The sequence below is a fragment of the Elaeis guineensis genome, chromosome 3 (assembly GCF_000442705.2).
Source record: "Elaeis guineensis isolate ETL-2024a chromosome 3, EG11, whole genome shotgun sequence".
Lineage (NCBI taxonomy): Eukaryota > Viridiplantae > Streptophyta > Magnoliopsida > Arecales > Arecaceae > Elaeis > Elaeis guineensis.
In genome coordinates, this window is record NC_025995.2 from 110,773,502 (window position 1) to 110,917,680 (window position 144,179).

Consider the following 144,179-nt stretch of genomic DNA (forward strand, 5'->3'; position numbering starts at 1 on the left):
TGGGCCAATGCCAAGGGCCGGGGGGATAGAGGTGGGGTTGGCAGTAGCAAGGAATCGACAACGATGCTTGGTGTAGCTATTGAGGATGGTCTTATAATCATCACTATCCTTGTCGTCCTCATCAGTAGCCTCCTCTTTCTCATCGTTATTGTTGGGGTCATGTAACATAATGGAGGACAAGAGGGTTGGTCAGAACGAGGGTTAGGGTTAGAGATGGAGGATTGGGATGGATCATTGTTAGGTTGGACTTAGGATCATCCTCCTTATCCGTATATGAGAAGAGATCGAGGATAGGATTGGAGGTGAAGAAGAAGATCATCATCATCATCCTTATTATTAGCACCTTGGGGAGGGTGGTTGGAGGTTAGGGTTGGAGGAAGGGATGAGATTTGGGGGTGATTTTTGTTCATGAGGGTGATAGTAAGTGATGGCGATGACAGATCCATGTAACATAGCTATTTCGATATCGATATTTAAATAGACATTTTCGATGAACTATCTTCACATCTATTAACAAGTAATCATCTCTAATCTGCTTGATTTGAACTACAAGAAGATGAAACTTATTGCAGCAATATATAAGATGCAGAGTAGGCATAATAATAATTCAAAAAATGCATGAAAATAATTGTAATTATACGTAAAATTTAGAAAGTATTTTTTTAATTTAAAATATTATAAAGATGGATGTAAGGATCAAATTGAATTCAAATGTATAACTTCAAGGACATGATTGAAATATTTTCAAGTAGGGACTCTACGGCCCCGGTTCTGTACCATGGAAAAATACGTGTAATATGCGTCAGAAATTTCTGATGGAGAACTTAAACTCCGTCCATCCAAGTCAAATTTACTCGCAGTTGGCGAGAAGATGTTTTGACCAGCGGAAGTAGCTCCGTGCCCAAACAAATAATAAGTATCCAAGATCTGACAACATGTGGAGTCACGCGTCACCAATTTATACGTGGGGTCCGCACTGAGCGGGACCTGTCGTCCGGGGGGAGTTCTATTCATGGGTTTAACAAAAATGTGATAAATCGTTTTTGATTTTAGCGTGGACTGGGGCCCACTAAATGGGATTTGGTGCCCTGCCGCGATTCGCTAAAAATGTGTCCATTGCCGAGGGGACCGACATGTCACACGGGCTCGTTTCGTTGAACGGAAGCGTCGGTGGGGTGGTCGCGTAGGGCTCGTGTGAATCGAATATTCTTGGTTTTGGGGCAGTTAACCTGCTGTTCCTAAATGAGCAGAGTTGCTTGTCCTCTACAAAGACGTGTCACCCTAGCTCACCCACTCGATATCCTTATCTTCGTTAGTCACACTGCTCCATCGCAGATTGGGTTAGAAAACTAGTATGGTAACTTTTTTGGGTACAAGATTTTTTTTTTGTTTTTTGTTTTTTTGAGATAGAGATGTCCACGGGAAGTATAACTGTTCAAGTTCGAATATCTGATTGTACCCAAAAAATGAACTTGGGAGAAACCCGAGTTCACAACATCAATATTTTGATAATGAAGTAGAAGGGGGGAAGTAAGAGGAAATTATCCTATAATCCAAACAAACCACGTGGAGAAAATTCTTGTGGTAATAACTTATGGCCTCTGTGAATCTACTTAGAAGTGTGCCTTCTTCAAGTTGGATGCACAAAATATATTCAAATCCATCACTTAATCATTCCTGCCGTCGCTTTTTATACCTTCCTGAAAGATATGTACATTTCCGGTAGCGGAAGTGGAGGTACTTGTGTGTGTGAGTGAGAGAGAGATGGATTGGCTGGAGACCTATGAGAGCAGGAAAAGTGTTATATTTAAGAGAGCGCAAGAGAGATATCGTGCAACAGACTTTTTTGAGTAAAAAATGATCATATTTTTTAGGAATATATGTTATTCTGTAAGAGGTTTTCTGAGAGAGAAAGATATTCTATTTATGACATCATTCGTATTTGACAATATGAGTTCCACGGAACTTCCCGTGGCCAACTTCGGAATTTTAACTACTATATAATAATAGATAATAGATGCTATCATGCACCAGGCATGATAATTTTTTTTTTTTTTGGGTTAATAAGTACATTTAACTCCGTAAGGAGAAATTTTTGTTCACGTGTCATCATTTCTGCACCAAAACTTCCATGACCATGGCCAAATCGAGTGATTCAACTTGAAGTGCATCTGCTTTTGTGCTTTCTTTTTATGTCCACTAGTTTGAATGCCTTTACTATATTAATACAATATACAGTGGATGAAATTTGAAACCATGTACTAGAATCGCATAGCTTACCCGTCTACGAACCCAGTACAGAAAAATTCCTACCAACTAAAAAATTGTCTTGTTTAATAGACCGGATGCATATCCGCTAAATTACTGTTAGATGAAACTTGAAACAATTTGCTAGAATTACATAGAGCGTCCACGATTCGAGCATAAAAATTGCTACAAACTGTTTAATTGACCGGATCCATAAGTGCTAAAAATTTCTTTTTAGTTTGGTTCTGGCTATTTCATTCTTTAAGTTTGGGATTGTTACTGAAAATGGAATCCCAAGATAGAATCATGATTTTAAGTTGCGTCAGAAAAGGAAAGCCATATAGGATATAAATTGCTAGTGACTATTATAATAATTATGATAAATTTATTTATTTAATATATACAGTTTTATTATTACAATCTAAGATAATATAATAGAAATAATAAAGATAGTAATCAAAAAATAATAATATTATTCTTTTTAATTAGAAAAATAATATTATTTTTTTGACTTTGTGAACGGTTTCTAAGACAACCTTGAGACGGAGATATTGAAATTTTTGTCAGACAACCTCAATTAAAGCCACCTCAACCCTCACCCCTTGTGTATCAAAAGGCTAAGACAGTCATCAACCAATTTGATCTCGATAGATTTATACCGTTAATCATGCTCTAGCAAAAAAAAAATATTCAATTTTTTTTCAAAATTAAAAAGCAATACTTGAATTTTAAAATTATGATTTTAATCAAAGAAGGCACATATGGAACTAATGATTGTTATGCATGTTATTTATCCAAATAAGATACCAGGCGGTGGCTCAAACCATTTTAATAGATAACATAATGTTATAACATCATGATAACAATGATTATAAAAATTACTACATAACTATTTAAATCATGAATTGAGAGCGCGAATCCTTATATTTCTTTTTTTGCATGATTTGGTTAGCTTTAGGTCATCAAAGCTTTCTTTTTTTGTTAAAATTAATAAAAGTGAGAGCTAGGACCGAAGGATCTTCCCTCCCCAGCTTTTATTAGAAAAGAAGAGACATGACGCTCAGCATCTTTAATGTTACAGCCATTACTTCAGAAAGAAAAAAAATTCAAAGCAGCCACAAGGAACGAAGAGCTGGAGGTTTTTTGATCGAGGAATTCACCCTTAGGTGCCAGCGAACAGCTAAGACCAAATGATCCCAGAGGGAGAATAGTAACCCTAGTCATTCAATGATTTGTAGACTGGATTTCAGGGCATGCCACACAGATTTGAAGAAGAGGAAGGGGTAGTGCAGAAAAGGAATGGAAAAAACAAAGAAAAAAAAAAGAAAAAAGAGAAGTGGAAGAGAGAGAGAATAGTAGAGATAAAATAGAGGAAAAATATGAAAAAGTTTGGATCAATATCTTAGAATGCATTCTTCCCCGATTTATAATTATTATATGTGAATACATGGTTAAATATCAATTAATCAATCATGGACATATTGCACGTAATAAAATTATGTTGTTATACTTATAAGTTTCTTTGACGCCTTCTAATTTTGTCAGATCATGTCTGGTATGGTATCAAATTATGTGACACATGGACGTTTGCAATCAATCTTCAATCAATATTATAATTTTTGACAAATCTTGAAAGATTATAATTATGTGGTCAATCATGTAAATATAATAGTATAGCCGATCAGATAGTGTCTTATATGGCCAAGCACATTGAAATTATATTGTGAAATTCTTTGACAAATCTTTCTGTTGCGAAAAATTTCCGACCGCGTACAAAAATAGTTGGAGTGAATTGAAGACTACTGGAATGATGTTCCTGCAAAATAAATTCCGACTGAAATTGACTTCGATGGAGATCTTTCGACGGTTAAGTCAGAAATTTGATATAATATTTTCTATTTAATTATTAAATATTTTATTTTCTGATTTCTATAAATATATCTATGTTTTTATACTCAAATAGTTTAATTTATTTATTTTTTTTTCAAAAATATAATTATAATCTTCGATCAAAAATTTTAATACTATCCCAATCATTGGTGTTTTGATGCTCTTCAGGTCCAACTTGGTCTGTATGCCATGCAATCTACTCCTTCCAACGGATTTGGTAAATATATCTGCCATTTGGTGTTCGATGGCAGTATATACCAGGTAGAAATTATCTGATTTACACCTCACACATAAAATGATAATCCACCTCTATATTGTTTGTTCTTTCATAAAATACAACATATAGTAAAACGTGTATAGCAGGTTGGTTGTCACATCTAATTATTGTAGGACCATCATGATTAAAGAGCATTTTTGTAAGCAAAGCTTCTAACCATACAAATTCAAATGCTGCCGATGCTATTAACCTATACTCTACTTCAGTACTGGAATGAGATACTACACTCTACTTTTCAAACATTGGATTTTTAAAATATTAGGGTTTTGTGACCTAATTTATGCGATGTTTCATATGTTTGTAGGAACTCTTAGCAAGGGACAATTGTACCTAAGATCAATGCTGATTGTTGGGGGCATCAGCCATGCATATGATACTTTGACGAACGTTCCTTCTTTTATCATGCTAATGGACCGTAGTTCTACCCGTGATATGTAGGTTACAAAATATTAAACTAATTATTACAAATGAAATGGGACTGTGAAGGTGTTGGGATATGCCGATCGATCTCTCTCACGCCGACTCACCATCGGGTCCGCCTGACCAACGCCCGACTCTGCCGACCGACGACTGTCGACACCGACCGATCGAGTATACGTCGGTCGGACAGGCCCTCTCCACTCTCGACTGGCCGAACTGTAGAGTCCGATATCCGACTCTCACAACGCGCTCGACTGACCATTGGAGGGTCCCTAGATGTTCGCCCGATATTTCTTGGCCAGGCACCGACGTACAGTCGGTCGACTTCTTCGAACGCCGTACGACTGCTGGAGACTGTCCGTCCTGACAGCGGCGTGCGGCGTAGCCATCCTGGGACATTATCCCAACTAGGACGTGGGTTGACCCTAATGATTTGATAGACCCCACGGCGACTCTGACAGCCTTCGGCGTTTTGACAATTCTCCCATTATCTGCACCATTAATGACGACGCCATGCCGCGCCCTACTATAAAATGGGAAATGCAATAGTGCTGAAGGAGGTTCCTTTCGAAACCCCTGAACCCTTCCTCCCTAACTCTCTCTCTCTCGCTGAGCTCTTTGCTTCTTTTCTACGGTTGCCTAGTCTCCTCTCTGACTTGACCGTCGGAGGGTCCCCACCGGAGTCACCTCCGATTAGTGCGGACTTCTTTTGTAGACGCTCGTTTCCGACGACCAGGCGACGAGGGGATTGGCCGCAACAGGTTTGGCGCGCCAGGAAGGGGGGTAGGAACAGGGATTGCGACCCCCACAAAACTCGAGACATCCTTTCGAGATGACAAGAATCAGAGCTCAGCGGTCGAGGGTCACCGGATCGGTGAGGCACTCTTCCCGTCGGGAAGAGGCCTCTCCCCCACCCTCCACGGCGGAACCTAGCTCTCCGCATCCCGTAGTGACCACGGAGGTGCAGATCGCGACGATCGTGCGGCAGATGACCGTGCTGACGGACGTGGTCAAGAGCCTCCAACAGCAACCAACCCAGTTGCCGCACTCACCGGTGGAGCAACCGGCGGCACACCCGATGCCCTCCAGGAGCAGCCGTCGGTGCCCGCGTCGATCTCCGTCTCCTCCTCGAGAGCAGCTGTTATAGCACTCCCACCAAGAGGAGGAGAGGCGGCCACGGCTTGATACCCATCGGTCTCGACGACCGACTCCTTTCCAGTTAGAACGAGCAAGGAAAGAGAAGCGACCGCGAACGCCATCCACCTCCCTCTCAGAGTCATCGGGAGACTCCACCCCCGGGGTCTCTCAGCACCGACGGGCCGACGACTACGAACGCAGGTTCGAAGAAATCGACCGTCGGTTCGCCCAGCTGCAGGTGGACGGACAGAAGTCCTCGAACGACGTCGACTTTCAGACCGCCCAATCTCTCTCCCGACTCATCCACGACGAGCCGATTCCTAGTCGGTTCAAGATGCCCCACGTGGAGCCCTACGACGGCTCCACCAACCCAATTGACCACCTGGAGAGCTACAAGGCTCTCATGATGATCCAAGGGGCGACCGATGCCCTTCTTTGCATCGGCTTCCCCGCCACACTTCGCAAAGCTGCCAGGGCTTGGTACTCCGACTTTCGTCCAGAAAGTATCCACTCCTTTGGACAGCTTGAGCACTCTTTTGTGGCCCACTTCAGCACCAGCCGAAAGCCACCACGAACCTCGGATAGCCTTTTTTTCCTCAAGCAGGGAGAAAATGAGATGCTCCGACACTTCGTGACGCGATTCAACGCGGCCACACTCGAGGTCCGGGACCTCAATGAAGACATGGCTATCTCAGCCATGAAGAGGGGGCTAAGGGGGTCCCGATTTACCTACTCCTTGGACAAGATCCTCCCCCAGACATATGCTGAATTGCTGGAGCACGCGTATAAGTACATGTGCACGGACGAAGGAGCTTCCGATCGGCGCCTGACTGAGGCCAAGGGCCCGAAGGAGAAGCGAAGGAAGGGTCGGAACCCTGCCGAGCCCAGCAGACCCCCGACCGGCAAACAGGTCTCACCCCAGCAACGAAGCCAAAGGTCGCCTCGACGGCGGAGTCCGAGGCCGACGCGTCCCAAGTATGACTCCTATACTCTTCTCTCTGCTCCTCGTGCACAGATTTTGATGGAGATCGAAGGAGAGGAATATCTGCGACGGCCTCCACCTTTGAAGGCAAAGGGCCTCGACCGGCAGAAGTACTGTCGATTCCATCGGGGCCATGGCCACAACACCGAGCAGTGCATCCAACTCAAGGATGAAATTGAGGCCCTAATACGTCGAGGATATCTCGGCAAATTTTGGAGGAACCCGCCGACTCTACCCGTCACCAACCGACGACCCCAGCCGACCGAGGAAGCTACGAATAACCAGCCTACGGTCGGGGTCATCAACATGATCTCCAAACGACTGGTCCCGGGGATGACTGCTGGAGGAGAGCCGACGAAGAAGCTGCGCGAAGACAATGTAATTACTTTTACGGAGAAGATGTTCGGGGTGTCCAAACTCCCCATAACAATACTGTTGTTGTCTCGGCCACAATAGCAAATTATGATGTAAGAAAGATCTTTGTAGATAATGAAAGTTCGACGAATGTTTTGTTTTACTCGACCTTCTCCCGGATGCGACTGTCGGCTGACCGGTTCAGGAGAGTCTCTACACCCCGGATAGGCTTCGCTGGGGATGCTGTCACGATGGGGGATCGACATACTCGGCCCTTTCCCTCCGGCATTTGGCCAAAAGAAGTTCATAGTTGTCGCCATCGACTACTTCACTAAGTGGATGGAAGCCGAACCTCTGGCACAAATCACTGAGCGGAAGATGGAAGACTTCGTCCAGAAGTCCATTATCTTCAGGTTTAGATTGTCGCACACCATTATCACCGACAATGGACGACAATTCGACAATCAAGACTTCAGAGACTTCTGTGCGAGATTCCATATTACACACCGACTGACCTCGGTCGGGCACCCACAGTCCAACGGTGAAGTCGAGATGACCAACCGGACCATTCTGCATGGACTTAAAACCCGACTGAATGAAGCTAAGGGCCTCTGGGTCGAGGAGTTGAACTCCGTCCTATGGGCGTACCGAACGACACCCCGTGTCCCAACCGGAGAATCATCTTTTAGCTTGGCCTATGGGATGGAGGCAATGATACCGCTCGAGATCAGGCTACCATCGACTAGAGTCGAGCAGTATCAAGAGCCAGACAACTCCGAGTGTCAGAGGGCCGACCTGGACCTCCTGCCCGAACTCCGGTGCGAGGCTCAACTTCGCATGGCTTCTTACCGACAGAGAGTAGCCCGATACTACAACGCCAAGGTCAAAACGAAGCTTTTCAGGCCTGGAGACCTAGTCCAAAGGAAAGTGAAAATCTCGAAGCCTCTGGACCGAGGAAAGTTAGCTCCGAACTGGGAAGGACCCTACAAGGTAGCAGACACCTACGGGCTGAGAGCTTACCGACTGGAGACTCTAGAAGGGGACGCCATTCCCCAGACCTAGAATGCCGACAACCTAAAGTTGTTGGTGCGGACACCAGAGCCATCAAAAATCGACAACATGATTTAAGTTCGATTTGGATCGAAGAAGCATCATTAAATTGATTCTACTTCAGTTATTTATTTTCAGTCAATAAATTTTAATGCATTTGGCTTTGGGTCCATAGGGCCATACTTGGATTTGTCCATGTCACCTTTGGAGCCACCACTCTCCACATGCCAAGAGAAGAAATATGCATGCCAGCATGTGCCGTGCTCATGCCAAGTTGTGTCAAGCATCAAGCACCCACATGGAGTTCCATTTCTTCCTTAGAATTCCTTAAGAGTTCTTGGCTACTTACTTATTTTGTTGAAGGTTGATTTCTTTCCTATGGTAGATTATAATGCTTTACTTTTTTGTGGAGGGTTGATTTCTTTCTTGTAAAGATAAGAGATTCCTAAACAAACAGGACCCTTAGAGTCCTATATAAATCCTTGTATCTTTCATGAAAAAAGACAATGAATGATTTTACAAACTCCACAAATACTTGTGTCAATCGCTCCGAGAGAGAGAGGGTGTGAGACCCAAAATCGCTCCACAAGGGGAGGGTGTGAGGCTCACTTTCTATCATATTCCTTCTACTTAAGATTCAGTGTTCCTACGACTTTGATCGACTCCATCATCTACCCACGCAAGCCTATTCCATCAAGAGAAGATCTGTCTCCTTCAAAATTTTTATCTGTCGTGCTGAGAGAAGGAGTGATTTCTTATTCTACAGATCATATGCTGTCAAGGACCTTCATTCCTTAACAGTTGATCTTTGATTTTTTTTTAATCCGATGTTGGTAAAGACCTAGTTCTTTATCGATGGATCTGTTTGATTAAAAGATTAAGAGCCCTAATCAGAGTAGTTTCTTAACTACCACGATCCAGATTCTTATCATCTTCTTGGATTTTCTCACGGGTTTAATGTTTTATTTTCTCTCGTTCCATTCTTATTTCTTTTTTTGCATTTACTCGTGAGCATGTTTAATTTCTGCTATCTGTTTATGAAATTTTCTATTGCTAATTGTTTACTGATCTCTCGAATGGTATTCGTCTGTATCATTTAGATTGATCTCGCTTTAGTCTCGTATCAATCAATCACGCCTCCTGAGCAGAGTATAGGCAACTATACTGTCTGTCTTGGGAATAATGAGCCCCTGACCGGACGTGATTTGTTGAAGATGAACAGAAGAGAGCTTGATTATTAGGATTGATTTTCTTTTTAGGATTGTCCCGCATCAATTTGGTATCAGAGCAGGTTGATTAGGGCTTTAGTTTAAATTCAGCAATTTAAATTTTCGCAAGTTAAATTTTCGCACTCTAAATTTCGTACTTTACTTTCAAGTATTTTAATTTTTTATTGTACCTTATTTCTGCATCTTAGAGTTGCATGACCACTAGATCAGGTACCTGGTACCAACGTCCTACTTTCCCACCCAATACCAATATGGATCCCAATATAGCAGCCATCATTAATGCTCTGACTGAAAAGTTTGATGACATGAAAAATTTTATGAAAGCCATGGATGAGAGAATAGTAGTATTAGAAGAAGCTAGACAGAAACAACCTGAACCTGAGTCTCTCCGACTACCTATAGGACAAAGAGGTAGGAATCTAGAACTTGATCGACCTATAGGGGCACGCCCGCACCATAACCAGTTCGATCAAGATGAGCATATTCTTAGGAATGTGAAAGTCGAAGCCCCAAGTTTTGATGGTTGTCTAGATCTGAGAGAGTACCTAGATTGGGAATCAGGTATGGACCACTATTTTGGATGGTACGAAATGTCTGAAGCAAGGAGAGTTAGGTTTGCTAGAATGAAATTGGTGAGGCAAGCCCGACTTTATTGAGAAAGTGTTGAGCGTCTTCTCAATCAGAGAAGACAAGATCCGATAGAAACCTGGGATGAGATGAAAGAAAAACTCAGAGAGAAGTACCTCCCCACCTCTTACCAACAAAGACTTTTAGATCAATGGCAGAGGCTTACTCAAGGGAATAGATCAGTCACCGAGTATATCACGAGATTTGATGAATACCTCATGAGATGTGGAGTAGCTGAAGATAGAGTTGTTACCTTATCTAGATTTAGAGCTGGATTACGAGAGGATATTCAGCGTGAGCTCTTTCTGCGAGAGGTAACCACGTTGGAACAAGCTTATCAACTTGCCTTAGATTTTGAAAGATTTTCTAGATATTCGACTCCCCATCGTCCTGAACCCAACCGAGTAACCCCTTCTGGATCGAGACCTAATATTAATCAAACTTCTAGTAACAGACCTCCACTTATAAATCCTATTGGGAGAAAAGAAGATAAAGAAAAAGGATCTATAGGAGAGTTATCAAAAGGAAGTAGTTCTCGATCTCATTGCTTCAAGTGCCATGGTTACGGTCACTTTGCTGCACAATGCCCTAACCGATCATTATTCGTAGAAGAATTAGAAGGAGAAACTCTAGAAAATATGGAGGAGAAAGTTTATGAAGCTGATCCAGATTTAGCCGAGCAATTTGAGAGTACTGAGGACATCCTAGGTTATGCCACACCTGAGTCAGACCTTAGGCTTGGAGTCATTAGGTATGTCTTAGCCCAAACTAAGAAAAGTGAAGACTGGCGTAGGACCTCTATTTTTCATACCTTCATAAAATTTGGCGATAAAATTTGTAAGGTGATCATTGATAGCGGTAGCTGTATCAACGCCATCTCCACCGACACGGTTAAGCGATTAGGATTAACTCCTGTAGATCATCCTAGTCCATACCGTGTGTCTTGGATTGATTCCTCCTCTATTCCCATCAAATTTAGATGCCGTGTGCCCATCCAGCTTCATTCCTATCAGGATCATGTGTGGTGCGATGTCTTACCCATGAAAGTCGGAAGTATCATATTAGGTCGGCCTTGGCTATTCGACAATGATGTTACGATTTATGGCCGTACCAACTCCTGCAGCTTTACTCATCAGGGTAAGAAGATCATAATTAATCCTTCCCCACCTAAGGCTACTAATAGAAAGATAGGCGATGGACCAAAAGAAAATCTTAAGAAGAAAAGCCTCAATCTGATAGGTGCTAAAGAATTAGAGACGATCATGAGTGAAGGATCATCAGTTTGGATGCTTGTTGCTAGAGAAGTTCGTGAGGATTCTAAGGTGGATTATTCTAAGGAAGTAGCTAGCCTTCTTACTGAGTTTCATGATGTCTTTCCTGAGGATCTTCCAGATTACTTACCGCCTATGAGAAACATTCAACATGCCATTGATTTAGTTCCTGGATCTACCCTACCCAACTTGCCCCACTATAGGTTGAACCCTAATGAGCATGCCGAGCTACAAAGACAAGTTGGAGAGCTGATAAAAAAAAGATTTGTGAGGGAGAGTTTGAGTCCTTGCGCAGTTCCTGCACTACTGACTCTAAAGAAGGATGGTACATGGAGGATGTGCATAGATAGCCGTGCCATTAATAAGATCACCATTAAGTACCGCTTTCCTATTCCTAGGTTAGATGACATGTTAGATATGATGGTCGGATCCACTATCTTTTCTAAGATCGATCTTAAGAGTGGTTACCATCAAGTAAGGATTAGACCGGGAGATGAGTGGAAAACTGCTTTCAAGACAAAAAATGGTTTATATGAGTGGATGGTGATGCCATTTGGATTATCTAATGTCCCTAGTACCTTCATGAGGTTGATGACCCAAGTACTACGACCATTTATAGGAGTATTTGTAGTCGTATATTTTGATGACATTTTGATCTATAGTCGAACTAGGGAAGACCATTTAGATCACCTCCAAAGAGTGTGTCAAGTTCTTAAAACAGAAAGCTTGTATGCTAATCCTAAGAAGTGCGCTTTTATGATAGACCATATCATCTTTTTAGGTTTTGTTGTTACCCCCAATGGTGTATCTGCTGATCCTGAAAAGATTAGAGTAATAGTTGAGTGGCCGGTGCCCAAGAGTGTGCATGACGTGCGGAGTTTTCATGGATATCAACCTAGAAAACCAATAGACCTCATCCCACTACCCATGCATGCTAGGATTTCCGAATCTGCACAGTCATTTGCACAGCATGTCAAGAGTCTGCATAAAGAGATCAGTAAAAAAATTAGTATGAGTAATAAAGTTTATAAACAGAATGCAGATTCTCATCGACGTGTTCAAGAGTTTGCAGAAGGAGACTATGTGATGGTTCGATTGAGGCCTGAACGGTTTCCCTCCGGAACCGTGAAGAAATTACATGCCCGAGGAGTAGGTCCGTTTAAGATCATAAAAAAAATTGGATCAAATGCGTATGTTGTGGACCTACCTTCTGATTTTGAAATTAGCTCTACTTTTAACATTACAGATCTTGTCGCCTATAAAAAATCAACTCGGATACCTAGTGAGCCATTTGAGCCTGAACCAACCTTTGAGAGCGAACCTATCCCTGAGTGTCCATCAGCCAAAATGTCAGCAAAACACGATCAGATTGAGAGAATTTTGGATGAGCAGATCCTTTCCACCCGGAGTCGAGGCTATCAGCGGTATCTGGTCAGATGGCGAGGTCGATCGGAGTCTGAAGATATCTGGATCACTCGAGAAGAGCTGCAACGCATTGATCCCGATCTACTTGAGCGTCACCAGAGCGGAATCGACCCACACTCGACAGGGTCGAGTTTTTCCCACCCCGAGAGAATTGGTGCGGACACCAGAGCCATCAAAAATTGGCAACATGATTTAAGTTCGATTTGGATCGAAGAAGCATTATTAAATTGATTCTACTTCAGTTATTTATTTTCAGTCAATAAATTTTAATGCATTAGGCTTTGGGTCCATAGGGCCATACTTGGATTTGTCCACGTCACCTTTGGAGCCACCACTCTCCACATGCCAAGAGAAGAAATATGCATGCCAGCATGTGCCGTGCTCATGCCAAGTTGTGTCAAGCATCAAGCACCCACATGGAGTTTCATTTCTTCCTTAGAATTCCTTAAGAGTTTTTGGCTACTTACTTATTTTGTTGAAGGTTGATTTCTTTCCTATGGAAGATTATAATGCTTTACTTTTTTGTGGAGGGTTGATTTCTTCCTTGTAAAGATAAGAGATTCTTAAACAAACATGACCCTTAGAGTCATATATAAATCCTTGTATCTTTCATGAAAAAAGACAATGAATGATTTTACAAACTCCACAAATACTTGTGTCAATCGCTCCGAGAGGGAGAGGGTGTGAGACCCAAAATCGTCCCACAAGGGGAGGGTGTGAGGCCCACTTTCTATCCTATTCCTTCTACTTAAGATTCAGTGTTCCTACGACTTTGATCGACTCCACCATCTACCCACGCAAGCCTATTCCATCAAGAGAAGATCTGTCTCCTCCAGAATTTTATCTGTCGTGCTGAGAGAAGGAGTGATTTCTTATTCTACAGATCATATGCTGTCAAGGACCTTCGTTCCTTAACAGTTGATCTTTGATTTTTTTTTAATCCGATGTTGGTAAAGACCTAGTTCTTTATCGATGGATCTGTTTGGTTAAAAGATTAAGAGCCCTAATCAGAGTAGTTTCTTAACTACCACGATCCGGATTCTTATCATCTTCTTGGATTTTCTCACGGGTTTAATGTTTTATTTTCTCTCGTTCCATTCTTATTTCTTTTTTTGCATTTACTCGTGAGCATGTTTAATTTCTGCTATCTATTTATGAAATTTTCTATTACTAATTGTTTACTGATCTCTCGAATGGCATTCGTCTGTATCATTTAGATTGATCTCGCTTTAGTCTCGTATCAATCAATCACGCCTCCTGAGCAGAGTATAGGCAACTATACTGTCTGTCCTGGAAATAATGAGCTCCTGGCCGGACGTGATTTGTTGTTGATGAACAGAAGAGAGCTTGATTATTAGGATTGATTTTCTTTTTAGGATTATCCCGCATCAGTTGTACTACCAGTGAATCTTGTATCCCCTCACCCAGAATATAAATTCAGTTTCAAAACTTCGGAGTCTTGAATCTCGACTCTTCGACTGTGGGTCGGTGCTCGCCAGAAGTACAAACTCCGACGTCTCGACTTGAGCCTAACATTCTGCTAGGGACCAACGGCTTGATCGCCAATGATGCATCGGATGCTTGTGATGGCCGGTACATCCACAACGACGGGAGTTACACTCCTTCAGCAGACAAACCTTCAGGCAAAATGATCGGCTGACTCGTCGATTCGGCCCCGGCCAAGAAAGCCCAAGTGCCAACGCGATCGATGTCACGTTTGCAACTTACCGACCAGATTACGATCGATCGAAGGATATTCGGCTTACCACCATTTATCACATGATGCGACGTGAGTACCCGACCTAGGTCTGGGTAATGGGAACTCGACTTGTCGTCGTTTTCCTGACTAAATGCGTCGGATGCCATTCGACTAAACGCATTGAACAACATTCGACTATCGAATCCTACGGAATGGTCCGGCCCTCAAGTTATGTCCGAAGGTCGGTCGACCTTCGACTCAATGAACGCACCCGACTCACATCCAAGCGACAGTCGTTCGACCTAAGCTCTCGACCGTCGCATCGCACGGCAGTCGGGAGGCCGATCCAAAGTTGGAATTCGCTCTGCCTTTGCCGCGGCGCGCGTTACCGACTACCTCGGATCGTTATCTGGGATCCTACCGAACGTCCTAACTAATGTGTTGGGCTTACGACTTATGCGATCAAAAAGTATTTTGGTGAATCACACAAGACACATCCCAAGATACATGGAGACAAGAGTCAAAGTTGAAAAGACTTTAATTTCATTAATGTTCGAGCTAAGTTTACAAAATTAGACCGAAGCATAATTACAAATATGCCGAACAAAAGTAAAAACAAAAGATCGACTAATCCTCTGAATCGATTTTCTCCATCGGGCGAAGATTGGGGGCGGTCGGCGAATCCACTCGGGCTTCAAGGGTCGGGTCCGCTTCGGGAGTCGGAGCCGCCTGACCTTCGGTGGCCTGATCCGCATCTGCTTCGGCTTCCATTACGGTGGTGCGACCTCCCGATGATGGGTCAGCCATCTCCTCCGCAGCTGGGGCCTCCGACTCTGGCGGAACGATGCTACTGAGGTCGAGCTCCGAATATAAGCTCCGGACGGCTTCCTGAGCATCCTCGTACCCTACTCGGTATGAGAGGAAGCCGCTCTTCAGAAGTTCCTCCCGGTACTCCTCGGAGTCGTGGAAGTCCTCCACAGCCTGACCCATAGCTTCCTTTGCCGACTCCGCTTCCGCCCTTGCGATGTCTGCGTCGGCCTGAGCAATGGACAGGCTCTCTTCAGCCTTAGCGAGATTCCCGAGGCTTACTCGGAGTTGCTCGCGTTCGGCATTGAGCTCCTTGGCGAAGCCATCCCACTCATGATGCTGTCGATGAACGGTTCGGGACTTCCGCTTGGCGTCGTCCCGGGCCGACTGAAGCTCGGTCCCCGAAGTGGCCAGGGCGCTTGTGAGTCGGGAGACCTCCTCGGTGAGATGGGAGATCTCCCCCTCAAGTCGGGCCTCTCGATCGCCGACTGTTGCAGTTGGTCGACCAGTATGACCTTATCGGCTTCGACAGCCATGGCCTTGTCCTTTCAGGCCGCGCGCAAATCTCCGAATCTTCGGTATCCAGCCTCCAGCTCGGATATGTTATAAATCAGCTGCAAAAATGAAGCCGACCGTCAGAAGACCGAACTTATGACAAACGATAATGAAAACGAAAAAGAGGAAGACTTACCCGAATCATAGTCGGGTAGAACGAAAACAGCATGTCGGAGACACGCTGATTCTTCATAGCCTCAACGTCGGCCGGAAGGATGAGCGCCTGGTATAGCCTCCTGGCCAAGTCATGGTTGGCCAGGGCCGACGCTCCTTCGGGAAGTGGGGAGTCAGTCGACGCCCCACCGCCGGCATACCTCCTGTCGTCGTCGGACGCCATCGGGGCCTTCTCCCGTGCGGAAATCCAGACCCTAACATCGGAGAGGGAGGGCATGCTTGAGCCCGACTGGGTCCCTCCCGAAGGCACGGCAGCCACCGACGCAGGTTGTTCGGGCTCACGAACCTCTTCCCGAACCTCTCCTGCCAGCTGAGCAGCCGGCGCACCCTTGACCGATTCTTTGGCCGCCCGTCCCTTGGGCGAGACTGCTCCCTCGGCCGATGGTCCCTCGGACGGGACTTCAACAGGCACCGTCGGCGCCGACAGTGCAATGACGGGCTCCGCCTCCACCCCGATCGGCTCACTCGGCGGAGCTACCTGAGGCCTCTTGGGAGGCCGCGATGGTTCGGCCCCCTGCGCCGGCCTCTTCCGCGCAGCGTACTGCCGGATGTCGACCGCCGTCAATCTCGCCCTCGGCGGCATATCTGCAAACGACGACAGGTGATCAGCACCAAAAAAGAAAGGAAAGAAGAAAGAGGAAAGGAGAAGAAAAATGAACCAAGCGAGGGACTGGGCTGAGACCGGCGTCGTACAGGGCCTGCTCAGTGACGAGCTCCCTCTGTTTCGGCATCGAGATATCTTTCAGACGGTGGAAGTCTTCCCGGTCCCCGATCTCCATCCGACTGTTCTCGTTCGGTTGGGTTCGGGGGTCTCCCCAACGGGTAGGGAACCCTCAAGGAATGGAAGAAGAGACGAAGAAGAGCTGGTTCTTCCATCCATGAATCGATGATGGAAGACCGATGATAAAGGAGAGACCCTTCCGAGGATTGAAGTACCACCACCCTCGGGTTTTAGGGTGGGGTCGGAGAACGAAAAAAGCTCGGAAGAGTGAAATCTGAGGGATGGTCGGCAAAAGCCGACACAACAGGGCAAAGCTGACTATTAGTCGAACCGAGTTCGGCGCAAGTTGCACCGGACATAGCCCGTAATAGTCCAACACGTTTCGGACGAACTCTGGGATCGGGAAGCGAAGACCGACCCGGAGGTCCTCGACGTAGAAGGCCACCTGGCCCTCAGGCGGGCTGTTAACCCGACCATTGGCTCCAGGGGCGAACAGCTGAAATTGCTCTGGGATGCATTATTGCTCCCGGAGCCGATCAACGTTAGGCCCCGAAAGTGAAGAGACCTTCACCTCCGGGGTCGACCGAGGGTCATCAGTCGGGTTCTCCGACCGATCTCCTCTTGGAGTTGTTCTAGCCATAAATCGGAACAGAAGTCGGAAAATAAGAAGAAGGGAGAAGAGAACCGTGAGGAAGCAAGAAAAAAGAAGGACAATGGTGAAGGCTCCTAGAGGGAAAAAGACTTCTAAAGGGGGAAAACGAAGACGGTTACCTGGGGCAAGGGACCGCTCAATCAGAGTTTCAGCAGCAAGTGTGGAAAGTAGAAATCCGGATGCAGGCGACCCTGAATATATAGCGCCCCCCCGACGGTCGAGATGAAAGCACGACCAGCGAGGATCTCTCAGATCGCAACATGTGGCGACATCTGGGCCCTCCTTCGGCCCGATGGTTTGACGCACCTGCCCTCAGATCGGGCCACGTCATCTCCATCCGCTTGAGCGGACCCGGCCCAATGGCCACCTGCCACACGGCGGAAAGGCCGTGGCATTTCGCGTTCTCGAAGAGACGGCGGGAACGACGTTTTCCATTCCCGACGGGACGCCTGACACCGATGGGACGGGACGTCCGAGACCGATGGGATGGGACGTCCGAGACCGACGAGTCGCTTGGCACTCGTAAGACGCCTGACACCGCACCGGCCAGCGGTACGATCGTCAAAGTCAAGATTCGATGCGATGGATATCCACTCCTTTCGCCTGACGCTGCCACCCGCACAAGGACGCTGGCCAGCACACCATCCGACTCAGGAGTGGAGGAGGGCAACTGTTGGGATATGCCGATCGGTCCCTCTCATGCCGACTCACCGTCGGGTCTACCTGACCAGCACCCGACTCTGCCGACCGACGACTGCCGATACCAACCGACCGAGTATACGTTGGTCGGACAGGCCCTCTCCGCTCTCGACTGGCCGAACTGTAGAGCCCGATATCCGACTCTCGCAACGCGCCCGACTGACCATCAGAGGGTCCCTGGGTGTTCGCCCGACATTCCTCGACCAGGCACCGACGTACAGTCGGTCGACTCCTTTCGAACGTTGTACGACTGTTGGAGACTGTCCGTCCTGACAGCGGCGTGCGGCGTAGCCATCCTGGGGCATTATCCTATCTAGGACGTGGGTTGACCCTAATGATTTGACAGACTCTACGACGACTCTGACAGCCTTCGACGATTTGACAATTCTCCCATTGTCTGCCATTAATGACGACGCCATGCCACGCCCTACTATAAAACGGGAAAGGCAACAGTGCTGAAGGAGGTTCCTTTCGAAACCCCTGAACCCTTCCTCCCTAGCTCTCTCTCTCTCTCGCTGAGCTCTTTGATTCTTTTCTACTGTTGCCTAATCTCCTCTCTGACTTGACCGTCGGAAGGTCCCCGTCGGAGTCACCTCCGGTCAGTGCGGACTTCTTTTGCAGGCGCTCGTTCCTGACGATCAGACGACGAGGAGATTGACGGCAACATAAGGTATTTTTTTTTATTTTTTATTGTACAAGTCGGTCATAACTTCATGCAGTCCGGACTTAATTAATAAACTGCGCAGCTTACAATTCATTAAATCAAGCCAACTGTGATTGTTTTGTTGGATCTCTATTCTAGCAAATGATGCAGAATACAGAAATCACATCTTGTAAACAATGATTTCTAATAAATTAAGATAATTTTTTTTAATATACTGCACCAATAATGTCTCCTATTTGTCTCCTGCGTTTTTTTGGCAACATGTTTCCTTTATCTCCATGCCAGCAAATGATGTTGGCATGAAACATAAAAATCACATCTCATACCACCTACGTCTTATTATTTTCCTCCGGCAGCAAAGAGATTAGTATCATTGTTTTCCTTGTGTTCCTTCTATTTGTTTTCCTTGCATCATTGTACTATTATTAGCTAATTTCTATTGTTTTCCTTATGTAGGATATCATTGTTCCTCAATATGGCAAATATGCTTATTTATGTCAAGCCTCATACATTTACGTCTTCTATTTTAAATCAATTGGTGCCTTGTCTCTATTTGGTGGCTGCCCTTTATTCATCATGTATACATGGCCCCTTTTGTGTCAGTGCCTTCTATTGCTCCTTCTTACACATACTGCATCTCAGAAGGGCATGCAGATAATGAGATCTGTAATATTTTTATGGAAAAAATTGAGAGAAATGAGAAAAATTGAGATAGTACAACAAAAGAAAGAACAGGGATTAAAAGTACAAAAAAGAAAAGCAAAACAAAACAAAAAGGAAAAAAAGAGCAAAAAGAAAAAAATAAAGAAAATCTGACCGGTTCTACTAACATTGTCTTCCTTTTGTTGTGCAGGATCTTTAAGTTTTTCTTTTTTAGAGTAATCATTATGCCTTTTTTATACCCATAGTCATACTCATACTCTTGTTTCCCTTGCACTAATCTGTTTGCTGATTGTCCATTATCCTACGATGCTGTTTTGGGTTCACCTGTGTACATGCCAGTACATGTGTCTTCCCATACAAAGATCAATGACATCATTAAAGGTTTTCCAATACACTGTACAGTATGCTTGGATATTAATCTTCAAGTTTCTGCTTTCATCAATATACAGGATATCTATGTACATGAAGGATTGTTCCCTGATACTACATAGTTCCTTCATACATGATGGCCGACCTGATGGGATATGCTGTTTAATATACTTTCTTCAGATGCTGAGGTATCTAAATTGGATTTCATGTTATTTCCCAAATGATGTAATCCAAATCTTCATTACTGATGGGAGTTGGTACATTACACATTTTTCTTACTGTTATTTCTATGTCCCAATTGATGTTTCAGTGAGTATTCATACTGATGGAATGGGGCATGTCTTAAACTTCCCAAATGATGTAATTACTGATGGGAGTTGGCTCCTTACAGACATTTGTTCCTGTTACATTTATGTCCCAAATGATGATTCAATGTCAATTGATACTGATGGGAAGGGGCATAATCCAGCTTTTAAACTGTTCAGATCACACATCTTTCACCAGCAACTGTTTCTTCTAGTATGTTTCACTACAGAATTTGGGAGACTCTCAGTTGTTCAAGGATTTGCTCTCCCTTTGGTCTTCAACTTTCACAGGAATGTACACTGCTCTTCACCTATACTGACATGCTTTGCCGACCATCCAAGGAGTATTTTAAATCTTGACATCACAATTCACAGCCTACAGGTTTCTTTTTGGATTGAAGCTGCTATGATTAAGTACTTTATGTGCCAGGATTGCTGTTATCAGACATGTCTCTGAAAGTCTGCAATATATTGTTACAGCTTATAGTTTTTTTGGTTGCAACTTATGCTTACTGGGTCTCATGCTTACTGTTACTGGGTCTCTTTTGTCATAAGCTGTTTCTTTTGTTTTCTTTGTATAAAAGTGTATACATAATGTGTTCGGTCTTGCCAGAAAGTCAGTTGGTAATTTTTTGATTTGTCCCATTATGTATGGATAAGCCTTCTTGTCCTCGTTATCAGGTTGCTGTTATTATGGTTCTTAATCTTATGTTTCTGATACTGTTCACAGATCTATTGTACTATCCTCTTTGTCTTTGCAATGAAGTATTTTTTTTATCAAAAAAAAAAAAAAAGAGACTAGTATCATCTATAATTTTTAAGTCGAAATAATAAAATGATTTCTTTTGTTTTTCATACATTTTGGTTCTGATACCCAACGTTTCATGCTTTGCTTGTATTTCTACTGCCATATCTATTTATATAAGTACTTTCCATCTCAGAGTAAAGTACTACAAGCAATATCAGCACCCAACCGCCCTCCCCACAAAAAAACCCCCTCTCCCTCCCTCCTCCCCCACACACCCCCCCCACCCCCCCAACCTTATTTTTGAGCAAAGATTAATTAGGTCATAACATAATTGCTTTCAAGGGGATTAGTATATAATTAGCTATATATTTAAGGTTTCATTGGTGAAAATCTCTCTCATCACATCATCATAGCATGTGATTACACAGAATTTTGGATCATCCATGGAAGAGGGACTAATATCTTAGCTTGCCTATTTTCTTCTTTACTCACATGAACACATCATTATTTCTTTTAGGCCTTCTTGTAAGGACATAAATATTTACAAACTCACAACTTCTTTTCTATAAAGAAATAGAAAAAAAGAAACAGCGATGAAAGATCGTATGCAAATTATGATACTACTCTTTAGGACCCACTAACCTTAATTATGCAATCTACTAGCATCAGCGAGTCCAATGGCCTAAGTTTGAAGTGTGAATGTCGCAAAGTAAAGTCAACAAAATCAACCTCAAAAAATTAACCAAAAAGGAGGTAGTATTATAATAATGAAAAAGGAAAAGCACATTCTAGAAAACCTAGAATTTGAAATTTTTAAAGATACTATAATGGACTTTAATCTATTTTAATCTACTAGAAGGCATGGTTGTGGGTTCTCCCTACATTTATTTTATGCAATGCATAAATGGTTGATATCATGAGGGAGATGCCACAAGTTTATGGAAAGTGGCGATTACTATCTTCTTAGTTGTACAACGTAAAACTAAAAGATAAAATAGAGGAAATAAACAGATGAATAAAGTATCCTTGTCAGAACATTAAAGATTGTATGGTAGTCTTTTTCTTTTTCTCGATTGTCAAATAATCAAAGGGTGTAGCACCAGCAAGTGCTAGTATCTTTTATCATAAATAATTGCGACTGCTGGTAGCATTGCCACCAAAGGATTTAGGTAGATCTATAAGTAGGAACCATAACCAGCAAATCTTGTTCAACTGTTCCATATCTGCTTTAAGAATCCATCTTTGCTTTAATGCCTGTAAAGTGTTCCTTCTTTTGACTTTTGTAGACTTTTACCATGTTTGCATGTGGCGAACATTGTTATCAGATCAGCATAAATTTCAACAGTCAGTTTGATACAAAAAATTTGGCTGTCATTCTGCACTAATTATCAAATGATCCAAAATTATTGGGAAATATGTTTTCAGCCTGACTCGACATTTCTCTGTATTTGAGTTCAGTCAATTTTCTAATGTTATGGAGGTTATCGGTCGTCCGATCCGATAATCCTTTTTCGAACTACAATCAAGCACTTGTTGATGAGGCAGTCTCGAATATTGAAAGAAAATCCAAAGAACCAAAGCGAAACAATTTTACGTTATCGATTTCTGTCCAGCCTTCTAATCAGATATTTATCAATCCCAAGGTCGGGATCCTATCGATGACAATAAACAAGGTCCAATAACCTGCTCGAGTGCTATTCCAAAGCAGAACCTCGATTCATCTCTACTGTTTTCAAGTTCTGATTGATTTATGCATTAGAGGATCTCCAATCAGAAAAATTCTAATAAGAGTGGACTTCTCTTACAAATTTTTTTTGATGTGCCAATCTTCGGATCAACGTGGAGTTTTCGGGACGGAAGGATCCCGATCTCTGCCGCATCCGCTTCGATTTGGATTTAAAAATTAGATTTGGATTCAATTTTTTTGATTCAATTTAGAAATGAAATAATTTTAGCTCATGTCAGGCCCTTGATTAAGTTCCCAGTTTCACGTACGGTGCACAAAACCTGGTTTCACATTCATCTAGTTGTGGGGGTGCACCTAGTGTTACCGCTTTTTGAATTCTTCGGTCTACTTGTGAGACATCATATTAGTGAACAAAAGTGGGCTACAATACCGTGGTTTCTCCAGAACCCCTCCTTGAGAGTTGAGGTTTTGCTGTCAGTTGTTTTTTCAAAAAAAAATATGTTTTTAATATTTGATGCATATACTCTGATCATTTGTATATATATATATATATATATATGTTGAAGTGGGGGTTTTCTGGATGCCACTTGAAATCTGAAAAAAAATTATTTTTTTTCAGTTTAAATGGGCGAAAATAGCTTGGCGTTATGACTAATTGAGGACGATTCAAATATGATTTAGCAATCAAGCCCGGGAGAAAAGTCTTATCTCCAGTCCGGCAATTGCTGGTGCGATGCTGTGGAAAAATGGCATTGAGGCCTTTTGCGAGCCGTGTCCACTTACGGCCGCCGCGTGCGAAGAAAGTGGAGCCCGCCGCTTGGTTCAACGGAAACCCAACCTTTCACTCATTTTGAGGACAACACCTTTTTGTGCTGCCATCATCAATCAAACAGTCTAATTTTTTTCTCTTAAAAAAAAAAAAACTAACTAAGAAGTATGATGGTGATCGGGACGGCTGTTATTTTATCATGGATGGAACCCACGGGCTATGACATATGCTCCATGATCGTCTAGTATAAGGTTTTCGACTAATTTCCGTTTTCGTGTCGTTGATTTGGTCTTTGCATGATCTTTTCTTTTCGTTTTTTTAATAAGGGTGCCATAAGCTTTTCAGCTTGACATGAAGATTCTAACCATTTTTTATTTTTTAAAATATTTCAAGCCAGAATTATTTAGAACTATTTCATCGTGAGGAAGATAGGAAAGGAAATTCATGAAAGTTTTAAAGAAATATCATAATTTCCTAGGATTTTTCTTGTACAATGAAAATGATGTTCCTTTCTTCGTTGGAAATCCGACTGTGGAATCATTGAGTAAAGTGTCTCCTTTTTAGATCATTTAGGACATTGTAGATGGATGGATCAGATGTATAATTTCGAGAGCTATGCAATGATCATGTCGAGTATTCTATATCCTTATTCAGAATTTGCTTGCTCTAAATGTCAATACATCTCGTAGCTTGGTTCAATGGGTCAAAATCATCTCATCAGAAAGTACATATGAATAATTTTTATATAGATATTAAATTTTTTTTTGTTACCGTTACTATTTATCAAGACTCAATCCATTCATACATATGTTAGATCTAGATCTAACTTTGATGGAGTTGTTTCAACATGCATAATCCGGTGGTAGAATCAAGAGAATCATATCTAAATCTAGTGCTTGACCATGGACAATAAGATAATTTTTACTCTTTAAATCATTCATGTTGCCTTTGTTCGTCAAGCATACAGAGGATGACATTTTTCATAAAAAATAAATGAAAAAGAAAGGCGAACGATACTTTTTATTCAAGTGCAGCAAGGCTAGTGCTGCACTTGTGCATCTGTATACCTAATTAGCCCTTTTCATGGCATGCTCCATGACCTTGGACTCCGTATTTACCGCATTTAAGCGCAACTCATGCCGCCCTTGCACACGTCCAGTGGTGGTGCCACTAAAGGATAAGATTTCAGTCAAAAATAAAAACATCGGTCAAACAAATTATAAGAGTGCACACTCACAATAGGTCCACGAGAAGATACCCTTGTCACTGGGTGGAGCAATCGCAACTGGATGCCAACACTTGTCGTTCTTTGTGGCTATTGACTTGGTTTTTACTCTAAATCTCATGCAACCTCCATTTGTGAGACGTTTATTAAATTCCTTTAGTGGGAAAGCATCGGTCGTCACGTAACAATGATCACAGTATTACACAAAAACAACGGAGCAGTTCACGTCGTTTTCCTCATATGATTCAATTGTTCAAATGGGTTCCATTCAATCATTTAAATCTTCAAATGGCTGTGACAAGGACCCCTCGGTGCTGGAAAGAAAGGAGAAGATCCCCACTCATGACTCGGAATTCAGCACGCCCAATTTCTAGAAGAAAAGCTCCCGCGGAATCTGGTCTACCGGCAGGCTGGAAGAAACCAAATCAGCAATCTTTATGTCCCCCACATCTCGAGTCTTGCAGAATGGAAAGCATCTTTGGGCAGTGGAAAATTTGTGCAGCAGAGCGAAGGGACTGAAAACAAGTTAGTAGAAAAGAATGGGTGAATTTGTCCATGATTAGCGCATCGCGCGATAATCCAGGATCCAACCAAAATTGTTCCCGTTTCCCCGGCCATTTTGGGCCAAAGCCCATGAAGTTCCTCGAAGACCACAACTGCGGACAAGTTTCGCGACTCTCATTCAAGGAGGTGGGCCTTTGCTCCCTAACCTGATGCAGTGATGCATCAACCTGCTTGTTTCATGCTTCGATATGGATATCGAATAGTGGGAGATTTTGTCCGAGTGTCTCGTATTTGTAACTCTCTACATTTCTACAAAATGATTGATGGCACTTCCTTTATCATTGTCATTAGGAAGGGAAAAAAAAAAACAAAAAAAGCACTTTCCATCTGTTCTTGATTAGAGGCCAAGAAAAGTATAGGGCACAATATGAATAGAACTTTGATTAAGAAGAATTTAGGCAAGTAGCACATATCCTTTTGTTTTTTTTGTCTCTATTAAATGGCTTATCATGTGATCTCAGCCCACTAAGATCCATGAAACAAGAGTCAAATCTAGCATATGTAGCAAACAAAATATTAGACTCGAAACAACCAAACTATATTTTAACTTCATTGGACTTTGCATGCGACAATAGCCTATTCCTAGACTTCCACTTGTAGCGCACTTATAGCAACAATGCTCTTCGTCATGCTCAATTTTTAGGGCCTCTGACGTTTGACCCCTGGGTTGGGTTGCATGTTTCGCAGGAAAGAAACATTGGTCATCTTTCACGATGCTGCTTGGATTGCATCATGCACAAATTTCAAAGCATTTCGAACTCCTCCATTCATGCACCTGCATAAATCTCAAAGCGACCATTGCAAGATTTATAGTGGATTCACGCGAACGAAGGGGAATCCATTTTTTGATGCAAAAGATGCGATCCCCATCTTTGGCACATTTTCCTGATTTATTCGCAGACATGTAGTCCCTTGCATTTGGTGACTATTATGTCACGCTCAAAAACTCTCACGATCAAAACCTTCCAATGACTTGATGCGTCGTGTTTTCAGACCATCAGCAGGTTGCTATACACAGACACAGTAATATGTTTGGGCATTCGTTATCATGGTTAGCTTAGTGGAAGAACTTATTATCAACCAGCTCAGTTTCTCATCAAACATCATCAGCAGCCATAGCCTCTTCCACTTGGCCAATTTGAGTCTGAAGTTTGATAAAAGGTTTGATCTATGAGCCTACGCGGCTACACCAGTGCCAAGATTGCTCATAAGTCATAAGGTTGTTCACCTCTCCATTAAATTAAACAACAAGTTCTCATCTGACAGTAACGGTGTACCTGTTTTGTATGTAGCTATTAGCTTAATAGTTGTAATGAGGGCATGTGCCAGTGTTGGTCTGTAGCTCCTGTTTTGGCTGCTGGTTGTAATACCTTGTGCAGCACAGCATGGTACATACATTTTGTAATGCAGATTTTATGTATGTAAAGCCTTGGGGCACTATTCTACCACCACCACCCCCCCAACAACAAAAAAGAAAAAAAGAAAACTAGAAGTTCGTGCTTCCCCTCAATTCATCTGGATCTGAACTAGCTAGAATAACCAAGCCTTGGTGGTGGTCATCCTGTTTGACCATGGATCATCTCACCCAGGAGTCAGGACTAACATTTTCTTGTTAGTGTCCGCTAAGAAGACTAGGCCGCAGCCTGTTCGACGGACCCTGCCTGCGGTAAATCTGCGATGGATTATGAAGAAAGACAATTGGTGGGGATGATGCGGGGCCTCGAGGTTTTCTCCGCCGAAGGCACTGATTACGTGCGCACAACAGTTCTCTTGCCATGTCATAAGACCATTGGTGCAATTCATAGGATTTGTTGGCATGGACATGGAATTAGTTGATTATAAAATTTCCAAATCAGCACTTATGGGTGCAATCAACTTTTGGGTGTGCATGACGGACGTCCCCTACTCTCTGACTTCAATTCCCATATTAATCTTAATTACAATTCATGTTCCACTTTTATGGACGAAAGATTCTAACGTCGCTGGGCTCGAGGAAATAGACTAATAGGAAATTTACATGATTTTAGACACAATAAGTGTCCCGCGTCCTTTAGAATCTAAAATCATAATGATGCTTTGGTGCTAAGATACAAGTGGATTCATCCAGATGTACACTTGGCTGAAGCTTCATTGTTTCCATCTTCATACAGGAGGGATACATCTACCTTTTATCGGCCACAGTCTGAGAGGAGTCTTGGAAACTTCCGTCACAAGTGCAACATTGCTGCAACCTCATTTCAATTTACTTCTATGGCCCAGTTATCTGCAAGCAGAAGGGAGTACTCTCCCCTCCCCTTGTTAGGTTGCTCTCAGTTGGGTGCTACGGTGGTGTTTAACCAGTGAGGACTTTTAATTTTCTATCCCTCGCCCCCCCCCCCCCCCCCAACACACACCACCCCAACCAAAATAAAATAGAATAAAGATCTGGGGCTAGGATGTAGACTATGGGAGAGTCGGTCTTCTGTATTGAACAAAGTTTTTTTTGGAAAAGGCAAAGTAAGATGCTTCCCCTTGGTAACTTCAGCTTCTCTACAATAGTTAATCCATTCAACAAGTCTTGAACTAAGGGAGAGTACAGAGACTATAGCCATCCCTTGTACTCATAATTTAATCCTTTGAAGTTCAGAACACAGTCCAAGCAAATCCTCCTGATTAGAGCTCGAAGTCCAATCTGTAAATAGGAAGATCATTTACTTTGATACGTCTCGACTTACTCACCCTTCAAATCTGAATATTCGATTATTTCTCTCTTTCCAGATGCACAGAGACTAGTTCTAATAAGAATATTCACTGCTAAGTTCAATTTGCTTTGATGGATGCTTGTTCTCCATTGATGCCACAGTTCGTGAATGCTTCTTGGTAGTAAGTGGATTGTTATGTTTTGAAAGATTGTCATCCATATAGATCTGTATTGAACAAAATTATTTAGGTGTTTGATGAGGACCAAAGTTTTATTACATCTCAATAGGAAAGTTGTCTAGCCATTGCTGATTGCTCCATGCTTGGATTGCAACGAGTCACCATAACCATTTCATCTCTCTCATTTTTCCTCTTTCCCTTTGTGCATCCTTCTTTGAATACTTCATGTTTCAAGCGTAACTTTATTATTATTAATATTGTTATTTTTGTGATGAAGAGATGCAATCTCAGTGTTGTTTGTTTAATTATGTTATTAAGAAGTCTTTGGAGATCCAGTCTTGAATTTGCTGTGTGCGTACAATTTGGGTTAGGTTCAGCCAACCCACAAACTTGACCGGATCAAACTTCTTTATTGGTAGGATTGGGCGGAGGGTTTATGGGCTTGGGTTGATCTTGGACTCGAAAAATCTTATCCTGACCGGACTTTGGTAGATAACTGCAGTGCTATAACTCAACCTGAACTCGAGTGCAATTTGGCTTAGGTTCAGCTAACCCAAACCCGATGAGACCAGCATGATTGTTGGTAGGATTGGCCCAAGATTTTGTGAGTTTGGATTCAAAAATCTTTTCCTGGGCCAAACTGGGTGGGGTTAGACCTGTGCTGAAACTTAACCTGAACCCAATTCTAATGCAGCCCCCCTAAACTCCACCCAACTCCGTAGATAGATAAATTGTGTCATCTAACATGCTTATTTGTTTCAGTGAACTATGTTTTTAGCTTTGTTGCATTATATAGTTGTGCAGCCGCAACCAAACAAAATACCAACCAGTATAATACCAAACAAAAATGCTCAAAATTTTTCTTGCTATTAAATTATATAGTTTCAACCAATCTAACTCAGATTGATCCAACCTAAACCAGTGCACCTAGCACTAACTTGATCGATCCAAGCTTAGAATAATTAGAAGTTGGGTTCACTTTGATTGGGGAAATCCCAAATATATGGTCGGGTTGGGTTGAGTTTGGGATTGAGGATATAAAGATTAGGTTTGGATAGGACTAATTACCCTCAACCTGATCTGACCACCTGCGGAGGCTGTCCAATGATGAATATTCTGCCTGCCTGATATCCTTGCTAAGAAACAAATAGTCCTTATAAGAAGTATAAGATAAGAAATCATTTGTATATTTTCGGTCATGCAGTACCTTCATGGAAGTTTTTGTTCTTGTTGTGAACTCTCTCATTAACATCTTGTTCTTTATTGGGCCTGGTTTATTGTTAGCAACAGGAACATTGGTTCTTAGTTAAATTTTCTCTTCCGATGAACTTACTGCATTATGCATGTATTTTGGAATTCTAGAGAAATGAAGAATATGATAGCATGTTCAACATTGGTTCATTATTTCATATAGGATTTGAATTTTCGAGAAGACATGCAGGATTTGAAATGATAGCATGTTATGCTCATTTGATCTCACCAAAACTAAATTTCATATTCTACAATTTCTTTTTCTTTGAGAATCGTATTGGACAATTTCAATCTGTCTTAGTAATACGATGATTAAGTTTAATGAATTAATAACGCAAAGGCCATGAGGAAAGGTATTCAAACTCTTAATGAGCTATAGCTTTTCTTTCCGGTCTAAGATGCAGGACTAATGATTTTTGTTTTATGATTTCTTTTGTACAACAGATCATAACAAATGCGAAAAAGCAGGTCATAGGATGTAATTTCTGTGTAACAAAATTTTAAGGGTTTGTAGCCTGGCTTAATATCATAATAGCGTTTGTTATAGAATTAAAGTGTTCAATTTCTTTTAGCTAGTGAGGCAATAGGTACAAGTCGCTTCTGGTGGCTTATTATTGTTAATCCTCCATTCAACAACAACACACCGCCACACCCCACGCCACACCACAGCACACCCGCCCCACCCCCCCCAAACCACAACCAACCCCAACAACTCTCCTATTCTTCTCCACTCATCCTCCCATCCATGGCACAATAGGCTTGACTTATCACAGGTCACTCCTATTTATGGACAAGTCCCATCTCTAAAGCATATGTTATGGAAAAGCTTGGCTAAGTATATTGTTACCCTGAAATTCTTTGTGCACTGTAGATTGTGCAGAATGTGTGCACCATTTGCGATAATTGGTTCATGTATGGAGTCGGAATACGATGCATGAAAAAAAAAAAATTCTTTCCAACCCCGTGCATGAGCGAATCACCACAGATAGTATGCGTGGTTCTGCACCGCCTGTGGTGCACAAATTTTTTTTTTATAGTGATCAGTCATCGTATAGCACAGGTTTGGATTACAATTGTTCATAGGTCAGATCGAACCGTGGTCGGGTTGGATCTTACCCAAAAGTCAATATAATTTTTAAGACCCAACCCGGCTTGGCCTGGCCCAGCTTTCAGCTTACCTTCTACGCCCACTTTTATTTGGATTTTAGGTTTCAAGCATCATGATCATTTCTATGCTAAAAAATAAATGAATAAATAAAAATACCAAACATACTTAAAAATATGATTGAAAAATACTAAATATAATAATTAAATATTATCAACAATCTACAACATATCTATTAACATATTAAGTTCACCTAGCAACAACAAGTGTCAAGTAAAACTACAAATAGATCAAACATAAGCAGATAAACCAAGCAAAATAAAAAATTGGACCAGGCTTTAATCTCAAGCCCGAGGTCGGTATGTTTATTTGACGGATCTATTTTCAAGTCATGGTCTGGTGGGCCTACATCTCTGGCCCGAGCATGCTCAGAAATCTTCGTGCCCGAGCAGGCCGGCTGGGCAGTCTGATCTCCGATCAACTAAGTAGGTTGGATATGGCCCAACTTAACATCCTGTTCTTTATGTGTTTGCATTTAATACTTAGTCATGGAACGTTTCATCTTTGTACGGTAAACATTCAAGATTAAGCCATGTACATTTTTACACCTTCATTTTGCATATACTTAGGTTTATTTAGTGTGCACCCTTGTTTCTACATGGACTTGTGCACATTTCTGAGGATCAAACACTAGTTGTTAAGCAATTTAAGAATTAAATGGCAATGATTGCAAACAAAGAACTAGTTGTTGATCATTTTCTCTAAACCGTTGGATAGAGAAGGCATGCCATGTTTGTGTTTCTTGGTTAAGTTAAACGTTTGCAGTTCTTGAAAAATCGTGCAGGAAAAAAAATGTAGAGGGATTGGTTTCTAAGAAATTGTTGTTTCATATTTTTAAAACATAAAAGCTAAACAATTGAATATTTAGTAATAGTATATTTAAGGCTTGGGGTTTCTACTATTAAACCTCTCTCCAATCTAAAGGGTTTGGGAAAATCTGGATTCGTTAGTTCTTGCCTTTATTAACGATAGTTTGTGCAACAAGTTTCATGTTGTTCGACGTCAAAAATGACCTTCCAGCATTCACAACAACTTGATACTCTGCAGCTTCTCTCAGTATCAGTGAATGCCGCCTATGATGGGTTGGTACGGTTTTTAGGATCATCGGGCCCATATTTTCTACATGCTTATTCTTGGAAGGGAATGGATCCTCCATCATATTCAAAATATCATAGAATGTTGTGTATGATTAGATATTGCTCATAATGAAATAGATGGCCGCACATTAGCATGTGTCAGAGTATTAAAAAAAAAATTATAAATTTTAAAAATATTTAGACAGTTTGAACGGAATGTGCGACGGTATCCAATCATGTATAGCATCCTATGATATTTTTTAAATACTGCAAAAAATCCCAATCCTTCTTGAGACCCCAACACCAGTATGTGCCCAATTTGGTAGCCTCCTTTGCAATTGGGAGAGCAAAAACCGGTGAGCAACAGATCGGCCAAGATCACCGGCCTTAAATGATTTATGACCTTGCCAAGGGAACTAACTCTCTATCGTCCTGGTCCAGTCTGTATCGAAGTTACATGAATCGAGTTAGTGGTGACATAGCAAATAGTAGATGGTGAAGTTGAGCTGGACATTGTTTGATGGATTATTTGGGTGTCTAGATCTTTTCACTTTTTTATAGACATAAAGCATTGAAACAATTTTATGTTTTCATGAAATTTTTACTAGTTACTGAGTTCTGTATTTAGACTTACCATAAATCATGTTCAAATTTTGCATTAATAGATACATATATTCTAAGTGTTGGTGGAGAAAATAAGGAAAATATAAATTTATTGATTTTAAATTTTTGCTTACCAAAACATGCTTATCTACTTTTTGTTGCAAAAAATAAAAAGCTATGGTTAGCAAACATGACTCTATTGTTAGCAATTGAGACAAAAAAAACACAACCAAATTTTTTACTTTTAGATTTTTCAGAAAAGAAAAGTGGCAGCAACGCTAAATGATGCTTTATCTTCTGGCTTCTCCTCCTCCTATAATGTATAAGCAACACCAAATATATCTATGGCTAAAGAAACAAACCTCCTATGTCATCCAAGACCCAAGGCATTATATCTACTTAAGCTCACAAGGCGGTTGCTTGTTCACTGGCTTATTTTAAACGCAAGTAGCACCACTATGTCTTTTTGGACAAAATACAGTGTTTCTTATTATATATAATTTTTTAGAAAAATAGGTCTTGTTGGGACATCAAAATCACTTATCCAGTGATAAGTCCTTGACGGTGTTGAATCTTTAAGAAAGAAAAGGCAACACTATGTTGGGGAAAATTTTGTAGGTGTTGCAGGGCAGATGATCTCAGAATTTGATAATAACCCTTCCAAAGGTGATTCACCATCCTATAGATCAAGTTTTCTTAAAATAGAAAATATTTTCATATGCACTCTCTTCCTGATCAATTCTTTTTAGATTTTTTTTATTATGAAATATATATTCGATGAAGACTCCATTTTCATTCTCTAGTATCCTGTGTAGGACTAGCAAAATATGATCCAATCTTTCAATCTGACTCGCATTTGATCCACCTTAAATAAGTTCGAATTTAATTTAAATGGATTCAGATCATAAACGAATTCATTTATTTAATCTATTTAATTATTTAGATCGAATTTAAATTTTATTTTTTAATTTATTAAATTTATTTATTAAATAGATGATCAAAATTTTTATTAGATACCTATTTAAAATCCATCCAATTGAAAATCATCAAAACTGTTTAAAATTTGAAATCACACGTTTAGCTCGGAAGTCGTGACCAATGTGATGACTAATCCCCGTGAGATAGTGCACAGTAGACTATGGATAACAGGATCCTTCCCTTTTTTTTTTTTCCTCCGCATGGAAGTGGATAATAGACCCATCTCTTTTTTTTCCTGCCTCACGGAAGTGATCATAGTAAATTTTTTTATTTTTTTCCATCTTGCTCGTTCCATGACCACAGTGAACTTTTTTTTTTTTCTCTTAGTTCCATGACCAAAATGGCACTACCGTCTCTCTCTCTGTCTCTTATTCCGTCTATCTCCTTCAATCCTTACGTTTCTTCCTTCGGTCCTTCCTACCCCAACGGCAGCCAACTAAGCTCCCTTCTCCTCTTCCGTGTTCCCGATTTGTCGCTATCGTTCTTTTTTTTTTTTTGTTAGGATACCGAAGGGATAGTGGAGAGTCCTCAGAGGAGCAGTAGCCCATCGAGGAATTAAGGTTGGGATGGATGCAGTCGGGAACGAGGCGGAGCAGTGGTGATCAAGAGTGACGTGGGCGGAGAGGCGGCAAGAGTGGAGTCGAGCCGTCGAGGCAACTAGAGAGGTCGGTGAGGGCGGAGAGACAGCCAAGGCGGACGAAAAAATTGGGGGGCTTGGTGAGGGGTTGCCAAGGGCAGCAACATGATCCCGGTAGGATTATTTATTCAATTTTAATTAATCTGATTCGGTCTGGATAGATCTGATTCAAAAAATAAAAAATAAAAAATAAAAAATCGATCTAAATAAAAAATAATTGAATCAGAATCAAATCGAGAATTTCGATCCGATTCGATTAACTATCGATTCAGTTCGAATCAATTATTCAATTTTTTTATAATTTTTTTATTTTTATTTATTTATTTTTGATACATTATATTGAAATAATTATTATCGATTCATTGTTATTTTGTTACATTGTATTTAATTAAATTCAGAATCGATTGAATTTATTATTTGATAATTTTTTATATTAAAAATTAAAAATTAATAAATAATAATATATTAGTAATTGATAAATAATAAATTAATAATAAATGAAATGTAACATATCAAAAATCATATTATGTATAATACAAACAAGCAATCAAGCATCACAGTCAATCATCCATTCACGTAACCAACAAATTCTTAAAATAGTAAACAACATAAATTTAAATTATGATTTTAATTTTCGGTTCGATTTTTAGGTTTTCAGTTTTTAACTGAATCGAACCAAAAATCAAAATTTTTGAAAATAAAAATCAAAAATCAAATCGAGCTATATTCGGTTTGGTTTCGATTTGATTTTTTGATTCAATTCGAATTGATTTTCGGTCTGAAATCGAATCATGAACAGCCTTAGTCCTCGATGTGGTCATTAGCATGGGTGGAGCACAGGAGCAAAAAAATAAAGGGGAGAGCTCCTCTTCCTCCTCGTGATTCATCTTTTGATTTTTATCTGAGCAGCGGCGTTACTCGCTAGACTCCCTTATTAGCTGGAGTTTGGCCTTATGTCTGTTGTTCCTTTCGATATATATATATTTTTTTGATAGGGTCGGATGGGACTCGATTAAAATGATTGTATTGGATAACCTATTTATTTAATAGAATAGGTTTAAGTTTCAGAATCTGATCCATTTTTTAAATAGATCAATTTTTTATTAAAATTTTTTTGACTTAACCTATATCGGATTCAATCCATTTATTCCCAATCCGATTCAATTGTCACTACTAATCCTGTGATTATATGCTATAAGCAGGGGCACATCATCTCAACATCTATTTGAGGTTGCTTATCTGGCATGGCTCAAGGATTTCCCGATGATCCAAATTGGCCTAAGATATATGAAATGATAAAGCTATAAAGAACACATTTTGCTTAAATTGAGCTTGATTCTGTAAGCGTTTTAGTGATGATATAATATTCTTCAAAAAATATATTATAATTAATGTATAATGGGCTGACCCTTGAACGCTCCGCCCATCCATCCACTGATCCATGGGAAACTTGGCTATCCAAAAATGCGAAAGCCGACACAGGGAACAAAGAGTCGTCATGATCTGACGTCATTGGCAAGATGCTAGAAATGTTGTCGAACAGAAAAGACCAACCACTCGGGTCCCATCGGAAACCGATTCTTTTGAGAAGTTCCATTTTGCAGCCACATTCGACAACCACTCTCTAAAGCATGTACGTGTGGCAATTATATCGGAACGAATTATAAATAAATTAGATTATAAATAAATTAAATTAAATAAATATTAATATAAATTTAATTTATTTATTAAATAAATTAAAATTTTAAATTTAAATTTAATATATTTATTAAATAGATAATTCGAATCAATTCATTTAATTTATTTATTAAATATATTAAATTAGATAAACGGATTAAACAGATTAAACGGATTAAACAGGTTAAATAGATCAGATTAAATAAATTAAAAATAAGTTAAACAAATTTTAAATAGATTAAATAGATCTTAAATAGATTAAATAAATTAAATAGATCAGATTAAATGGATCGGAAATAGATTAAACAAATTAAATGGATTATCTGACTCAATCTGATTTGGATATTAAACGAATTAAATGGATCAAATATCTAAAACTCAAATTCAATCTACTTATTAAATAAATTAAATTGATCGATTCATTTATGATCCACATCAGTTGAGTCTACATTCAAATCTGTTTATGATGGATCGAATATGGATCAGATTGGTGAATTAAATTATATTTAATGGGTTCTAATTATATCTGCATGGGAATAATTTCAATATCATGATTAAAGAATCTTCTAGCGTGGAAAGTATAGGAATCATTCCTTGGCCACCAGAGTAATCTTCCCTTTTTAATCAATGCTTCCCATGGCAGGAGCGTTCCAATCAAGGCCGGGAGAACTGAAACCCAGCAACAATGGTACAAAAGACCATGCAGCGGACCTTCAAGAGCACCGCCAATCTCGCCAACCTCCTTCCCACGGGCACGGTCCTCACCTTCCAAGTCCTGTCCCCCACCTGCACCAACCTCGGCCGCTGCACCGGTGTCAACCGGACCGCGACCGCATGCCTCGTGGCCCTCTGCGGTCTGTCATGCTTCATCCTAAACTTCACCGACAGCTTCCATGATCCGGAGGCCGCCGAGGGGAAGGTGCACTATGGGCTGGCCACCTTCAGGGGCCTGTGGGTCTTCGATGACGCCGTGCCTCGTGAACCGGACAAGTTTCGAATAGGGTTCAGGGACTTTGTCCATGCTTTTATGTCGGTGTTGGTCTTCATGGCGGTGGTCCTGTGTGAAAAGAGCGTGGTCTCGTGTTTCTACCCGTTCCGCTCGGAGAATATGGAGCAGCTGCTCGCCATGCTGCCGGTTGCGATCGGAGTGCTGGGGAGTGCGCTGTTTGTTGTTTTGCCAACCACCCGCCATGGAATCGGCTTCCCACAATCTCCTCCTCCTTGATGCTTTTGTCTTGATTTATGGACGAACCCATGCATCTTTCCGATTGTTCAAACTATGTAAGCAGTTGATGCATAGGTAATTAGCTAGTGTTTTTTTTTTTTTTTTGGCAGTAAAGTACTACGGATCTGTACACAATGTAAAGGGTATTGGAGTTGGACTCGTAAGTTGGCGGTTCTGCTGAGGTTGTAACCAGATAGGGCATGTGCTGAGCCTGTTAGACGTGGTGTTTGGATCATCATGCACTCTAATTCTATTCATGCGTTAGTGCCAGGGGTTCGGGTTTTATCTTTTGCAAGAAAAGAATGGTTCACCTTCTGTCACATCGTTAACCACTGGATTGTGCAATAGCTGCTTTGAGATCTGTGTAGATGGAGTAAAGAAAAAGGCCGTGCTTTGAGAGCTATGCTAGATGTGGTGCAATGGTTGATGTTGTAAAAAAACATCAATCATTCTTTCATGCCAAAGATACAACCCGAACTCTAGTATTAGGAGTGGAACATGTACCCATAATTTTACTTGTACAAATCCACTCCCGAATTGGAGGTTTGACAACTAACTAAGCAATTAATCCAGCTTAAACCAATCTACTTGACCAAAACCTGGTCAAATCCAGCTAAGCAAATCTGGCCTAACCCAAGTTTGTTGACCAAAACCTGAGCATGTTTATGGCCGGATAGAATCTAAAGTTCAAACAAATCAAAATAGGAGGTGATCATCAAGGTCGAGCAAATTCTGAACCCAACTTTGACCAATTTGTTGCATTTGCTTTTGGTTTCTTACTATGGGACTAAATGGACCCATTCAAATCTAATTTACCCCGTCTGGTCATTCTTGTATTTCAATTGACATCCAGCTCGTGGTCCAATTCTTGAAGGTAAGATTTCGTTTCTGCAAAGGAATAATTATTCTCATACAAGAACATCTTATTTGTGCTTCCAATCAGGCCCTTAATGAATAAACAGTGAGTTTGGACATAGACAAAGTCATAATTCGCCATTGGCAACCATGTAACCAGTCCATATGTGATTGTTTAATGTAATTTCAACTCACATGAATGCGGCTTGGGCATGGCTCTAATTGTCGTTTGTTGTGGTTTTAACTTTTAGGACCTAAATTAATTGGACATGATAAAAAGGCATTTCAGAAAAATCCCTTCAACTGAAGAGGGTATCATGACCATGATCTTGATCAGAAAAGAACAAACATCATGTCTATTTTTTCTAATAAAAAAAAATCGCTAACCGCTCCCAAAAGTCACTCATGTAAGGAGTGGAATCTCATTTACAAGCTAAAAGATTTTTCCTTTTTTTTTCCTTTTTTTTTTTTTTTTGTTTTTGGGGTTTTTTTCGTGGGAGGGGTTTGTAAGAGAAGCTACGAGAATTTTGAGTGGAAGTATAGATTATTCTACAACCACTACTCTTTGTTTGATGCTGCTTATGGTAGACGATTTTCCAAGGAATACTCTAAATTTGGAGCACAAATCTGAGAAAATTTTTAGTACAGAGAGAGTGTCTACACCGAGGAATTTTTCTGTGGAATGTGATTGATGAATCCCTCTCCAATAAGATAAAGCCCTCGTCTTTATGATGGACTCACGGAGCGCCCGCCGTCTCCAGAGGATAAGGAGTTAGCTAAACGGGGTCAGGAGAAAAATATCCATTGGACAACACTGGCGCGCATCCAAACGCCTCTCGTTTTCTTGCGGATAAGAGCAAAAGGATAGACGTTGCCTACACCCATAAATCTAAATTCAATTTTTCAATAAATATAAAAGACTATTGATAACTTCTCTTTACGTTTTATTTCATTTTCTTGGTAAATTGATCCTGCATCTTTATGTGTTCTATGAAAAAAAGAAGCCTCCTCTTCTCTTCTGAGAGAATCCAAGTCCCCCAATCACAATTCAGAATCCCATTTGCCAATATATATCATAGAAGATTATTCTAAATAAAAGGATATTAACAAAGTTGTCTAATTTATTGTTTCAGCCAATTTGACAGGATTAGTGAGAAGTTGATCGTTTGAGATTACCTTTATCTCAGGGAGGAAAAAAGTTGGGAAGTCAATTCATCACCTAATGGCTAAGATTGCAACAAAAAAAAACCTGTGTAAAGAAAAATGAAAAGAATAGTGGAATCTGAAAGACTGAGTTAGTACGGATGGTTGCATGCAAATTATGCGAACATAAGTATTGCCATTCAAAATGGTGCTCTCAATAAAGTCCTTAATTATTGGGAGTGTCCCATATGCTTGCAAATAAACCAGGCTAAAGTTGTGCACATTGGTGTCATCTGCACATCGTCTTCACTCTATAGACCTTATATTAAATTATCTATCATTTGTTAGGTATATTCATATAATTAAAGCTATGTGGGAGCATGCAAGACAACAAGAACTAAAATAGATCCAACCATTTGTTCAATCTCCAATTGTTCATCAGTGGATTAATGATATTACTTGGTTAATTAGAAAGACTATAGGAAGAAAAGGAGAGGTACAGGAATGAAAGGGAGAAGATGCTGGTTAAATCATCTTTGATTTGAGCTAGTTTCATATCTGACTTGGTCCAACTAAGTCAGAACAAAAATAACAATTTAAAAAAAAAAAATAAAACTAGAGAGATTGGGAATTTGTTCGCAACCTATTAGTAATTTGTTGGTGCCTATCATCAAGAAAATACCTTAAATATTTTAACTTATCAAATAGATTGATATTCCTTAGTTTTTTAAACGCATACCGTAACAACTCCATAATTGGTACAAAAGGGATTTGAATTTATGACCATGAACAAATCTAAACCTTGATATCATATGAAAATCTGAGTGTTGAACTGATTAGAAAGTGATCAATATATTGGTGAGGATTAACAAAGAATTTGCTGAAGATGGTAATCCTTTAAAAAATGTGCCGTACCATATCATTGATCTGCATAAGAATGCAGACAAAGGTAAGCCGGACTCGGGTCATCCATTTGCACTGTGATGAACTAGAAAAAAAAAAAAAAAAAAAAAAAAACAATTTTGTTATTCGTGTGGCCATAGATACCATATATTTGCTGCCGCATGGAAACTTTACACGGACGTGTGCAAAACTGGTAATAAAAACAAGCTCCAATAGTGACCACGCCCCTCGATGCCGGTATGCGCACGATGAGTCGCTGTCCGGCCTCATCTCCCTCTCCTCCACCCAAATCATTCCATTCTCCCCAACAAAAACTTATCGACCCCACTCCCTCTCCCTCTTCTCTCCACACCCCAACTCCACCCACCTTCTAGATGGCGTCGACCGGCGCTCTATCCGGCACCGGCACCGGCAGCGGCCTTTCCGGCCTCCTCCGCCTCCGCCAGACGGCGAGGGAACCCACATACGCTGCCTACGCCACCACCCGCCCCGCTGGCTCCGTCACCGACGGCGGCAACCTCATCTGGGGCCGACAGCTCCGGCCGGCGATCCTCCTCGAGAGGTCCGCCGTTCTGGCTAGAATCCCCGCTGGGAGGAGAGACCTCCTCCGGCCTGTCTCCGCCGCCGCGTCCTCTCCGGCCGAAGGAAGCGATTCCGCCGGGTGAGGTCCGTTTCCTCCGTGGCAAAACTCGGCCGCCCAGGCCGATTCACCTCACCCCCCAACTCCCCTCTTTCTTTCAGCTGGAAAAAGAAAATGAAATTTTAAAGCAGAAATTCTACGCTAAGTTTCCTATTTGGGATTTTCCCCCATTTCAGGGAAGCGAAGGTCGCGCCGGCAAGCTTCGCGGCCAAATACCCGGCTCTGGTCACCGGCTTCTTCTTCTTCATGTGGTACGGTTACCGTTACTCTATACTTTATTCTGGTCATCTGATCTAAAATCACGGATGTGGATGGAATCAACGTTCATGCCATTGTTGGCGTATCGCAGGTACTTCTTGAACGTGATATTCAACATCCTCAACAAGAAGATCTACAATTATTTTCCTTATCCCTAGTAAGTTTGCGTGTATTATTTGTGCGGATCCCATATTGTTCTTTTGGAAATACGAGGTCAGAAGTATGGCGGTGCACTGACCGCAGTTCTGTATTTCCGGTTTGGCAGCTTCGTGTCCGTGGTACATCTGTTCGTAGGGGTGGTATACTGTCTGGTAAGCTGGGCCGTCGGCCTCCCCAAGCGCGCTGTAAGTTTTTCCGTCCAACACCCATTGCACGAGTGCAAGCTGAGATTTTTTTTTTCTTTTTTATTTTAAATAGTACTGTGCTTGTCGTAAAGTAGCAGACTTTGTCCTTGACTGCCACGTGGTGCACTGCTTGGTTGAAGATCTCGATGTTACCGCTCTGGTGCGGAAGCATGCAAGATAAAGAATATTTGATGATTTATTTAGTATTTAATATTATTAAGTATTTCGCTGCCACGTATGGGTGGGATCAGGTATTCGGGTCAGGATACGAATCCTGGAACGAAACGTGTACGCCAGGAGCGGACATGTGGTCACCATGCTTTCAGTTTTGGATCACGTCGGCCGACGTGAAAATAACCGGGCAACTGAACTCGCGCGCTTTTTTTGCTTTGTCCATATTCGTGCATTGTTACGCGCCCCAACGCAAGAACCAACCTTTCCCGATCGAACACGGCGCCTAATTAATGGCCCAAACCTCGCGAGTCATACTGACACATGTGGGAGTGCAAACGATTGGTTGTTGGTTAAGTGACTACGAGGCTTTTTTGATTGCAGCCAAGAGAAATTTTTTATACATCGCATGCACGTAAAAAAAAAAAAATTATTTTATTTAATTAAATTATATAATTATTATTTTTTAATATATATTTAATATTTATAATTTTATTTTTAAATATTTATTATTTTTTGAAAAAATTATGAAATTCTGTGAGGATATTATGACATCTTATGGTAAAATTATAACTTTCTGCACAGAATATCATAATTTTTTTATAAAATATTATTAAAAAAATTTATTTCGTCATTTAAAAATTTATAAAATTTTTAAATGATAAAAATATTTTTATTAAAATTATAATATTTTATGAAAAATTATAACATTCTGTGCAGGAAGTCATAATTTTATCGCAGGATGTTACCACATGATGTTATAGTTTTTTAAAAAAAAAATATTTTCATCATTCAAAATTTCAAACGAAAAATGAAACTGCAGACATTAAATGTGATGCTTACGTGGCCCAATCAGATGAGGCGATGCATTTTTTTCTATATCGCATGCGGTATACAAAGAATTTTCCTTGCAATGGATTGCCTGAGTGGGTCAGAGCAGATTAGTTATTTATTAGATAGGATTGTTTTTATTGTAACTAAAAATTTTTGTTTTTAGAAAATAATCGTTAAATTTCACATGATGAGAGATATACATCATTTGTTTCGAGAAGGCCAATCTTATGTATGACATTTTTTTTTCCATCAATGAGATCTAAAAGTTTTTATATGGTTTAAGTTTGAGGTTGAAACCGAACAACTTTTATTTGACAGTAGATGGTGGAACCTATGTCACAATGATTCTAAATTTAATTAAAATTTAAAAAATTTGAGTTTAATATATGAAAGTGTTTCATTTAATGTAAAAAAGAAATGGCAACAGTGATTGCATAAATTATTCAGACATATGGTCTGTTAAGCCATTCTTCCTAATATTGGGGATGTCTATCCAGGACCTTATCTCCACAGGATCTTTTCGATACCACGCGTCGCAGCAGAAAGAAAGAAGAAATAAAACAAAAACAATCAAATATGTGGATCAACCAAAAAAAGACTCGCCTCCATGGGGCATGCAAGCTTCACTACAAGAAAAGAAAAAAATTACAAGAGGAGATCACACTCTCAACCCTCGTACATCCAATCTCTCTCTCACAAGAAGCTTTTTCTCACCAAAGCTCTCTTTTTAGAAATATCCTCTGAATTCCTGAAGCGATCGCTGTCCGCTGCCTGACAGTCTGCCCGAAGCACCCTACTCCTGCTTTCTATCGGCACCTCGTCTCTGCTGCTCTGGATCCTCTGGCGAACAATCAATCACTGTTAACGTCTCTGTTATGTGAACAGGGGCTTTAAAGCCCTGAATTCGAGTGGAAATAAGAGTCATGGACTCTTTACAGCATCCAAATAGGTCCCTGAACCATCAGATCAAGACTGGCAATGCTCCAGGCCGTCTGATCGCGTAATCGGTTCACGAAAAATCCTATAAACCATGAGAAATCATAGAAAAACGCCCGCCGGTCTATGGTAGATTGCGAAAACCAAGAGAAAACGCCCTTTCTGTCCACGCGGGTCCCCGTGGACCGCCGGTCCATGCACTGTGTGTGGACAGTGTAGAAAAAACTTGCGCGGGCCGTGCAGCGCACCCGTGTGGGCCTGGGCATCACCCGCGTGTGCGCTCGGTCCCGGGTCGTGAACCACGAGCACCCGAGCGTCCACGCGGTCGGGCCGTGCATGGTCGCACCACCACGGCCTCCGCTGCTCCGATTTTCATGCCATCTTCTATCGAGCATATCTCTTTCATCCGATCTCCGTTTGGGCTGATCTTGAGCTCGTTGGACTCCGTTCAGGCTGATCTTGGGCTCGTTGGACTCCATTCGTCGTCGTGAACCTCGCTGTGGGTTCAGTGTAAACCGACTCTCGAGATATCAAATTCTAACACCCAAAACTCCTAAATAACCCGTTTTGGATCAATTCCCATCATATTGAAATACTTCGGTATTTGTTTTGGTTTTGAATTTAGTCAACCTTAAGCCAATAAAATTGAGTAATGCTACACTCTTATAAAGAACACAAGAACATTCCTCTTGCTCGGTGCCATGGGGGATTGGTACAATTCATGGGTTTGTTGCCAAAGGTGGCAGATCGGTTGATTGTGGAGTTGCAAGTCACTGGTTGTGGGCCCGATATTTTTTTTTTTGTGCAATTCACGAATGCCTCCAAGAATTTTCCAATGAAATTTGTATATATCTTAACTAGTAGATGATAAAAGGACAAACGTATGCCCTATAATGGAATTATGTCTCAGTTTCAACTTTCTAAACACCAATACTACAGATTGCTAACTCTGTTCACAAGAGCCAAATAATTGACAAACATTTTACCACCTTGTTAATAAATTAAAACATTCATATGGCCTTTTTTGAAGTAAATGAGCATAGAATAAAGTATTGCAGAAATGCAATATAACAAAGATAAATACATGCAAGTTAAAAAATTGGTCATAATGTTCCCATTAATTCAGCGATCAAAGAAAACAATATATTAATTTTGAGGCATGTGACCTAGGTTAATCTGTTTCTATAGAGAAATCCTCTGAAGCATGATAAATTTAATTCCACTAGGTCACTACAGATCACATATCACAAACCAGCACAGAAATTTCTACCATACTCACAAAATATAGCCTTGTCCTGATATTGTCTAATATAGAATGGGTTTTCTATCCTTGGAACTAGTGGATTATAACTCTCAGTACCTGCATATGTGAGTTTGTGTGAGCTAACTTTGCCCATAGTGAGCTGACTTGCCTAACTACTCTTCCCCTGCCAACTGAGAAAATCCTATGCTGATCCCTGCTGTTTGAAACTAAGTTCTGTAATCTCCCACAGAAGATAGCGACGGAATTGCCGCAGTTTTTGTTAACATCACTGAAATTTGTTTCCTGAAGGATCTTCTGCAATGTCCCTTGACAAAGAGGAACTTGCAGAGCTGATGATACAACTTTTTTTTTTTTTTTTGAGAAGAACTGATGATACAACTTCAACATATCTTTTGACACAACTGCAACATACCTTTTGATAATAATCATGAATAACAGGATTTTCTTCAATTGATCCTGACCGAAGGTCCAATGAAATTTTTTGAGTGATGACCTATGGTTTTCTCATTTTACCACCAGGTCTTGAAGATGAATAAATATAGTATATGTGAGGCTGATATTTCATAAATAGATGCATTTATTGGTCACGTAGCACAGTTACCAAAAAATAGTCAACAGCAGCAATACTTTGATTTTTTTTTAATTGCTTAGTAGATGTGAATGTTAGTTTGAGGACTAGACTAATGTATGGTCCATTTGTACAGAGGGAATGACAAGTAGGTTAAATAAATTTCAAAGAATAAGGAACAACAAGCGAATTAGTGAATATAATTTCTTGGAAGTTGGAATAAGCTGAATCGTGAGGCTTTTGGTAGTAGTAGATACATTAGCTAATTGGTGTTTTAAAGGTAATAATCATGGTCAATGTTATATGTCTACTGGCGAAGGATTTTTGCCATGCAACGTAACCAGAGTTGGTCTTTTTGTAGCCCATTGACTCGAAACTCTTGAAGCTGCTTATCCCTGTTGCAGTATGTCATGCTTTGGGTCATGTGACCAGCAATGTATCATTTGCTGCTGTTGCAGTCTCATTTGCCCACACAATCAAAGGTAACCTCCCATCCGATGGATTTTGCTCCCGTTGCTTGTAGGAGTTTTCTTTAGTTAAGGCATTTGTTTTGTTACTTCTACATGCTCTTACTCAATGGACTTTATGTCAGCTCTGGAACCCTTCTTCAATGCGGCTGCTTCTCAATTCATCCTTGGACAGCAGATACCCTTTACACTGTGGTTATCCCTAGCGCCCGTTGTTATTGGTAATTTACTTTGTTATTATCATAGAATGCCTTTAGAACTTAATGAGAATTTTTTTTTCATCCAGTCACTTTAATGCCATATATATGGCAAGGTATGGCTCCATCTCGTTCAACTTCACTTTAGTGCTGGAATTGAGTATTTGGAATCTTTAAAATTGACATTTCATCATATAACTGTCATGTATGGTGACAATAGTTGTAATCCACATACATGTATTTTATGGCATTTCTCAAACATAATTTGACCTATTACTGGTTGTTCGCAAGCATCGTTATGCAGAAGAGTGAATACAGGCACATACACTAAAAAGAGTTGGAAAAAAACATGGTTTTTAAGAGTTTCTCCTGTCAAATATTTAGTTTATGGTATGCCATTCGTGCAGTACTGTGAGAAAGGTGAATCTTTGGAGCAAGAGCAAATAATTGTGCGCATTTTTTTACAATTATAGTCCTTGTCTTCTTTTTTTTTTCCCCTTATTTCTTTTTCTTTTTTTCGCTGGGGGCTAGTTGGGGGTCTGTGTTTATTAGATAACACTATAGCTAACAAAATGATCATATTTCCTTTTTTGTCTCAAGCATAAATCAAGTTAAAACATTTTCTAATTGCATATTTTAATATGATAAACTTTGAAAATTGCAGGTGTCTCAATGGCATCCCTCACAGAATTGTCATTCAATTGGACTGGCTTCATTAGTGCCATGATTTCAAACATTTCCTTCACTTACAGGAGCATCTATTCCAAGAAAGCGATGGTCTCTCTCTCTCTATCTATCTATCTTTCTCACCACCACCACCCCCCCCCCAAAAAAAAAAAAATGGCCACCACCCTCTTCGCATCCTTCCTGTTCCTTCACTTATGGAATCTATCTGATTCTTGCAGACCGACATGGACAGTACCAATATATATGCGTACATCTCAGTCATTGCTCTCATTGTTTGTATCCCTCCTGCAATCATTGTAAGTAAATTGTCCGAGTTAGTTGATGAAAATGATAATGTTAAATGCATTCTGCACCGTGTATTTAGGATCAAACCATTTAAGCATCAATTGTGGCATATGAAATCTCAATAGGAGAGTGCATCTTTTAAAGCAGATGTAAAAACAAAGCAAGCAATTATGAACTTGTTAATTGATGTTTTGCTTGTTTCATTGATGTAGAACTCCCTCTATATATTGACCCCATCTATTTGCACAGATACTTGGAACATTAAACGTGTTGAAATTAAAATTGGGAAAATAGTTTTCCTATGTAACTAACATACTCTACCACTTCTTTAAGCATTTCCAACCTGTTTGCCTCTGATAAACATTCATTTAATCCAAATCTTTACTAATTCATATGGGATTTTTTCAGAGTGCTCAGCTACCAATTTAACTCTGGGTGCTAAAATTCCTGGAATACTTTCTCTTCCTTCATGCCATTTTCTTAGTTTGGGAAATGCTTTACAACTTTGTATTGTTTGTCATTGTGTCGTCTCTTTGGCATGCACCTTTGAATGATGAATTAGGATTCACTAGCTTCCATGTTTTTGGAATTTTGCTTTGAAAGTTCAGTTGAACTCCTGATGTGGTAGCAGATTGACACAAAACATTTGTCTTCAATGCGCAGTAACTTTTTTGCTGTAGGTAATTGTTGAACTACATCAAAGTGGCGAATGTACTTTGTTAGTTTGTTGCTCTTCCTCACTGATTGTTCCTGTTTTGCAGCTTGAGGGGCCTCAACTGTTGCAACATGGTTTTAATGATGCAGTTGCTAAAGTAGGGCGGACAAAATTCATCTCGGATCTGTTCTGGGTGGGAATGTTTTATCACCTCTACAATCAGGTATTCGTTTGACAATGTGCACGCTAACTTTCATGTATCCAGAGTAAAAGCCACAGTTGACGCATATAGAAACATATGCATATGAGGCTTATTTCAACTTGAATTCCCAGTTGCATTTTGCGCCAGTAGCGGGTACTGGAAAACAGAACGTGATATAAGCATTCTCAGTAGGATCAAATTTGGGTCTATCTAATTTTAACCTTAGTACATAATGCTTAAAATTTTTTTGTGTTCTTGCAGTTGTAGTTTGCAGATATATATTTATGGAAGTATGATAAAAATATAACTAGGATCAAGCATTTTTTTCTTTGTGCTTCAATTATTTATCAGTCTGTGTGTAAGGTAGGTCCTACCATTGTTCTAGTGAAGCTTGAGCACTTTGTTGTGGTCTGAATTCTTTGTTGACCACGTTGGAACATGTTCATGTAGCCTACGCACCAGTTCGTAGTCATAAATTCTACAAAAAGCTAATCATGATCCCTTTGCCATTGTGAATTCTCAAGTATTCACAGTATATATAAATTAAATTTGTCTGCAAAATGAGATGTCCTTCTGTGTTAATTATACTTGAAAAACACTTATCACTTAGCATTTCCAGTGACTGGATTATCTTCTATGCTATCTAATATTATCCGTTGATACCTATCTCCACCTAAATTCGAATTTGTAATTCTAAATGCGGATATCCCATTCAGGCTGATCATGTTTATCCTGGAGTATTTTTCCTTTATAAATTTTGAGAATGTCGTTATGCATTATTTAAATGATGTGATTTATGTTTATATTGTTCATCTCCATCCTCTATGTTAGCTTTGCCTTTCTTACTTAATCTACTAATAGAATTACTTTCATGGATCTCCCAGCTGGCAACAAACACCTTGGAGCGAGTGGCTCCCCTCACTCATGCAGTTGGGAATGTGTTGAAACGTGTATTTGTAATTGGTTTCTCAATCATAGTCTTTGGTATGTGCAAGCATACGCCTTTTTGTTGATGCAGTATGCTCTAATTTATTTTTTTTCCATTCTAATTTGCTTTACTATTGATTTAACTCCTCTTCCTAATCTTAATTCTGAAAAAAGGAAACAAGATCACAATGCAGACAGGAATTGGAACTTGTATTGCAATTATAGGAGTTGCCATCTACTCATACATCAAGGCTAAGATGGAAGAGGAGAAAAGAGTAAGTATTAATGTTCCAGATTCATTTAACATTTGAATTGTTTTTCTTGTCTCTGTAAGAGAAGGAAGCAAATATAATTAACATTACAATTACCATTATATATTGTAATCTATCAGATTTCCTTAATGTCAATAACTTTTCTTTTAGCAGCCAACTTTTCTAGATGGTATGTCACAACTTAGAAGATTTATTAGCTTTTGAGCTTATTATTGAGTTTCCTACATGCGTGCTTGGATGAAATGTGAGGTTTTACGAATGCTTTTAAGACTGTGAAATCAACTTCCAGTACTGCTTTTCCAGTTCATAAGTAGGCCTGCTAAATAGCTCCAGACTGACATCAGGTTGGGTCGAACCATGCATTGAAACTATTTTGTTGCCTGAAAGTTCTAACAATTTTTCCTCCACTTGTATAACTTTGTGCAGCAAATGAAAACTGCATAAGCAGCAGAGCTGTCAAAATTGAAGACTGGGTATGGTGCTAGGTTTTGATGTTATAAGTGCCAGTAAAAAGAGGGGGAAAAGAATAATGGTGTGAGGCTGACTGCTGTATAAAGGTCATTTACTATTACATCTTCGTTCTTTTTCTTTTCTGCTGTTTGTTATTTAACATTGGACTAGAAACTATTGTTAATATACAAGCACAAAGAATAATTTGTTGCACCAAGTAACTTTAAAGAGAGCCACTTGTGTATGTAAAAATAAGAAGCGGATGCATCCCACCTTTAATCAAGGTTCTAGGAAAATTAGATTGCCTGTGCTTTTGCTGCAATGTTTGGCTTGATGCTTTGTTTGGATTGTAAAAGCTCAATAAAAACCATGATGTTGTAGCGAGCAATGGTATCAGCGCATCTATCTACTAGAAATGTTTTCATTTTTTCTTAGAAAAGGAAATTTATGGTCTATGTTCGGTTTCTTTTATATTGGCTTTCTACTTCTGGTTTGGTCAGCACAATCCTATTGTCAACAGAAGAGTAATGCTATGCATACCGTACAGCTATGTTCACACCCTCTTGTGCACTGATGCGGCAGCAGAAGTTTTTGAAGAGCATTGCTAAATAACAACTATTGCAAACAAGCAACCTGAGAAATAAAAGCTACTGTCTGAAAATTTTTACTGATAGCTGCCTAACAACCTAAAATACAATTAATTGAGCAGTATCCTTCATGTTTATGGCATGCACCTATGCTTGTCTTAGGTTATCATTTCTCATCTTTGAATTGCTTGAGCGCATTCTCTGATATTGTGATAATGTTATGTTGGCAACTTTGTTGCAGGGCAATATCGGTTTAGTTGTCATGCCGACATGTAAACGGTGCTAGTAAAATGTCAAAAAGTAGAATCTTTACCCAAAAAAATATGAAAAAGTATAACAAAGTTATGAACAAATGGATAATGATCAAGACATTACAGAAATAACACATCCATGGCAACATCGGTTTAGTTATGATGCCTACATATAAAATGTGCAAGTAAATTGTGCGAGTAAAATGTGAAAAAGTACAACAAAGTTATGGACAACGACCATGTCATCCCATAGTTGTTCAAATAGGGATAAATATTCGATTTACAGGGCGGTGGTATGTGCTTAAGGAAAATTCCCATTGATCATACCAGTTTGTAGCTCCTCAGAGGACAGTCCTAGATAAATGAGACAAGTGGATCCACTTATTAGTTGGGGTAATGGAGTTTTTTCCATGGCAAGAAGGTATCCGAGACAATCCGTTCCCTTCCGCTGTCCTCTCACCTAGCTCCTTGGAAAATCCATACCTTTTCTTCTTTGTTCCAGAAAAAGGTTCTTCTTTGAAGGGAAAAAAAAATCCCCACTCCTTCTCGGAAGCCATTGGCTGTGGCGTTGGTCCGCTCCTGTTAACCCCTCCATAGCCAGCCATTTCTGGATGTATTTTTGCAGCAATGGTAACTTCTATTTGGTCTTCCTCAACTTCGTTCACTGGGTTGTGAAATACAAGGGGTGGCGTCCACCGTGGGATTTGACCCGGTCCACTTGCGCCTGGTGCATTCAATAAGGAGACCTATAAAAGGACCTCCCGCTCCCAGGGTCCCACCGCTCCCGAGCTCTTCATCTCCCTCCCTCCCTCCCGCGTTCGAAACGGGGTGGTTTCTTCTTCTTTCCGACCGAATTGCTCCCGTCTCTTTCAAAGCACTTGGCCTTCTCCCCCGATTGTTCTCGGTGATCATTTCCGCAAGAAAATTTCCTCATCCTCTTCAGCATGTGTTCTTGGACCTCTCCTATCGTTCTTGGTGCTTCTTTTGATCGTTCTTGGGATCTCTCTGCAGATAATTTTGGTTTCCGACTTGGATTCCAACGGATGTTCCGCTGTTCCTTTTATTTCCCTATATATTTAGAAACTTATTGGAATAATTGGAGTTTTGACGGTAGGTATGTTGGGAGCGTCGCCAGCTTTCAAGGTTGATCAAATTAGGAGTGACTTACTGATCTGATGCAGTGGAACGTTATCAAGCTGTGGCAATAGTGGGTTCTAGGTGATCCAGGATTTCTTTTGAGAGTTGTGTGTCCAGACCAAATTGTTGAAAGTTTGTGTGTTCATGTTAGCCTATTTCGAATTGAGTACCTTGAGGGTTTCTTGAACCCACCTTCAGGTATTTCTTGAGTCTTTCGATCTTTGTCCTTCAATTTTTTCTCGCTTTTAACTGATACTTTATTAGGGCCTTTTTGCTCTCAATAGATGATCTGATCGATCTTTCTAAGTGCAAAGTTGGTTTCAGAAAGAAATATTCTCATTTATTTATTTATTTATTTATTTTAACTCAGGTGAGATGTATTCTAGTTTGAAATTTGCTCTATTGCTTTGATGGTTGATATAGTGTTATCACTGATCATAGTATCTACTACTGAATAATTTGTTTTCGAGGGATTACGTTTACATGAATAGACATGGCTTCTCTACTCTGTATTTTCATCAAGCTTCTCTAGAAATCTACATTTTTTTTTTTTTCAAAATAGTTGTAATATCAATTGTACATATGAGATTTTATTCTAACTGCATGCTTGTATATGTTTACGTGTTCAAAACTCCATACAAAAAGACTTCCTATCTATTTAAGTTCATAACAAATGAACAAAATGTTTGCCTTTAGCTTTCAACAATTCTGGATTCCCTTTCGAGAATTTACGAAACCATTGTTTTCTGAAATAAAGAATAAATATCTCCCTCGAGACATAGACAGCGATATGTTATTGTAAGATTAAAAAAATAAGACTCAATACAAAACATTAAGTGAAAAGACGTGAAGAATGGTGCATAAGATTCATAGGGAATAAGATGTGAGAAACAAATTACTTGGAGATTATATATAAAGTTCACATAGTTGATACCTAGTTTCATATCTTATGGAAGAGACTAATATGGAGCAGCCAGTCTCCAACAAACTAAATACTCACCGTAAAACGTTCACTAACTACAACTAACGTAAATTCTCAAAGTTACAAAATTGAGCTCAGAGCTGCAGGTTCTTGTGAGCCCCCTGAGAGCAAATCATAATTCATGATGTGGTTGTATTTACCGTTGCCGACCAAGTCTGGGCATTCTAACCATGCTGTTGCATTTAGATGACATAAACCTCACGCTGTCGCTGATCAACGTCATCTCCCCCGTTCTCAGATCATAACACAGCACTCTCTCCTTCTCTTTCGACTTCAACACCTTGGGCCTCACCCCGCGAGTTAGAGCTTGTCTCCTCCGTCGAGCGCCAGCGGCCGCAGAAACCCCGGCCCGCGAAAGCAGCCGTTTACAAAAGCTCTTGCTCCTCAGCCTTATGGGGTGGCAGAATCTAGCAAACACTTCCGGATTCCTTCTGACCATTGTTTTGAAGCTTGCCTTGTGCCTCCTCACCCAATTCCCGCTGCTGCCATTCGCCATCACGAACGCCTCTACCTCGTCGTTCCAGGTCTGAGTGCACGTCAGTACGTACTTGACCCTCCCACACGTCGATCTGATGCTGGCTCCCACTCGATGGTTTCTCAGGCAATGGTATCCATCCTACAAGTTTCTTGGAGGGGTCGAACCAAATCAGATAGTGAAGGCAATCTCAGTATAAGACCCCTCCAGCAAACACCACTGTAGGTTCGCACGACATGAGATCATCGACGAGGACCCTCTGGCACGAGACCGTCCACTGTTGGGTATCGGAGGTGAAGACATGAAACCGATACTGGGTCTTGAGATATCCCTCGATAAAAGGATGGCGACGATGGAGGCAGACCAGAGCGTAACGCTAGCTTCGGAGAGTTGGACAGGTCGAAGGCTAGCCCGACTAAGAGGCCGTGATATTTGGCTGCAGGAATGAGATGGGCCTTCTTGGTTACGGGATTGAAAATGTAGAGCACATTGAAGCTGGGAAAAAACCCATCAAAACGGTTGAGGTCGGGAACGCTGACGCCGTAGCACAGGAGACCGCTAGTAGAGGCCACGAGTTTGAGGCGATAGGAATGAAAAGTGAAGCAAAGGGAGGGATGGGGAATGCCAATTTGGGTGTCCGGGTCTGAAAGGAACTCGAGATCGGAGGAGCCGAGTTAGATGAAGCCGGAGGAGGCGGGGGAAGGGTGCAGGGACTGATCAACAGCGAAGAGGGGATCGCCAGAGATGAGGGCATGCCAGCTCTTGGACACAAACTTGAACCTGACGAGAGACTTGAAGGAGAGACGTGGGAGGATGTTGAAGCGAAGAATGTCATGTGGAACGGACAAGCTTCGTGCTGCTTCCTGACTCCGGGCCTTCTTGCTCCTGGATTCCATGACGATGAACAGATAGTATGAAGACCAAGGAGCAAGTAGTCGGGGACTTTATAGTGTCGCTTTCCTGATAGTAGGAGTTCGAATTCTACCGGGAAAGGACCACAGAATCCAATACCTTGACAAACGAGGATTCCAACTACTGTTCGTCTACCGTTCGAAGTCGACGCAGTGTAGGACTTTAGATGCTTCCTCACACCGCTATCAAAGATTGATGGAGAAACGTGGTCCATTTCAGAGTTTGAAATTATGGTGGGGCCCGTTAGACGTGCTGCGCTCGGCCGATTGAAAGCCAGTAGCGGATGTACTAAGACAGTGCTTTTACTCCTGATTCTGTGACGCGTTGCAATCCAGTATCGCTTCTTTGAACTGCATTGAACTCAATAGGACAGTCAATCTCTTAAAGCAGCTATAAAAACAAAGCAAGCAATTATGGACTTGTTAATTTGTACCATGTTTTGCTTGCTTCGTTGACCATGTGGAACTCCCTCTATTTATTGAACCATCTATTTGCACGGATACTTGGAACAACATTAATCGTATTGAAATTAAAATTTGAAAAATAGATTTCCTATGTAACTAACATATTCTACCACTTCTTTAAGCATTTCCAACCAGTTTGCCTCTGATTCATATTCATTTAATCCAAATCTTTACTAATTCATATGGGATTTTTTCAGACTGCTCTGCTACCAATTTAATTGGGGGTACTAAAATTCCTGGAATACTCTCTCTGCTTTCATGCCATTTTCTTAGTTTGGGAAATGCTTTGCAACTTTGTCGTGTGTGCCGTTGCATTGTCTCCTTGAATTATAAATTACAACCACCCCTCCAAAAATTGGGTTGGGTTGGGTTCAGTCTGGTCCGCCCAATTTTAATCCCGGAACTCGTATACTGTATCCAACGAATGCGGGATGGCGGAACGGACTTTATGAAAAGAGTATTCATAATTACTTTCTTTATACGACTCGCGCCGTATCCCGTTGTATACTGCGTCTGCTCAGCGCTCCTGCAATAGAACTGGTCGTTTATATGTGATGATGACTTCCTACACGACTCACACCGTAATTCTTGTGGGCTACATAAAACGGCCTCCTCCTCCCAAGGTCAGAAGGTCCCCCCGCGCTCGAGCTATTCATCTCCCTCCCTCCCGCGTTCGAAACGGGGTGGGTTTCTTCTTCCTTCCGACCGAAGCTCCGGTCTCTTTCAAAGCACTTGGCCTTCTCCCCCGATTGTTTTTGGGGATTTTCGCAAGACAATTTCCTCTTCCTCTTCGGCATGTGTTCTTGGCCCTCTCCTCTCGTTCTTGGTGCTTCTTTTGATCGTTCTTGGGGTCTCTCTCAAGAAAATTCTTGGATTCCAACGGATGTTCCGCTGTTCTTTTTATTTCTCTATATATTTAGAATTTTATTAGAAGAATTGGAGTTTTGATGCTAGGTATCTTTGGAGCTTGATACCGTTCCACCTCATCAGATCAGGAAGTAACTCCTAATTTGATCAAGAAAATTTCCTCTTCCTCTTGCGTATGTGTTCTTGGCCCTCTCCTGTTGTTCTTGGTGCTTCTTTTGATCGTTGTTGGGATCTCTCTCAAGAAAATTTGGGTTTCCGATCTGGACTCCAACGGATGTTCCGCTGTTCTTTTTATTTCCCTATATATTGAGAAATTTATTAGAATAGTTGGAGTTTTGATGGTAGGTATCTTGGGAGCGTCGCGAGCTTTCAAGGGTGATGACATTATGGGTGACTTAGTAATCTGATCCGGTGGAACGTTATGAAGCTGTGGCAATAGTGGGTTCTAGGTGATCCAGTATTCCTTTTGAGAGTCATGTGTCCAGACAAAATTTTTGAAAGTTTGTGCGTTCATGTTAGCCTATTTCGAATTGAGCACCGTGAGGGTTTCTTAAACCCACCTTCAGGTATTTGTTTAGTCTTTCTTTATCCAATTTTTTCTCGCTTTTAATTGATACATTATTAGGGTTTTTTTGCTTACTATATATTATCTGATCGATCTTTCTGAGTGCAAATTTGGTTTCAGAAAGAAATGTTCCCGTTTGTTTATTTATTTTTTATTTTTTATAACTCAGGTGAGATGTATTCTAGTTTGAAATTTGCTTTTATGGCTTTGATAGTTGATATCATGTTATCACTGATTGTAGTATATGCTACTGAATATTTAATTTGTTTTCTAGGGACTATATTTAGATGAATAAACATGGCTTCTCTACTCTGTATTTGCCAAACTTAGTTTCAATTAGTTTGTATTATTTGCACTTTTACATCATCTGGTCTTTCTGCAATTCCGTTTTCTTTTTTTTTTTCCTTCCAGCTAAGTCATTTTTTTTAACTATCATTGCCTTCTTTATCGTTCCTGTTGCTGGGAATTTTCAATATTTTCCTCCAAATACTAGGTCTACAGAAATGAAGTTAGCTTCTCTTCTCTATGTGATCTAATTTTGTGAAATATTGTGCTGTAAATACTATTTTGGTGGTCTGTGATGATCTGATCTCCCTCCCCCCTCCCCCACCTCCCCACCCCCCGGCCAACTGCATTCTTGGTCATAATTATTATGCGGTGTCATGCTAAGCAATTCTGTGATGATAAAATTGTGTTTGTCGTAGAATATTAAGTTCTGTCTTCCTGCTAACTTCTATTTTGGTGCCTGAACATTTTATCAGTAACATTCTGAGCTATTTTATTATAATTTTCTATTTTTATTTCTTAATTTACTCAGTTGTTGATTTGAATTGGCTCTTGTATGCTACAAGAGATTGTTTCAGATTCATCACTCTTTTCCATGTCATATTTATTTTTCACTGAAATCAAATTTACAGTGTTATTCCCTACAAATCACTGGATCATTGCTATAGGAAGTTATCATTCATTCAGAGTTTATCTTTATGGACAAGTTGCATAAAAAGTTATGATAGATGGGAGGTTCTAGGGAGAGGGTGAATGTTGCAAGTGTTTGTGATTGTGTTTCAAGAACTTACATAAAATATAGTGCTGTTATTAACACTAAAACTTCCATATTTCTCTTTTTCCAAGCAAATCTGTCCATTCAGGTTGATATATGTTCATGTGTAAACAGACTCTGCCATGCAAGTTTTGCAAGTTTATGTAACATTTTGATAGCCTGTATTCTTCTATGATGTGTTTTACAAGTTAATGTAACATGACAGCCTATACTCTTCTATAATCTGCTGAGGTCAGTTTGTTGAATGTTCTTTACCATGACAAACTTCTCTAATTTATTTAACTGCTGAAAGTCATTGGAATTCTCACAACCAGTCTACCACATAATCTATTTAATCTTTGTTAAGCTACCCCAACATCTCCTCCTTGTCTCCCAACCTCTGTTACATGTGTTCTAAACATTCTTTTTTCATCTGTTAGTTTTGGCTATCTGTTCACTGCCTTTAAATCTTTTTTCCCCTATATAGATTTATAATAAATTTGGTAGTTGGTACAGTTAGATTTAAGGATTGCTGGTTAGTGTGGACCATGATTTCTTTCATGTGCTTTTCCGTTGCATTGTAATTTCTTAGTATTATATGGATGCCATTCTTCCTTAGAAAGTTCCCCGCTTAAAGCTCTTTAACTCTTATTGAGGGGTCTGTATTATTGAGGGGTCTGTATCCAAGATACTCATCATGTAAAATGACAACCTTCTAACGGATATTGGATGCTGATTAAAAATTCATGGTCTTTGAAGTGTTTTCAAATGGTACCAGACGAACTCAGTCAATGGTGACATTTGATTCTGTCTTCTGGGTTTTCAAATGCTTCTTTTTGAGGTCGGGTCAGGGTTATTACAATATGGTTTTCACTTGATAAATTGACTTCCTTCTTTTGCCTATCTTCATAAACTTTCTTGCCACCATCTGTTACTCTTTTTAATTATAAACATTTATGCTTTTTATTACCATATTTTTCCTCCTTGTGGAAACTTAGCCAAAATCTTTTTTGGACTAGCATGTTATGAATTTATAAATGTTAGAATAAACTGAACCCCTTTTTTTCTTATCCAATACTCATTTTTATATTCTTTCTTTATTCACACTCTCTTGCTATTAACCATTACTTTTTTTACTTATAAACATTTTAGAACTACTTTTTACTACCATGATTTTCCTCCCTACTTTTTTCCCTAGCAGAACTTTGCCAAAATCTTCTTGCATTTTTCACATGTTATAAATTGATAAATATCAGAACTAAATGATCCATCCATTTTCTTGCCAACCCATTTCACTGTATGGTTTTCACTCCATGGATTACTTTTATTTTTTCTACCTACCTTTATTCACGTTATCTTGCCATCGGCAGTTTCTCTTTTAATTATAGACGTTCTTAGACCGCTTCTTGTTAATGCTCCTTTCCCGCTTGACTTTTATCCAACAGAAACTTTGCCAAAATCTTCTTTTATTTTCACGTGTTATGTTCATCCAATACCCTTTCACAAGGTTTTCACTTCATGAATTTTCTTTTTCTTGCCCTTTTTTTATTTCATATTCTCTTGCCACCGGTAGTTACTCTTTTTAATTATAAATGTACTTGGCTTTTATCTGTTATTGTATTTTTCTTCTTAATTTTCCTTCAATGGAAACTCTATCAAAATCTTTTTGCTGTTTTATATATTATAAATTTATAAATGATAGAGATAAACATGCCGTCCATTTTCTTCATTTAATCCCTTTTCCGAATGGCTTTTACTTCACAGATTACTTCTTTCCTTTTCGTTCGTCTTTGTTCACACTTTTCACCACCAACCGTTACTATTTTCAATTATAGGCATTCTTGGATGGCTTTTTGTTAGTGTACTTTTCCTGTTTTTAGATCTTTCTCCAATGAAAACTGCACCAAAATCTTCTTGCACTTCTCCTGTGTTATAAATTTATAAATAAAAAAGGGCTCCCTGTTTGTTCTTCCCTACCCACAAAACCCCGACCTGTTTTCTTTTCATTTTTTAATCTTCTCTCTCTTCTTCTGGTTTGCTTTCTCTTGTCTGTGTTTTGAATATTTTGCCTTAGATGGAGCCTAGTGAAGAAAGCGAAGAAGAGGCTTCTGAAGGTCAGAAACATACCTCGAAGGCTAGCAGACAGATGAAGACTTTCTCCCAAGCGAATATCCTCGACAACGCCCATGATGGTTCTATTCTAGCTTTTTCTTTCCCCTTCTTTGAACATGGCTCTCGCTTTAAAAGATTTAATCAGTTTTGAGCTAGGTGTCTTATCAAATTTTAATATTTTATTTGGCTTGATAAATAGCGGTGAAGAATCCTTCAATGGAAATATAGCTGGCGTCGGTAGAAGTCTTGATGATAGAGGTACTACAAAGTCAGTATAGACCTTGGACGTATATTAGAAAGATGGTCATGTGCTGCTAGGAAAGGAGATGCTTATGGCATCGGAGGCAAGGCATAGTCCAGCCATTTGGACCATCATCCGCAAGTCGGTTGGGGCCACGAGAGAGAAGATAGACGAGGTTGAAAAAATGAACGGTCTTCGTCTATCATTTAGTTTAAAAAATTTTAAAAATGATGGATTATTCATTCATCTTAGTCTACTATTTGGGAGGATAAAAGAAAGAATGAATGGAGTATATCATAAGCAGATTTCTATGTTGACAAAATTATCTTTCATTAATTTTTTTGACCAAATTCTAATACAATCACTATTTTATTCATTCATTATATATATATATATATAATTTTATCTATATTATTTACCCTATACTATTAAATTTTATTAATAATTATTCTAATTTTAGTACACAATTTTCATAATTATAAGTAAAATATTAGAATTATTTTTTATTTATATTTTCTATCTTTAGTTAATTATTTGTATCAATTAATTAACTATGTAAATTAAATTATGAATTAATTAGTTGTTTATATAACTAATATATAAAAATAAATTTATCCTTATATAATTAATTTATAAAATTATTATTAAATTAAATTAAAATTAAACATTTATATAATTTTTTAATATAATTATAATTATAAAAACTATAAATTTATATATTGTCTTACTTTTTTAGTATAAAAGGTATTATAAATTGATGATAATAATATTATTTTTTTTATTAAAGGGTAGTTTAGTAAAATTATCATACAAATATCATTTATTTTTCAGTTCATTCCTCCTTTACTAAATAGAAGAGAAAATTATTTTCATCCACTTTCATGTTTCACCAAATACACGAGAGGGTGGGTAGGCTTCTCCCTCATCCATGCTTGCTCTCCTATCTATCCTTTCTCCAATCCATCCTTTATACCTAATAGATGGAGAGAGTTGATTTCCTATGCATCCTCTGAGCTAACCTGTATCGTTGTCATTGCAACCAATGCAAACCCTAGTAATGTTGATGGTGTCATCATTGTGAGTTATGACTTTTATTTCTAAATATTGCTAATATATAGCATGAGAAGTGGGCTGAATGTGATTGTATTTTCATGCGCGCTAGAATCGTTGAGGAAAATATTTTTTAGCTTCGGATCAGGTCTACCTTTGAAGGTTTTTAACAAGATCAACTCGTCTCCAACATGAGCCAGGCCCAAAACTTAAGTGGGCCTGACCTCTCTTGAAACCATTGTACTGCTTTAATGCTCCTTTATGCGTTCACAATCTTCCCCACCCTCCACATGTTTAGCTCCTGCCCATTAGTGACGTGCAGTGTGAGGCCATGAGGGAGTGAGCTCCTTCCTTCCACGACGAGAGCGGGGAGATCATCAGGTTCTTATTGGGGGAGGCTGAGGATGGGAGGACAAGGCAGTGCAATGCCCATCGGCCTCGATGATGTTGATGCATTATCGATGGATCGAGGGAAATTTTTTGTGCACCACGGGCGATGTAGAAAATCTAATATGGAGTGCAGCATATTACCTGATTGGTCTACGTAACCATTACTTTCCAACGCGCATTTAATGTCTGCAGTTTTATTTTTTCATTTAAAATTTTGAATGATGAAAATATCCCTTCTCTTTGGAAAAAATTATGACATTCTATAGTATATTAGACATCCTATGATCAAATTATGACTTTCTATGCACATGAAGTCATAATTTCTTTTTGTGCATAGGAAGTCATAATTTGGCCTCAGAATGTCATAATATAGGAGAGATATTTTTGTTCAATCACTTTCCAACACGTATTTAATGTTTGTAGTTTTATTTTTTCGTTTGAAATTTTGAATGATGAAAATGTCTCTCCTCTTTGAAAACAATTATGCATCCTATGTCAAATTATGACTTTCTGCACGTAGAATGTTATAATATGGTCCAGGATGTCATAATATGAAAGAAATATTTTTGTCCAATCACTTTTCAATACGCATTTAATACTTGCAGTTTTACTTTTTTTGTTTGAAAATTTTGAATAATGAAAATGTCTCTGCCTTTTGAAAAAAATTATTACATTCTGCGGCATATTGTGACATCCTGCATCAAATTATGACTTCCTACATGCAGAATATCATAATATGGATATAAGATATCATAATTTTTTTCAAAGAGCAGGAGCATTTTCGTCATTTAAAATTTCAAATGAAAAAATCAAACTACAAGTATTAAATATGTATTGAAAAGTGGTGGCTATGTAGACTAATCAAATAAGATGGTGCACTTTACGTTGGATTTTTTACACCACCCATGGTGCATAAAGAATTTCTCATCGATGGAAAGGTCGCAACAGTGTTGGAAGATCTAACTGTGAACTGGCCTATTGGGCCTCGAGGTAGCCCTGGCCCACTTCCAGCCTTATGCCATAGCTAGGGCTGTTCATTCGATTTTAACCGATCCGGCCCGACCAACCCGGTCCGAAAATCGAATAACACGAATAACAGAAAAATGAAAACCGAAACCAACCTGAATAAGAGAGGAATCGAACCGAAACCAATCCGAAAATTTCGGTTCGGTTCGGTTCAGTTATTCGATTTTGTTTATAATTTTTTTATTTTTAATTATTTATTTTTGAGACAATATATTTAAATAATTATTATGGATTCATTGTTAGTTTGTTACATTATATTTAATTAAATTCAGGATCTGTTGAATTTGTGGATTGATAATTTTTTATATTAAAAATCAACAATTGATAAGTAACGATACATTGATAATTGATAAATGATAAATCGATAATAAACAAAATGTAACATTATTAAAAACCACATCATCTATTATACAAACAAGCAATAAAGCATTATAGTAAATTATAATAATAGATCAAATCTAAATATCTAATCATCCATCTATATAACCAACAAGTTTTCAACATAGTAAATAATATAAATTTAAATTATGATTTCGATTTTCAGTTTGGTTTTCAGATTTTTTTATTTTTAATCAAATCAAACTGAAAATCAAAATTTTTGAAAATAAAAATTAAAAATCAAATTGAATTATATTCGATTCGATTTTGATTTGATTTTTTGGTTCAGTTCAAATTGTTTTTCGATCTGAAACTAAATTATGAAAAAGCCCTAGCCATAGCGGTTGCTTTGCATGTAATGCCCTTGCCTTATGCGGTCTCTTTCTTTTCTTTGTAAAAGTTTTTCTTAGTAAACCACTAGTTTTCCCTTTTGTGCAATTATACGCACGTTTTCTAACTAGATTCTCCCCTCAATACAAAGGAAAGAGTTGATGTTCATAAATGAAAAAATGACAACAAACATTTTTTTTTTAAAGCATCAAAAGGGAATGTGGTATGTGGCCTGATATGAATAGAAGTACAATTTGTGCATGATAATTAGGCTTTAAACTGTGGCTTTTTAAAGGAAAAGGAGAGTTCTTACTAAAAAAAAAGAGGAAAAGGAGAGTTTCTCGTCTCTAAATAAAAATCTAACTCAAGTACTTTTAAGCCAAATCAGGAGACTAATCACCACCACTTTCAAGTTTACATTCCTTGTACTCCCTTTTGGGTAGATCAAGCATGCAATCCTATCAAGGTTGGGTTAGATTCAAGTTGACCAGGACCTTAGGTGAGTCATCAAATGGCTAGTTTAAGCCAGCTATCTGTTAGAGGGTCCGGCAAACTGGCGAGGCCAGGCTAAGTTTAGCCACCTTTAATTCTAGCCCTTGGAGAACCCACTGTCAACTAAACATATGCCCAAATGGTGACCATTAAAGATTTAAAATAACTTCTAACAAATTTTTTTTTTAAATAACAAAAATCATAACATCATAAGAGGACTTCCATTACAATATATATAGTAATAATGATAACTTAAATAATCGTCATCATCCTGCTCTTACTTTGTTATATCAGTCATTATATGATATTAACGGGCACAATCTGACAAATTCATCAGTCATCATCATTAATATAATGTTCTCTAAATTCAAAATGTCTAGACTAGATTTAAAACTAATTTTTGATTGGATAAGCAGTGGTGAAGCAAATAATATTGTTTAATCATTCTTAATGTTATTTTCTGTTATAATAACTAATGCTTCGTCATCGGACAAACTATACTCTTCTGATACGATGATTGATCGGATTCAAGATGACACGAAGTACGTATGAGTTCATTCATTTTTTTGTGATATATCAGTTTCTCTATCAGTGCTCTGCTATGAATGTTTGTCAGTCTATTGAAAGATGAATAGTGCCGTAAATTGAATAATTTTTTTTTGTTACCGATTACACTGAAAATTGATTCTGGTACCAAAAAGATAAATATCTTCGGATATTATGCAACATCTTGTATATTGACTTTTTGAATTGCTCTCCCATTAGAATTGTATGGGCATAAAATAAAATAAAATAAAATAAAACAAAATAAAAAATAAAGACTATACCCAGCAGAACGGGGGAGATAACGGTCCTGCGGGGGTTCATTGCCCATTGGTTCATAGGTCTGCATGCAACGGTAGGCAAGAATTATTATTTTTTTAATATTTGTTAATATATTTTGAAATAAAAATATGCGGGAAAAAGGAAAGAAACTCTGGGCCTGAGTCTCTATCCACGCTCCTTGATTCCAATAGAAAGAAAATCCCAAAAAACAGTCCTGTTGGGATATACCGGCTGACCCCTATACGCCGACTTATCCTCGGAATGGTCCGATCGACGTCCGATTCTACCCACCGGACGGACAGACGACTCCGACAATGACTGCCGACGATATTCAACCGAAGATATGCTGGCCGAACAGATCAATACCGTTTCCAACCGGCCGAACGATCGAACCCATATCACCGACTCACTGTCGGGGGTGGCGGCCGACGTTCGACTTTCACAAAGCACCAGATCAGCCAACAGTGTTTTTGAGTCATCATCCGACATCCTGACAGCCGAATACCGACATATAGTCGGCCAGTCCGTCCAAATGCCGTACAACCGCTATGGGTTGTTGTCCTGTCAAGGACATGCTGTATGACCGTCCTGGGGCATTGTCCTGCAAAGGACATGGATTAATTCCAATGACTTGACAACCCACGACGATTTGACAGTCTCCGACGATTTGACAACTCCCCAATTATCTGCACCATTAATAGAGGGAACATACCGTATTATACTATAAAATGGGATAAGACAACAGTTTTGGTAAGCTCTCTCTCTCCCGCTGAACTTATGGGTTTTTTCACTGTTGCCTAGTCTCCTCCTTGACTTGAGCGTCGGAGGGTCTTCGCCGGAGGTATCTCCGATCAGTGAGGACTTTCCTTACAGGTGCGCGTCTCCGACGATCAGACGACGAGGGAATTGGCCGCAACAAGCCCAAAGAGAGTAGATTCGTGAATCCATCTCGCCCTCTCTTCCCGTTATCCGTCCAAAGAGCACGAACAATATGCTTTCATTGAATCCTCTATTTTCTTTCTGTTACTGGACAAGCAAAAACCGAAGCAATTGGCTGTTTTCATGGTTCTATCCTCTCTTTTTCCTTCCTATTTTTCACTACATTAATTACATGCTTTTCTTTTCCCTTGTTCTTTATCGTTATCCTCGATCTCGTTTCGCTTATTATAATGCAAATCTTGCTGCACATCTTTAGTTCCACCCACTTTTCCTCCTTTTGTGATTATATCTTAATGGAAATCTCTGGCGAAATCTTCCCTGCAGTTCGCGTGTCATAAGTGCATGCATGTCAGAACAAAGGGAGCTTTCCATGTGTTCTGTTCTCCACTGCCCACAGAAACTGAAAGTCTTTGTATATCTGGTTTATCTTCCACTCCATCATCATCTTTTAGCTTCTAATCTGCACCAGCACCCTTCATCTTCTGGTTCTGCATTTGATTGAGCTCGATGGAGCCTGGAGAAGACAGGAAAGGAAAGATGCCTCTTGAAGGGGGAGATATGCCTGCAAGGAGGCATAGAAAAAATCCTCATCAAGTAGAAGAACTCGAGAAGGCCTATTCTGGTCCACATAATCCATTTCTTTCTGGGTTTCTTCTTCTTCTTCTTGTTCATTTTCCCCCTTCTTATTCTTAAAACTTTTTGATGAGTTGCAGATTTGGTTCATTTAATTGTATTTGTTTATTAATTTAGTTTGGTTGATCAGAGGAGAACAGTCCAACAGCAGAGATGAAGGAGAGTCTGGCAAAGATGACTGGGCTAAATTTCAAACGAGTCCAGGCCTGGTTCGGGAATAGGAGATCTTACAACAGGTATGGGCCTCGGAGTAAGAAACATCAGATTGATGGTGATGGCGGGCTGCTGAGGTCACCCACAATCTCAGGTTCAGGGGATGGATCATCATCACAGTCAGCTCCGCCAAGGGCACCACCGCCAACACCACCTCTGACCGTGCCAGTGCTGCCTGTTCTGCAGCAAGTGTTGGCACCACCACCACCAGAGTCGCAGCAGCAGCAGCTGCAGCAGGCGGTGCATTCTGATTCATCGGAGGCTTTGCCAGATCTCCCAATTATAACCATCTTGAGAATATTTGTGTTCCTCATTTGTCGTATTTTCTGTAGAATTGCTTCATAAGATTCATAGACTATCACAATGTGATGTATGATATTTGTATCTTCATATGATTGCTATAGAGCTTCAATTATTTTCAGATGCCCATTTATCTGCACAACTGATGTTCCTTTAAGCATCTGTTTCTGTGCATATAAGTTGGAGTGCAATTAGTACAAACCCACCCTTCATCATGATGTTATTTACGAAGCATTATATGACTTTGAAGGAAGCTAATTTTGAATTTTGTTATTGACACAACTTTCATGTGATATTTTAGTAGAGTTTAGGACTTAAGCACATAAAAGATTCGCAAATGTTAGTCATTCTAACAAGAAAACAAGCAGCGCTTCAAATCTTATTATCCATCACCATGTTGGTTAGGAGCTGAAATTTAATAATTCTAGTAAAAATGCACCCAAGAGAATAGAAAAGTAAAGGAAAATATTTTATTACATTAATTAAGACTGGGAACTATATAGAAAGGAAAGAGTTCAGGAAGATCTATGTCATCTTGGGAACTGCTTTGCAAAGCTTGTCTAAGCTAAAAAATTTTCCTGCTTCTGCATTGTTACTGTTATGACAATCATGCTTGGGGATCATGAGGAAATCTTTGTTCCTAGATTGTCAATTTCTTGTAATATAAGATACTTCTTTCTTTAAAAGGGATTTAGACCTTGAATTATCCAGAAAAGGATTTAGATGCATTAAGTTAGGACTTCCACATTATCATCAAACACTTGAAATTTACTTCCTGTTTCATTTCTGTTTTCTATCAGTATTAGTCAAATGACGTGTTCACATTCATTTTCTTCTCGTCTAGGACCAACTATGACAGCAATGCAGTAGAATCATTATGGTAAACTAAATAAGATAATTTATTTACATAATTGATCAAGGGGAAAAGATGTGCCAGAGTGGGCATTATGAGTTTGAAACTTCATTTTTGCTAACAATTTTTATTATCTACATGGGTAGGTGTAGAAACACAGTATCATTATGACAATTGCTATCCTTTATGTTAGATCATGATTTCTTGAATTTTAAAAGAATTGGCCTGGCTGTGGTTAATCATTTCATATAAAAGGCAATTGTCGAATAGCACGTGATGATCTTAAGGCTTCTGGAAAGAAGACATCTTAAAAAGAGTATCATTTGATGCAAAGAAGAACTATATTATGAGAGAATCTTTGATCTTCAATAAGCTTTCATCGGAATTTATGATCTTTTTATTCTTACAGTTAAAAATTTTCTCAAAAATGGTGGTGCAGATTCTTCTGGGCTTAGTTGTTGATGGAGATTGATTGCTGACTTCCTCTATGTTTTCTTCTTTTCTATTTCTGAACAGCTATTCTGGGGCAAACAGGGAAATTATCCCAATCTTATAAGGAAAATGTGAATCTTATTGAGGATGAGAAACTGGAACTTATGGAGCTGGCTGCATCAAATCTAGGATTCCCCTCTATATATTCACTTGACAGTAAGACTCTGGAGCAGCTTGATTTGTTCAAAGGTATAAATTTATCGACACTGCTTTCCTGTTAAATCCTCTTTAATACAACAGAACTTCATTTTTAAACAATATACTAATCTTCATGAAATTATCATTTTGTATGTTCCAAATAATGAAGTATTTAGCATAGGGTTTATACTTTAACAAATCATTATTATAGCATATGGGTAATAATGATAAGAATGATGATACGTCCCATCTTTGTTTTAGATAGAGTATTGGCAGCTTAATCTCCCTTTGAGATGGTATTTTCACATCCTTATTACTTCCATGTTTTTTTTTTTTTTTTTTTTTTTTTGCATTTCAGATATGTTAAGCGAGTTTCCTCCAGAATCTGTACACCTAAAAAGGCCTTTTGCAGTTCAGCCGTGGATTGATTCCGAGGAGAATGTGACGAATCTTCTCATGGTACTTGACCTGTTCATCATCCTTTCAATGATTAATTTTCTCATTTGACATATCCCGTTTCATATGTCTTGTCCTATATGCTTTTTTCATTGATTTTGTGGGGGCATTCTTGTAAATAAATATCTTGATCCACTAAGTATAAAGGTTTAGTTTATAGACAAGTGCAATACAGGTATTTACCAGTCTTGTGGTACGAGGTGTAACAGTAATATTATCTATTACGTTATGTTGTTTTCTCTCCCTGTGCATATTGCATCTATGAGTTTTTTTCCTAATCAAGTTATTTGGGATTTTTTTTTTTAACTATGTATTGATAATGTTTGATTGCAAATTCCAGGTTTGGAAGTTCTTAACTACTTTCGCTGATCTCCTAGAACTCCGCCAGTTCACGCTTGATGAGCTTGTTCAATCTCTTCATGATCGCGTGAGTTCCCTACATTGATTTAGGTTTTGGTAAACTTTCAAGTTTTCATGGATTATTCTAAATTTTTAAGTTGTAATCACTTGATAGGCTGTTTCTGGTGTGTACTAACTCTCCTTCTGATCCATAACGTGGTAATAGCCTCATCTAACCATCATAACCGTACAGAAACATCAATTTGGAATTATGTTGTTGAATTGGATTAGTGGATGTTTCCTGACTTGAAAGGGCATTCCCTAATGCTTGACTTTACCATGCCATAATTACATCATCTCCTTTTGTCACTTGTCAGTTCTCACCAGAAGTTAGTATGTTACTGTTTGCAGGCCAACGACTAATTTCCGAACCCCAGTATTCAATGATTATATTTATTCTTGACATATTGGGTAAGAAAAAACTAACATAGATATAATTATTACGTAACTCCAAAATCAAATGGGTAGAATTTAATGGTCAAGCTGTATTAACACATGGTCTCCTGGCGCTAATTGATCTAAGCCAGTGGTGAGCCATGTCTGGGTCCTGAAAGCCTTCTCTGTCCTTGCCAATTGATTTCAGATTGGTTTTTGTTTCGTTCCAGGATTCAAAACTGTTGGGAGAAATCCATGCGTCTCTACTAAAATATATCATCAAAGAAATCGAAAATGTTTCAAGGACTCATGCTCCAAGTTCTGGTGACATCTATCAGAGGATTGTTAAAGGAGTGTGTTCTTTTCCACAACTGCATACCAGTGTTTTAATTACTCATCATTTCCATATAATCTCCCTTTCTTTGTTTATGGAAACATTTGTTTCTCCAGGCATTTGCGTGGAAGTTTGACATCCACTGCTCGCAGCGCCACTTGAATTTCATGACGTGGCCTGAAATATTATGTCAATTTGGACTGTTGGCGGGACTGGGTCCTAACTTGAAGAAATGCTCTGCTGACACTTCGTATTCGTCTAGTACCAATGAGGTACAGTTCTTTTCTTCTTTCAGATTTTAGTAGGTTCTTCTCCATTATAAATATATTTATTCTAAACATGTGGTAAGGATTATATCAGTCTAGTTTGATTTCTATTGGTTTGTTCTATCCTATACTGTAATCTTGGCATGTTTATCAATTTTGACCAAACACTTTGATGAACAATTTTTTTTAGAAAAAGTGCCTAAATCAATGAAGATTTACTATCTTCTTAAATCAAGGATAAATTGGTTATTTTAAGTTAGGTAAATTTTTTGTTATGATTTTTATACCAGTAATGTTTATTGAGTAACAGTAATGTGTATGTTATCACTTCAGTCCTTATATCTTGTTACTCAGAAGAATAGGTTTTCTTATTTGAAAACAAAAGAAGGTAAATACGCTTGGAATAAAAGTGATGGCAAAACTCAACATTCAGAAGTAATTTTTAATTTGTTTTGTCAAGACAGTATGATGGAACTTTTATTAGCTAATGAACACATTCCCTTTTTTCTGAGCAATAAGGATGCTCCCTTTTAATAATAGGCACTGTCCCTTAAAACTACCTCACTTCAAAACTTTTCCTAGATGTGTCCTTGAACTTGTGCACAATGGGCTTTGAAGGGGATACTGCTGGGGAAAGTGGTCTGTGCACAGCTATCTATTCTAATATACAGTGCAAACTCCTAATAGTGTTTCTTGTCCATGTGGCATGTTCTAGTATATAAAAATAACAATTATAGCAATCTTTTGCTTTTCTTACCATTGTAAACTTTGACATACCTTCATAAGGTGAAAATGACAAGGAGTTTGATTTCAATTTTGCAGAATGGTGGATTGCACAATTAACTTTAGGAGAATATTCTGATCTTGATGCTGGGGAACGTCTTAATGCTCTTGTTGCTGTAATAGATATGTCTATTGCAGGAAATTCATTACGCATTATTCTCGAGGTAATAACTTGGTTATTTTTTTTTTTCTTTTTATCCTCAGAAATGTTTCCATATCTGTCATCTGATGCAGAGTAATTGCAGGAACGCTTGGAAGCAGCAAATGCTCTGAAGAATAATATGTGGGCAGTGGTGAAGGGAACTGAAGAAGAAAACATAAGCAAGCCCTCACAGTTCGATCATACATTCATCAAAAAGCAGAAGGAATTTACAAATATAGGGCCCTACCGCTTGGTCAAGATCGCAGGCACAATCGATATTGGCAGTTTTCAACGTCTGCTTCTTTAATGGATCCTGGCCTAGGAAGAATTTTTTTTGAGTCGAAAAATGGCTTGTGGAGGGTCATTGATTCAGAAGAGGTAGCTGTTTTTTCATGCTAACCTTTTGTTTAACATGTTATGTTGCAAACACCATGATTCAGCACCAGTTACATTATTGTCATTCGGCTGACATAATAGAATAATATGTAACCAGAATTTTCAGCCGTTTGTAGAGTCAAATTCATTTCTTAATTCTCAAGTTGTAAGTGTATGTCTACCTGGGAAATAAAAGTTTCAAAGGTGCATTTTTTGAAAACATCGGTCCATTTTATACGTCCCTTATTCTACCTGTGAATTATCCATTCACTATATGTGGCAAATCATAGTATACTCCAATATTTAGTGTTATTTCTCTGTATGAAATAGTCTTTGATGTTCCTTCTGCAATAATCCGTGCCTTCTTTCTTTTTTGTTTCTTTTAAAAAATATAGTAGAATAACTTACAATGAAATAATACATGCATACATGCATGCATGCATACATATATACATACATACATATTTGAAGAAAAGGGAGGGTATGACCCACCTGTTTTGGTAAGTATACTTTTGTGCACGCTGGTTTAAGACCAAGCAATTCTTCATTCTACAGATATAATGATTCATTAAAATCAATGCATTCTTGCTGAATTTTCTACGGATCGCAAGTTGGAGATCTATTAACTTTAAGTGCAAGAGTACTACTTCAGATTGTAGAAAGGATAAATAAGAAAACTACCATATTTGTCATGTTGTAAACCATTTAAAACTATTAAACATTTAAACCTTAGGCCTGGACTTTATGGAATGAATACAAAATGATATTAATAGTTTCCCTGTTATTAGGACCCTGCTGTGTTTGCTGTTTATTTTTTAGGTTAGTCTTCATGCTGCATGAATGTGAACTGGCATATTCAGATACATCTATTGTAGAATTTTTGAAATATTTAGTGAAGTTGTATGGAAATGCAAAAGGAAGATTGGATGCTTATTCTTCATAATATTTATTTTAGATTCGTGTTGAACAGAAATAGGTGAACTTTATTAATTGACATATGGTCCATGCGCTTAGGTTTATATGAAGTCATTGGTCATTATGCAGGCATTTGATGCTCTTCTAGCAACACTGAATACATGTGGAGTTAGAGAGTCATATTTGCATGAGAATTTGCGACAAATTGAGACAACTTATAGACAAGCAATCAGAAGAAGTAGAGATCATACTAACTTTGTTTTGCAGCATGATCCACCTATCAAAATTGAAATGGTACAAAATGTGACAGAGAAATGTTCAGTTTGGAATAGATACAAAGACTTCTTAAGGTGGCTGTGGAAAAACTCTTTTAATTCAAATATATTATGTGCTATGCAATATGGAAAGACAAGATGCTTGCTTGCAACTTGTGACTTCTGCTATTTGGATTAAACTCTGCATGTTTGGGTCCATGACTCAATTTCAACATATCTGGACTATTGGCATGGTAGAAAACATTTGGATACCATATGACCCTTGGGTGTCTTCGCTTCCTTTGAGTAACTGGACTAATTGGTTGAATATGGATATAACTATCTTGATCAGAATGTAGATGCTTTTGTGATTGATAATAGAACATGAGACCATGATGACCTGGCTATGTTTTTTAATGCTGAAATGATAAATTAGATATATAGCATTCCCCTGTCACAATTTTTCTAGTCTGATCAGCTCTCCTGGGTATTTAAGAGATTCTCTTGTATATCCTTAAGATTGTATTTGGTGCATTATCAGGTAATCTTGAAAGATAACGTGGATTACTTTCAAAATAGATTGTCATTATTAAATTATCAGTAATATTGATTACTGTGTTTGGTACATATAGATAATGTTACAGTAAAATTATTGAGAATCTTGATGGATATGTTTGGTGTGACAATCAAATTATTAGTAATGTGAAATCAAATTTTCAAAATACCCCCATAAAATTTTATGAAATTTTAAATTATTGAAAAAAATTTGATTTTATTTTTTAAATTTAAATAAAAAATTTTAAAATATGATTGGTGAGAAAAGAGAGTGGCAGCTGGATCATCGGAGGAGGGGACAGCGATGATGGAGGCGAGGGAGGAGAGGCCGATGCCAGCGTAAAAGTAGGATCTATGGCCGGAGATGACGAGGGCATGGGTGAAGGAGAGGCGGTCGAGGGTGGCAAGGGTACGAAGGAGGTCGGAGAAGAAGGAGATGGTGAGAGCCACTGGTAGAAGGAGTGGAGGGGTAGATTTTATATAATTTTTTTTTTTATGGATAATTTTATTCAAAATTTTTTTTACAATATTGCTAAATAAGTAGTAATTTAGATAGCTAATTCTTTTCAAAGCAATCTAAATTATTTTTTTTTAGATTGCCACCTAAAAAGCATATCAAACACATCAATTTGATTGGTCTACTTTATATCACTGACAATCTGAATAAATTACCGGCTACCAAATGCAATATAAAGGATATGCATCATTGGGTGAGTGATATTCAACAAATGCAGTTATCTTCCTTCTTTGGACGGGTATGGAAGCTAGATGTTCTTATGCATGTCATATGCAAAATTGGTGGAAGCTGTTGTGGGTGCAATTACCTTATGAAAATCTTTTGTGCCACAGAAGTACTCTGCCGGCTGAGGCTGTACATTGTGATTTATGTTTTAATCTTGCTGAAGGTTGTCCACATCTGGTGGAGTGTATTTGCTGCACAGTGCTAGTCTCAACCTAGTGTTGCATGCAATATCCTTTTCTGCCTTATTCTTTGCTGGATTTAGAAGAATTTGTTCTCAAAGCCGGTGTACAGAAGCACGTGCAATCAGGGTTTGCACACGTGGCCTGGTTGATATTGCCAGGAGGAAGCGCCTTCCGCCGGTTGTTTTATCACCCGCACCGTGTACCGGCGCACGCCGCGTCTACTTCAGCTCGCGCAACAGAACGGGTTGTTTATATATGATGATGACTTCCTATACGACTCACACCGTAACCCTCGTGCGCCATAAAAGGCCCTTCCGCTCACAGGGTCCCACCGCTCTCGATCTCTCCATCTCCCTCCCTCCCGCGTTCGAAACGGGGTGGGTTTCTTCTTCCTTCCGACCGAAGCTCCCGTCTCTTTCAAAGCACTTGGCCTTCTCCCCCGATTGTTTTAGGTGATTTTCGCAAGACAATTTCCTCTTCCTCTTCGGCATCTGTTCTTGGCCCTCTCCTCTCGTTCTTGGTGCTTCTTTTGATCGTTCTTGGGGTCTCTCTCAATAAAATTCTTGGATTCCAACGGATGTTCCTCTGTTCTTTTTATTTCTCTATATATTTAGAATTTTATCAGAAGAATTGGAGTTTTGATGCTAGGTATCTTGGGAGCTCGATACCGTTCCACCTCATCAGATCAGGAAGTAACTCCTAATTTGATCAAGAAAATTTCCTCTTCCTCTTCGGTATGTGTTCTTGGCCCTCTCCTGTTGTTCTTGGTGCTTCGTTTGATCGTTGTTGGGATCTCTCTCAAGAAAATTTGGGTTTCCGATCTGGACTCCAACGGATGTTCCGCTGTTCTTTTTTTTTCTCCGTATATTTACAATTTTATAGAAGAATTGGAGTTTTGATGCTAGGTATCTTAGGAACTTGATGCCGTTCCACTGCATCAGATCAGGAAGTAACTCCTAATTTGATCAAGAAAATTTCCTCTTCTTCTTCGGTATGTGTTCTTGGTCCTCTCCTCTGGTGCTTCTTTTGATCGTTGTTGGGATCTTTCTCAAGAAAATTTGGGTTGCGGGCCTGGACTCCAACGGATGTTCCGCTGTTCTTTTTATTTCTCCATATTTGTAGAATTTTTTTAGAAGAATTGGGGTTTTGATGTTAGGTATCTCGGGAGCGTTGCGATCTTTCAAGGCTGATCAAATTAAGAGTTGTTTACTGATCTGATGCGGCGGAACGGTATCAAGCCGTGGCAATAATGGGTTGTAGGAGATCCAGGATTTCTTTTGAGAGCTATGTGTTTTCCAGACAAATTTTTTGAAAGTTTGTTTTTCAAGTTAGCCCATTTCGAATTATCTCGAGGCTTTCTTGAACCCGCCTTCAGGTATTTATTTCTTGAGTCTTTCCTTATCCAATTTTTTTCGCTTTTAACCAATATATTATTTGGGTTTTTTTTGCTGACAATAGATGATCTGATTGATCTTTCTAGGTGTGCAGGTTTCGTTTCCGAAAGAAATATTTTGTTTCGATTTTTTTTTTTTTTAATATAACTCACGTGAGGTGTATTCTGGTTTGAACTTTGCTCTATTGCTTTGATAGTTGATATAGCGTTATCACTGATCATAATATCTGCTACTGAAGATTTTATTTTCTAGGGATTACGTTTACATGAATAAATATGGCTTCTCTACTCTGTATTTGCCAAACTTAATATCAGTTAGTTTGTATTATTTGCAGTTTTACATCGTCTGATCTTTCTGCAATTCCATTTTATTTTTTGGTTCCAGCTAAGTCAATTTTTTAACTATCATCGCCTTCTTTATGGTCCCTGTTACTGGAAATTTCAATTTTTTCCTCCAAAGATTAGGTTTGCAGAAATGAAGTTAGCTTCTCTTCTCTATGTGATCTAATTTCGTGAAATATTGCGCCGTGAATACTATTTTGGTGGTCTGTGATGATCCCCAACTGCATTCTCAGTCACAATTACAATTATTATGCGGTGTTATGCTAAGCAATTTCGTGATGATAAAATTGTGTTTGTTGTGGAATATTAAGTTCTGTCTTCCTGCTAACTTCTATTTGGTGCCTGAACATTTTCTCAGTAACATTCTGAGCTGTTTTATGATAATTTTCGATTTTTATTTCTTGATTTACTCAGTTTTTATGTGAATTGGCTCTTGTATACTGCAAGAGGTTGTTTCAGATTCATCTCTTTTCCCATGTAACACTTACTTTTCAATGGCATCAAATTGCCGTGTTATTCCCTACAAATCATTGGATCATTGCTATAGGAAGTTATCATTCACTCAGAGTTCATCTTTATGGACAAGTTGCATAAAAAGTTATGATGGATGGGAGGTTCTAGGCAGAAGGTGAATGTTGCGAGTGTTCATGAATGTGTTTTAAGAACTTATATAAAATATAGTGCTGTTATCAACATTAAAACTTCCATATTTTTCTTTTTCCAAGCAATTCTGTCCATTCATGTTGATATAAGTATGTATGTATGTAAACAGACTCTGCTATGCAAGTTTTACAAGTTTATGTAACATGCCAGCCTATACTCTTCTATGATCTGTATTACAAGTTTATGTAACATACCAGCCGATACTCTTCTATGAGCTGCTAAGCTCAGTTTATTGTATGTCCTTTACCATGACAAACTTCTCTAATTCATTTAACCACTGAAAGTCATTTGGATTCTCCCTCCCTCATAATCCATTTAATCTTTGTCAAACATATCCCCAACATCTCCTCCTTGCCCCCAACCTCTGTTACATGTTTTCAAGACATTCTTTTTCATCCATTCATTTTCGCCCATCTGTTCTTTGCCTTTAAATTTTTTTTATCCTATATAGATTTACAATAGGTTTTGTATGGTTAGATATAATTGCGGGTTAGTGTGGACCATGATTCCTTTCATGTGCTTTTTCTTTGCGTTGTAATTTCTTAGTATTATATGAATCCCATTCTTTCTTAGAAAGTCTTCTGCTTATAACTCTTTACCTGTTATTAAGGGTCTGTATTCTCATGTTAATCATTATAATTATTTAAGAAGAAATCATTATGTAATGCACTATGTAGTTGATGATCCCTAATGCTTTGGATATGAGGCTGATTTCATGTTATAAGTTCTTCTTGTAGAAAAAATTTATCTCAGTTAGCTAACCTCATCCTAACTATTTCGGTCTTTTCTAGATGGACACTGTTGACATTTCTTCTTGCTAATATAATGTTGTTCCATTGCAGATCTAATTCCCTTGACTGTTCTATTTTATTCCATATACTGTTCTATATTATTCCATAACTTTTGTTATCCTCAAACTAAACGCAAAATAGGTAATTCCATTGCAGATTTGAAATAACAATCATATGCACTACCATAGCTCCAGGTAGATTGTCATTTCTGCAACATCCTGCTACAAGCTGACACCATGACTTGCATCTGAATTAATCTGCTTTATGTACAAATGACGTTCAGGTTAAGGAGTTCTACTTGGATTTTCTTTTGAAAGTATCTAGATGGGACAATCAGGAATATTTTTTGCATTTAAATTGTTAGATAATCTGCTGTATTTGCATTTTAAAGGTCACTAATGCGTGGGTAACTATATTTTTGTCTAAGCCCATGTTTTTGTTGTAGGTATGTTGCAGAGCCATAGTTGTCATGGAGTCATCGGCAGGGTGGAGCATCAAGAGAGAGGGGAGGGGGGAGAGAAAGCTCTTGAGAGTAGAATCGAGAGATAGAGGGAGAGGCGTACCTCAGAGCCATGGTCATCGTCAACAGCGGAACATCTATAGGGAGGGGCAAGGAAGCTTCCAAAAGTAGAATCAAGAGAGGGTAGAGATGGAGAGGGGCATCGAGAGATCGAGATGGAGAGAGAATGGGAGAGAACAGTTGATAGAGAGTGAGAGGATCGGGATGGCGAAGGGATTTTTCTGAAAAACGGGGTGGGGTCGGGGGGGGGGGGGGGGGGAGAGACCAGATCAACCAGCTGAACCATCTCGGTTAACCATTCAGACCAGTTCTGTATGCCCTGAAGGCCTTGTTTGGGATCGTTCAGCAGTCCTTTTCTTGAGTCTTTTCTTCTATTGACTCATCCGCTGTTACTTGAGTCATTCTTGAATTGTTATCAAGAATCATTTGTGACTCGTTTATGCCTTCACGTGCATGATCTGGCTGCATGTGAGTGGCGATTTCAGGGTCTAATATACATTAATGGCCCCTTCCCAAACAGTTCAAACTTTTGGGATCTCATGGTAAATTAATGGATGTCATGTGTTGATCATGTGTAGCTAGAAAATATATACCTGTCTAACTTTGTGTATGTTGTTTTCAGGATGGACAAAGCCCATCTTGGAAGTAATACATTGGATGATCAGTACCACTAATGCGGTTACTGAAGGGTCTTGCAAGTTCACATTAGTACTTTTTAGGAGCAAATGAGCAATCATGGCTCGTGTCACATTATTATTATGTTTGAAAAAAAAAAGCCTCAACTCCATGGGTTGACATTGTTACTTTCTGAAACTACATCTAGCTGTTGCCTTGAAATTTTTCATCACCTTCTAAATCTGTGGCTGTTATCCTGTCGTACTGTTTCTGTTCCACAATTTATTGCATCCTGCAGGTTTGAGGACATTCTGGAGGTGTATGAAACTGAATGGACATCCAGGTTAGAGGGTGCATAAATCTGATGATCTGTCTCCAATTGCTAAACATCGTTGCCACATACAAATCTCTGTATTTTTTCTCATGCCATGTGATGTTTTGCAGGTAAGAATTATGAACATCATTTCATTGATGGCACAGTTGACTATGCACTTGGGAGTGAAGGTGATCATGTGTTGGCTTGCAAGAACTGTAGTTGAGATGTACATACTACAGAGGAATTTTTCAGCTCAAGGTTCCTGCACCAATTATCTTTGCGGGCATTTTGTTTAAAAAAATTGTCTTTTTATTGCAAAAGTTGAAAGCATGTTTGATTATTGACCGTTGGCTTTTGAAAACTGAAGTTAGGAATTCATATTTTATTATCATCGCATGTACAAATATGCATATATGTATGATTTTAAGGTTTTGTTTCTCTCTTCTACAGATCTGGTGGCTAGTCTGAAAAATCCTAGACTTCAAGTTTCTCTTCAACTCTAACGCTACAAGGTTATTTTTGTGAAGCTACATCCCTAACTGTTGCCTTATAAGTTTTCATCACCTTCTCAATCTGCAGTAATGTTTTTCCATTGCACATTCGGTTCTGTTTGAAAAGAACAGAATTGGGTCCAATCCTACAGGGTGAAGAACAAGAGGCAGTATAATCTGGCTGCATAAAAGGCACTATAATGTGGAGAAGAATCCAGTAGCCAAAATGTAGCTGTCCTGCATAGAAGTCCAATACTAATTTGGCAATAAGAGGCACTATCATCTGTATTGGCCTTGTAGAATTATGGGAAGATGCCCACGGTGTGCTAGGGAATGAGATTTTTATGGAATCAAACTCAGTGTTTAGTCCAAAGATTTGGACCATCATATGGAATCTTTATATTGGAGATGAGTTGATGTCCTATGCATTGTCTAAGCTTCGCTGTACCAGTACCATCACAGTAATGCAAATCCTAGCGGCGCTGGCGATTTCATCTCTGCATCTAGTTTTTCCAATTGTTGTCAGTGCAACAGCTTACCATGCAATGCCTTTTTATATGCATGAATCTCTTATTGCAGTTTTCTTTCTTCTTAACATAAAAAGGCTTTTCTTAGTAATACTTTTATTTTCCCTTTTGTGAAATTATCCTCTAATTTTCTTACCAAATACTCCTCCGAAAACAAAGGAGTGAAATGATGTTATCGATTTTAAAATGATAACAAACAAAATTTGTTAAGCATCAAAAGGGAATAGACATGTGGCTTTATCGGAATAGAAGCATAGTTTGTGCATACTAGTTAGGCTCTAAATTGTGCTTTTTTAGGGAAAGGGGAGATTTTCTTCTGACAAAATAAAAATACTGACTTGAGCAGCTGGGAATGTGGACCCTTGTTTTTTAATTTGAATCAAGAGAATAGTCAGCACTACTTCCAATTTTTCTTGTATTCATTTTGAATAGACCAAGCTTGTGAATCTGATAGGGCTGCATCCCTAACTTGCAGCCGAAGTTGGGTCAGATTCAAGTAAACTTGGACATTGAGTCATCAAATTGCTTAAGTTAAACCATTTTTCTATTAGAGGGTTCAGCAAGTTGGCAAAGCTGGGCCAAGCTTAGCCACCTTTAGCTGTTTCTTGGTTAGCAGACGTTGGAACATGTTGCAGGTTGGATTTGGCAAGTGCATGTGAACACTACTTAGGAATCATTTTAAAGACATGCTTATTAACTTGAATTTTTTTGTGAAAAGGATAACTATCTTGATATATTTCTTTTTAAACAGTTCTTTCTATTTCCAAGTCACTCTTTTGAGTTCAATATATTTTTTCTTCGTATAATTGAGAACTTCACTTGTTTTCTTACTTCTTTTTAATAATGTTTTTCCTGACGAGCCTCATATTGCCTTGCCTTTGGCTCATAGATACATGAATACTCATCAGTTTTCAAATAAAATTCAGAATTCAGTTATTAGGTTATAGCACTCATCATTACCAATCTTCATCATCATAATTATTGTTATTATTTGTTTTTATGAGAAGTTCATAAGACCATTGCCATTTCATTAAGAATATGCTACATTGTTGCTTGCTTTTTGTATTTCTTTTTGAACTCGTTTCTCAATCTTTAGTGTTAAGGTGGTGTATAAGAAGTTAGTTCTGGGGCTAAAACAAGAAAAGAGTGATAAAATTTTGAACTCCTGACACAATTTTCAAGTGACATTTTAGTAGAGTTTAAGATTCTAGGCACATAATTGAGTACCATATGACAGCAAGATGTCATTCTTAAAAATAAAATAAATAAAAAAAAAAACAAGCAACGCTTCAAATCTTAGTATCAGACAGCATTTTGGTCGGAAACTGAAATTTAATGATTTTGGTCCAAAGCTGTGCAAGGGAATGGTAAATTAAAGAGAACATATAAGAATAATTTTCTCAAAATAGAATCTAAATTCGGCAATTAAAATCAGGAAAATTATATAAATAGGAAAGAAGTCAAGATTTATGTTAACATCTTGGCAATTGCTTTTTGCAAAAGAATTCATTATCTTTATCTGCACTTATAGTTATGAGAGTTTTTTGAATAATGTTCTTTGATATTTACAGACAACACTATATATAACTATCTAGGACTTAATCCAAAAAGGCTAGCTGAAAAGTATTATCTGGGTTCCTAGGATTTGTGTGGTACTCAAAATCTCTCCAATGCACAATCAATGTGGAATTAACATGTCCTTATGTGTTTTCACATATTCTCCCTTGCTTAAGGTCTGGTGTAGCTGATGGTTCAAATCCAATCACAAACACTACGATGAGCCTATGCTATAGTGCCCCCTAGTCCACATAGTCTACAGGTTGGGTCCGCTTCAATGTCATATCCAACAAACAAAACCTCACTCAAAAAGGCTAGTTGGAAGGTACTATTTTGGTTCCTTGGCCCTATATAAGTTCTCAAGATCTCTCTGCATCACTGATGTGGGACCAAATACATACACGGGCTATTATGCTGTGAAATCATGAATTAAAGGCAAAAGCAATACTTTGAGCAAAGGAAAATGCAACAGCAGGCACTTGGGCAAGAGAACCACAATGACCTAACAAAATTACAAGTCCATTGCCATGAGGAACCTCGATCACTTGATATCATAAGCTTGATAAATTTGGCAGTAATTACTCATCAAGATTATTTTATCCATATCAACGGTATGAAAACAAGTAATCCTGAGCTTAATTATATAATCTGATATTCTCTAGCATGCTCCCTAGAATTTTTTTTTTTGACCTGTAGATTGTGAAATACAGGACTAGCTTATTGGTTATATGCATGAATTAAGAAGAAATTGTTATGTAATGCATGATGCTCTTGATGGTCCAGCTTTGCCAACTATAAAAATCTCTATCACAATTAGCATGATCTTTTCTTAATTTTAGATAATGACTTCTATAAAAATCTCTATCACAGTTAGCTAGCCTCTTCCCATCTATCTGGGTCATCTTTACATGACATTGCTTCTTGCTAATATAATATGGTTCCACTATAGAAAATTCAAATTCATTTGACTATTCCCTATTTCTATAATTTTAATTATTATCATCATATTGAAATAAAATAATGTGCTTTCATTACAGATATACAATAGCAAACAAATGCACAAGCACAACTCCAGGTGAAATCCCTTCCTGCTACATGCTGAAGCTGTGACTTACATCTGACTTACTTTTCTGTGTACAGAGGAACCTTGGGTTAAGGAATTCTAGCTGGAGGAGCCCAGATAGGACAATCAGGATTTTAAAACTAAAATGCCTGCCTTGACTGCATTTTAAAGGTCTGGGTAATCATTTTTGTGAAAGACATGTTTTTGCATCAGGCATGCTGATTAAAGCCAAGAGAAAAACATTATGCAGTTTAACTTGATGTGTGTTTTTCAGGATGGACAAAGCCCATATCAAGGGGAATACATTTTTTTTTTTAAATGGTGATCAGTACCGAGCAACTCATGCAGTTATCAAAGGGTAAGACAAGCCCAAATTAGTATTTTGTTGGAGTAAGTGAGCAATTATTTCATGTTACATTATGTAGAAGTTCTGTATTGAAGAACTGAAGCCAAATAGTTGGGAAAAGGTTAGATGGTTATGCTTATGGTTATGGTTTTGTATTGAAAAAGGAAAAAGGAGCCTCATCTCCATGGTGAAACTACCTATACTTGCCTTAAAATTTTTCATCATCCTCTAAATCTGCAGCTATTATCCTTTCTTACTGTTTCTGTTACACATTTAATTGTATCCTGCAGGTTTTAGGACATTCCTGGGGATGTATGAGACTGAATGAAAATCCATGTTAAAGGGTGCATAAATCTGGTGATTTGTCTTCAATTGGTTGGCGTCATTGGCACATACAAATATTTATAGTTTTCTCCTGGCACATGATATTTAACATGTACAAATTATGAATATTGTCTCATTGAAGAGATGGTTGTATATGCACTTGAGTTAAGCTGGTCTTGTATTGGTTCACAAGAACTACGATTGAGATGTATGTACTGCAGAGGCATTTCTTGGCTCAAGATTTGGACTCTTGCACCACTTATCTTAGCGGGCATCTTAGGTATTCATATTTTTTTATCACCATAAGTACATAATATGTGAAAAGCTGACTCCAAATAGCTGGGACAAGGCTAGATGGTAGGGTATTATTTGTGCGAAAACATCCATGAACTAACTCTCAGTGCATAGATCCTTTTGCCTTGAAGGGTTTGGTTCCAGCATATGGTAAGATCAGCAATGGCCATATGACTATTTTCATTGGATTCACTCCATGTTTACCATAAATGAAAAATCAGGTGAACACAAACTGTACCAAATGAATGTGATTGGCATAGCTAATGCTATCACACAAATATCACCAGAACAGTAGTCACCACCATGACAATCTCCAGTGTCTAGGTTGCTCTCTCTCTCTCTCTCTCTCTCTCACACACACACACACACACACACAATGTGTCTCGCATTCTGAATTTTGGATCTAGAACTTTATGCTCCCTTCACTTGTCATAGGATTGAATCTTAAATTTTCTGAAATATGCAGGTATCTTTGTTCTCAAGTTTGTTTGCTTCATGACTGATCTTCTTTACAGATCTTGCTGGTAAGATCCAATGTTTCACTTGAACAGAAAATAGAGCAAAAGTGCGGGTAAGTGGCTTATGCTTCTCTGATAATGAAATTGCCCGTTGATCATCATTTCTTACTGATGCATGATTCATTATTGCATATGTAGGCAAATAATAATGTTCACATTTTTAAAGAACATATGAACTGCTTAGTAAATTTTTATTGAAAGATATTGCCTCTGAGCTTTGGCTTGATGCTATCACCAACTCATGAGTAATAAGGAGCAAAGAAGATACTATTACTTCAGTATTAATACTTCTTATAGAGTTTTATCCATTTCATTTTTATCTGTATTGATTTTTCTTGGTATGTATATTATGGGGTCAGAGGTTTAACAGGTAATCAAAGACAGATGGAGGAATTTGTTTAGGTTGATTATGAATTTATGATATATTAATGTGAATGTTGCTCCTTTCTAGCTGGACTTTGATGAGGTTTTGAATGAGTACACCTGGGTAAATTTCCATTCTGTTTTCATCGTCGTCTTTGTTTTCTCTCAAGATCACTCTGTTGCCACAATATGTTATGGTATTGGCCTTCTTTACATGATCCTGCTTCCCACATTACCACGATATGTTACGGCATTCGTCCCTTTTATCATTTGCTAGCTACTAATATCTTATGTTCATGCTGGGTTTTTTGTAACTGTCTATCATTTAATTCTAGGCATACCTATGGTTGATGCTTGGTCATCGCCAATTATTTTTGGGATACTAAAATCAAGTTTTTTTTTTCCATCAGTATATTTAATATACAATTAGATATGCCAATAACATACACTTGATATATTTTGTATTACCTGATTTTTCATTTGTATTATGTAATGCGTGTATTAAATTAAATTATTTTTTTGGACAAATTATATATGTTGGAACCAAGTTTTCAAAGGAAAAGGGCTCTATGCACTTGGAGTTGGTTCATTGATGTTTTCATGCACAAATAATATCATGACGTCTGGCCTTGTCGCAGCTATTTGGAGTCAACTTTTCACATGTAAACAATATATGGATGTTGTAAAGTTTCAAGATACATCACCTTATGTGGTATGGGCAGCAATATGACCAAAAATTTTAGATTTTATCTTTTAGTTACTAGCTTATTTTTGTTGTTGTTGTTATTATTCTTGTTGCTGCTATATCAGAACTTGTCATATGAAATAATATGCAGGTCCCAAATCCTCCGTCGAGGATAATTAGGCTCAAATTTGAAATTTTTTGTTACTATTATTAGGCAGATTCAAGAACCATATTTCAATTGCAATTTAATCTGATTGTTAATTTTAATTTCTTTTAGAGGGTGAGCCTTGGGACAGTGGTACGGTTACTCCATTGCATCCTTGACGTCATAGATTCGAAACACAGAAATCACCTCTCTGCATATTGTGGTAAGACTATGTTCATCTGACTCTCCTTAGACCTCATAGTGGTGGGAGCCTCGTGCATCAGGCCATCCTTGATTTTGATTTTATTTACTTGAAAGTTCTGATTTTGTATAATTGTCTTTTGATTTTTTGAAGTAGGTTTCCCATGTGGCAGGGAATTAGAAGGCATAAGACTATATGGCTGAGAGTAAGCATCAAAACTTAGTCCAAATTTCAACAAATTGGGGCATATATTTTCAATCGTACCAGAATGGTTCCCGAGAGAGTTTATAGGTGTCAGCTTGCAGGTACTAATGTAGTTTTCTTTTTGAAGTTTTTATCTCTTGCCTTGTAGCTTTTAGAATGAACTCACCAAATTCTCCTTCAGTAATCTTCATATGCACTTGAAGTGAACAACTAACGTTGCCATTTTTGTTTTTTGCAGTATCTGGTGGTTTCTTTGCATAGAGGGTTTGTGTCATCTCTTTTGAGCCCCTATAAAGAGTGAGTAATCATGATCAATATCTGGCATGTTCAGTATTACATAATACTCTTATTATATAAGGATGAATTACATGCATAATGCATGTAGGAGTGTAAATGGGTTGAGCTCGAGCGAGCTAGAGCTAGCTCAAGTTCGGCTTGCTTTGTAATCAAGCTGAATGTAAGCTATTTACAACCAATTTGTTTAAGAACGTAAAGAAAGCTGAAGGTTATTCAAGGTTCTCATTTGTATTTTTTAATTTATTTTTTTTAATTATGTATTAATTGTATAGTTTAAATAGATTTTTTAATATAAATTATATTAATCTATGATATATAAGTATAAAAATAATTGCTTTTATACAATTAATTAGTAAAATAATGGGTAATATAAAAAATATTTATCTATCTATATTGAGAACTTCGTTAAGATGAGCTCCAGTGAGCTAAGCCTAGTTTTAGCTTGGTTCCTTTACTAGTTAGTTAAACCAACCTTGCTCTGAATTTCGAGCTGAACACGAGAAGTCCACAAATGGCTTGCTTGTTTGACACTAGCTGTGGGCCATACAAATTTTTGGGAAAAAGTTTTGCATTATTGTAAGGCCGATGATACCATTGAGAGTCAAGATTTTAAATAACACAATAAATCATAATATAAATTTAAACCAGGTTACCTTCCTTTTTCATGTGCTTTTCCTTTGTAATCTATTTTTTTAGTATTATATGCATGTCATTCTTCTTGAAAAGCCCTTCTACTTAAAGCATTTTATTTGTTATTGAGGCTCTACGTTCTCATTGTAATAAAGCAATTTACATAGCACTCGTCTTTTGAGTTTGTCATCTTGCAATATCACAGTCTTCCCATTAAAATTGGATGCTTGCTGGCAATATTTGGTCTATGAAAGGTTCGAAGGTATTACAACAAACTTGGTCAATTGTAGCTAACCCATGATTGACTTGAAACTTGTTATAACAATTGTTTTTTGGGTAAGGTCTGAGATACTGTCAAAATGGGATGGTAAATCCAATATGTACCATTCCAGTAAGGAACCAGTACAAGGTTCAAGATCCCAAAGCCAGTAGTAATCAGTACATTCTGCATATGTTGATTGTTACTGGCTGGTTTGGCTAGTACACATATTGAGCCTAAACTGGTTGCTTTGACTTTAATGTGTGCGCGCGTGTGTGAGAGAGAGAGAGACCAACTCTCTCCTTTATTCTGTCCCATGACTCTAGGGATGGCTTTTGACTGATAAAGAGAAGGAAGAAAGAGGGAAAGAGAGATCTACCGAATGAATCAGGCCACCCCATGGAAAGAATTAACACGCCCAAAGGGCCACCAGCTTTCCCCCTAAAAAAGGGGAGATCCGCAGTTTTTTTAAGTTCTCCAAATGAGTCTATTCACCTCGTTCACATAGGTCCTTTCCATGAGGGCCAAAGTGAACCCAAAGTCTTGTGTAGGTTTTTTTTCTTTATATCCATGTGGCCAAAACTAGATGAGTAACACCATGGTAAAGCATAAGTTATCAGTTCAAATCTGATAAAAGGTTTTTTCCACTAAACGAAAGATTCAGTCTTCATTTTTCAATGGAGAACAGAGATTTTTTTTTTTCTTAAAAAAGAAAAAGGTAACCAAATGGAGGGATTTCACACCCTTCCACCCATTTCCAGCATCCTTTATGCCAGAGGCCTGGTTGGGTGTTAGTACCAATACCAATATTATAAACCTTGCTTTTGGGTCCATATTTGCTCTTTGTCTCTATTAGCTGACTAAGCCTTTCAATTTATTAGGTAACCATGTGTTTAGTTCTCATTTACTTAGTATTTCCCTTACTTTTAAGAGATGGTGGTACGTCTTAATATGCCATCCTAGTGTACTAGTACAATTCAGCAAGTTCCATAATTGCCGAATTTTTTTGCCAATAATTTACTTATATGAGGTCTGCATATTTCTAAACTTCCTAATGTTATGCTGTGTATGTGATTCATTTTGATTATATGTATATATTTTTGGTTGGGGGTGGTTGGGTGATTTAGTCTAGAAAATCTACACAATGACTTTTACTGATTAGTTGTTTTATTCTTAGAGTGGTTAGTCATCTATTAGGTGGTTGTGTTTTATCGATGGATCTTTGGCTCAATTGTTTGTTAATTTTTCTTTTTGATTTTTTTTTGCGGCTATCTTAAGAGAGGTCAGCACTATTATTCTGTAAGATAATGTCACTCCAAGTTCTATTTTTAGTTTACACCCTCATTTATAGATCTTTGTTTTTGCAAAATGTTAGGTAACTTTCATTACCTTGTGCATGACCATTTCTTAATCAAAACATGGTGAATAGCCTGGCATCTTACAAAACAATTCTGCTGATCATGTTATGTAGTTCTAAGATGAGTCTGATGTCTTTTCCAATTCACAGATGCTCCCTCATTTTGCATATGCAATTCTATTAATGCATGCTATTGTGGAGTAAAAGTTAATGCTTGCTGGATTTGAAGAACTTAGTTGCAAGAAAGAAATTTTCCAATTAAAGAAACTGTAAATAACAAAGTTCCACGAAAGTAGGGACATCATAAATGACATTGCAGAATGAATCTATTATCCTAAAATTATGGGCTTTTGTGCCCGAGAGATTTCCCAATCAATGCAATGCTCTGGGGACTTGCGGGTCTAGACAGTCTCATCTCTTCCGGCTTTATTTGTCCTCCCAACTTCCATCATCTTAGGGGCCTATGCTAGGAACATGGTAATCGGGCATCCAAACAGGCCAGCATGCTGGCAACAAAAAGAAACGGGATTGAATAAGGAATTGTGGAGTATTTGTTGATCTCAAAACCATCTTTATAGGCGACTTATTATTTTGATGAATATTTCTTCTTAAGAAAGGAGATTCTTTATATACATTCTTGAAATCTCTTGTATCAAAGTCTATTTTGGAAGAATCTTTTCGGTCATGATATATCTGATCCATCCATGATATCATGAAAAATGGATATAAATTTTTTGATTGCTATTTATATTGCAATGGGTTTACATATCAAAAGGCTAAAATTTAGATATAAAGCAAAATCATGTGAAAAATCAATGTTCATTGTGAAACGGAAAAAGATGCATCCAGCCGGTGTTTCTTCTTTGCTTGGCTAGGTACTGTATACAGTGTTTGATGGCACGGTCATGGGCAAAGGTTGACGGAGAAAAATACATGATGGAGCCATCAGTGACGTGGTGAGGAGGTCATAGTCACCTACTGTTAAGGGATTTACTAGACAATATATTATTAGAGAAGAGTAGAAATTGAATTTTGAAGGATTGACAATTTATTTTTTTTTGAAATCAAAATGAAATTGGAGTCTCTCATTTTAGTAATTGGAGTTACTTATTTTTTTGTTTCCATTTTAGAGTTCAATTCTCTGCAATCAAATATGTTTTTGATTATTAATAATTATTCCTAACTAACTAGCAGTCATTTCACGCTCTTAGGTCAATGGCAAAATATTTAAAATGAAAAAATAAAGAGAGGGATAATGATTAACTTGAAGGAGGTGTTTTGTTCGAAATCAAAATTAAAATAGACTGAAATAAGAATCAAAGTGATTATTCCCTCGAAGTGTTTGTTTAATTGGAATTGGAGATTTTAATTTTTTGATGAGAGTCAAGATTAAATTTTAAAATTAGATTTTAAAAATATACTATCATTTTCATTTCACTCTGGAATGGACTCATGCTGATTGGAACGAGAGTAGCATTTGAGCAAATAACTTATTCATCATCTTTTGGCGTACGTTTGACTGCTTAAATTAATAAACTGCTCTTACCAACCACGAGCACAACCTTAAAATGGACCGTATTGCTTTTCGATTTCAGCTCAGTATTTCCTTGATAGGACGGATCCACTTATCCAAAACTTCACGACCGTTAGCATCCTCGTGGCTAATCTCTGCTTCCTGTCGTCAGACACGCCATGCATGCTCAAGCGATTACTCGCTACTTAAATATGAACACCAAGACACATTTTGTGCATGTCCACGATATCGCTTAAGATATTCAAGAATTTGCTAATTCTCAATATTGTTTATATAATAACTAGTTAGAGATCGGCACATTGCGTAAAGTCAAATATACAAAAGTAATTTTTTAAATATTATTATTTTATTTTTAATTATTTGGATATTGTAAAAAAATTATATATGATTTTTTTTATTTTTGTTTACTTTTGTTTTTTTTTTTCTTTTTTTCCGATCACTCAACCAACGACATGTCTCTCTTAATTATTAAATATTTTTTTTCTTACTTGGCCAATCGAAGTAATTTTGAGAGCTTAATTTTATTGATAGTGAACAGTTATTGCATCCACAGTAGCAACTTTATTCTCTAATAATTTTTTTTAAATCTATATCGAAGGTTATTTAGATAATCCAAACAATTCTTAGATTCTTATTTAATTGGGATTGGATAGCTATTGCATAGATATCAACAACCATCCGAATATCTCGAAAATAATATTCATATCTAAAGAAAATTTTAGTGCTTTATGATTTATCATAATAGTTAATCTAAATTGATGAGAAAAAAATCTGATAATATATATATATATATATATATATATATAATAGATATGAAATGAAAACAAAAAATGATTTGAATTTGACAACTTCATTGTTCATCTTTGAATCATCTTTTTGAACAGCCATCTCTTCTTTATATGAATTATGTAACTCTCTCTCCTAATAAATAGATAAGGCAATAATCCTTCTCTCAGATATGTCCGAATAATTTTTCAAAAATTTACTCTCTTTTATTAAAATTAAACTGTCCTATTTTCTTTCTTCTAATAAAAAAGATAAGACAACTCCATGTGTCCTCCCCTCTCCTCTCTTTTCTTTTGTCAATCCTACGTCATCAAAAAAAATATTTTTTTCTTCCTTCTCTTTCATTTCAAAATAGATTTTTAAAATAATAATAAATTATTAATTTTAAAAAATATTTTTTTAAAAAATAAATTTTAAAATAATTTTTTTTGAAATAATTTTTTTTCTTTTTCCCTCTCCTACCTCAAATATTATCTTTTTTTTCTTTTTTTCTCCTTCCCTTCCTCCCGCTACCTCCCCCAACCTCACCGCATAAGATCGAGGTCGCGACCGTCTGCATCGCTCCCGCCCCACCATCGTTCGTGCCGCACCTAACTCTGTACGATCACCAAATCTCCTCTTTCTTGACTTCGATGCCACCAACCCTCCTCCCTTCCTCTCAATGGTTCTGCTTGTCGTCGTCTCCTCTTTTTCTCTCTTTTGATCTCGATGAACGCCTTCGTAACTCCACGCAAGCATCGTCGACCATCCCTCCCCTCATCCAACTTCGACACCATCAACCCACCCCTCTCCAACCTTGAGAAGAAAAGAAAGCACCTGAAGGAGATCTTGGATGGTGAGAGGCTTGAAACGACCGAATAAGAAAGTTTGAATGCTGGCTATAGTGAGAAGCTTGGAGTGATTGAATAGAAAAATTTGCACAACAATTGAGGCTCATCGATGCTCACGTGGAGCCACAGGAGCTCAGATTCGTCGGAGTTGACGAAAGAAAAAAAAAAAACCATGACGAAATAAAATCGTGAAAGGTGAGACGATTGAATAGAGAAGCTTCGTCGGTTGAAGAGAAGAAAAAGACTCCTTTGAGAGTCATCCTCTTCCATTTCCCCTTCCATTTTGAGTTAACAATGTGTTGGAAAAATTTTGACTTTCTAAATTGACAACATCATAATACTCCTCCACAAAAAAAAAAAAAAAAAAAAAAAAAAAATATATATATATATATATATATATATATATATATAAAATATGGTCCGGTTCAGTAAACCATAAAGCACCTCTTTATAAATAAATCAATCACACCCTACCGTAAATAAATCGATCATTCTTCAATTTTTTTTATAATTAAACAATGATATGTTTATTATGAAAGGCTCATAATTTACTAATGCTAGATAAAAACCTCATAAATAAGCCTATTGCAAAATCTCAATTCCGATACAAATACAATCACAGCTTACCACAGATATTTACAGCATCAGATGCACAGCAGCATGTGGAACTCATGGAGCTAATAGTCTTTTGATTCCAGCTTTCTGCTCAGAAGTCAATCTTGTCGGAAACTTGATATTGAACTTGATTCGAAGGTTTCCTCTCTTGGAAGGATCCTTTGGTACCGGCATCCCTTCTCGAGGAACAACCTCCTCGTAGCCAGGATGAATTACGGAGTTAATTGGTATTGTAAGGCTCCGGCCATCAAGTGCAGTCAAGTGTACCGTGTAACCTGTAAGAGCTTCAACCAAAGAGATTTTCTGTGTAGTTACAAGATCATTTCCTTCCCGCACGAATACATCATGTGGCTTCTCATCAATAACAAAGACAATGTCTGCAGGAATTACGTTGGGAGCTTCGTTTCCCTTCTCTGGGAAAGTAATTTTTGTTCCTTTTTTCCAACCAGGTTTTATATCAATTGTCAAAATTTCCTCCACTGGCATTGTCTTCCTGTAACACAATCAAAATAGTAATGCTTAAGGGGTAAAAGGTATTAAAACAAGAACAAAAGTAGAACAATGGGAAAACTTAGTCAAATTATCTCTTAATAATTACAGTATACAGTTAATATGAACATTATTTTAGTTAGAACAAATGCATCATGTACTAATCTACCTGAAAGGAAGTTGGCAAGCTCAAACACATCAGTTTCATGAACAGGGGAACAAATAACCAAATGTTAATAAAAGAAAAAAAAAGTAATAAAGACTAGAATAATAATCAGCTAAATCAATTGTAGCCTTATACAAAAAAAACAGCCAACAAAACACTAGATTAAAATTTAGGTGTCTTCTCTAAATTCTCTACAATTTGGAAAATCGTGGGCCTCCTATATATACGTGAGCAATTTATGCTGCTCTTTTCTCATTTCTTCAATTTATGTAACACTTTTTTTTTTCAAGTTTAGACATGACTTGCTCCATATTTTTGGGTATAAGTTAGAATAGGTTGCGCTATCCTGCAGCTTCACTCTCAGGTACTATAATTATTAAATGTCACATTGTAATCTAATAATAAAATGAATTATCTCAAAAATGATTATACTTTTATGATAAGACTTGCTTTCCATTCTCTCCATGCAGAACCACAAAGAGAGTTTATTATATTTGATAGACTTCCAGATAGTGTCTACTACATTTTTCTTGTTTTATTTTTTTTATTTTTTGAATTTTCCCTGATGTTTTAATATCTCTAGATTTTTTTTTTTTTTGACATCTTGTTGAAATGACACAATCCAGTGCTAAAAATACATGTACTAGCAAAACCAGAACTCATCTCCCTAGCCAAAACCAAGTTTTTGGACCTCATTATGTACTTAATCCCAACTCTTATAAACAAAATGCAAAAAGAAGGTAAAATAAAGGAAAAAAATGATGAATATGGTGACCTACTCATTTGGAGATGCGCATGCTTTTCAATACTGTTGGTGCATGAATATGAACTCGAGCATCCCCATCCCTTTTGGTGGAACCACCTTTCAAAATCCCTATTAGTAATTTGGTGAAACAACATATATCAACTTGCCTACCATCTAGACTGGCTTTTTATTTGGGGATTATTTTATTAATGGAGACACGCATGAGACCAATTGATAAAAAGGAAGACGAAACAAAGAGGGATAAACAAGAAAATTTTGCCACCATAAAATCAGAAAAATACAGAGTCGAATCCCTAATACATCAGAAGCAGAGCGGGCAGAATTTAAATAGTGGACTAAAATTTGCTGTTCTTGGTGAAACAATTTGAACTCCCCCAAAGATGATGGTCTAGTGTATGCAGCAAAATCAGAAAGAGGCTCTTCAATATAAAGCTTGTTTAGAAAAAAGATCAGATTAATTGCACTCTGTTAAAGCATACTGATGATGATGCAATGGAGGAACATGTTGAAAGGAAACGGACTGGAAGCTACAACTGATAAGCAAACATTCCAGATCAAATACTTTCACGCTATTGTGTGTATGGGCATGTGCATACATAAGCTTTTCTTTTTTTATGTAGAAAATAAATGAATTCTCATTTTCATGCAGTCTGCATCTTCAAGGTGATGGCTACCCAAGAAAAGCTCAAATAGAGCAAAAACAATATCTCCAATGACAATAATCCAAAACAGACATTAACATGCCTTGCCATATTTTTGTTATTTTTCTGAATTGAGAAGCGTCACACTTCATACATACATACATACATATGCAGGCATGTGTGTGTACATGCGGAGACTATATTCAATAATCAGGATATCATAGGAGAACCATGGAGGATTTAGAAAGAGAAGAGGAGGCGGGAGAATGAACTCATTTTTAAATTAACAAAGAAACCATGGTTGCATTGTAATGGTGAAGTGTGTGCACGATTCAAGACTGACCCAATGTTTGGTTGGGGTCATAAGAGGATAGATAGACGAAATTGAAAAAATGGATGGCTTCCATCCATCATTTGCATTAAAAAGTTATCACGAAGGATGGATGAAAAAAGAGGGATTGCCTATCTTTCAAACAGAGAAAAGAATCATTTCCACCCATCTTTTCATGTTTCACCAAACATATGAGGATGGATGAAAAATCCATCCATCCTTTCCTCCATCCATCGTTCCTCCTCCATCCATCCTTCGTACCAAACAAAGGATAAAAATAATATGTGTGTGAGGAAACTTTTGTCATAGACAAACTTATATCAACAAGAAATATAAACTCCCAGAAAATTTAGTATTGCCAACAGCTCACTAAATTATGTATCAATCAACAAATAAACTTGTTGCTCCAACAGGCATCTAAGATAACTAAAAGGTAACAATAAGTTACAAATAAAGAACATACCATGGAGTATTCATTATGTACTTAAGCCCATATGATAAAGATGTACCATACTCATGGAATATTGCTACATGGGAATGTATGAGATTGTATCCAACCAATACATGCCTCATGCCTCAATCCTGATTGCCTCACACAATATCAAGAAACATTACTTAGCATTAAATTTTCTTTCACTTAAATAGTATATGAGTTTACCATGGGTTGATTGTTCTCATGCTTGACTCTCTTATCCCCGTGATATCCCTAAACAGGTGGAAAGGGCTAAGATGTTAAGGAGAGAGGAAGAAGTTGGCAAGGACAAGTTGGATATTAGTCCGACACTCATGAGATATTTCTTGTATAATTCAGCTTATAATAAGATCTTAGTATCCCTAAATCTTTGGAATTTACAAGATTGGACCTCTCCCCCCTCCCATCCACTCCTCTCCTCTAACCTCTACTTCTCTCAGACCTTTACAGTAGTCCTGAGATATTTGAAAGATAAGGAATCTGGGTATTGGAAAATGCCCTTTTTCTTAACTATAATGATCCTGTCCTACCGTAGATAAAGCTCCATTACTCTTTTGGACTATAAGTCAAATCTACTGAATTTGAAATGAAGCAAACATCAAAACTAGGTCCAGATTACGAATCACAAAATTAAGGCTCCTATAAGCTTCCATTGTTTTTTGAACAACTCAATTCAGCTCAACAAATCCCTAATCATTCCTCGTAGTTGTACATGTCCAAATCATCTTAAATAATAGTTGTCTTCATCTATATCACCATACATACATATACATATAATATATATATATATATATATATATATATATATATATATATAGATAGAGAGAGAGAGAGAGATTGGGCTTCTGTTGACCGGATCCCAATCCATATCCGATCAGCTCCCTGTCTCTTGGATCGGTGTGCATCTCAAAGCACGGCTTAAAAGCTAACATAAGGCATTTGGCTACCATCTAGCTGACACGGCATTGTTTAAAAAAAAAAAAAAAAAAGGGAAAGCTTTAAATGGGATGCGATGGAAGGCCATGTGCGCGCTCCCTTCCTTCCGTCTCTTCTCCTCTATCTCCTTTTCAAAACCCATTTCATCTTCTCTCTGGTCACCTTCTTATCTCTCCATTTTATCATAGAGAAAGAGAGAGAGAGAGAGCCTAACCCTATCCAAATGGAGATCATTTTAAAAAAGATGGCTACCTAAGTCATGAAGGTATTTGGCTTAGCCTGAAAGTTCATCCAAGCAATTTGCCTCTGGCATGAAGGGCCTTCTGTAAGCAGTGTAAACACACGACGATGGAACCCCCTTAAGCAAGCACTTTAGCAATTCCATGAGCCACAGTAAGTTCCCCCCTCTTACGGTCTCCTATTATTGCTCAATTCCTCATGTTCCTCCTAGCTCTTCATTCGGCCTAGAAAATGTACTAGGATGGTTGCCTCTAACCTATTTCATGATAAAAATTGCTAGAAGGTGGTACTACCATACATGCCAAATAATAGAAGCTTCAGCATGGTTGCAAAGCTCAACTCTTAGATGGTTTGCTACTAAAAACCTGCTTTGAAATTACAATAGGATATGAGGTACATGACTTCAATTTGGCAGGTAAACTTTTCATCTACCCAAAAGATAGGATGTTACAAAACATTTTGAAGATCACTGACTAGAAGTTGGGGTCAAGACCACGGATATTGTATCCTTTAGAGCATTAGTGCACAGAGGATTCAAGGGAAAAAAAAGATGGGCCAAATATAACAACATTATTGAGTACAACTATGACAAAAAAGCGAAGAAAAACACGCACAGGGTATTACACTTGCCAAATAGTTAGGATAAGGCCTGATGATTATCACGATCATGATCAATATGAACAATTAATATAAGCCCACATTTTGGGTGAAGCCATTAGAGTAAACTTGCTAAGACACATTATTCTAAAAATAAATCAAAAAAATTATTAGAACACCTTGTTTTCATTCATTTACAATCACCAAATAACAGATCTAGGTCTTGCAAGCAAAGAATATGTGCTAAGAGTATATTCTCCTGCTTTTAATTATTCTACTGGCACTACATGCGGCAAAATGGGCCATGTTACAGTTCAGGCCATGTGAAGGAGTAGATTCAAGTTAATGAAAGTAGTAGTATTATGATCTTTCAATGTGATAGTGCCTAGGAAGCACCTAGATAAGTAATGATAGATGCAATAATTATTGGCATTAGTTTTAAATAAGATCCTTGATTGAAGAGTAGGTTGTGAGAATCAAGAATAGGTTACAAGGTTGCAAAAATGCATGAGAATAACTCTGATGGCGCACAAAGCACTTTGCCTCGGTGACTATGATGGCTATGGTATAGAATGCATAGTTAGATACAAGATCAAGTAACCTAGCTTATATGAATCCTTCTTGATTCTTAAAACATCTTCATTCAAAGTTTTGAAAATTGGTACTGGTGACCATTTCGATCATCAGCCGGTTCAGTAACGTACCGACACACGGTACGACGGGCGTGCCGGCCAAACCAACACACCTTTTGGTGGGGGATGTCCAATCAAATTTTTATGGATTATTGAATATTTTAAAGTCCAAATTGATATTTAATGATATTCGCTAATGATCGTATCACTCAAATACATCTTTAATCGTATGTGACACGAATCTAAATATGACATTATGTTATTTAGCATCCTAAATAATCAATACATGAACTAGATATCATTGGATCCTAAAATGCTTAAATCAATTAAAAAATCTAAAAATATTCAATACGTACCGATTATTAGAATCTGATCAACCATCGATGTCCATAAATAGCAGAATCATTTACATAGTCAAGAGGAACATTAGTCCATCCCTCTAGCTACATAGCATTATAATCTTCTGTGTTCATTTCATAAGATAAGCACGCTAATTCATAACTCATCCTCGATTTCTCATTGAGATTCTATCTCTGAGAGGTATTGTCGGACTGATAGCCTGATTGTGAAAAGATCCATCTAAATATACAGACAGCAAATTTCGATCCATAAGGCACTCCTGACTATACAGGATAGTAGCCACTAGAAGACGATTTCTTCAATGCACCATATCCATATCCGTAAAGATCATAGGCTATCTATGACTGCGGATAAGAGGATCCAAAATACGAGGATAAATCTGATACATCTATGGATCTTACTCTACGTGCGAGATCATCTATAGTTGTATTATATCCTGAACAATCTCACGGAGCACATCGTCTGTATGAAATTGTATCGTCACGAACTCTACAAGACGTGCACCGTGATCCCTATCCTGCATGGCATGCATATACTGAGACTCACTAGTGAATTGAAGACCACCAACTGACTGCATCTCCTATCCTCCAATCCCTCCATGATCACCGGATCCACGAGTAGCTGAAGAACTATCATCACTGCTCCATTTGATGTCTGAATCTAAGTGAACCGAATACTCCCTCTATTGGAACTGTAACTGTCTTTTCTTTTCTTTTATCTTTATGCATAACTGCCTGCCTTCTCATCATGCCTTGCTCTGACTGTCTAGACTGCAAGGATGGATGCTGTGGCATATCGACTAGAGACCTATGTAAAATGTTGCTACTTATCCATTGAGAGGCATCCACCCCAACCTCACTAGCAATAAAACTGACAGATCATGAAGGCGATCCTGACTTATCAAGCTTTGACTCCTGCTGCTGACTCATAATCCATCTGATCATTGTATCTTCATCTTCATCAACAAACTCACTCGTATTCGGATCTGAGTACTTCAGCTAAACTTCCTCCTCAATACATTTGAGCCTCAACCTCCAATTATAGTGCACATACACAAGATCATTGAGACGTTTCTATTTTAGACAGTTCCTCTCCTTGCTATAGATAAGGATAAAAGTTGATCAGTTGTGCTCACATCTACTCGATGAAATCATTTGAGAGAGGATATTGATGGCATGATCCTTCAAATTTCGTGCAGATCCACCAAAATGCACCCATCATTCGGCTACAAAATCATTGAAATTTAGCAAAATCAAAAAAAAGATTGAATATGTCAACATGATAATAAATATATATATATATATATATATATTTTTATATCTGGATTCATCTTTGATTTGCTTCAGATTACTACATTACTTTCAAATGATTCTTTGCCCTCCCTAAATATTTTCGTCTGTAAAAAAATTATTTATTATAATATCTTATTTTTTGAAGATACAGCTAAGTTAATAAACATCATTGAACTTAACTTACATGTTTAAGACACAGCCGCGATGTCTGGATCAGACTCCATCTTGTTTATTATATTTCGTAGGATGGACAAAAGCTATTCATCCATGCCAATATCAGATATGGAACACTAAAACCTCGGGTTCAAATAATAAACTGCACATAGAATTTTATAATTGATTAAATTTATTTATACAAATTTTAAAAGAATTTTTGATTTGCTGCTTACCTGCTAAATGCAACTTTCTATCCATTTGATAATCCCATTGATGGTCGATGATCCTGATGTACTCATCGACATGCTGTAGATCTGTCACCTTGATTTGTTCTTTTGCCCTCTCCATCATATAATATAAGAAATTCAACTGGGGATATCGCTCACCATCCACGACCCGAAGCACTTCATATAGAGGCTTGATTGCCACCACTATCTTCTCGGTCCGTCGCCAAAATGACTGTCTCGTTACTAAGCTCTCCACATTACTCTCCTCAATGCTCGTCCTAACATATCTGCTCTGTTGCCACTCTGGATTGACAAACATCTGACGCAGCTATACTTATCACTCAGACTATCAAATATTATATAATTAATAACAAACCATGTGATATCTAATCTCAATATATCGACCCCAGTAAACTGCCGCATCAATAATAGGACCCATGTATGATTGTAGATGAATTTGATGATGCTCTGTGCTGACTCTACTACCTTCTATACCCTACAATTTTTTTCAATATCCATCAACATCAAATCGATAAAATGTACAGCACATGAAATCCAGAAAATATGCAGTCGCTACTCCATCAATACCTCCCCCGCAGTCCTATACTGTGATCCATTATCTGTGATAATCTGTACGACATTCCACTCTCCTACTTGATTAATCACCTCCATCAATCTGAGAATGTAGCTGGCATCGTACACCTCAGCTGAAGCATCAACAGACTTGTGAAAAAAACTCTTCCATCATAATGTCAAAAAATTGATAATGCTTCGTTTAGTAAGACTAGTCCAACCATCACACGTCACAGTCAATCCATATACAGACCACTTGCTCTAATATAAGGCAATCTATTTTTCAAAATTCTTCTTATTCTGATCAAGAAGCTTGCCATGGATATTTCTTGATCATGGAGGATCTACATCTGGATCGACAGCCTATATAGATGAAATGACAGAACGAACATATGGATTATCTACTGCATTCATTGGGATGTGACTGAAGTGAAACCAAAATCCAATAGCTCACCACATATCCTTCTTATTTTTTCTCAACATAGTATCAATCCTCTGTTGCTTGAAATCTCTACTAGAAAATGCATATGGATCCACGTCGTGGATAGTAGCTTATGTTGGAATCTCTCTAGAGGACTTCTTTCTACCACCAAATACTCCCAACATGGATGCAAGACGGCTGATGCCTCTACTGATAAGCTCTCTAACTGAGGATGTCCCCCTAAATCGTGACTCAAACTCTATTATAGTGCTCCCTAAGTCTGACCCACTCTCGTAAGCTGACGGCCCAAATCGAGCTCTATACCTGATACCTCTTCTAGCTACCACTGATCATCCAAACTTGTCTGAATGGCAACCTTGATCTGTGCCTACTGATCATCTAGAATAGATCCTTCCTCTGACTTCCTAGAGTGATAAAATGGCTCTACTTCTTGACAATCCACCTTTGCCTTCTTCATCAAATTTCTTTCCTTCACTGCTTTAAGATCAGTGATGTATTTCTTCATTAACTGATGGATCTCTTGTGGACACTTACGACATATAGCTACATCCGGATAGTTGTCAGCTAAATATTGCTTCAACTGTGTAACTTCTTTCTTGAATTTTATGCTACACTATTTATATTTTCAATGATGCCGATCTGAGAACATCTCTCCATGCTCCCAATCAATGTCACATTCTAAATCTTTTTCTTCCATGATGGATCCATTCCTGAAAATTGATAAGCACATCACTTCAATAATTACATAAAAATGATAGATTTTATTTACCTAATTTTTTTTATATTTTTTAAATTATTCATTTATTTTTTATTATTTTTTAAAATAAAATTTAAAAAATTATGAAAAAAATAATTTGATTTTAGATCTATGTAGAATTTTATCATGGATATTATATATAATTTTCTTAAACAGTGGATATGCATGAAATATTTTTTTAAAAAAAATTTAGGCCTAGACCATTATGCGTCGGAAATGTTGAAACATTGATAAATGGACACCAAATTTACGTCAAAAATAGCTTGCAAATCTCTAAACAATAATCTAATTTTATAGTTATTTTTTAAAATTTTTTATTTCAAAAATATATTTTTAATTTAAAAAATTATGTATAGTGACATTGTGTCGATCATCCATAAATCTATAACATATATTAAAATCATGTCCAAAAAAAAATTAACATGATTTCCCTTTGTTTTCCCATTTTTCATGAATTTGTCAAAAAAGAGAGAGGAAGAGGAAAGAAAAATATAAAGGAGAAACATATCTTAAAGGGCTTTAATCCACGTATTCCTGAAGTCTTTCTACTGCTCTCAATGTTAGAAAATGAAAGAAAGAGATTAAGAAACAGAAAAGAAGTCGAAAGACTTCTCTATCTCAAAACCTTAAAAATGATGCTGAACCATGCAATTCGGCTCAACTTCTTCTCTGTCTCAGAAACTTAAAAACGATGCTGAACCAGACGATTCGGCTCGGTAGAGTAGAGTACCACCCGGTTCCAATCGAAATTGTCCGATTCAGAGCCAAACAGGTCGGTTCTTTTTTTCTTGTCGGGTGCCGAAAATCGGAGCCGAACCGATCCGATTCCACACCGATCTGGCTCGATATGCCCTGAACCGGGCGGATCCATTCAATTTTCAAAACCATGTCTTCATGACATACCGAGTATGCCTATGATTGATATCTTGTCATTTTAACCTTTTTCATACCCTTGTTTCTTAAATATCATCTAAAGGAAAAGCATGCCAACTCCTAAGTGACATTAAGGCATAAGGTAGTCATTAGGTAAAGCTAAAATTCGCCATTAAAATGCATCATAACCTGATTACCAACTAATACTATCATCAATTAACCTGATTACCGACTAATACTATCATTAATTAATACTAAATTACTTTTAAGCAATGGCAAAACTCTTTCATACTCGAGGCTTTCGTAAGCCAAAATCCACAATCCAACACATATCTTGCTCACAGACACCGATTTCCAAGTGCATACTTAATAACTATAACAAGTTTTTATCCAAGACATACTTCATTATACCAGTTTATGCAATAAATATCATACTTTGACATGAGATTCCAAACTTCTATTAAAAGATTAATGATTATTAGAGATGCCACATGAATCAGATCCCCCAAGAATAACAACTAAAGGAGCCTATGCACTGTCTTTTATCATATAAATACCACTCCTGCATCAGCTATAGGCAACATTAATTCACAACCTTTGCACATAAAGTACCATATGACTTTATGAGCAGTTCACAAAAGTAATACTCAAACCAAGATAATAGTTCCTACATTCTTATCCAAGGGTGATTCTTCTCAATGGAAAGTTCTTCAGTTGACCTATAAAAATTTGATCTTTAAATTCCTTCTCTAACCTTATTGCTTATGTCACATATGCCCTCAGCAAGACTCTCTAGCCAAAAATGCATAAGGCTGAACCATCTCAAATGGTTCTATGGCAATCTCTAATAGTAATACTTTAGGTTTTTGCTTGCATGTACTCAGTTCCAACTCTATCTTATGGTGCAGCATCCTCATTTCCTAAAAATGCCATACACACGGCTATCATTTGGATCCACATAACAAAGCCAACCTTACAATTGATCGAGAAGTTCCACACTTGGTATTCAAAAATGATTGATACTCGATAACATGCATCTCCTCATATGCCACAGCCAGAACTATTACTTTTTCCTCTTACTATTGGGAACAAAAAAAAAAAAACAAGGGCCTTCTACATGACCAATAAAGGATGATTTTTTAGTTGATGAGTCAAATTGTTGCATACCCAGTCCCTTTCCTCATTATTAGTCCATTCATCTCAAGAGTCAAGCATACTTTGATAATGGGAGCCAAGGTGATGAAAGTGATCCATCAATCAGCCTCTTTCTCCTTAGCCTGACTGCATTCTCAACAGAATTCCTATTCAAACTGCATTCCAAGTACCAATTATGTCAAAAATTATGTTTTTGAAGCATCCTCCAGGATACCAATCTACCATTCCACTGTCAATTGTCACCAACACATCAAAAACAAATAATAAAATGCAGGGTGGTACCAATTCAACATCTATAACAAGCAAAGAGGTTAAAGGCTTGATGCTGATTGCCAAACTACTAACGTCCCTGGTGTTTATATCATTACTTCACCATTACATGTTCTCCTTATAGTGTGAGTAGTTAAGAAAAGCCTATGAATATTATGAAAACTCTAAAAATGCCCCCCTTATTGGGTACATACATCCCTCTATTTTTAATTTATCAAGTGATGTTTTACAAAAAGAGAAGTAGATCTGGTTTAAAAGGGACATATTTACCAATTTGCAAAATATCTTGACAAAGAAAACTAGCGCAAGGCACAAACTTCTCATCAGCTAGTGCGATCACAATCATCCTTGAATACTGGTTCCTCTCCAATTAATCATGTGCATAACACCTGCCTGCCTGCCCGACAAAGGTATTAGTAAGTGCAATCAGCATCTCTTCTACCTCCAAAAAAAACTTGATTCTGTACTCAAAATGTATCTTATCCAAATCGAAAAACAAACCCTAGTAGCTCTTCCTTCCAATATCTTTATCAGATTCCTATGCATGGAAACAACCTCAATGGTCAACCTTGGAAAGGAAACATTTAATTAACTGAAAACATGGTTAACTCTTTTTTTCCTTGTCACACATTCATGGAGTTAGGCCTAATACTCTAGGAGCATCAAAGGATAACAAAATAGATGAGCTTCAAAGAGTCTATATATAACCCAATCAATAACAGAGCCAAGACATAAAGCAGAGTGATGAATATCTAAAATCTATTTTAAAACATAGCCCATGCAAAGCAATGCACCATGCAGCATATATTATATGGATATCACAAAATAGCAATGAAACTCAATGCCTGAAAACCACAAATACTGGCATCTGAAAAATTGTACATCAAATTTATCCCTTTTGGAAACAAGGGGACGATAGTCAGACAAACGGTGAGTTATAACGCATGTCATGAGGTATGAAGAATGTATCGAGAAAATGACATCAAATGTATCAAAATTTTCACCTAAAATCCTTGACTTTCAGGCAAAAATAGCATATAGCCTAACTTTCTAGTAAAGAAACATGAAGCAAGGCAGGAATGGAAACATAAATTAGATGCATCCTATTCTATGAAAAGAACATCAATGAGGTATGTCCCATCTGCTTGTGTCAACCAAGAAACGAATAAAGATCCACAAACATGCATAAACAGTATTTTTGAGATAATAAAATTAAAGAACGGAAAAATAATAATAGTAATAGTAGTAGTAACTTAAATAACTTCTAAGAATCCATTCATTCTGACACTTACAAGGACTTGCTTGACTTTATAAAAAGCCGCTGCACTGTCAGAATATCCTTTTTTTCATAAACAACAACAATAATACTAATAATAAGCTGATTCTAGTATTAAGCTGCAGTCACGATTTCTCAAATAAGATGTGGCGGGCATATTCCATGCCGATTATACCCCACTTTAATGAATCATAAAAAGAACAGAAAGGAAAAAAGACGAGAACAGAAAAAGGAACCACAAGCAAAACTTTTGCAATCAAATAGATTTGTTTCCGAGCATGAAATTAGAGACTCACCCGCTAGCATCAGCGATCTCCCTGGAGATCTTCATCTTCTTGGTAGTTCCCTTATACAAATCCTCAAGACTGCACGGCAGCCGGTTCTCGATCGGCGCCGCCTTCTGTGGTCGCTGCGGGTGCATCGCGGACCCCTCCCCGCCGAACGCCGATCCGAAGAAGTCATCTCCGAACATCCCACCGCCGCACCTCGATCCACCCCTCATCCCGCTGCCACCGCCCATGCCCCCGAAGGGGCTGGAGAACCCAAAGAACTCGGCGAATATATCGTCCGCATTCCTGGGATTGAACCGGAACACGTTGGGCCCGTCCTCGCCAGAGAAGAAGGAGGTGCCGCCGGCTCCGGGCGGCGGGACCTGCCCCTTGAGCCCATCCTCGCCGTACTGGTCGTAGATCGCCCGCTTCTGCGGATCGCTCAGGACCTAGAAAACAGAAACGAGAACGAATCAGAATCCAATCTTTGAGATTTCAGATTTGGTTCTGGGACGGAGATTTGTACCTCGTAGGCTTCGGAGATCTGTTTGAACTTGGCCTCGGCCTCCTTCTTGTTGTTGGGGTTCTTGTCGGGGTGCCATTTCATGGCGAGCTTGCGATAGGCCTTCTTGAGGTCATCGTCTTTGGCGTTCCTGTCCACCTGGAGAATCTTGTAGTAATCCACGCCCATATCGTCCCAATTCCTCTGCTTTCTTTTCTTCTTTCCTATTATTGGCCTCCGCCTCTTCTCGTTCTTCTTGGTGTTGTGTGCGAGTGGTGGTAGCCAACGGCGGTGGTTCTTCCTTGGTTTCTTGATTCTTCTTTCTTTCCCGCATGCAATGGGGGAGGGACAGATGGATGGTGGATGGGGCGGATGGGAGTGGGGGAAACGTCCGGAAGAGCCCTTAGATGAGAAGGCTGTGGAAGGTTCGAGAGGCCTAACTTGGTTTGGGTTGGCGGGTGGAGTTCCAGATACTGAGTCGGTTTGGGATGACTAGGCGCATTGGCGAGGTATAAAACCGTCGCGATCGGGGCAGATTTGACACCGGGGGAGGAAAACGTGGCCTAAGATCGAACACAGGTTCATGTAGATGGATATTATTATCCGGTCCAAAGGACTTTCTTGGCCTTAAACTAGTCTATAAGCATCCAATAAAAACCTTTTTTTCTACCAAAAAAAATAAATACTTTAAGATTTGTAGCTGAATAATATCAATGGTGAAAAAAAAAATAAAAGATATAAAATTTTAAATCACATGAAACAAAGATATTCTAATTTCTTTATAAAATAAGATGCCCTATTATCCCATTGTTGCAGTCAATTTTCTTATCGTCCGATCGTCGGGATCGCACACCTGCAAGAAAAATCCTCACTGACCGGAGATGCCTCCGACGGGGACCCTCCGGCGGTCAAGTCAGAGAGGAGACTAGGCGACAGTGGAACTCAGCGAGAGGAAGAGAGAGCTAGAGAGCTCAAGAGCTTAAAGACGCTTCAGAGAGCTTGAGAAAGCTTACCAAGACTGTTGCCTTACTCCGTTTTATAGTAGAATGCGGTATGGTCCCGCCATTAATGGTGCAGACAACTGGGGAGTTATCAAATCGTCGGAGGCTGTCAAATCAGCGTGGGTTGTCAGATCATTAACCCTTGTCCTTAGCAGGACAACGTCCCACGACAGTCGTACAGCATGTCCTTGGCAGGAGAACAGCCTATAGTAGTTGTACGGTATTTGGATGGACTGGTCGACTGTATGTCGGTATTCGGCTGTCGGGTCGTCGGGTGGTAATTCAGAGACACCGTCGGCTGATCTGGTGTCTTGTGAAAGTCGGACGTCGGCTACTACTCCCGACAGTGAGTCGGTGATATGAGTTCGGCCGCTCGACCGGTCAGAAACAGTATTGGTCTATTCGACCGACATACTTTCGATCGGATATTGTCGACAGCCATTGTCGACAGTCATTGTCGGAGTCGTTGTCGGAGTTGTCCGTCGGTTTGGTGAGTAGAGTCGAGCGTCGGTCGAACCGATCCAAAGATGAGTCGGCGTACAGAAGTCAGTCAGTATATCCCAACACCCATCATCTCGTCAACAATAAATATCCTCTATCTTTTTTCCTTCTTCTTTTCTTTCTTTATTTTTTTTTATTCTTTTTTTATTTCTTTTCCTCTATTTTTTTTTTCCTCTATTTTTTTTCAATTTTCTCCTTCTTTTCTTTCATTTTTTTTCTTTTCTTTATTTTTTTTTATTCTTATTTCTTTTTCTCTCTCTATGTGCATGATTTTGAATCCATTCCAGTCTTATTTCGCACACAAACAAGATGAGACGATCAGGACGCCCCTCATACCATTGGGATGTAAAATCTTGAAAGGACGTATATCACATAAAAAAATATGTTATAAAGGTAACCAAAAAAAAAAAAAAAGATAGATATCTGAAAATTAGTAAAGGAATCCTTACGGTACAAAATATTTTAAAAAATAAGAAGATGAAATAGCAAAGCAAAAGAGTGAGACCTGTTGGGATATACCGACGGACGACCGACGGACGACTCCGACGGATGATCCTGACGGACGGCTACCGACAATATCCGATCGAAGGTGTGTCGGATAAACCGAAGATGTGTCGGCCGAACCGACCCATGCTGTTCCCGACCGACCGAGCGGCCGAACCCATATTACCGACTCACTGTCGGGGGTGGCAGCTGACATCCGACTTAAGCAAGACACCAGACCAGCCGACGGTGCCGCCGGATCATCATCCGACATCCCGGCAGTCGAGTACCGACGTATGATCGGCCAGCCCTCCCAAACGCCGTACGACTGCCAGAAACTGTCAGTCCTGACAACGGCATACGGCACTGCCGCCTAGGGGCATTATCCCACCTAAGGCATGGGGCAACCCTAGCGATTTGACAGCCCCACGGCGATTTGACACATTTACGGCAACTCTGACAGTCCTCAGTGAGTTGACAATTCTTCAATTGTCCGCGCCATTAATGACGGTGCCATACCATGCTCCACTATATATTGGGGAAGGCAACAGTACTAGGGGTCTCCGAAAATTTTTAGGCTTGCTCTTTCTCTTTCCCTCTCTCGATTGAGCTCTCTGTCTTCATTTCACTGTTGCCCAGTCTCCTCTTTGACTTGACCGTCGGAGGGTCTCCGCCGGAGCCGCCTCCGATCAGTGTGGACTTTTTTTTTGCAGGCGCTCGTTCCCGACGATCAGACGACGAGGGGATTGATCGCAACAGGACTTAATCCAAGAAATCATCAGTATTGAATCTCCCTACAGCTGTAAAATAACTGTGAATAAATCCAACTATGCACTAATCATCTCGGAATAAGAAATGAAGCTACGAGAGAGTTTTTTACCACCTACCTGAAGTAGAGCACCCTCATAGTTTCTAATAATAAAATCTGTTGCAGTAGAGTGATCATGAACTGTCCCATCAAAATTTATCATAAGCACTCCCAAAGAAAAGGGCAACCAATGAACAAAAAGAAGGATGAAAAGTGACGTAGATCGACCAGTATAGGAATACCCTAGTATTTTAATGATGTGCCAATCGAAGCCAGAGATAAGAAAGAGGAAAAATAAAGGAACCATGATAGAAATATAAACAAAGTCTCATCAAAAAAATTGGCGTGCTATGTTTATGCTGAAACAATCATTTATTTCGAGCATTTCATATAAGGCTAGCTATATTTGCCATCATCATTTGCACCTCCTTCCTACCAAGGCATTAGCTAGGAAAATAAGTAATGCTAACTAAGAATAAGATTTGAAGCTAATGAGACATTGAACTAAAAGGGTCCAATACTGTTCAGCAAAAGTACAACATAACAAAATATGTTGACCATCGTCTAGGCAATGAGCATATAAGTCACATTGAGCGAATGAAGAAGATGAAAAGATATCGTGGGAATGCAAAAACTGTTTAGTAGGCGATCTGTGCCATGTTTATCAAAAAAAAAAAAAAGCAATCTACGCCACTTGTTGCGGTCAATTTCTCATCGCCCGATCGTCGGGGTCGCACACCTGCAAGAAAAATCCTCATTGATCGGAGATGCCTCCGGCGGAGACCCTCCGACGATCAAGTCAGAGAGGAGACTAGGCAACAGTGGAACTCAACGAGAGGGAGAGAGAGAGCTAGAGAGCTCAAGAGCTTAAAGACGCTTCAGAGAGCTTGAGAAAGCTTACCAAAACTGTTGCCTTACTCCGTTTTATAGTAGAATGCGGTATGATCCCGCCATTAATAGTGCAGACAACTAAGGAGTTGTCAAATCATCAGAAACTGTCAAATCGGCATGGGTTATCAGGTCATTAATCCTTGTCCTTAGCAGGACAACGTCCCACGACGGTCGTACAGCGTGTCCTTGGCAGGAGAACAGTTCATAGCGGTTGTACGGCATTTGGATGGGCTGGCCGATTGTATGTCGGTATTCGGCTGTCGGATCGTCGGGTGGTGATTCGGAGACACCGTCGGTTGATCTGGTGCCTTGTGAAAGTCGGACGTCGGCTGCCACCCCCGACAGTGAGTCGGTGATACGGGTTCGGCCGTTCGGTCAGTCAGAAACAATATGAGTCTGTTCGGCCGATATACCTTCGGTCGGATATTATCGGCAGCTATTGTTGGAGTCGTCCGTCGGTCCGGTCGGTAGAATCGGGTGTCGGTCAGACCGATCCGAAGATAAGTCGGCGTACAGGGGTCAGCCGGTATATCCCAACACCACTCAAGTTTCTAACAAAAATATCGAGTCCTTCTAGATAGAGGTCAAACCCACATCCATCCAATAGAACCCGAAGTAGAAGAAGATTGATAATGTTGTGCACACGTGTTAAGGTTACGGACACCTTTTCCTCTCCACCGCACGCAAGGTATTGTCCGCTTTCCCCGACGGCGCCGCCCTACGGGCCGCACGCGATCGACAGGTCACGGTTTTGTCCTATCTACCCCTCTAGGCAAAAGGCGCCTCACGGGGTAAGAGGCGGGCCGCACTACTTAAGCACATGCACACACCAGAGTTGCCCGATGTGGGACTATTAAGGGAGGTCCCCCCACAGCCTGCCCACAACAGATGCCCCCCACTCTGGAGGGTGCAGGTGTTGAGCGACAGGGGGCGGGTTACCCCTTCCTGGCGCGCCACTGTTGTGCACACGTGTTAAGGTTACGGACACCTTTTCCTCTCCACCGCACGCAAGGTATTGTCCGCTTTCCCCGACGGCGCCGCCCTACGGGCCGCACGCGATCGACAGGTCACGGTTTTGTCCTATCTACCCCTCTGGGCAAAAGGCGCCTCACGGGGTAAGAGGCGGGCCGCACTACTTAAGCACATGCACACACCAGAGTTGCCCGATGTGGGACTATTAAGGGAGGTCCCCCCACAGCCTGCCCACAACAGATAAGTAAAAAGGAAATATATCATATCCTTAGTTGTGACCTAATTTAACCTAGAAGAAGTCCACATAAGTTAATCAGACCAAGAATTTTGCATTAGGGGCACAACAAATATATTAGCCATCATCTTAACAGGAAACAATCGAGTTAAAATATTTATATCCCACTACTGACTAGAAGTAATACAATCTGCAACAGTAAAGTGGGTAAGATCAGGCGAAGTATCAATAAAAGAGGGCCACCTGCTTAAAGGAATTTGTGAGATCGAAGGATCATTCCAAACATTAACAGAAGTATTATTACCCACCAACCACAAAAATTGAAACTAAATTTTTTCTCCCTAAGCATAAATTTTACACCAAATGGGTTAGCAATTTTTAGGCTTTTGATAAATATCCAAGATCTTAAAAATCCATACTTGGTCCGGACTAACTGTGCCCAAAGAAAATTTGGATTTAAGACAAGATTCGCTGCCATCTTAATAAGCAAAACTTGTTGTAGGTTGAAGACAGAATAAATGCCCAACCCATCAAAAGGCTTAGATGAACATATAGAGTCCCAAGCAATGTGATGAAGACCTTTAGAATGAGAATAATGACCCTACAAGAAAGTTCTGAATTCACAATCCAACATTCTTAAAATTGCAACTGGAATGGAAAGACAAGATATAGCATAAATAGGAACAGACGAAAGAACTGATTGAAGTAGGGTTGCTTTTCCGGTAAAGGAAAGAACCTTCTACTTCCAATCAGTCACTCTGACCAATACCTTGTCCACTAGATAAGTACAGTTAGCCGCTTTCAATTGTTTACTATCTATTGGGACCCTAAGATATTTTCAAATCTCTCTTTTTTGAGGTATATCAAAAAGATGACATATGAGATGCCTAACACTAGAAGATATAAAGGGATTGAAAATAATATAAGATTTAACTATATTATTCTACTGCTCCAAGTAGTTACGGTGAGCATTCAGCAATAGTTTGAGATATAAAGCATCACAGACCGCCACCCTTGTGAAGAAAATACTGTCATCTGTAAAGAACATATGTGATAAGTCAGTCTGCTAATTATGTACTTAACAATAATGTTTTTCCTTACTAACCAGGACTATTATCATGCGGATTTAATCCATTTGTTAGTGGTTGATGCTATTTCTATTCCCTTCTCTTGCTATGCATAGTATTCTTAGTTCGAAGCTATGTTATGCCACTATATTGTTCAAATGTTTTAGCTGTTTTTGGTGGTCTTGTTTCTTTTACATATTGTTCTTCTCCTTCTTTAAAGAAAATTTGGCTGTTGTTGTATTTTATATCATCAGGGGTTTTCTTCTTATTCGTAGCTCTACTGCATGAAAATTATTGATTATGTTTGGTTCATCTAATTGTTATCAACCGATTTTTCTTGTAAAAGCTGTTGTTTCTCTTCAACTTTCAGTGGACAATGGCGCTTACTAAATTATCTTCTCCATTTCCTCGTCCCATTCACTATGCATTGCTTCAGCAGATCCATCTCTCTTTTCTTAGCTGCCTTTTCATATATTATCTTACATCTGCTAGCTATCTTCGGTGAGATATGAAGCTCATTGAGTTTTGCAGTATTACTCTTCCTACCTTTAGTTTAATCTTAACATTTATCTACTTCAGGGGTGTATTTTCAGTTTCATATTATGCTCAGCTTTCAACAAGTTCTTTACTACTTGAGTTCTTAGTAGCATTTTTGCAATTAGCTATCTGCCAATATTTTCAATATTTTTTCCAAAGTTGCTTCTTCATGATTACAGCATATCTTCTTCTATCTTTGTTATTTTAAATGTTGCTATATGTTTCTTGGGTTCTATTAGTCGTTTTGTTTATGTCGAGTGTTATATTTCAGATTCTTTTTGTTATTAACTATAATCTATTACTTTTTGATCCTTTGTTCTTTGTCTTCTTTTGTTTGGATTGTTGTTTTGTTATTTAAGTTTATGTGGCTTATTCTAACATTTCTATACTTTGTATAACTATTGTGTATTAATATCAATTTCTATCTTTTACCAAAAAAAAAAAACACATACATGGCACCTATTCGCACGACCCCCAACCCGTAGAAACCTGACACAGACACAAAGGCTAAAAGCCTGTACACTTGAGCAACAGAAAGCACAACATAATATTGATGCATGGACAATAGAAGGCTGAAATAAACCCATAGACCTGATACATAATTAAAGAAAATAGGCCTATCGAAGTGAAGTAGCTGAGAAGTCCAGGTCTGCTGCCAATAATCTGATAAGTGGCAGAGGCAACATGTGCTGCATATGAAACTGAAAGGGATCTTTGAGAGAATAAGAAGCAGCCCAATGTGCTAGTGGATTACCTTTGCTAGGAGCATAAGAAAATCAAAACACAATACCAGATCACCACCACTGGAAAATATCTTGCTCCCAAGGAACAGTTAGGCGAAGAAGGATCTGTAAAGAGGGCAAGAATAACTGAGGAATCACTTTCAATCCAAAGATGAGAAATTTGAAACTGTTAAATGCCACACCTAACTCCTTCGCACAAACCAACTAACTCAGCATACACAACCAAACAAGAAGACAAAATGTCCGGCCATCCATAATAGGATCCTATTAGCTTTGACGCTTCGAATTCGACCTTGGTTGGTTGATAAAAGCCCAAGACTCAAGGATTGACGGAGAAATCATAAGATTGAGCTCAATTAGATTTGAACTAAAGGTGAACCAGTTAATTTGGGGCTGAACCAGCCAAATTTAGAGGTAAATCGGTGAAGAACCAATGTAGAACCGGCTGAAAATCAGCTGAACAGGCCTTGAAAATCATGCAAGACCTATGTAGTAACTGATCTACATTTTTTCAGTTTCTTGAATGTGTTCGAATAGAATCATGAGCACTAGAGGAATCATCATCCAACTGAAAACTTAAAGCACAACGAACAAGCTGCCAAGGTGTCTTAGATTTACGTTAAAAACCCGTCAAATACGTTCATTCCATGACTGCTGGTCCAAAAAATGCCAACACTAACTGAACCTGGGCCCCTGCAATTAATGGCTTGGAAATGAAGACCCCAAACAAGCCAACAAAGGCCCGAGTACATCAATTTGTCAATGGGTAGCAATCACTAACCAACAACTCCGGACATAAGGGACATAAGAACAATGAATTAAGATAAGAGCTACATCTTCGAGTAGGTTATAACATAAGTCACAAGCAGCAGACTGAGGTAGAAGAAGCCCGCTAGAAGATAAGTAATATTTGCATGGCTACTTCATCCATAACAATTTCTAACAAAAGAACTTAACCTGCATTGAAACTCTGAGCTTCCAAATCCAGCTAGCAGATTGAGGCATATCTAAATAACAATCATGAGTACTGGGCATTATTTTGGATGCTACGTAATGGATATATATAGCATTTTTAGCTTCCATCACGCGCGGATGGCAAAGGTTTCGTAGGGATGGAGGGTGAAGGGAGGTGGGGATGAGGGTAGAGGATTGGGGGAACCACAAAGGGACGAGGGCTTTGAAGGAGGTTGAAGGTGGGTATAAAGATGGAAAGATGGGGGGGAGGAAGGAGGGTATGTTTAGGTCAAAGGAGCAGCCAAGTCATGAAAGTTAGGATAAAGGTAGAGGAGTCTAAAAGCTGCGGAAATGAGAATCTAGACTCGTAACACTTGATGTTTTAGGTTATAGACTGGAGCTCGATTATATTTAGCACATCACATGATCCACCAAGTCTAAACGGAAAACTGGCCTAGTGATTAATTGGACTTATTTTTGGAATCAAACTTGAGACAAATTGAGTTTGTATGCTTTGAGTCTTACTGCTATTTTATATTGAGACTAAACAATAGTCAATCATCTAATTTCTTTCTAAAAAAATAAAAATTATAAAATAATATTAAGAAGATGGACAACCTCTCGACTTAAAGCAAAGATTAGAGCATATACTGAATCTTTCACCACCTCTAGGACTAACTTTTCTCAACTATTTTAATGCTCCATCCTTACCTACTTCATAGGTCTTCATATCCACATCGAACACCATCAACTTCAAATTTCAATAATCATTCCTATCCTTCCGCTCAAATTTATGTCTAAATTTATTTCACACGAGAGATATTAAGCAAAAGAGCTTTTCAAGATGGCACCAAAATGAAAAGTCAAGTAGGAGATGAATGGCTTTCCCCCGCCATCATGTAATCCTAGTTATTATTTTTATAATGTCAATTTATGCTTTTATTTTCAAGATAAAATAAAATTAAGATTGTTGCATTTATTTGTTGGTGGCCGTATTTTCATCGTTGTGCACATTCGTATGCTTGTTTTTGCACAAGTCAATAAGCGGCTACTTCAATTAGCTTACATCTTTTATTATTATTTTTCAAAATTCTATTAAATAGCTTATATCTTTTATTGTTATTATTAAAGTTCATATGCCAATGATATCTTATCTAAACTTTTGGAAATAACCTAACAATTTTTCTTTTTGCTCAAGGAGTCAAACACTTTGCCCTTTCCAAACTCCAAACCTTGTTACCTATGCTATAGCTAAAGCAAGATGTTTTCCATGCAGTTGCCTCAACTAGTGGTTGAGAAAGACACTTCACAGTGACTCATATATAGGCGCCCTCACGAAAGACCAAAATTACAATTGACAACAAGTCAACAATAATATTACTGAAAAACTAACAAATTGGCATTAACTTGGGGTTCCTTTGTCAAGTAAGTCACTTTGTTCTTCTGATTTTCAACCTCTTATGGAGAAGATATCTTCAAAAATTCAGGCGTGGAAATGGCAAGCACTTTCTTTAGCTAGTTGGGTCACATTACTACAATCGGTATTGTCTACTATCCCCTTCTATGCTTTATCTTCTATTCATGTCCCTATCCTAGTATCACCTAAGATTGAAAAGGATTTTTGGGCTTTCCTATGGAGCCATGATGCTAACCATTGTGCTTTTCGTCCTATTGCTTGGGATGTTTCATGTGAGTTTAAGGCTACAGTAGGCTGGGCTTTTACTCTCTTTTGGATCCTAGGATTCATTGTTTGTGTAAGATTGCTGCTCAATTGATGCTCGATCACAATTCCTTATGGGCTTAGTTAGTTAAAGCTAGATATCATTTTAATGGCTCTTGGATGTCTTATATCAAGCCTAGGAATTGTTTTTCAATTTTGGGAAAGCTTTGTTCTTTTGGGCCTCGGGTTCACTTTCAATTTAAATGCTTGTGGGTCAGGCAATGATTAACGTCTGCAATGACCCTCGGATTAATAATATTCCTTTGCAGGCCTGGCCCACATATCTTAGTGTCAATGCTCTTTCAATGGATATGCAAATTGATGACTTTAGTATCCGAGGCGAACTTGGGATGTTGAAAGACTTGCACAATGCTTTTCTTCTAACCTTGTTGCTAACATCTGTTCTATTACTTTATCATGAGGATTGTGGTCAGATAAGCTTGTATGGGCAACAACTAACCAGGCAGGTCTCTTTGGCTGATAAGGGATATTTCTCCCCTTCTAATTCGACTCACCAGGTACAGGGGGGATTTTTATGGATTTGGAAGCTCAAAGTTCCTCCTCGTGTTAAAATGTTTTAGTGGTGACTACTGTGGGACAGAATGCCTTCAAAATCTCGCCCAGCTCATTGTGGTATTTTGTTAGCTAAAAACCAATGTTGTGATTTATGTCCCCACGAAGTAGAAGACTGTGCTCATCCTATTGTTCATTGCCCATTTGCTCAGGTTTGCTAGTAACAATTGGGCTATACGTGCCGATTGCAATTCTATCCATTTTCTTTGCCGGGTTTGACTGATTACTTATCGATGCTTTTAGTAGAGCATGGACAGAAAGCACTCCTAGCAGGCTAGGAATGATAGAATTTTCAATCAAGTGGTTTATACTCCATTACATGTCCTTTGTAGAGCTTTGGTGTTCGTCACAGATTATGGGCACACTGATATACAGGTGCGTCATTCCTCCATGTTGGTACTTGGGTAGCTCCTCACAGTGCAGACTGTGGTTGCAACAATCTTGACTTGTATCTTGGCTACCTTCTCCCATTGGAGTCTTAAAAATCAATTTTGATGCTTTTGTGATGGCTGATCAAGCTGCTGTCGCATATGTTATTAAGGATCGTCAGGGTGTCATACTGCATGCAGGTTGCAAACTATTACAACCACTTTTAGTGCCTTTAGCGAAGCTGATTGGAGCTTGGCTCGAAGTTTGCACTGCAATACAAGATCTTCAAACTGCTCATATTTGGCTAGAAGGTGATTCTTTCATGGTAATATCATGGATTTCTAATTCCTTGAGTCATTTGTATAGTCATCTTTCTTTCTTGCAAGATTTATGGGCTCAGAAGACAGAGACTGGTTTTTTTTCAAGTAACACATACTTTTCGGAAATCTAATCAAGTTGTAGAGTATATGGCTCACCTGTCATTACGAGGAGACTTTTTTTTGGACTAATGAGACTACTTTGGATTACCGTTGTATCTCTCTTCTTCATGCAGAGGGCTATGGGGTTCAGTTCATTAGACAATATGTCTCCATATTATTTTGCTGTCTAGAGTTCCTGTTGCTTCATTGCTTGCCTTTAGTGTTATTTTCATGTTCAGGCTGCATCCGTCATTCACCACTGTATTTGCTCCTTAAGTCGCAACTTTATTGGACTTCAAGACCTACGTTCCAAATTCAGATACAACACTATCTTGGAGCTAATAGTATTCTCCAGACATCTTGCATAAACCTGAATATTTGTAGTTTTGCAGAACTTCCTATCAACCTTTGCAGGCACTCTTTTCCATACGGTTGTATAACAACATGAGAGAAAGATATTGAAAAAAGACTCAAGAGGAAAATGATGATTGAAAAAAGAACAATGGAAAAAGAAAATTGCATGAAAAAAAGAATTTGGGCAAGAAAAAAGGAAGGAAAAAACAGGATGACAAAAGAAAAATGAGAAAGAAAAAAGAGCTCATAGAACTAGGAAAAGTTTTCACTTATTCTCTCCTTTCTTTTTGCAGGTTGGATGCCTCTTCTCTAGGATTTCATTGTTGTTCATCTATTTTCCATTTTCCTATAGATTTCTTTCCATAGCTATGGCTTCTAGGTCTTAGTGCATATTTAGGGGTGCATTTGTAACCATCAAAAGTGATTTTAGATTTAAAAGCAGAATTTTAAGTGTTTGGTTATAACCAAAAAGTAGTTTTGAATTGCATTTAAAATTCTTCTAAATATAGTTTACGTAGAGCTGACCTCCTCCTTTTCAATTAATATGGTACCACAATATCGTATTTGCGGGAAGTAATTTTTTTTTAAAAAATTATGTATTATCCCTCAATACCCCTCGTATGTCATTTTTTTCCATTTCTTTGTCTATCAGGACTCTTCATCTCATCCAATTAAGCTCATCTCATCTCCATCCATATATCAAGATAAAAAAAAATATAATAAAAAATTTTATATCCAAATAATTTTAAAATTATTTTAGATATTTATTTTTTTGATCATTCAAAAATGGCTTTTGAATCTGTTAACCAAATATACAGTAAATTATTTTATAGTATTAGAATAATTTTAGGATATCGACAATCAAACAAAAAATTACTTTCTCCTAAAGCAGTTATTGACATCAAAACGTAGCTTTTAATATAAATTACTTTTTGGCCAAAAATTACCGCATAGCTCTGGTTCATTATTTGGTTGGGGACTTTAGAAATATGTGTACGAGGCTGCTGTTTTCAGACTTATGTTCCTTCATTCATTGTTTCTCTTATGGATGCTTTCAATTGCTGCTTATACTTCTTACGACCTCAGTTGCTGTTGCTCATCAATGTTGCCCTTTCTCCCTCGTTTATGTTTGGTCTCTTCTGCCGTGTTGCTCATACTCCACATGCTTAGAGGATTTTGATATCAACTCAATTCCAGCCTACTTATTGTTCTTACAAGAGTCCAACATCTGTGCCGGGTTTATATAATTTCCTTTCAACAATAGCTTCCTGCTGCTGATCAATGTTCCTATTTTCATGCGCTCTTCAACAATAGCTTGGTGTGCGGGTTCTTCAAACTTGCTCTGTGTATATGATTTCGGCATCAACTCAGAGGCTTCCTTGTTCACAACAGTTTCTTTTAAGTTATTAGCTTGTCTGGTTTCCTTTTTGGGCTTTTGTTCCTCTCTACTGTACCTCTTTTATGCTTTGTTTCTCTTGTTTTATCGTGTTGTGGTCTTCTGCCCGCTGGCTTTCTGAGCCTTTCTGTAATCAGCACAGTTTGTACACTGTTTTATTTTAATATCATGTTATGTTCTTTACCCTCTCCCGCCCCGCAACAACACCCCCCCCCCCCCCCCCCAAAAAAAAAACCGTAATCTCTCCCTTGTTGGAATATTTCCATGCTAAAATTACATGTGAGTTAGATCTGAAAGGGAATAAATCAACATGACATGAAGGATTTGGTCCTCCTTCAGTTCAAAAGAGCATTAGCTCATACAATTCAATCCAAAGAGCATGGCTAAGCACAACTTCGCATTAATCTGGCATGATCAGCACAGGGTCGTCGAGGTGATTCCTCGAGTGTCTAATTGGAAAAACAAAAATAACAATTATCATAATCCTTCCATGTGTCCCAGACTCTAATTTACAACCAGTAGGAAGAAGTCATCCCACAATTTTTTTGATGAAAGAAGTCTTTTTTTCTTCTTTTGAGTGGTTTTTTGATGGAAGAAATCATCCCATAGTTACAAGGGGAAAACAAACATGCGATGTTCGAAAAAAAACCATAGAGACCACTTATAGAATCAATTATCGCATCATAATGCATGGCAAATGAACCATCGCAAATCGCAAGACCTGAATCAATGATTATAACAACAACAAACAATAAAAAATAATTATGACAAAAGATTATAAGCAAAACGATTATGATGATGTGAATGTATCTGCAATCCTCTCTATAATCAAAGAACAAAAGACGATAGAAAGATATAAATGAAGAACACCTACAGAATCGATCGCAGACTGGAGAAATCAGCGAGGAATCTGATCGATGAACCATCTGATGACTTTGACGGCCAGCTTTATCAGATCCACGGCCAGATTTGTCAACCCTGCAAAGCACGATGGTCCTGCAATCCAATAACCGAGGCCAGGGAACAAAATATCCCCCTCATAAAACCACGGACTCACTCTGATCCACAAATCCATGACTGTAGGAGACAAAGGACAAGGAGCCAATCGCTACCAACCCTATGATCCAGACGACGGCGCCGACGAGAGAAAACGCCAAGGCCCGCACAGCGAAGGCCGACCCTATCAACAACCCCAATGGCTTGCAATGCCCCATTCCCCCTCCTTCCTCTTTCGAGCGTTGCTCGTTTTCGGTTGCTTCTCTCGATCGACGGCCCGCGGGAACTATTAAATGACGAAAATATCCCCGGTTATGGACTGGGAGGTGCATACGGGGCAGGGGTGATTTCGACATAGGATTCAAATACAGGAATACTTAATATCTGATTACAGTAAATACTCTCTTGTAGCTGATGGATACTTGGTTTAGATTTTGTTTATACGAAAAGCCTGTGAATTGTTTGAAGAAGACTCATATCCCAAAAAAATAAAGAAGATCAGGAAATTCGATAACTCCCAACCTAGCATAGAGCCAAACCCATCGTCATCCAAAGCCTAAACAACCGAGGGTGGAAATGGGTAAGAAACCTAACCAGATCCATGACCAAATCTAACTCTAACAGACTGCATGCGAACGGTCTCAACACCTAGTACTGCAGATTAAATCAAAATGAAGCTAGATTCCTTGTTGGTATTTGGTCTTAAGGTACTCTCATCTTCTCTCTTGTACTCTTGTACTACTAACGTTAAGGTGGGTGGGGAGTTTTGTATGCCTCGTGGCTAGCTACATGTGCTATGACATATGACTTCCCTTATCGGTGAACCACAAACTCGGGCGATGTTTGCCCATCCCATATCCATATCCATGTACTGTATATTTATTTAATATAGCTAGGGGGAAGTATCTTACTTCTTCTGAATTCTCGAGAAAAAGAAGAAAAAATGGAAGCTAGATCGAGACGTGGCCCAACTTGACTCGCGTGGGGCATCACAGCAAGCCTGAGATGGATCCAGCCTGATCAAGTAGGTCGAGCCAGCACGAACCCTTGTGTGGGGCTGAAAAAAGGCTTGATCGCAGCCCGTGACGAGGAGCTAACCGGTGGCCCCGCGTGAAGAAGACTCCTGAAAGGAACCGTGGGAAACCGGCACAAGTTGGTGGTGGAACTGGACCAGCGACACCCTTCGGGGAATCTACACCACCGGGGGAAAAAGGCCGGACGTGTTACTGTTTAAATTGACCACTCACCCGAGCCAAGTGTCAGTCTCGTGACATTGGGAGATGGACACAGACCCTTCTCACTCATGCTCTGGATGCATCCGAGGCTACCCAAATGCTGTCATTGTCTGTCCATCTGTGTCCTCTTTCTCCTTTTTCTCCGTTCCGTGGATAAGGGCTCACATTAATGGACCCATACCCACTGTTGGACAATTTTGCTTGGCTGGAGCTGGTGGTGGAGTTTGGGTGTCCTTGAAACGGCTTCGGCTTCAGTGATGGGGATTGATGGTGTCTATGTCAGCAAGCAGCTGCATTTTAAATCATTCAAGTTTTCGCTTTTTAATCGTAAATTTGATTGTCCGATTGTATATGAGACCATGAATGGCACGGTATAGAGAGCGTACATGTACATGTAAAAATCTTATGAGAAGAAGAATTAAGGGCTTGGCGCGACCATCTATCCTATGATAGTCATCCCACAACCGGTCCAACACGCTGAGTCCATGTTTGGAGATTCTGCTTTATTTTTTTGCAGCTGCCCAATGTATAACTTTGAAGATGCAGCCTTATTCCTTGCTTCTCCCATGTTTCAACCTCTTCTATATATATATATATATATATATATATATAGACGCACACACATATTTACACACATATATATATATACATATATAAACATATATATATATATATATATATATATATATATATATATATACATACATATATATATACATATATACACATATATATATATATTTATACATATACACATATATATACATACATATATATATATACATACATATATATATGTATGTGTGTGTGTGTATACACACACATATGGATATATGGGAACGTATCAAATGAGAGAATTGACTTAATGTGAGAGGACATAATAATAATCTTTAGATTTATATCAACGATTCAGATAAGCTGCGTACGCTCATATGCATGCAGTAAAAAAATTAAAAAAAAAAAGAATAAATTCTAAAGATATTTGAACAATTTGAACAACCACATTTTCATCTAAATTGTTAATATGGATCTAAAAATTATTATTATGTTCTATCATCTCTCACATTAAACCACTTGTTTCACTTGATACATTTCTTTTATATATATATATATATATATATATATATATATATTGTTTCAAGATGCTGTTTATATATATTCCCTACTTTAGTTGCTGCAAACAGCGTCCTGTAATCAAATTGAATTGTAATCTAGCTCCTTGCCACTTCCCTATATATATTCTCTATATATAAACTCTTGCTCTTCTCTCGATGAAAACAGGATGGTATCTTGCCTCCCTCTTCGCCCAACAAAAATGGAGAGCCCATGTATAACAGGAAATTTTAATGGAAGTGTATACTTGCAGAACAAATAGTATCCGATATGACAAATGGCTTTTGAGAGAAGATATCATCAAGAAAGAATGACCTTTGAGGGGTGATTTCCTGTATCTTAGCTTTTTAGGGACTTTGCAGCCAAAATTTTCTTGCTTAGACAATTATCTTTTTCTTCATGAAAACTCACGCTAACTTATTCCCACCCACTACCGTATATGGTATATTACATAGATTATTTTATAGAACATCCAAGTGGATCCTAAATCTGTATATATAGATATCTATATAAATTCTTTTTTTCTGAAGTAATGATTATTTAATTTTTCTTGGAATAAATTTAGATTATTAAATTACTCTTGGACCCAAATTACTGAATATGTTTAGCGTGGTTCAAAGTCCTGATTTGGGGTACCTTCAGAAAAAAAAAAAAAAATCTATTTCCTCATATAATAGGGAGGAAAAAAAAAGAGAATTACATATACATACATATACACGAGATAGATTTGGATAAGATCGATCAAATTTGGACTCAAATCCGATCAGATTACAACCGAACAATAAGGGTTCTATATCGATAATCCAAGTCATTGAATGTGATCTACTACCTTAAAATTATTTGCACACTAAAAATTATATAATTTGAAAATTCTTAGCCTATGCATCAAGTAATTAAAAAATATATTTAATTCAATTTTATTTAGACTATCCAATTTTTGATAATTTAATGTATAAACTAAAAATTTTTAAATCATATAATTTTTTTATGTACAAACAGTTTTGAGTTAGTAGATTATATTCAACAGTTTGGATCATTGATGTAGAACTCCTATTATAGAATTTTGACCTGATCGGATCTTAATCCAAATCCGATTGACCTGACTCTAGCCTAACTCTCTATATATATACACACCCACACCCACACATATATAGATGGCTAATGAATATTTAGCTTAAATATATTATCATAAGATTTATGGGATAAAGAACATCTCTTTTATAATATATAAAAGAGAAATATTTATATACAATCAATTAATAAAAAATTATATAAAAATTTTAAAAAAATCATATTACCCACTTTAGAAGTGCAACGAAACAATTCATCGCACCTAGCTTTGGCTATCAATGAATTTTATGAAGGGTAGATGTCTGGTTAGGATACCACCTCCCAGAACCTTTTCGATACTGTATTTTGCAAAAAGAAGAAATAAAATAGAAAACAATCAAATACGTGGATCAGCCAAAAAAGGACTTGCCTCCATAGGGCATGCAAACTTCACTATGAGAAAAATAAATATTATAAAAGGAGATCTCATCCTCAACCCTCGTATACCCAATTTCTTCCTTACAGGAAGTTCTTCCTCACAAAAGCTCCCTCTTTAAGAAGATCCCCCTGAATTCCTGAAGCGACCGCTGTCCGTTGTTCAGGAGCCTCCCTGCTCCTTCTCTTCTCAGCGTTTCAGCCCCTCTCTCTCTACGGGTGTTCACTGTCTTCCTAGGCTTCGGCCTGACGAAAATCACGCCGCACAAAGCCACCACACAGGTTCCTGTCCACAGATCAGGCCTTTTATAGGCCTTAAGAACAGGTTAAATTAGGATTAGGAATCCTAATCAGTCCCAAACAAAACCCAAAAAATCTTTCAAACTGTTGGATCGAGATCGAGATTAACCCACGCCCTCCGATCGCGCATCGATCTACGAAACAGTACCGTGGACTGCGAGAAATGCATGGAAAATACCCATGCGGTCCACGGAGCTTTCTGTGCACCGTTCGGTCCACTATGGATCGGGCTGCGGGCTCCCAATGGTGCGCTTGGGCCTGGGCCGGCCCGTGCATGAGCCTGGGTCGCGCCCCGCACGCCCGGGCTTGGGCTGGACACCGCACGTTGGGCCGCGCCCAGCCACACGCTGTCGTGCCTTAGCCGCATGTGGCCGCGCCGCCGTCGGCCCACCACCAACCATCGGTGGTCCTCCACCACTCTGAATTTCATGCCGACTTCTCTCACACGTATCTTCTCCGTTCGAATTCCGTTTGAGATGATCTTGATCTCGTTGGACTCTATTTTTCATCGTGGACCTTGCTGTGGACTCAATATAGATCGAATCTCCAAACATCAAATCCTAACAATCTCCACCTCGACTTAATATTCGACCTCCTCCTAACTCTGAGAGCTTCTGGATCTCCTCGCCCCTATGCCCTGGGGCAATCGTCTGCTGATCATGGATGGGCAAACATGGGAGTAGAGCTAGGTCGCTCGATCTCATCTCCGTCATATGCTGTACTCCTCTTGACCTGAGACCTGCTTGGGACATCATCATGCAGCAATAGGAATCTCACCTTGCGATATTGCCTTTCATCCTCCCGAGTTTTCTGTCTCGTGCCCGATCCACCTCCTCTTGGAGCTCCATCTCGCTCTGGGCTCCTCCTGGCTCCTGAAGCTCCACCTCACACTGGGCTCTCCGTCAAGTAATAATATCCCCTCCTCTCCTTCCTTCCCTCTAGAATAATTCTATTGCCGCGTAGTATCTTCAAGATTCCTCCACCAACTATCATCCTGTAGCTTCTCGAATCCAGTCTACTCAGTGAGATAAGATTCCATCTGAAATCGGATATGCATCGGATCTTCCCCAATCTCATCACTGCACCATCATGTGTCCTCCAGCTGACTGTCCCAATACCTCTGATCGCACAGCTCGATCCATCCGACAGATAAATAGTGCCCTCACTGTTCTTCAGAGAGTCAAACTGCTCCTCTCTACAACATACATGATAGGTATATGCAGAATCTAGAATCTACTGCTGGAAAGAAGTAGATACCTCATCAGATATCTCCAAGATAACTTCCTCTGAATCGCTACTGATCGTCGCTACAGCAGCTATCGTCCGATCCTTAAGTTGAAGGCAGTCTCTAGCTAGATGCCCCAACTCTTCACACCGATAACATCTGATTTTGCTCAAATCACTCCTAAACTTGGACCGTCCTCATCGTGATCTCCTGTCGCTCCATCTACTACCGTCAGCTCCTCTAGAAACCACCAAAATGGAGCTGCCGCCATCTGAGCTCAAAGCTGGGTTCTCCCTCCTGAGAACCTCATTCTGGAGTATCGCCGTGGTGATCTCATCCATCTTGTTGGTGCTCTTCTTCACTAGAAGAGCAGTCACCAAGGATTTGTATGAAGAAAAAAGCGATGCTAGTAAAATCAGCACCCTAGTCTTCTCCTCAACATTCTCACCAATGCTGAGGAGGTCGGTGAGGATCTTCTGGAAGTGGTTGAGATGCTCCGGTACGTTCTGTCCCTTAGTCATCCGCAGCTGGTAGAACTGCCTCTAGAGGAAAAGAGTGTTGGTGAGAGATTTCGTCATGTACAACTCCTCGAACTTCGACCACAACACCGTCGAGGAAGTCTCATTAAGTACATAGATCACCACCTCATCCGTTAGGTACATGCGGATGGTACTCTTTGCCTGTATCTCTAGCTATTTCTAATCTCGCACCTCCATGGTGGTCAGCTTTTCCTCGCACAAGAGAGCATCAATCAACCCTTGCTGAATGAGCACGTCTTCACCTTTGCCTGCCACAAGGAGAAATTGCTCTTTCCATCAAACTTGTTGATCTCTATCTTGATTGATCATGTCTTCTCCATCTTTAATCTTGCTCACCACCACTGCAATTTGCGTCCTTATACAACCTGGCTCTGATACCACTTGTAGGGTGGATGTCTGGTCAGGACACTACCTCCCAAAATTTTTTCGATACCGCACGATACAGCAGGAAGAAAGAAGAAATAAAATAGAAAACAATCAAATACGTAGATCAGCCAAAAAAGGACTCACCTCCATGGGGCATGCAAACTTTACTATGAGAAAAAAAAATATTACAAGAAGAGATCTCACCCTCAACCCTCGTACACCCAATTTTTCTCTCACAAGAAGTTCTTCCTCACAAAAGCTCTCTCTAGAAAGCCCCCTGAACCTCTGAAGCGACTGCTGTCTACTGTTCAGGAGCCTTCCTATTCCTTTTCTTCTCAGTGTTTCAGCCCCTCTCTCTCCACAAGTGTCCACTGTCTTACTGGGCTTCGACCTGACAAACACCATGCCACACAAAGCCACCACACAGGCTCCTATTTACGAATCAGGCCTTTTATAGGCCTTAAGAATGGGTTAGATTAGGATTAAGAATTCTAATCAGGTCCAAACAAAGCCCAAAAAACCTCCCAAATTGTTGGATCGAGATCGGGATCAACCCACGCCCTCCGATCGCGTATCGATCCATAGAACAGTACAGTGGACCTTGAGAAATGTGTGAAAAATATCCACGCGGTCCACAAAGCTTTCTGTGCACCGTCCGATCCACCATAGATCGGGCTGCTGGCTCCCAGCGACGTGCCTCGGCTTGGGCCGGCCCGTGTGTGGGCATGGGCCGCACCTCGCATGTCTGGGCCTGGGCTGGGCACCGCACGCTGGGCCGCGCTCTGCCGTGCTCAACCGCATACTGCCGCATCTTATCTGCACGCGGCCGCACCGCCGCCGCTCTGCCGGCCCATCGTTGGCCGCCGGTGGTCCTCCGTCACTCCGAATTTCATGCCGACTTCTCTCACGCGTATCTTCTCTGTCCGAACTCCGTTTGAAGTGATCTTGATCTCGTTGGATTTCGTTTTTCATCGCGGATCTCGCTGTGGGCTCAATATAGATCGAATCTCGAGAAGTTAAATCTTAATATTTTAAATCATGATGCATACAATTATATATATGGCCATCAACATCTATTATACATAAATGGATATACACAAATAAAAAGGAAAATATTCTACATAGGCGGTTGCCGGATATTCGTACTAAAATGGTGGACCCACACGGCAAACCCATTCGGCCGTTAACTAACTCTACAATGAATAGAGGTGAAAGGATTGGCGCCGCCAACCGTATTGGCATTTTTTTTTGTCAAAGAGATAAGTGTTAGAAGTTAAAACTATTTTGAGAATAAATTAAAATATGACCCATTCAATACGGCTCCTATAAGACACTATAATGCATGCCCTCTGGTGGAACTATAATAATATTATAAAACTATATATTAAGAGTTGACGTTAAAATCCGATCTAAAATTTTTTGGTGGGATAGCGCATCAAATTAGCTCCAACCAAATCCTCTTATGCTTAAATTTTATAAAACAATAAATAAAAAAATAAAATATTATAAAATAATTTAAAATATAAATTTGATATCCTAAAATCTGCTGGAGTCCTTATCCCATTAAGATTGGATTTTTAAAATCTGAGTCCGATTAAAAAATTACCTCTTAATTTTTCTTATCTGATTTTGTCTAAAAATAAAAATCCCACTAAAATTAGCCCCATAAATCCACATGTTGGCCATAGACAGAGCCACATTAGAAATGACATCAATAATCTATACTCAAATCCCACACTCATCTGAATTCTAGCCAGGTCTCCTCCAAATCTAGTTCTCAAAAAAGATTGTCATGCAAGCACGTCCATTCTAAGAAAGCCACGTTCCTGTTTTGATGATGAACGATGGCTCTACAATATTGTGACTTTTGTTATATTAGTTTCAAGGCAGCTTGGCTATTTTTTAATATACATACATATACATATATTGCTCTAATTATAGGCAACAGACAGACACTGTTATTATATACTCATATACCTTGTAGGAAAAGCAAAAAGAAACTAAATCAGGTTCCATAGTAATAGTATAGTGACTGTGAACTCTAAGGCTGTAGCCCCTTGCTCTTTTTTTTATCCTTTTTTATAAAGGGATCTTATCTAATCAGTTCAAATGAGCTTTTATATACTTATAATCATGACGGGATCCAGGGACGAACAAGATTTCACCATAATTTGAACCAGCGTTAATTGGACATTGATTCTTATTCATCACCAAGAATTTCAACATTTCAGCTTTCTCAAGATTCCCCACCTTCCACCTCCACTATCTAAATTAAGATCTTAGTTTATTTTGGTATCGGTCGCCCACTCAAATAGCCAACTAATGCTTTGGCACTTAAAAACCTAGGATTCATATATGCAACATAAGAAATTCTTTATGCACCACACAGGGTGCAGAAAATCACGCATTAGGCACAATGATTGAATCACGTAAGTCAAAAAATGGCACAAAAAATCATGCATTACGACAATGATTGGATCATACAAATCAAAAAATGGCACAAAAAAAAAAAAAACTATCCTTCCATCCCACATATGATTCAACCATCGCATGCAATGCGATGTACGATTTCTGCACCGCATGCCATGCACAAAGAATTCCGCTATGCAACATATAACTTGCAAAGGAGATGGCGGGCCCATGCGTGTGCCCCTTTGCATGCGTTTCTATTTGGTGAGCCCAACTATTATTAAGTGCAGGCACGGCAGAGAAGCTATAAGAATAATAAAACTTTAAATTATATAGATATTTAGTTTCTTGAGATGCCAACTAGTGTAATTGTTAAAAATTATTAAGGAGTCAGGTAAGTCCCGCCTTCACCCTTATTTCAGTTAGGGTTCCTCCCCTATTAGTTCTTTACACACACGTACACACTTGCGCGCGCATGTCATCGTAGTTTGAAAAAAAAGTTATAACCAAAACTGCTGTTTATAATGGGCCTACCAACTTGGTACCAGGTATTATTAATGAAGCAGAAATCCAACCAAAGATCAATTATTGAGTTTTTGTTAATTTAGAATTAATTTTTTCCTTGACATATTTCTTGGATGGTGCCATGCGAACCGTGGGCATCAACTCTAGAGTCGATCTTTTTCACTAGTTTTATTTCAAACCTTTATAGGTGCTTAAAATAGAAAATAACCTCAAAATATCATTTATTGAAGTCTAAACTAGAGATAGAGATTGATAAGGCTAAGAAGCATGTCATTATCACAACCAAGAAGTCTTAACTGTTTTTAAAACAAATTAGAAAATAGATAGAGTGAACTTTTTCTTATGTGTTAATCATTAGCTCCGTGAGGTGGGCAGACTTTTTAGATGCGTCTTATATTAAAACAAAAACTAAATGCTATAGTATCTATATCCTAGGTCCATCAGAAAACATTTTTTTTCCGCAAGCATATATAATAAAAAATAGTTAAAAGATCCGACCCATCTTGTATTAAATAATAGAAGCAATAGTTCTTATATGATAATTATAAGATCTGATGATGAAAAATGAGAGAAAAATTAATGGTAACTAAATAAATTAAATCAAGATTTCATTTGGCATCGAGATTTAGAGTTGAAAGAAGATCAATATTTTTATTTTTTTGATAAAAAAAGATCATTGTATTTAGATGATTGAATATAATAAAAATTTTAAATTATTATTATTATTGTTGTTGTTGTTATCATCTGAATATAAAAGGACCAGTTAAATATCTGCCACTAAAATGCCCAGACGGGAGGACCTAAACCATTATAATTGGCGATTGCAGTGTAACACTCCATCCTTTTTAGAGCTGGTGGGAAACGGGAAAAGGACGCGGCCCCATTATAAGAAAAGACGAGAAAATGTTGCCCTCAGGATCATTTTCCTTTGAAAAATTCTTTGCGGGTGGCGCAGAAAATTCAACGTAGAACGTATTATATTATTTGATTGATTCATATAATTATTATTTTTTAATATATATTTAATATTTAAAATTAATTTTTTTATTTAAAAATTTTATATGATAAAAATATTTTTATTTATTAAAAAAAATTATGATATCCTATAACATATTATAACTTAAAATATCATAATATGATTCAGAATATTATAATATAAAAAAATATTTTTATTTAATAATTTTTTAATATATATTTAATATCTACAGATCGATTTTTTGTTTAAAAATTTTAAATAATAAAATTATTTTTATTTAAAAAAATTTATGACATCACGTCTATATTATGATATTTTATATTATATTATGATATCTTATAGATAAAAATTATAATTTTTGGATACAGCATGTCATAATATAAATATAAAATTTCATAATTTTATTAAAAAAATAAAAATATAAAATTGATAAATAAAAAATTTATTTTATAAATATTAAATATATATTAAAAAATAATAATTATGTGGGCCAATCAGCTAAGCTTTACGTCGGATATTCTGCACCGCCCGCGGTGCACAGACAATTTACCTTTTCCTCTCATCAGAGGGCGGGTGGGCTCTCCAGTTGATAAGCGTGCAGCCGCTGTCGTCTCGGACCCCTCCCTTGGATCTTCTCCTCCAACAAGCTCACGAGTCCGCTGCCTCTCTTTCTAGGTCTCTCTCTCCCCCCTCCAAACTATTAAAAGCGCAAAAAATTACTCACCACAAGAGCACAAACCACACAAATAATTAGAAGTGAGAGAGAATGTCCAAACAAAACCCGTAAAACAAATCAAACAAATCTCCAAAAAGTTGTGGTTGACATCCAACCTCTCCCAGCTCAGATATACACCAAGACCCCAATCAAGCCATTCTAAGTAAACACCTGTAAGTCTCCCCACTAGCCCTCTTCCCAACCTCTCTCTCCCATACTCGCTGGCCACTCACCCCACTCTTCAGAGAAACCAGCCCCATAACTGCGTACAAGCATAATTTAGAAGAAGCTCTTCCTTGGAACCGATACCCATGCAATTAATATCCCGTCGGCCACAATATGATTACTGTCATTCTTGCACGTTGGCCATTTATAGCTAGCTAGAGCTAGATTCCTAGCCTCTATCTGTGCCTATATATCCTCTCTCTCTCTCTCTCTCTCTCTCTCTGCCTTTTCTTCTATTGGGATGCTTGCAGTCTCACCACTGAGAGGCTCCAATGGAGAGGAAAGAGATGGGGGGGTCGGGGAATTGCCCAGCAACTTCTCCGGTGACACCCTGCTGGAAGATATCAACTTTGATGACCTCTTCATGGAGTTTGATGACGGGGACATACTGCCGAACCTTGAGGTGGATCCTGCTGAGATATTTTCGGAGTTGTTGGCAGGTGGAGAGGAGGACTCTTCGGGGATGGCGATGGCGGTTGAGTCGGCGGTGGGTTCAAATGGTGCGGGTCAAGAGAATGGATTAATGGAAGGGGAGATGAAGGTAGAGAAGGATCTGAGTCAACGTGAGGAGGTCACGAGTGCGACGACAAGGGAGGACACGGTGGCCATGGCGACGGAGGTCAGGTCGCCGTCATCAGAGGCCGGTAGAGGCCGGAAGTCATCGGCAACGGCAACGAAGAACTCGCAAGGGAAGCGGAAAGTGAAGGTAGGTGTTGGCAAGGGTCGTCGGTCGTGTTGGCAAGGGTTTTTGGTCGTAGTGCAACCATGTCTGGAGCTCTCGATCTCTCTCTCCGCCCCACCCCCTCCTCTTCTTTTTTTTTTTTTCTTTTTGACAGTTTAGGAGGCTAAAAAACTAGCCACCTGATAAAAAATTTACATAGATACCGGGAAGAAGATATCACGAGAACCACGACTCGCTGAGTAGATCTGATCCAATGGGAGATGTTAGATGGTCCTTTTACGTGAAAGGAATAAATAGGTATAGTTTTAGAGCAAAGGAAGTGATTGTTTCTTGCTGATTGCTTCAACCTAGAAATACTTGTTTGAGATTATCACCATCCAAAAAAAAAAAAAGTTGTTTCAAGATTTTCTTTTTTCCAAGCGCAAGCTATGGCTCTATGTGTTTATATATATTTCCTAGTCTTCTTGCTTGTCATATCCAATATTCATAAAGTGCAAATTATAGCCAGTTAGAGCATCCCACGAACACATTACGAAATTCAGATAGATCTGGGGAAAAGGGTATCACGAGAAGCATGACTCTTTTTCTTTTTCCTTTTTTTTTTTAAAAAAAGAAAGGAGACTAATGGGCAGTCAGTAGTCACCTGAAATTTTTATTAATGAAGAAGAAAACGTTAGTGGATCTTATCCTTTATGGATAATCTTTTCTATCATTTTCTTAACTTACATTTTTTTTCCTAATCCATGGCTGACGTCCCAGGTGGATTGGACGCCGGAGCTGCATCGAAGATTTGTTCAGGCAGTGGAGCAGCTTGGAGTCGATAAAGCAGTGCCATCGAGGATTTTAGAGCTAATGGGGATCGACTGCCTGACTCGACACAACGTCGCTAGCCATCTGCAGGTACCATCCTTAATTATCTCTCCCTTTTTGAACATTTCTTATCTCAAAGTACTACTATCTTTTATCCCCGGCCCTATTAAATGAAAGTGTGCGGTACTGTTGAGAGTTCGATTAATTTAATTTAGCCCCAGCGTCCAGTGTACAAAAGATACAAGAGAAAACCTGCATTTCTAAACGGGGGACAGACGCTTTTCTTTTCTTCATTTCTCCTCTTTCTATCTAGTACCTCATTATAGAGCCGTACACCATGTTGTTAGCTTGTCTAACTATTCAAGTACGAGAATCGAAAATATGCAAACATGATTGGAAGCTCAGCAAAGATTGGATAAATTTACTTCTTTAGTATATTCCTTGTAACTAATGTAATTAAAAAGAATTCAAATAAAAAAAAAAAAAAAAAAAAAAGAAACACACACAAGGCCTTTATTCTTCTTTTTCTTCTCACAGAAATATAGGTCTCATCGTAAGCATCTTCTCGCGAGGGAGGCAGAAGCTGCAAGCTGGAGCCAGAGACGGCAAATGTATGCGGCCAGCGGTGCCAGTGCAAAAAGGGACTTGAACCCTTGGCTTGCCCCCACCATTGGCTTCCCTCCACCTCCTCCTCCTCCTCCTCCTCCTCCTCCTCCAATCCAGTCCTTTAGACCGTTACATGTTTGGGGGCACCCCACTGTGGACCCACCATTAGTGCACATGTGGCCGAGACATCTAGCCCCGCGGACTCCAACTCCGCCGTGGGCTCCTCGGCCACCTCTTCCTCCACCATCAAACCCTTCTTTTTGGCACCACCATTACCATAAGGTACCTTCCCATCCCCCCCCTCTCTCTCTCCATCCCCCTTCTCTCTCTAAATTGTTTTGTTTTTGTTTCAGGGCTTTAGAGACGGTTGGGTACCACATACCCTAGCACAAGGAACTCCTTGCTTCCCTCACGCATTGCCAACGGTATTCACCTTTTGTTCGTGATCATCCTATGAAATGTTTGTGAAAAGGTTGGTTCCTTACTTTGTGGAGCAAATTAAATGCAGAGGTTTCTAGCTCCACCAGTCCCGGGTGTTCTTCCCTACCCGTTCTACAGGTCACTTCCTCCTCCCGCCACAAAGCACCCTGTTCCACAGATTCAACTCGATGCTCATCCTGTAAGTTTCTTATCATTCTTGAACCAGTGCTGTTATTCACTCATATATTAGTTCAAACATTATGATTCAATTATTTTCTGACAACTTGGGCAGAGTACCCAGTGGCATATAGGACTCGTTTGGTTTATGGGAGTACCCAGTGGCATGTATGACTCGTTTGGTTTATGGGAAGTGGGGGAGGGAAGGACAATTTCTGAGATGCAGAAAAGAGCCTCCTTATTTGGTTAGAGTTTAAAAAAAAAAAGAGAACTATGTTTTTACGAGGGGGATGAGTTTTGAAATTTTTCATAAGATAAAAATTGATTATTTTTTTTAAAAATATCTTTGTAAGATCTACGATTGAAATTTTAATATTTATATTAATACAGTACAATATTTATATTATAAACATTATAATATCAATATTATATTAATATTTATACTAATTTAATATTTTTAATATTAATATAGTATTTATATTATTATATGAGTATAATATTATATTTATATCTATATTAACAAATATATTATATTAAAAAATTAATATAATATCAATACATATATATTAATATTATTGTAATATAATAAATTATTATGATATAATATTATATTATAATATATTTATGTTAATATAAATATAATATTACTATTTATATAAGATTTGAGAGCAAAAATATATAGACTTATATCTATTAGGGATATAATAAATATTTTATATAATTTTTTTAAAAAAAATAAAAATATAAATCATTCTGTAATAAGTCATTTTTCTTTAATTAATCAAATATATTAAAATTATATTTCGAGAAGAAGAGATTATTTTCTAGAAAGAAAAGTTCTTTCCACAAACCAAATGAGTCAATATATTAATCTACTTATGTACTAATTTTCTCTCTCTTTATTTTTTGTCCCATTTTTCTGAAAAAAAAAAAAAAAAGAAGGGAATCCAGCTTACTGGAGTCAAATAAAGGTGGTTAAAATAAGAACAAGAAGATGCTACCCGGTATGTGGAGACGCTGTCTTTGAGTTTGCCCATGTCCGTGTGGTTGTTGGGGTTACGTAGGACAGATTCCACGACCATCTCTGTACAACTTGTTATGTATTATGTGGGCCCCTCAGCTTGGACCAGTTGATTTCATTAACTCAAACCAAGGTAACAAATAAAAAAATTAAGATGTATAAAGATACATGGGCCTTCGTTAAAGAAGGCTCAAGAGACATTACCCACCAAAAGGATACTCAAGAGGAAAAGAAAGCGGGGCCGAGCAACAAATACAACCGATTCATATGGGTGAATGTCATGGAGGACAGTCTCTGTGAGCTGTGTTTGGTCCATGCATCAAAAATGAATTTTAAGTATTAGGAACGTAAACATTGACAGAATGAAGAATGTGGGGTCGGATAGTAAAAAACAAGATCAGAAATTCTAACTTTTGTCTTAGCTGAGGTGTTAGTCAATTTGACTCAAACAGAAAACATAAAAGTACAAAAATTGATGCCAAATATATATGATGAAGTACAAAGTATTCAAAAATCGTAGGCAACTAGAATTGACTAATCAGTTCACAAACAAAAAGAACGACATTGAGTTTTTGATTCGATGGCATGTCTATTAGAACGAGAACAAAGGAAAAGTGTTTGCAGAAACTACTAATGTTGCGGAATAGATACATAAATGCATCTTGATATATTCATTTTGTAATGTTTTTTGAGCAAAAAGTTCATTCTATAATGTTATCACAATTATGTAGTTATTTCATTCTGATATAAAACTCATGCATACGTGATGTTTAATCCACTCACGATATATCCATAAACCTATCTATATTCTTCATTATTTTTTCTCCAGTCAAAGGAAAGTATAGATGCAGCTGTTGGAGATGTTTTAGCAAAGCCATGGTTGCCGTTACCGCTTGGGTTGAAGCCTCCATCATTGGAAAGTGTGCTGGTGGAACTACAAAGGCAAGGTGTGTCAAAAGTACCGCCAATGTGTGGTTGATATCATGTCAACACTACCTTGGTTTCATGGCCAACGTCCATCAAGAATTCGTCGACATGTCTATGATCTGTAGATCTTATACTGAGTAAAAACTGAAATCTCCTTTCAATCTTTTCGTGATTAGGTCCACTTAACTCATTAGTACTTGTATGAGAGTACTGTCAGGCTGGACGATGGCGGATGAACGCATGAGCAGGCAACTCCTCTCTTTTTTTCGGTAGTACTATGACTGTTGTACCGTAATAGGGCAATTTGATTTGTATTTAATGATTGCAGTAGGACTGTTGCCATATGCTCGCTTAAGAATATGACTACTACCATGAAAAAGCAGAGATTGTCCTACATGGTAACACCATAAATGATACAATAAGAGTTGGGTTGTAAAGTACTCTCATCCTCTCTTACCGTATCAGGAGAGAGTCATGTAGATACGCGATGATTACATTAATAACCATGAGATGAGCTTACCACGGAGGCTATGTGCACATAATGTATACTATAGGCAATACATAATATACTCTAACACACAAGATTTGTACAATCTCTTCTCTTTCTCTCTCTCACACAAAAATAAATAAATAATAATAATAATAATAATTTCTTGCAAATACACAAGTGCGTGGTAAACAAAAGGTGCAGAGGAATAACCTCCACCATGTAATTCCCAAGGGAAACATCAAGGCCCAAAACCAGTATCTGATGGGTTACGCCGATACAGTGTTTGCCTAACCCCTTATGAAGCATGACAAATTAATGCACTGTAAATCCCACCAAACACCAACCTTTAACTGATTTGGGCCACCCAGCAATTCTCATCCATAAGGACAAAGGTGTATCCGGTGTTTCTTCAGATTTCCAAAAAGAAGCTTCTGCAAGGAGAAGCCAGTAAGTAGAATTTTACATTCTCGTCGAAGCACTTTTTAGATATTATTATCAAAACCTTTTTTTTTTTTACAGAAAACACTTTTTTATTTCCAATGTTACAAAAGTTCTTCTCCTTGAGCAACACCAGACACACAGTCATATCAGTAAAATGCCGGAATTAAAGCACAAAAGCAAAACAACATCAGAAAACATCGGAAATATTAAGCTAGTAGTGGTATTGCTGTAGTTAGCTAGACCTCCCACAAGCTGGACGCTCATACTTGTCAAAGCTTGAACTCTCAAGGTCATGGTAAACCACCCTTCCATGAGCATCTTACGTCACAATCTCCCCCATCCCTCGGTGCTATAGGATCGACCTCAGTCAACAACTTTAGAACCCATTTACGCATTCTCCGTTCCGACGGTTGTCACGCAACACAAGCACCCTTTCCAACTCTATGGCAACAAACGATACTTGGCCTTGAGAAATTACTCCAAGATTTTCAACTTGGATATATGATGAAAGAATTAGCAAACTCTAGACCTTTGCGTCGTCAGATGTATGACTTCGACCATGATATAATGTAGGAACCAATGACTCAAACAATGATATCCTGTGCGAACCAATAGACTAGAATAGGGGCCTCTCCAGTCCATCTCTAACAGTAGTAACCCAGAGTAAAGAGCAATTCACATCCATCTAAAAAGCTTAAAAAATTTGATGGAAACGTCCATATTTTATAAACCCCATGCAGCACCCCTTTATCAGCCAATGTAGGGCCATGACCGTCCCCCCTTAAGCCCGTGATGTGCTCAACGTTATTTGCTCGTACGCGAGAGGGAGCCCACCCTTGGGCCAACTCTTATCTGTCTTCTCGTACCCCAAGTCAAGGACTGATGTGACACAGAAGGCTGGTAACACCAGACCTGGCTTCGATGCCACCGGTCACGGACTTATCTCGGCAAATTTAAACTATCAGGTGGGCCAGCCCATACTTGTAAACGCTTGCTCATCAGCCAATGTAGGACTGACGACTCACTGACATAACGCTCATATTCTTCGGATGGAGCAACCATAACATTTTAGGTTGAGTCGAGGGATTCATCAAATCCAAGACCAAGACCTGCATTTTGGGGAGTCCATTTCTTGAAGACGGTAATTTGCCTTTTAAAATATAGTGAAACGTCCATTGCCTAAGTTTAGCAGAAAGGTCTCACCGAATATATGTGAGCATGCACATCAAACCATGATAAGAATTTGTGGATGTTGGAATATATCGACTGATCCCTGTACGTCGATTTATCCTCGGATCGATCCGACCGACGTCTGACTCTACCCACCTGACGGACAGACGATTCCGACAATGACTGCCGACAATATCCGACCGAAGGTATGTAGGTAAAACAGACCAATACTATTTCCAACCTGTCGAACGGCCGAACCTATATCACCGACTCACTGTCGGAGGTGGCAGCCGACGTCCGACTTCCACGAGGCACCAGATCAACCGACGGTATTTTTGAATCATCGCCCGATGTTCCGGCAGCCGAATACCGACATATAGTCGGCCAGCCCGTCTAAACGTCATACAACCGCTCTAGGCTGTTGTCCTGTCAAGGACATGCTATGCGACCGTTTTGGGACATTGTCCTGCCAAGGACATGGGTTAATTCTGATGACCTGACAACCTACGTTGATTTGACAGCCCCCCGACGATTTGACAACTCCTCAATTGTCTACATCATTAATGGCGGGACCATACCGCATTCTACTATAAAACGAGGTAAGGCAACAGTTTTGATGAGCTCTCGAAAAGCTCTCGAGCTCTCTCTCCCCCGCTGAGTCTCTGATTTTCCACTGTTGCCTAGTCTCCTCTCTGACTTGACTGTCGGAGGATCTCCGTCGGAGGCATCTTCGGTCAGTGAGGACTTTTCTTACAGGTGCACGTTCTCGGTGATCAGATGACGAGGGGATTGGCCGCAACAGTGGGATATGCTACAGGGATGCCCACCCTTCTCAAAATGATTTGGGATAACTTATAAGTAGATGCCATCCGCGTCCGGAATGTTATGCCTTGGTACACCTTTTAGCATGGTTCTCCAAATGTTGCTTAGCAAAAAGAATTCCCCAGAAAGCCATGACTTGCATACACATCTAAGTCTCCAGATTCTCAAGTCAATCAGGAGAGTATTGCAACCATAACCTCATTGGTTGCATCTATAACTCTCTCTCTCCCCCCCCCCCCCCCCCCCTTCCCCACCCCCCGGGCACGCGCGCGTGTGCGTGTGCGCTGGCTCTAAGCAGCATTTTGACATTGCTGTAGTTTTTAAGACATCCATTGCACTCGTCCTCCTTCCTCCAGAAGAACGAAAAGAAAGGAAAATTTCAGAGAACTTGCTGCATAAGTTGCAGTTTAATACTAATCATCTTCCAAAATTTAGACCTTCATGGCAGTGGTGGATTCAGAAATTTTTTTTTATGAAATCAATATAATAAAAAGAACAGAAGAGCTATAAAGAAAAATAATAATAATAATAATAATAAAATATTATTTTTTAAAAAAATAATAAAATATTTAAAAATATTTTTTTATAATATAATATTATAAAAAATTATCATAGTAAAATTATAGATATTATTAAATATTAAAATTTATAAGGACTAACTAAAAATTATTTCAATCATACATATCTGATATACGTGAAAAAAAAATTAAAAAATTAAAAAAAAATTATTAAAAAAAGAAGCTAAAAGAGATATATCTAATTCAGGTTGAGCAGAGAGATAAGAAGGATATATGATTTTCTATATATTTGGATTGATTAGGATATTAAAAATAAAGTGAAGTGTGTTTAAACACAAGAGGTGGATATGGGACCATAGGGTTGGGGTAGGGTATTAAAAAATAAATACTAAAGTAATTAATAAAGAAAAAGAAAGAATGAGAGACAGAGAGGGAGAGAGAGATCAAAGTGACATAAAAGAGAGTGAAGTGGGATATGTGAATCATTAAAGAGAGAGAGTGTAGGTCATAATTATTTTTTTTATTTTTTAATATAGTCCTTTTAGAATATAAAAAATAAATTGATGTACGGTTTAAATATAAGAGATGGATAGATGGGATTAGGATGGGCTATCAAAAGACAAACACAAAAAGTCATTAATAAAGAAAGAGAAAGATAGAGAGAGAGGTCAAAATAGTATTAGATAAGGAGAGAGAAAAGAGAGATAGGATATGTGAGCCATTAAAAAAAGAGAATGTAGATCATAGTTACTCTTTTGATGTGATTTTTTATTTTTTATTTGTTTAAAATTTTACATGAGATATGAAGTCAATTCATAAAATTACTGGGATAAATTTTAACTTTTCCTACTAATATATATATATATGGAATCAATTTTTTTTGTAAGGTCAATTGACCCTATATTTTTCTACTTGCATCCGCCAATGCTTCATGGTCTGCATGCTAAAAACGTTGTCAATAGCTAAACATATTGTTTTCAGCATAGCAATATGCCAGGTGGCCGGCAACCTGGACTGGAGAGAGGTTGACCATAAATTCAAGGGTCATGGAGACTTCACAAGCTGGTGCCACAACACCAAATTCACCTGACATGCATCAGATATTTTTTTCCTCGTACTCATCCTGCAAATTTGATACTGAGGTGAGTCCTCCTTGAAACATATTTTTTATTGTTATGGTAAAAAATGGCATTTTTTTTTGAGAGTGTAAAAAGAAAATGGCATTATGCAATACATATATTTACATGTTTTCAAGAGATTGCAATCCACAAGATCCTTCTTTCTAAACCGTAGAATCACCTTGGGCAGTTTAATTGAGATAAACCCAGGCGATGGAAATCTTTAATTCACCAAATTATTCAATTCTTCCGGAAGAGATGAAGAGTTATCCAATTGTATGTTTGACACCAACTTCCATGGAGCAACATGAAATTGTTGGGTATATCTCTTTATAAGTAGGATCCATTCTTACAACATACCATAATAATTGAGATCTTTTTATGAAAATCTATCAATATGATATCTTAAGTTACCCAAATAGAAAATAAATACTTCTTTTGATGAAAAATAAAATAAAAATAAATAAATAAAAAATGATGCCTACTTTTTCCACAGTATCCTACTAAGAGAAGGAAGGAGGAGCTCTCTTTAAGAGATCTGGGCTAGGGTTTAGAGCAAAAAGAAAAAAGAAGAAATCAAGATATTCATCATTAGATTTATTAAATTCATCCACAACTGCAACATTGATTCAAACTATCTTCATGAATTTCTTGGAATAAATCAAGGGCATCTCCAAAGATTTTTTGGAAGACATCAAAAAATATCATTGATGAGATCTTTCCATCATTTATTATTTTCCATCATTTTCTTTCATGATGTATTATTACGTAAACCAAAAGTGTTGGCTTTTGATATGATGATCCTCTAATTTATTTAGAGAAGAACAAATAAGTTATAATCCCCAAATTATTGATAGCAGAATATTTGGGAGAGGGCTTGGTGACCCTATAGTTTTTCTTTTTGCATTGGAAGAGTTTTCCATGTAAAAAACTTTGCATTGCTCGTATTTGTTGACTTGTCTACTTGATTTTTCTAGAATTTATCCTATTATTTATACATAGTTTAGGAAAAAAGGATATCGTTTTCACAATTTTAATGGCAATATTTTTCCAACAGAGAAAATGATCTCATTTTTGTGTTTGTGTTCCATTAGTAAGAAATATTCTCGCAACAAGTAGGACTACTTCAAGATGCTGAAGTAGGACATGAAGCATACAAAATCAATTAAGAGGGAGACCCTTCTGCTCTTTAATTTGTGAAGAGGGTGCATTGGTGGTGTCTAATATGTGTGATCTCCTACCAATTGGTTAAAAAGGAACTTGCAAGTATAAGTTTTGATAGTACCCTGCAATTGTTGTGTGTGCATGCAAGTTGTCCCAAATAAAGCATTATGAAATAAAAAATAAATCCATACCCAAAGCATTATGTTCTGTAGGTGCATTTGGTGTTTATAGTGTTGGAATCTAAACTTGTTTTTAATGTTTTGACAGAGTAGTTTGAAAGTGTTGTTGGAAAAGAGAAAATATTTAAAGATTGCTGTGAAAATTGAAAAGCCACGTGTACTAGAATTTTCTATGAAGTCTATAAATGTGTAATCTGGTGGCTTGGGAAAAAAAAATTGTTAAGCCTTTTCCTCTTCTCTGTTCCTCTTACTCGTACAACACATAACCACTTCTTCTGCCTTCAAAATTGATATTAGAGCTTGTAGAGTCAATGGCCATAACAAATGCTTTTCAATCACAAGTGCCCAAACTAGCAAAAGGCAACTATGATATATGGAGTATACAAATGAAAGCCCTCTTGGATTCTCTAGATGTATGGGACCTTGTGGAATCTGGTTTCCAAGAAGCGTGCAGAAGAAGCAACTATGGAGAATGAGGAGAAGGTGGAACTTAGAGAATTAAGAAAAAAAAGGAGAAGAAGGTGTTATTCACACTTTATCAAGGAATTGATGATGCCATGTTTGAGATCATTGCTCCAGCAAAAACATCGCAGGAAGCTCGGGAGATTCTTGAGAAAGCCTTCAGTGGAGTTAAAAGAGTTAAGAAGGTTTGCTTACAAACCTTACAAGCTCAGTTTGAAGCACTTCACCAGGAGAGTGTGGAGACAATCTCCGATTATTTTTTAAGAGTAGTTTCTATTGTCCATCAATTAAGAAGAAACGATGAGGATCTACCAGATGTCCGAGTTGTGGAAAAAATTCTGAGGTCTTTAGAATCAAAATTTGATTACGTGGCTGTTTCCATTGAAGAATCTAAAGACACAGATGTAATGACAGTGGAAGAACTCATGGGATCTCTATAAGTTCATAAACAAAGGATTTTGAAGCGACAAGACGAAAAGTCTCTAGAGCAAGTACTTCAAACTAACTTGACTCTCAAGAAGGACAAACCATCCCGAGGTGGTTTTCAACGAGGGAGATTTTTTCCACCAAGAGGAAGAGGTGGTCGAATAGCAACTTCAAGTGAACAACAAACCAATCATGAAGATACGCATAGCTATGGCCATGGACGGGGAAAATTTCGAGGTCGAGGCCATGGTCGTGGATGTTTTGGTTGGTCGAGGTATGATAAATCTGAAATTCAATGTCGAACTTGCAAGAAGTTTGATCATTATTCATCTGAATGTTATTAGAATACTAACAATGATGGAGAAAAAGTTAATCTTGTTGACAACGAAGAAGAAAATGAAGGGCATGTGTTGTTGATGGCCTATAATGGGTCAGATGCACCTCAAACCGTCACATGGTTTCTAGGCAAGGGAGCTTCAAATCACATGTGCAGAACAAAGGAGTTTTTTGCTGAGCTTGATGAGAGGCATTGTGGTAATATCACTTTTGGAGATTTATCTCAAAGATCTATTGAAGGCAAAAGTAAAATTTGTTTGAGCTCAAGAATGGGAAGCAATTGTGCATTTTTGATATTTATTATGATCCTGACATGAAAAGTAATATTTTGAGTATTGGGCAACTACTTGAGAAAGGCTATGATGTACAAATGAAGGATTTGGCTCTTAGCCTTTGTGACAAAAATAATAATCTTATCCTCATATAAGAATGGCCAAGAACAGGATATTTTCTCTGAAGTTGAATGTGAATGAAGCAAATTATCTTAAAGCAGCATAATGGACAGCACCACACTTTGGCATCTTCGATATGGGCATCTTAATTTTGAGGCACTGAAGCTCTTGGAGAAGAACAACATGGTGATGGGACTACCAAAGATTGAATGTTCGAGTAATTTGTGTGAAGTGTGTGTCATGGAAAAGCAGCAAAGGAAGCCTTTTCAAAAGTACAAATCAAGAAGAGCATCTCAACAGCTTGAGCTGGCACATTTCGATGTGTGTGGACCCATCAAACCCATTTCAATTGGTGGTAACAGGTACTTTCTAAATTTTATTGATGACTATAGTGGGAAAACATGGGTTTACATACTAAAAGAAAAGGAAGTCTTGACTAGATTCAAAGAGTTCAAAAATCTGGTTGAAAAGCAAAGTGGCTGCCCTATAAAATGTTTGCGAACTGATAGAGGTGGTGAATACACCTCACTGGATTTTGAAAATTTTTGTAAGGAGAATGAGATTGTTCACCAGGTTACTATGCCTCAAACACCATAGCAAAATGATGTTTTTGAGAGAAAAAATAGAACCATTCTTAATATAGTTATACATGTTGAAAGAAAGAAGTGTCCTTAAAGAATTTTGAGGAGATGCTGTTGTTTGCTCTGTTTATTTGCTGAACAGGCTTCCAACAAAATGAATTGGAGACATGACACCAGAGGAAGCATAGAGCATGTGCAAGCCTAAGGTGGATCACTTGAGAATCTTTGGGAGTATTGCTTTTGCCAAAGTGCAAGAAGAGAAGCATATGAAGTACAAAGACAAAAGCCAAAAGTGCATCTTGTTGAGGTATGGCGATAATTCTAGTGGCTACAAGTTGTATAACCCTGCAACCAACGAAGTTGTGATGTTAAAAGATGTTGAGTTTGATGAAGGGCAGATCTAGAATTGAAAGAACATTGACTAGCAGAAGCATATCTCTGTAGAGGAAGAAAAAGTGCAGAAAATCGACACTTAAAAGAGAGTTGAGGAAGCATCATCACCCCCTCAAGTTGGCATTCAATCTGGAAGAGATGACTCGAGCAGCTTGGGTGTGAGAAAGACCAAAAGCATCCAAGAAATCTACAACTCTAGCCAAATAGTTGATATAAATTTAGGTGAGGAATTTAGTAACTTATGTCTTTTTGCATGATTTGATCCTTTGACATATAAAGAAGTTTTCAAAGAAATGAAGTGGAGGAAGGCAATGCAAAAAGAAACTCATGCTATAAAGAAAAACAACATATGGGAGCTTTCTTCACTTCCTCAAGGCCACAAAGCTATTGGAGTGAAGTGGGTGTACAAGACTAAAAAAAATACAAAAGGAGAGATGGAGAAATACAAAGCTAGACTGGTCTGAAGAAGTTTGGCATTGACTATGAAGAAGTTTTTGCTCCAATAGCTCGGCTTGAAATGGTGAGGTTGCTTATCTCATTAGTGGCTCAACAGAAATGAAAGTTGTACCAAATGGACGTAAAATCAGCTTTTCTTAATGAAAATTTTGAAGAAGTGGTCTACGTGGAGCAACCACCCGGCTTTGTGATTGAAGGACAAGAAGAAAAGGTGTACAAGTCGAAAAAAATACTTTAGAGGCTCAAGCAAGCGCCAAGAGCATGGAATTTCAGAATTGATGATTATTTTGTTCAAAATGATTTCACTAGGTGTCCATATGAACATGCTTTATACTTGAAGACTAACTCACATGGAGATATTTTGCTTGTGTGTCTTTATGTAGATGATTTGATCTTCACGGGCAACAATCTTTCAATGATTAAAGAATTCAAGCATTCAATGGAGAGTGAGTTTGAAATGACAGATCTGATGGCATATTTTTTGGACATTGAAGTAAAGCAAGATGAAGAAGGAAGTTTTGTGTCACAAGAAAGATATGCCAAGGAGATCTTAAAGAAGTTTTCTACGGAAGATTGTCAACCTATGGACACTCCAATGGAGTTCAGCATTAAAATAAGCAAGGATGGAGAAGAGAAAGCTGTGAATCCAACTTATTATAAAAGTCTTGTGGGCTGCCTGAGGTACTTGACATGCACTCAACCTAATATACTTTTTGGTGTTGGTTTGGTAAGCAGGTATATGGAGACTCCAAAGACTTCTCATTTACAAGTGGCCAAGAGGATTCTTAGATACATCAAGGAAACAACAGATTATGGGCTGATTTACTCATCCTCGAATACTATAGAGCTTGTCAGTTTTAGCGACAGTGATTGGGTCGGATGTTGTGATGATCGCAAGAGCACTATAGTGTTTGTTTTTTATCTTGAAAAAACTATATTCACTTGGTCTTCAAAGAAGCAATCCATTGTTGCATTATCAACTTGTGAAGCAGAGTACATAGCTGCAGCTTCTTGTGTTTGTCATATGGTTTGGCTGAGAAGATTACTTCAAGAATTGAAGTTGAAGTAAAAAATTTCAATCAAGATTTATGTTGACAACAAATCAGCCATTGCTCTCGCAAAGAATCCACATCATGAATGGTCCAAGTATATTGATACTCGTTTTCATTTTATTAGGGAGTTTGTCAAAGCAAAAGAAGTTGAGCTGGTCCATGTGAAGACAAGTGAACAAGTTGTTGATACTTTTACAAAAGCTCTCAAAACTGAAGCCTTCTAATACCTCAGGAAGATGCTTGGAGTTAAGGCTCGAGGAGGAACAAGTTTAAGGGGGGGGAAAAATGTTGGAATCTAAATTTATTTTTAATGTTTTGACGGAGTAGTTTGAAAGTATTGTTGGGAAAGAGAAAATATTTAAAGATTGCTGTGAAAACTGAAAAGCCACATGTGCTAGAATTTTCTGTCTAGTCTATAAATGTGTAATCTGGTGGCTGGGGAATTATTAAAAAAAAAAAAAAAACTGTTAAGCCTTTTCCTCTTCCCTGTTCCTCTTACTCGTACCACACATAAATACTTCTTCTGCCTTCATATAGTGCATTTTCTGACAGAGAATTCAATGTAATATGTCAATGAATTTTTCTCCACAAGGACTTCGGAAGTTATTGCAATGTTCTTATTTTTATCACGAACTCTCATGTTTGTTGCACCTCCCGGTGCTTGCATTGCAAGGACATGGTCACCACACAGAACTCACGCTCCACTGGTAAATATTTCTGTACGATGAACTCCTTTTTTTCTTTTTTTCTTTTTGACTCGTTCCATGAAATTGGATCTTCGCCTGGTTGCTTTTTTTCCTGTGTCTCCAGCCGCTCTTGATCTCTTGGATATCATCGGTTGGCTTTTGCAATTCTGAGATGATGATGAGGTGGGTCTTGTCGAATGATATTAAACTTGCAGCCACTTTTGGTCTGTTGGGTTTTATCCTTCTCTGAATCTCACTCATTCGAGTCTGCTTTGGAGAATCAGTCTTGCATCTACTTGGAAAGCCCGACAGTGGCCTGAGGCCGCTTGGAGTCTTCCGTTCCAATTCCAATTTTGTTTGATGGAGACATTAAACAGCCATGAATCATTTTGATTTTGGCTGTCTGGTGATGTCTAGTGAT

General features: G+C 38.5%; 5 protein-coding genes, 2 long non-coding RNA genes and 1 pseudogene across 36 annotated transcripts; 4 read left to right on the top strand and 4 right to left on the bottom strand.

Moving 5' to 3' along the window:
* The first annotated feature begins 36,125 nt into the window (after nucleotides 1-36,125).
* On the top strand, nucleotides 36,126-37,001 carry LOC105041523 (protein DMP6-like). Its single transcript, XM_029263798.2, has one exon. It carries the CDS (start codon nucleotides 36,142-36,144, stop codon nucleotides 36,679-36,681), a length of 540 nt encoding a protein of 179 aa, XP_029119631.1. The 5' UTR covers nucleotides 36,126-36,141; the 3' UTR covers nucleotides 36,682-37,001.
* A 2,826-nt stretch (nucleotides 37,002-39,827) lies between these two features.
* LOC105040952 (triose phosphate/phosphate translocator, chloroplastic) lies at nucleotides 39,828-48,960 on the top strand. 2 transcript variants are annotated; one of them, XM_010917719.4, is made up of 12 exons: nucleotides 39,828-40,243; nucleotides 40,399-40,473; nucleotides 40,572-40,637; nucleotides 40,746-40,824; nucleotides 44,959-45,079; nucleotides 45,190-45,285; nucleotides 45,926-46,038; nucleotides 46,167-46,244; nucleotides 46,995-47,111; nucleotides 47,975-48,074; nucleotides 48,192-48,292; nucleotides 48,716-48,960. In XM_010917719.4, the coding sequence occupies exons 1-12, from the start codon at nucleotides 39,957-39,959 to the stop codon at nucleotides 48,731-48,733; spliced, it is 1,251 nt and encodes a 416-aa protein (XP_010916021.1). In that variant the 5' UTR covers nucleotides 39,828-39,956; the 3' UTR covers nucleotides 48,734-48,960. The 2 variants fall into 2 exon arrangements, with proteins under 2 accessions (XP_010916021.1, XP_073110483.1); XM_073254382.1 differs by having other exon boundaries at nucleotides 40,194-40,248.
* Nucleotides 48,961-49,706: 746 nt separating this feature from the next.
* LOC105041522 (putative F-box protein At4g38870) lies at nucleotides 49,707-54,344 on the bottom strand (annotated as a pseudogene).
* On the top strand, nucleotides 54,141-84,081 carry LOC105040949 (homeobox-DDT domain protein RLT1-like). Of its 28 annotated transcripts, none has more exons than XM_073254384.1 (23): nucleotides 54,141-54,980; nucleotides 58,093-58,210; nucleotides 66,317-66,481; nucleotides 66,789-66,889; nucleotides 67,227-67,313; nucleotides 67,891-68,013; nucleotides 68,111-68,266; nucleotides 69,083-69,207; nucleotides 69,289-69,563; nucleotides 75,539-75,680; nucleotides 75,843-76,459; nucleotides 76,540-76,875; nucleotides 76,977-77,106; nucleotides 77,299-77,360; nucleotides 77,472-77,860; nucleotides 80,461-80,498; nucleotides 80,564-80,657; nucleotides 80,761-80,844; nucleotides 81,123-81,436; nucleotides 81,917-82,021; nucleotides 83,294-83,384; nucleotides 83,517-83,668; nucleotides 83,806-84,081. In XM_073254384.1, exons 2-8 carry the CDS (start codon nucleotides 58,093-58,095, stop codon nucleotides 69,101-69,103), a joined length of 771 nt encoding a protein of 256 aa, XP_073110485.1. In that variant the 5' UTR covers nucleotides 54,141-54,980; the 3' UTR covers nucleotides 69,104-69,207; nucleotides 69,289-69,563; nucleotides 75,539-75,680; nucleotides 75,843-76,459; nucleotides 76,540-76,875; nucleotides 76,977-77,106; nucleotides 77,299-77,360; nucleotides 77,472-77,860; nucleotides 80,461-80,498; nucleotides 80,564-80,657; nucleotides 80,761-80,844; nucleotides 81,123-81,436; nucleotides 81,917-82,021; nucleotides 83,294-83,384; nucleotides 83,517-83,668; nucleotides 83,806-84,081. The 28 variants fall into 28 exon arrangements, with proteins under 28 accessions (XP_073110485.1, XP_073110496.1, XP_073110484.1 ...); XM_073254395.1 differs by having other exon boundaries at nucleotides 75,554-75,680; nucleotides 77,467-77,860; XM_073254383.1 differs by having other exon boundaries at nucleotides 75,554-75,680.
* A 5,655-nt stretch (nucleotides 84,082-89,736) lies between these two features.
* LOC105040948 (uncharacterized) lies at nucleotides 89,737-103,683 on the bottom strand. Its single transcript, XM_010917713.4, has 3 exons — nucleotides 103,322-103,683; nucleotides 102,823-103,244; nucleotides 89,737-90,368 (listed from the first exon to the last, which is right to left on the bottom strand). Exons 1-3 carry the CDS (start codon nucleotides 103,484-103,486, stop codon nucleotides 89,930-89,932), a joined length of 1,026 nt encoding a protein of 341 aa, XP_010916015.1. The 5' UTR covers nucleotides 103,487-103,683; the 3' UTR covers nucleotides 89,737-89,929.
* LOC140856594 (uncharacterized) lies at nucleotides 93,716-98,996 on the bottom strand. The gene is made up of 2 exons (XR_012139976.1): nucleotides 97,187-98,996; nucleotides 93,716-97,113 (listed from the first exon to the last, which is right to left on the bottom strand). It is a non-coding gene; the product is annotated as an uncharacterized lncRNA (long non-coding RNA).
* Nucleotides 103,684-116,700: 13,017 nt separating the features above from the next.
* LOC105040947 (uncharacterized) lies at nucleotides 116,701-118,746 on the bottom strand. Its single transcript, XR_002164227.3, has 2 exons — nucleotides 117,195-118,746; nucleotides 116,701-117,041 (listed from the first exon to the last, which is right to left on the bottom strand). It is a non-coding gene; the product is annotated as an uncharacterized lncRNA (long non-coding RNA).
* A 9,612-nt stretch (nucleotides 118,747-128,358) lies between these two features.
* On the top strand, nucleotides 128,359-133,466 carry LOC105040946 (probable transcription factor GLK1). Of its 2 annotated transcripts, XM_010917709.4 has the most exons (7): nucleotides 128,359-129,135; nucleotides 129,871-130,011; nucleotides 130,459-130,809; nucleotides 130,881-130,952; nucleotides 131,036-131,146; nucleotides 132,975-133,092; nucleotides 133,249-133,466. In XM_010917709.4, exons 1-7 carry the CDS (start codon nucleotides 128,671-128,673, stop codon nucleotides 133,275-133,277), a joined length of 1,287 nt encoding a protein of 428 aa, XP_010916011.1. In that variant the 5' UTR covers nucleotides 128,359-128,670; the 3' UTR covers nucleotides 133,278-133,466. The 2 variants fall into 2 exon arrangements, with proteins under 2 accessions (XP_010916011.1, XP_010916010.1); XM_010917708.4 differs by having other exon boundaries at nucleotides 132,975-133,466.
* Nucleotides 133,467-144,179: the final 10,713 nt, after the last annotated feature.

Excerpts from the sequence above, each read along its gene's own strand:
- LOC105041523 (XM_029263798.2), top strand. The coding sequence starts at position 36,142 with ATGGTACAAAAGACCATGCAGCGGACCTTCAAGAGCACCGCCAATCTC.
- LOC105040952 (XM_010917719.4), top strand. The coding sequence starts at position 39,957 with ATGGCGTCGACCGGCGCTCTATCCGGCACCGGCACCGGCAGCGGCCTT. Across the intron at positions 46,245-46,994 it reads GTATCCCTCCTGCAATCATT|CTTGAGGGGCCTCAACTGTT; the intron begins GTAAGTAAATTG and ends CCTGTTTTGCAG. Across the intron at positions 47,112-47,974 it reads TTTATCACCTCTACAATCAG|CTGGCAACAAACACCTTGGA; the intron begins GTATTCGTTTGA and ends TGGATCTCCCAG.
- LOC105040949 (XM_073254384.1), top strand. The coding sequence starts at position 58,093 with ATGGAGCCTAGTGAAGAAAGCGAAGAAGAGGCTTCTGAAGGTCAGAAA. Across the intron at positions 67,314-67,890 it reads TTCAATCTCTTCATGATCGC|GATTCAAAACTGTTGGGAGA; the intron begins GTGAGTTCCCTA and ends GTTTCGTTCCAG. Across the intron at positions 68,267-69,082 it reads ATTCGTCTAGTACCAATGAG|AATGGTGGATTGCACAATTA; the intron begins GTACAGTTCTTT and ends TCAATTTTGCAG.
- LOC105040948 (XM_010917713.4), bottom strand. The coding sequence starts at position 103,486 with ATGGGCGTGGATTACTACAAGATTCTCCAGGTGGACAGGAACGCCAAA. Across the intron at positions 103,245-103,321 it reads AGATCTCCGAAGCCTACGAG|GTCCTGAGCGATCCGCAGAA; the intron begins GTACAAATCTCC and ends TCTGTTTTCTAG. Across the intron at positions 90,369-102,822 it reads GAGATCGCTGATGCTAGCGG|GAAGACAATGCCAGTGGAGG; the intron begins GTGAGTCTCTAA and ends ATTGTGTTACAG.
- LOC105040946 (XM_010917708.4), top strand. The coding sequence starts at position 128,671 with ATGCTTGCAGTCTCACCACTGAGAGGCTCCAATGGAGAGGAAAGAGAT. Across the intron at positions 130,810-130,880 it reads GGCACCACCATTACCATAAG|GGCTTTAGAGACGGTTGGGT; the intron begins GTACCTTCCCAT and ends TTTTTGTTTCAG. Across the intron at positions 130,953-131,035 it reads TCCCTCACGCATTGCCAACG|AGGTTTCTAGCTCCACCAGT; the intron begins GTATTCACCTTT and ends AATTAAATGCAG.